General features: G+C 36.7%; 4 protein-coding genes and 2 non-coding genes across 6 annotated transcripts; 3 read left to right on the forward strand and 3 right to left on the reverse strand.

Moving 5' to 3' along the window:
- Window positions 1-6,144: 6,144 nt before the first annotated feature.
- Window positions 6,145-11,610, reverse strand: LOC100815436 (cellulose synthase A catalytic subunit 7 [UDP-forming]). Its single transcript, XM_003527150.4, has 13 exons — window positions 11,319-11,610; window positions 11,042-11,237; window positions 10,475-10,677; window positions 10,289-10,388; window positions 10,087-10,201; window positions 9,734-10,000; window positions 8,980-9,325; window positions 8,602-8,865; window positions 8,079-8,291; window positions 7,782-7,989; window positions 7,501-7,697; window positions 7,045-7,398; window positions 6,145-6,939 (listed from the first exon to the last, which is right to left on the reverse strand). The coding sequence occupies exons 1-13, from the start codon at window positions 11,391-11,393 to the stop codon at window positions 6,358-6,360; spliced, it is 3,120 nt and encodes a 1,039-aa protein (XP_003527198.1). The 5' UTR covers window positions 11,394-11,610; the 3' UTR covers window positions 6,145-6,357.
- An 8,451-nt stretch (window positions 11,611-20,061) lies between these two features.
- On the reverse strand, window positions 20,062-24,219 carry LOC100790217 (serine/threonine-protein phosphatase 7 long form homolog). The gene is made up of 5 exons (XM_041016131.1): window positions 23,644-24,219; window positions 21,563-22,412; window positions 21,394-21,478; window positions 20,904-21,308; window positions 20,062-20,822 (listed from the first exon to the last, which is right to left on the reverse strand). The coding sequence occupies exons 2-5, from the start codon at window positions 22,405-22,407 to the stop codon at window positions 20,142-20,144; spliced, it is 2,016 nt and encodes a 671-aa protein (XP_040872065.1). The 5' UTR covers window positions 22,408-22,412; window positions 23,644-24,219; the 3' UTR covers window positions 20,062-20,141.
- Window positions 24,220-24,416: 197 nt separating this feature from the next.
- LOC100808806 (translation initiation factor IF3-4, chloroplastic) lies at window positions 24,417-77,293 on the reverse strand. Its single transcript, XM_006582567.3, has 7 exons — window positions 77,135-77,293; window positions 76,739-76,791; window positions 71,801-71,856; window positions 71,658-71,691; window positions 25,184-25,250; window positions 24,981-25,073; window positions 24,417-24,569 (listed from the first exon to the last, which is right to left on the reverse strand). The coding sequence occupies exons 1-7, from the start codon at window positions 77,291-77,293 to the stop codon at window positions 24,417-24,419; spliced, it is 615 nt and encodes a 204-aa protein (XP_006582630.1).
- On the forward strand, window positions 66,556-66,662 carry LOC113001971 (small nucleolar RNA R71). The gene has a single exon (XR_003267502.1). It is a non-coding gene; the product is annotated as a small nucleolar RNA R71 (small nucleolar RNA).
- A 26,417-nt stretch (window positions 77,294-103,710) lies between the features above and the next one.
- On the forward strand, window positions 103,711-111,042 carry LOC100816500 (eukaryotic translation initiation factor). Its single transcript, XM_003527151.5, has 9 exons — window positions 103,711-104,032; window positions 105,064-105,135; window positions 105,617-105,712; window positions 106,003-106,218; window positions 108,160-108,257; window positions 108,717-108,804; window positions 108,889-109,239; window positions 109,334-109,579; window positions 109,663-111,042. Exons 1-9 carry the CDS (start codon window positions 103,886-103,888, stop codon window positions 110,674-110,676), a joined length of 2,328 nt encoding a protein of 775 aa, XP_003527199.1. The 5' UTR covers window positions 103,711-103,885; the 3' UTR covers window positions 110,677-111,042.
- On the forward strand, window positions 104,191-104,297 carry LOC113002026 (small nucleolar RNA snoR103). The gene has a single exon (XR_003267554.1). It is a non-coding gene; the product is annotated as a small nucleolar RNA snoR103 (small nucleolar RNA).
- Window positions 111,043-144,179: the final 33,137 nt, after the last annotated feature.

Consider the following 144,179-nt stretch of genomic DNA (forward strand, 5'->3'; position numbering starts at 1 on the left):
TTTGAATTGTTAAAGCTTAAGTTGAAAACATGGAATAAAAATGTATTAGGTGACATACACCATATGGTGAACAAAGCTACTAGCAAAGTCGATAACCTTAATAAACAAATTGAGGAAAAGGGATATTCAGATGACTTGTTTGATCAGGAAGCCTTAGCGCAACAAGAGATACAAAAATATCTTCATTTGCAAGAATGCTTTTGGAAGGAAAACCCTAGATTAAGATGGTACATTCAGAGTGATCCAATACCTCTTTCTTTCACAAAATGGCTCATTATTACTTTGTGTCAAAAGGGATTTTTGAATTGCGGGAAGAGTTGGAAAGCAAAGTGTTGATCTTTTTTTCCAACATTTATGTAGATGAGAATGATTGTAACCCAAATAATATTATTGAGCGCACAATCCCAAGGTTTGTTATAGGAGAAGACAATGCTCTCTATTAACAAACATTCCTTTAAAAGAAAAGGTGAAATCTGTAGTGTTTGACATGGGTGAAGATAGTGCCCCTGGGCCAGATGGATTCAATGGTTGTTTCTTCCAACATTTTTGGGATGTGGTTGGCGATAGCGTGTACCACTCAATGCTCAAATTCTTCAAAATAGGTTGGATCCTTCCTAGTTTAAACTCTAACTTAGCAGTCTTGATTCCTAAAGTCCCAAAGGCGGACACCATTAATAATTTTAGACCTATCACTCTTGCTAACTTTCAATTTAAAGTGATCACTAAATTCTTGGTTGAGAGATGAGTTTCCATTGCTCCCAAGATATTTTCTCTTTAGCAAAGAGGCTTTGTCAAGGGTAGATATATTGGTGATTGTATATGTGTAACCTTGGAAGCTATCAATTTGTTGAAGCATCACTCTTTTGGCAACAATGTAGCTCTAAAATTTGATATTTGCAAAGCTTTTGACACACTGGATTGGAGTTTCCTTCAAATTTTAAAAGCTTTTGGTTTCCATGACGCTTTTTGCCATTGGGTGAATGATATTCTCCTATAAGCTAAGTTGTCATTCTCAATCGATGGTAATAATGTTAGGTTCTTTCGATGCACGAAGGAGGTCAAACAAGGTGATCCCCTATCTCCTCTTTTGTTTTGTCTGGCAGAGAATGTTTTATGTCACAAAATCTTGTTGTTGATAGATCGAGGTAAATTGCAGGATATTTTTGGGTCGTCCACTATTGTAACTCCTAGCCACCATTTCTTTATGGATGATATTATGGTCTTCTACAAGGGGCATAAGAAGCATCTTGAGAACTTAATGCTTTTTGAAGTGGGTAATTAAGTGCATTTTTAGGGTTTAAGGTCAGCTTCTTAGTTTGACCAAATGTCAATTTTATGCTCATAGTATTCCTGCTGCTAAAATATTTATTATAAGGGAAGTTATGGGTTTCCCAATGGGCTCTGTCCCCTTTAGGTATTTGGGGGTTCCTATCTTTCAAGGTCGTCCTAAAAGAAGTTTTCTACGTCCAATAGTGGATAAAATTATGCCAAACTTGGTTTCGTGGAAAGGTGCATTTTTCTCCATAATGGTTTGAGTTCAACTTGTGCAATCTGTTATTCAAGTAATGTTATTATATTCCTTTCACATTTACTCATGGCCGATAAATTTGCTTCAATCTTTGGAGAGAGGAATTCATAATTTTATATGGAATGGGGACATTACTCAGAAGAAATTGGTAACAATATCATGGGATAAGCTTTGCAAGCCTGTTAAAGTTGGTGGTTTTGGCATTGGACCATTGAATGGACAACATGAGCTCATGCTAGATATAGTTACAAGGGAAGACTGAAATCGTGGTATGTGCAATCTTCAATTTGACCAAGTATCAAAGCTTGCTTATCCCTTATTAAAACTCTTGTTGGAGTATTGGAGATGGTTTAAAAGTTGATTTCTAGAAGGATGTATGGCTTGCAGAGCCAATTGTGGACATTATACATGTTCCTAATAATATGGAGCTCTTGGTCGAGCTAGCAGATTTTGTTTGTAATCAGACTTGGCACAAGAGTTTGGTGTCATTCACTCTCAGGGGAGTTGAATTTCCAAGAAGTTGTATCATTTTTGCAACCTATATTTTTACTGAGTTCATTTCCAACAACGTTGATTTGTGATACAATGTACAAGACAAACAAGTATCGTCTTCCACTTTTGCAAATTGTTAGTATCACTTCAACAAACATGTCTTTCAATGTTTCCTTTGCTTATTTAAGTTATGAGAAAACGGATAATTTTTTAATGGGCTTTAAGTAAGGTGAAAGGATTGTCTGTGAAAGATGATGTGTTGTCTCAGGTTATTGTCAATGTTAGGGATCTTACTTTCATGAATGCATTGGAGACTATTTTTACTTCTTCAACCAACTTGTTATGTCTATTCCATATTACAAAGAATGTCAACACAAAATGCAAAATCCATATGAATAAGGTTGAAGAGTGGCAAGATGTCATGGATGCTTGGGAACTGTTGTTGCAATCTCTGGATAAGGAATCGTATAATGAATTATTGAAAAGATTTACAAATTGGTGGACATGTTATAAAATATTTGTTGACTATGTCCAAAATACATGGTTGAAGCTTTTTAAGGAGAAGCTTGTACAAGCATGGGTTGATAGGGTCATGCATCTTGGAAACACAACAACAAATAGCTACTTAAATTCGTTCACATTGATTATTAGTTAACATTTCATTTTGTTGATTGCATATTTTTTTACATTTCATTTTGTTGATTGAATATTTTTTTACATTTCATTTTGTTGCATAATAGGATTGAAGGCACACATGCAAGATTGAAGAGGTTGTTTCATGATAGCATGGGAGATTTGTGTAGTTGTTGGGATGCAATGAATAACATGCTTGTCTTGCAACTTATGATGATCAAGACTTTGTTTCAGAAAAACATAAATGTGGTTCAGCACGGGTTTAATACCCCGGTATATAAGAAGTTACATGACTTTGTATCAAGAGAAGCACAAGACATCATTTTCCATGAGTTGCAATGGGTTGACACCATATGTACTAACAATTTTGCTTGTGGCTATAGAGTTACTCATGGTCTACCATGTGCTAGTGAACTTGTTGAGTTTATCAGTATATATGGCTCCATTATGTTGAAGTCCATTCATGTTCATTGGAAGATGTTATCCATTTGTAGTTTAGAAGACACATGTGACTCTTGGGGGGGACTTAACTCTAACACATGAGGTTTCTGCATTGTTTAAGAAATTTTCACAACTAGACGTGTGTGGAAAAATTACCTTAAAATCCCGTGAACTTGAATTTTTAGATACCACTTTGATGTGTCCCCCTCTAACGAAGATAGAAAACAAAAAGTTCACCAAAGTCTATAAAATCTACCAAATGTGAACCTTCAATGTGGTCATGCATCAATGAAATGAACATGATGGTTGGTAGTTTAGGAACTCCAAGTATGGCTTGCAAGGTTGGTTGTGACAACAAAAAAAATGGATAATTATATGGATGAATTTCCCAATGAATTGCAACAATAAATTATGAAGATTGATGCCACAACAGATGGAAATTGTGGTTACATGACAATTGCAACTTTGTTAGGCTAGGGTGAGGAGTCTTGGTCTCTCGTCCGCCGAGATTTGATTCAGGAACTTCAAACATGGCACTCTCTATGTTCATTTATTTGGCTTAGAAGAAAGATTGTTGGAATTGATAACTTCTTTGTATGTTGAATGTGGTTCAATACCTACTACAAAATGGATGAACATTCCTGACATGGGTTATGTCAATGCTAGTCGGTACAATGTTGTATCGGTCTACTTATCTAGGCTTCAAAGTTGAACCTTCTTTCCACTAAGGAGTCTCGCACCAGTTGCATATCATTTCAATTAGATTTGTCAATGAAAATCACTTTGTACAAGTATATATTATCCACTAAAGATGTCGTTTACTTTTGTAAGCTATTATTGATTTATTCATTAACTGGTCTTTTGTATGATAATGTAGCTTTTTTTATAGGATAATTGTTCCTTGCTGATACGATTCTGGTTAGGGATCATTTGATGATAGGTGGAATGCGCCACTTCCAGCAATAGAAGATAAGCTAAAGGAAGACACCACAAGGGTGATGGATAGCCCCTGATAAGTCTGAACGGGTTCAGCCTAGTTACTAGAGAATACTCTTACAATAAACAAGTATTTTTCTAAAAATTCAAGTTTGCTCATCCCATTGTAATTTTTGTGTACATATAGGCAGGCAACCCTTAATTATTCTAAATTCACCATTAACCGAAATTATGAAGGAACTTGGCCTTTAATTATTCTGAATACACTTTAATTCATAGTGGTGCACATGAAAAGACACCAAGGCTATCAGCCACTAAAATAAATAAAAGAAAAATGAAAATAAAATAAAAGAAATACAACTTTATTTAATTCTAAAAAAATAAAAATAAAAAGTTAGCATCAACACCCTCTAGCTCATGGGTCTTCAATAATAATCATGTATTGGAATAATTTTTGTTCAGTGTTCTTTATTGCAAGTGCAACTTCAAGAATGGTTGCTACCACTTGTTGTAGGGTCTCCTCTGCCTTTCTGGTTCTGGCTCTAGTCATAGGTCCTCCTAATCCTTGTTGTCAATCCTTGAGCTTCAATGTCCTCATCACTTGCCTCTTGTTGTACCACGTACAACAGAGAAGACAATGCACACTCGAAGCCTGTTCATGGCAAAAGCCTTGCATGAAACGCATGCAAGCTTTCAATACAATTTCATTCAGCTAGAAGATCTCAATATGTAGTAGACTTTTCTACGGATTGAAATAATTTTAAACATTGAATGTGTATCCAATTAATTTTATGGATGTGTATCTCAATATGTAATAGACATTTCTATGCAATTTGATTTAATACCTAAGTTATTCCTATCTGTCAAACCTATCCGTCAAACAATGAAAACAACAAAAAAATTTACAAACGGAAGTATGATTCCGTTGTACAATGTGCAATGGAATCATTATATATTTACCCTCACTTGCACGAATTTGTGATTCCATTATGCACTGTTTCTACAAACTCAATGCACAGCAGAAACCCACTTGTGCAACCCCACTAGTGCAACAAAAGTGTGTTTCCATTGTGCATTGTGGAAAATGATAACTTTGGAATTTGAGAATGATGATAGGGGCCAATAGCAATGTTTTTGGGACCGATAACAACCTCATAACACAAGCTCTACACTTAAGGCCCACTCATGAAGTACAACCATAGTACTCATAAATTTCTCCAAAAACACATAATTAACTAATTACTTTTTATCAAATCAACCATCAAAGCATAATTTAAACTTAATTTCTCTTGTAATTTTAATTAAAACACTTAATTACACGATTAGGAAAACACGGTGTTACGGCATACATGTCTTTGGTGCAACGACACTTATCCAATAATAAATGGGTACAAACGTTGATATTGGCGCAAGCCATACCAGCGGTATTCAAAGGAATAAACACTTATTTTTTTATAGAATTGTTTGCTTTTGCGTGATCAACTATTGTTCAAAGGAATAAACGATAGACTAAGTTACGATTATTATGAAACAATTTTTTTTTCAAATAAATACATTATGTCAATTTTAGATTTTATAGTTGAATGAATCTTAAGTCTTGATTTTATATCTAATCTAGTTTATTTTAAACTGATTGATTGATAGTAAAGGCCCAGTTTAAATTTTACATCTAGTTTATTGATTGATTGTTGGGAAATAAGCACCAGTACAACTAATTATTTAGTTCCTTGTTATGTATGGTGAGCAAGCGCGCGCGGAAAAATCCACCAAAGGGAACATTGCTAGATTTGATGCTAAATGCAAATTCTTAAATTGACATTCTTAAGAACATGAACTCATGTATATAGCTTCTTGAAATACGTACGTTACTTTTTTTTGGCTGTTCAATGGAGATAATGCAACTAACCACAATGCTTGGCACTTTTTCTCTTCATTTCAGTTTAGAATTTATTATGCTGGGGTTTCAGAAGATTGTTTGTTGTAGGAAATTATAATCAAAAAGTATAACGCATCTTCTTTACTTGTTCTTTTAGCCTTTCATTCTCGTTTACAGTATCCTTTGTTGTTTTTATATATGCTTTTGAATTTGACATCTTGAACATGATTCCAGTGAATAGATAAAACTGCAATTTTTGGGCAGTTCCAACCAAAACAGATGTCCTTGAGAACATTTACAAAAATGATAACACTCATTTATGATACACAAAATTTTCACTCTTTCCTTATTGATCCTTGTGCATTGCCACTTTGTTGGTTTGTGAAACCAAGAATGTATGTACCCTACATACATCTTTTAAAGAATAATACTATAGGGAAAGCAGTCTTTTTTAGCAGTTGATTCCACATAGCTTGGTATCAGGTCCCTTAGTCTTGAGGACAAATGGATCAATTCTTACCCAAAGTAAGGAGAAAATAGAGGCCAATAGCACTGACCAAATCACAACAATGGTGGGTGTGCGATTTTGGCGACCCATCAAACCTTTAAGGAATGGATAGAGATGGACAATCACCCAGAAGGAAAAGAAGAGCTTTCCAAAGAGTGGTCCCCAGGATTGGTACCCATTGTTTATGGCATCTGAGATTCCAGCAACAACACCAACAATGTTAATGATCAAAATAGTGGTTGGAGGAATCAAGAGTGTAGTCCACTTAAAGGTGTACAATTCTCCAAACTCTTCATCATCTGTTGCCTTTGATGTAACAGTGAAATTGGTGTCAATTCCAGCCAGAACCTTTAGCAGACCTTGTATAACAGCAAAGAGGTGAGCTGATACACCACCAATGACCCAAAACTGCTCATTTCTCCACCATTCCTCAATGCTCACTCCACTCCATTTCAACTCAAGAATACCAGTTGCAATGATTGAGGAGAAGAGAGCAACAAAGTACAAACCAGCAAAGGTGCTAATCTGGATCGTCATCATCAATAAAGAAAAAGGATTATAATTTTATAAGCATGTCATGTGTAACTCAGTTGATAACAACAGGAAGGGACAGAAGAACAAGATTGTTACCGGTGGCATGATGAATTTGTCAGTGAGTAAACAAACTGCTGGAAGAATACAGTAGGCAACTAGAGGAATGGAGGTGAATGGATAGACAGTTGTGTTTGCATAGGCAAATCTCTCAAGCCACTTTAGCTTCTTTTCCTTGAAGCCATACCATAGAGGGCAATGGTGACTAAAGAAAATCTCAATGGAACCAAGTGCCCAACGAAGAACCTGGTTGAGACGATCTGACAAGTTGATAGGAGCAGTACCCTTGAATGCAGCTCTCTTTGGCATACAATAAATGGACCTCCACCCACGGCAATGCATCTTAAAACCTGTTAGAATATCTTCTGTGATAGATCCATAGATCCAACCAAGCTGCACATTTCAAAAGAAAAAAAAAGCAAGAATTTGATGAGCTAATTGTCCTAATTAGATATAACACATCAAGGAGTCGTAAAATGCATGTTGTTAGTGTACCTCAAGTCCCCATTCAGTTTTATCTTCATATCCACAGCTAATCACATGAATGGCTTCTTTAAGCAGGGCAGCTGGACTTGAAGAAGGAGGCACACCACCCTCTTCCATCAAGGTAGAAGTCACAAAAATAGAGGATTGTCCAAATTTCTTCTCAAAATTCATTTGGGACATCAACACCTCTTTGTCATCATCCATCCCTATTAGACAAGTCACACAAGGTTTAGAGCAGGTAAAAGGGAAAACAAGAAAGACTAATTAATGATTTGAATCAAAACAAAAACCTTTTAGGCTTGCAGCCTCTCCATTTGCATCATTCTTCTCCTTATACTTCTTGCGGCTTCCAAAACACGGGCAACAATCACAGCTTACCATTTTTGGACGCTTTGGACCCTTGGGAGGATTATAGCCATACAAAGCTTGCCTCCTGAAAACACATCCAGTCCCCACATATACAGGACCTTGAATACCATCTAGACCCTTCATGTTAATCTGCAAAAAGACAAAAAATGTTAAAAAGAAAATCAATCGATTGCAAGGGGGGGAAAAATGAAAAATCCCGTTTGTTGTGAGTTTCTTACATCAAAGAAAACTGTGTTCCTGTTGGCATAACGATCATGTGTATCAATACCATCAAATCTTTGAGGAAACTGGACATAGCAGACCTTCTTCCCAGTTTGTGGGTCCATCAAGAAGCACATGGCCTCTCGGGCAGCCTTGCTGTTATTGACATAGTGATCACAATCCAAGTTCAACATGAAAGGAGCATTTGTGAGAACAGCAGATACCCGAACCTATAAATTACAGAACTTATTAGTAGGGCCATCAGGCAAATGAACATGTTTTTTTTTTTTTTGTGAAATATAAGGGTTTAAGCCCCAAAAACACAATTAAAAACTGCGAGGGAACACGGTTGAAGATACATCCACTAAAACAGCGTTTGATAAAAAAGACGGAACAAAGTCAAATACCAAGCAGTGGCCATCTAAAGATAAACCAAAGTCAGCAAGCTTGTCCGCAACCTGGTTGCCCTCTCGCAGAGGCGAATGAACATGATGATGCATGCAAGTAATAAAGTAACTAAAAGGTGCTAAAAAACTATACCAGAGCATTCATGGCACCAGCTTTCTTGTGGTGTTGAAAACCAGGCCTTTTCTCTCTGGAAACATAAACAAGGCGAGGAAGTTGGTTTCCTTCAGTATCAAGACCTCCACTGCTACCAAGAAACACTTGAATCATACCAGGATGATCCTTAGTGTTATTCCCTGGCCATGGTGTCCCATCCTGCATGATCCATCCTCCCTGAGGAACTTTCTGGGCCTTAGCAACAAGTGCATTGATCCTAACCTTAAACTCTTCGTATTCCCTCTGTCATGCACCCAATTTTCTCAGTAAATAAATGGATCAATCTTTCTTTCAAAACTGATATCAATCAAAAGTTCACATTCTTAAAAGAATCACATCTATTCTAAGTATACTAACCTTCATAGCTCGACGCTCCTTAACAAAGGTGGGTTGCACTTTGTCCTTTAGGTAGTCAATCTTCTCGCTGAAGTACATCTCAGGTGCCCGAGGTTCTATGGAAAATTTCTTACAAAACGGTACCCACTTTCTAGCAAACTCTGCAGTTTCTGATAAGGACTCAAATGTACACATTGAGGCTCCATCATCAGAAATGTAGCATGATATTTTATCAACCGGGTAATCCATGGCCAAGATTGAAAGAACAGTGTTTGCTGTAACCAGAGGAGGTTCCTTCATGGGATCCACGGTACTAACAAAAACATCTACAGGAGCAAGCATGTTTGGTTCACCTTCACGCTCATACCTGATCACAATTTGAGATTTCAACAAAATGACCTTGTCTGTACTGTATATATAAATTCTAAAAAGTTTAAATGTGTTTGAGATTTCTGATATGTATTCAATTTTTGTTAAGTCCCTCATAAATTTTCCATGTTGTTCTGAGTTCCTAATATATTAAAATTTTATTTTAAACTCATGTCATCAAATTAAGTGATGACTTAGTACCATCTCAACGACTCTTACAATATATTTATTAGTCATTGGGATAGTATCATGTCACCACTTAATTAACGACAGAAATTCAAAAACAAAACAAAACTTTTAATATATCATAGACTCAAAACTAAAATTGAATATATATCATAGACTTAAAAGTTATTTAAGTCATTCTAAAATAACCTTCAAGACAGGCAGAGAGAGTTTTGCTTACCTGATGGAAAGACGGTCAAGGTAGGTCTCTCTATCAATGGGAAACCATTTGGGAAACTGATCCAGAATCCATGAAAAAGCAAACCAGATTTCACATATGATAGAGGTTAGCCATAGCCCCAGGGCATCATGTACTGGGTTCATGAGTCTGTATCTGAGGAAGAAAGCAAGAATAACCAGACGTGCCACAATCACCATTCTATATGGATTGATTTTGCTGGATGCTATTGGCACTTTCCTTGACAGTGGTTGCCTTGCTTCATCTAACCTGCAATAATTGACATCCACATTCAGATCTTTTTAATTATTTCTATCATCAACTCCTAAAATGCAGTGCTGCATGGAAACATATACATGGCTGCATCTGGATCTTCATCCGGTTCAGGCCCCAAATTGCCTTGCTGCAATTTCCAGTCATCCATTCTATCTTTCCATCCATCTTCTTTTTTTTCGTCCCATCTTGCACTTCCTGCATCAATCATCAGAGCATGCATGCCTCATGTTAGAAGGTTGTAATTGTACATATTCATGTGTACTACTAATTAAAGAGGCTTACCAGGTTCAGACACTGGATATGGATGCACTCTTTTATGCAGTGAAGAGGATAACATCTGATCCCCATAAGCATTAGATGATATTGGGAACTCCCCACTTACCTGCAATGCATGCATGCATGAAGAGTTTTTTAGTTGTTATTGAACATGCATGAGAACATGTTAGTATATAAGGTGCAAAATCTTACAGGCCTAGAACGACCACCAGCAATGACAGGTGTTGGGAACTGGGAATTGTCATCATCTTCAGGACCTCTTCCATAGCTCATCCTCCCATGAAGCATGGCTTCTGCAACCTGGCCATGCTTGTTCTTTTGCTCATCAATATTGAATTCATGCTCAATATCATCCACATCCTCTTCATCATCATCTCCCTCCACTCGGGGGCTCCCTTAATTAATTACCACAATCACAACATAATAATAATTATCTTATGAATAATTGAAATGACTTAATTATTCACTTTAGAAAAAGAAATCTGTAAAATAATTAAGGTTTAAATACATTTTTTTATCCTTATAATTTAAGTTTTTTTTTAATTTTCGTTCCTATAATTTTATTTTAGTTTTAGTCCTTTCATATTGTGTTTGTTTTTTTTTTTTTTTGTCATTTAACATATTTTACATAACCATTTGAATAGTAAAACGAAAAGAACTGTTAAATTGCAGTAATAAAAAATGTATTTAAGCAGATGATTGATTAATGGGTTGAAAAAGATAAAGGCATATATCATATATGCAAATGCAATGAAATACCTTTGAGACGCTTGTATCTGGTTTTGCACTGTGGGCAAAGGTGGCTTCCTTCTCTCCTTTCATACTCATAGCAAGGCCTGCACACTGGAAAACCACACTCATTGCAAGCCACAAACAAGTCTCCATCCACCGTGAGTCCCACGCCATCACCACAAATCTCACACACTTGCCCATCCAAGTTCTTCAAAGCCTTCGGCTGCACGTACCATAATACAAATATTAGTCTAATTACTAACTGTTCCATGAAAACAAACACAAAACTAAACAAAAAGATTACCTCTTCATGGCCATGAATGACAACTAGCTCATTGCGGTTATGTGACCCAGCGACCAGTCCAGCGCTGGCTTCCATGTCTTAGTGAATGGGACAATATGGGAATGGCACAACAACAACACAAATTAAGGTGAGATTGTGTGATCAAAGGTTTGTGTTTTATGAAGGAAGATTGGTGCTAGCTGTTGAACCTCACCTAATGTGTCCACATAAGGGTGTTGTTGTTGGTTGCAGGGTCCCCATTGCCTTAAAGCTAAGCTTCGTCTATTTTTCAAACACCATGGCTTTCAAACCTTCTCCAACAGGCTACGTTGCTGTTCCTTTCCTTTTAAAGCTTCCAAGAAATTACAAGCCTCCAAATATGGCCTCTCTCCATTTTAATTATTTTTGAAAAATTATTAAGTACTCTTTGACCATATAAATAAATATGATAATTTTTATGATCCCATCTAATATAATTTTTATATGATATATATTTAAGTTTTTTATTTAAAAAATATTAATAATACTTAATTTCGTATCATATAAAGAATAGTTAAAGTTATAGACTACATAATGATGAAAGATCACCTAATAATTTTATAATGGGATCTTATTTTTAAATTTATTTTTGCACACTGTTAATATTTCGGTTGGTAGTACAAGCTTAATTAAATATGGTCTCTCCATGTTATTTTCCCCCTTTGATTTCATTTGCTACTTAATTTTTCCACACTGTTAATTTTTCGGTTGGTCATAAATCATAGTACAAGCTTAATTACTAGCGGGTAAGATGTGATAATGTGCCAAATCAGCCTAATGTTGAAAGCTTGACTGATGTGAAAGGATGGTTCATTAGTATCAATCAAATTGAGTTTTTTTCTGCTTTGATGTTTGGTTAGTTGCAGAACATTCTATTTAATGGATTTAAGCAAAATATTTATCAAACGAAAATAACTTAAAGTGGAGGTTCAGTAAAAAGAAAAAGAAAAAAACCTTAAGGTGGAGGTCAACTAGGTAATATAGAAATGAAAAAAAGCAACCGCACAGAGTCATAATTAAAAGCCTTGTTTTCTATAGATTTTTAATCATTAATTTACTTCTATGATCAAACACTTTTTCTTAACATGGGACGAATGAAATTCATATTTATCTCACGTAACGCATAGTTGTGTCTAGCGAAAGACATGTCCGGGGATTAGAAATTTAATATCCCGAAGCCATTTCGCACTACACACCGTCTTTAATAGATCACAATGGATGTATCCACATGTGTATAGATGGATCCTCCCATATTAAAATCAACTAATTATTTTAATAAAAAATTGTATATATGTTAATCATTTTAAATGTATATATATTTTAATTTAATATAGTCTCATCTATTTAATTTGTACGAAGAGATAAATAGACACGAAATTTGCACATAATATATGATCATGTGAAAATTCAAAATCTATTATCGTATCACAAACGACATTACAAGATTTCTTAATATTCGAAATTAATTAAGCCCTACAGACAGTTGCAAATGTGTGGTACGAAATAGATTTGACCCTATATATAGTATTGTTATGATAATCTCAAATTCACGATAGATTTAATAAATTCCTAAAACAAATTATTAAAACAGTACTAGTTGAATGTATTTCTTTTTAGGAATACCTTTTGTCACTCTCAGTCTCTCACAAGTCTGTCACCACTCCTGTTCAAATATTGTTTGTCTAATAAATCAATCTTTGTTAATCAAATTAATAGCTTATAAAAATAATATAAAATTTAATTAAAAAATAGTGATAAAAGACAAATTGGAGTGGTAATAGATAATTATATTTTTCTTTTGATTAATCCCTCATCAATTGGTAATTAAGTACAAAATATCTCTCTTTAATTGTGAATTGCTTATTTGTAGACATAATCTACATCTGGACAACTCGTGGCGGTTGCTTATTATTATCTAATAACGAGACTAATGTTTTAGAACAAGGACTATATATAGAGGATGTTTGGGCCCTTGTGAGATTGGCCACTTACTATGTCCTCCGATTCATAAAATATAAACTATATAAACATAAAATGATTACACAATAATAAATACATAAATGATCCACCGGAATAGAGCTCTCTATGTACACATAAAATAGAGTAATATTAGATACGCAAGTTTCGTACAAATACGGCATTTTTTTCTTCACGAACTTACGTGCACATCTCATCTTATAATTGGTTTTTTAATAGTTTAGTCATAACGATACTTCAAAATTATCCATTTAGATTTTGTTCTTTTGATTAGAAACACCGCTAAAGATGAGGACATTATAACTGAAAGTTAGGAACCAATATTATACGAAACCATCGCAACTAGAATTAGAAATGACTCCTCAAAAAGAAAAGGCTTACCATCACAGCTATAAAAATGCAGTAAATTTGACTAGTCGATCCTTAAACATCGTAGAATCCAGAGAGAAACAGAAAAGAAAATGATTAACTTTTAATGAAAAAAAATACTGTTGTACACAAAACGTGTTACTTTCAGGAGACTACGTTCTGTGCAAGTAAAAAATATGTCAGCATTCTTGGAAGGTAAGCACTTGAAAGCTAAGCTACCTTCAAATCGTTAGGTACGTAAGTTGCAGCTTCTACATCTTGCTATAGACTAGCATTAAGTAGCCCCCTAAAATAGGTAATAGTGCTCCACTTGTTTATTGCTTATGATTTGAGTATTTGCCTAATTATAACATACCTAATAAATAATTAAATTATAAGTAAATATTATAACAATAATCATAACTAATTTTTAAAATATGAATATAATTTATTATAATTAGTTATTATTTTTAAAATAAGTATATAACTAATTAAATAATCAATTATATAACAAGTTATATCTAAAACCATTTATGGATGAATAAAAATAAATTGTTTGAAATATTCATTTTTATAAAAACAAATTATAATTTTATAATATAATTATTTTTTGAATAAAAATAAGTTACTTCAAATATCCATAACTATAAAATTGATTATAATTTTATAGTTATAGTTATTTTTCCAAAACTATTTTTTTTAGCATCCCTACTAATCATAATATTATTGATCTGAAATTGATGTTATCCTAACAAATGCGGGCAAATTTCCCAGACTAGGGTTCATTTAGAAAATATTTCCCAGACTAGGGCTCTTTTTAAAAAAATACCAGAGGGGTGCTGTTTTTTACGTAGCAACAGTGAAATTATTCATGCAAATCGCTAGCATGAACAGCGCCACACTCAGGCACGCGACACGTGGCTGTGTCGCCTCTGCCACTGGCGACAGCACTGATGTCGCCACCTGCAATGGCGTTTTGGCCATGCAGGGTGGAGTCGCTGGTCAAACCAGCGCTTCCCCACGCGTATCAGGTACAGCTTTTGCAGGTGAACCAGCTTTTGCAGTGCAGCTGAAAACGCCAGGTCCTTAGGCGATTTAGGGTGAAAACGCCAGCTGCCTTGGCGATTTAGGGTCTTCAAATATTTCGTTCTGTGCTTATTCTTGCAACTGCTTCATTTCATTTTTCTTGCAAACTACTTCATTTTCCTTTTCTTGCAACGGCCAGAGGTTTCATTTTAAAGCTATTATCCGTGTTTTGTGCTTATTCTTGCAACTGCTTCATTTGATTTTTCTTGCAAACTGCTTCATTTTCCTTTTCTTGCAACTGCCAAGGTTTCATTTTAAAGCTATTATCCGTGCCTTTGAGCTTGTTTCTTTTTTGTTTTGGTGGATTTAGCTGTTCAAAAAACTGTGTGGTATGAAATTTTTTTTAAGTTATTTTGTTAGGTTGTAACTTAATTTTTGTATATAGTATTTATTTATTTTAAAATTAAATTAACGTTTATATTTGATATGCTTGTTTAAATGTGTGTTTAAATGTCAAAAATAAAAGAAAAATTGTGTAACAATATTAATTTGAAGATAATATTTTGAGTGAAAATAAAAATATTTTGAATATGAAATTTGTAATAATTTTTTAATTAGATTAGGTGGGTGTTGATAATTTGTATAGAACTCGCGTTTAATTGCTTCTATCTTTTCCTTCCGTGAACAATTTTCGTGAAATAAATTTATTTACATCTTTGTTAATAAATTTATTTGGTTATAACTTTTTTTTCCAAAATAATCATAGATGTTGATTAAACGTGTACATGAATTATTTGATCCATAACTAAATTCTTGCATCGTCCCATCGGATATGTCATATAAATGTGTTCTAGATTCAAAATTTGTTAGTGTGTTAAAAATTGATGAATGTTTGAACTTTGAATAAAAAAAATTTGTAGATTATATTTATTTAAAGTAAATATTTTGAGTATGATTTTTTTTTAAGATGAAGTTGTAGTATTTTTTAATTAGATTAAGTTGGTTTTTGGTGTGTTAAAAATTTATAAGCGTTCAACTTGAAAGTGTTAAATATTTTATTATATTTTTAGCAATTTTGTAATTAGCTTTTTCCATGTTAAAGCTATTAATGTTAAGATTAATTATTTATAATACTAACTTCGTTCATGAATTATTTAATTTTGTGTTAAAAATGACTATCTTGAAATTGTTCATTTTTTTAAGTGTGTCTCATGAAAGTAATTTGAAGTTAATTAAAAAATTTTAAAAGAGAAATTGAATGTAAAGTTCCAATAAAGAGATATTTTGGGATTACACTTTAAAAGAGAAATGTAGTGTTTTCGTGTTAAAAATGACTATCTTGTAATTTATTTGACGTGTTAAAATATTTTTTTTGTAGGTACAGGATGAATTCGGTTATAACAGTGTTGTATTTCAATGGAAGGGTATATGAAGATAATGATGGTGTAATATTTGAAGGAAGTAAAAAAGCGATTCAGATTAAACGTGGAATTAGTTTCAATGCCTTGAAGAAAAAAATTGGAGATAAGGTAAAGTTACAAAATAATGAAATTATTTCAGCTATCAGCTGTAGATTTTTAGTGTCAGGAAAATATATTGCCTTGCAAATTTGTGATGACGAAGACGTTGAAACGATGTTAGAAAGTTTTAAACAACAAGACCAAATGTCAGTTTTGGAATTGTACATAGAAAAGGATGTTGCTGGTGGTTCAATGTTTCATTCTGCAAATTCGCTTACATCATGTGGAAATTATTTATCTAATGATGAGACACAACCGGCAACAAATATGAGCAATTTACATATTGACGAAGACGATGATGATGATGATGATTATCTTGTGTCTAACTCATACGTTGAAGAGTCTGTAGACGAAGATGACAGTGTTGACGGTATATCTGAAACAGACGATGAAGTCACCGACATTCCTCAACCAGTAAGAATTGTTCACCCAGCAGAAGGTATAATTTGCTGTATAAAAAAATTTGACAATACATTTATTATTTGATGACAATTGTATTTAATGGTAAATAAGTATGATTTGATTTTTATTTTGAACTCTTAGGTGCACAACGAATTGAAAATCCATTTTGGAATGATGCTTTTCATTATAACAATATCAACTGGAGTTATCCTGATGAGGAGGATATTTGCGGTTTGGAAATGCCGTCGACCTTTAATGTTGGCCAAGAATTATATGTTGGCATGGAATTTGATAGTAAAGATGCGGTCAAAAATGCAGTCAAACAATATGTTATGAAGGTGCATCAAAGTTTCAAAGTTGTTGAAAGCAAATCGAACAAGTATGTGGTTTGTTGCTTGAATAAGAATGCAGAGTGTCCTTGCCCTTTCTATATGAGGGCAATTTTATCTAAAAAAACAGATACGTGGAAAGTCACACAATGGGGTGGACCACACACATGTCTGAATATGACCATGACACAAGATCACGAGAAACTTGATTCAGATTTAATTGCCACTTGTGTAGTAGGTACGTATTTTATGTTCATATTATGTTCATTTATTGTTAATTGTCATTTAAATTTTGTAATGTTATTCACAGGCATGATCAGAGAAGACCCATCAATAAAAATTTCTTTGATTCAAGAGAGGATTAACAGTGAATTTGCGTACAAGGTGTCGTACAAAAAAGCGTGGTTGGCGAAACAGAAAGCCATTGCAATTGAATATGGCGATTGGGATGAGTCATATGCGAAACTTTCGTCGTGGCTAAGACACATGCAAAATCATTCTCCTGGATCATATTTTCAAGTACTACATGATGATTTTATCGTTGGGAATACGGTTAGTCGCGAACACCGTCAGTTTCATAGAGTTTTTTGGACTTTTGGGCAATGTAAAGAAGCTTTCAAGTACTGTAAGCCAATCATACAAGTTGACGGCACACATTTGTACGGCAAATACCGTGGGACCCTCTTAATGGCCACATCACAAGATGGAAATGGTGGTGTCCTTCCTCTAGCATTCGCGGTGGTTGAAGGTGAGACGTTGACAGCGTGGTCATGGTTTTTGGCACACTTGCGTGAACACGTCACAGATCAAAATGGTATTTGTCTGATATCTGATCGACACGCGAGTATAAAGTCCGCTGTCGCTAACGAAGCCCTTGGTTGGCAACCTCCCCACGGTTATCATGTCTACTGCGTGCGACACATAGCAAGCAACTTCAATCGGAAATTCAATAATGCCAAACAAAAAGAAATGTTGAAAAAATTGGGTAAGATTTCCTATTTGTTGGTGACGTTTATTTAAGTTTCCTATATACTTAAAATTGTTATTCATAACTATTTTTATGCAGCCTACACTCCTTGCAAGCACATTTTTGATCAGAATTTACAAAAATTTCGTGAACTGAGTCCAGCCATAGCCACATGGGTTGATCGAATTTCAAAGGAAAAATGGACGATGGCTTATGATAGAGAAGGACGTCGATATGGCCACATGACAACCAACCTTTCAGAATGTATCAATAAGGTTTTGAAGGATTGTCGAAACATTCCCATAACAGCATTGGTCAAATCAACGTACAGTAGGTGTCGAAAGTACTTTGTTGAGCGTGGCCGCCAAGCGCAAAGACAGTTAAATGAAGGCCAAGTATATTGTTCAAAGCTTGTTACAGAACTAAGGAAAAATCAAGAACAAGCTTGTACGCACATCGTTCGCGTGTATGATATCCACTCCACACGATTTGAAGTAGAGGAGAGCTTCAACCCTATAACGCAACGTGGCGGACAAAAGTGGGCAGTAAACTTGAATGGTCGTCATTGTCAATGCGGAAGGTATTCTGCGCTTCACTATCCATGTTCACACATTATTGCAGCTTGTGGTTACGTGAGCATGAACTACTACCAATATATAGATGTTGTTTATACAAACGAGCACATCTTAAAAGCTTACTCCGCACAATGGTGGCCTCTTGGGAATGAAGCGGCTATTCCTCCTTCTGATGACGCATGGACACTTATCCCTGACCCAACTACAGTTCGTGCGAAAGGTCGGCCAAAATCAACAAGGATAAGAAATGAGATGGATTGGGTCGAACCATCTGAGCACCGAACAAAATGCAGTAGATGTGGAGCCGAAGGCCATAACAGGCGTCGCTGTCCAATGCAATCTGAGCATGGGAGTTGTTCAAATCATTGATTTATGTATGTTAGTCGAGTGACTTGTATTTGTTTACGTTATGTTCAATGTATTGAATTTCTGGGGTTCAATGAATTCGGTACTTTAAGCCACTAACCCATAACACTAACCCTAACTCATAACACTAACCCATTACCCCTAACCCTAACTAATAAACCCTAAATTTAACCCATAACACTAACCCTAACTCATAACACTCACCCCTAACCCTAACTAATAAACCCTAAATTTAACCCATAACCCCTAACCCCTAACCCTAACCCCTACCCACTAACTCATAACACTACCCATAACCTCTAAACGTAACACATAAACCCTACGTCCAAGTCTAACCCTAACTAATAAACACTAAAGTTAACTCATAACACTAACCCTAACCCATAACACTAACCCTTAAACCCCTAAGCCCTAACCCAAAACCCTAACCCACCCCAAATCAATAACCCCTACTCCAAAACAGTAACCCTTCAACCCCTAAGGCTTAGCCCCAACCCTAACCCCTAATCCAAACAATTGACCAAAAACCCTAACTCCATCCCTAACCCATAATCCAATCCTAAGTCTTAACCCTACCCCAAAACCCAAAACACTAACCCTAAACCCTAACAACTAACCCTAACACTAACACTAACCCATAATAAAAAATTAATGTTTCTTATCCCTAAAAAAAAATGATTCGAGGTTAAAATGAAAGTGTACTTCAATATTATTTGTTTTGTATCATGTAATCAAAATCTTAACACTCTTGTTAAAAATTAGTTTACCCTCAACCCCAAATCCAAACATTTCATAACACACCCTTTTTAGTTGAGTATATTTAAGAATAAAATGATATACAAAAATAATCTGATTGCATTTACATTTTTTTGTTTTAATTATTTACAAATCTAAGTCAATTCATATATAGTTAAATTTGAGTGCATTCAATTCTACTTTAGTTTAAGGATTGATATTTTTGTCCTAACTGGTTAAAAACCCTTTCACCCTTAACCATAACACCTAATGAAAACCCCTAAGTCCTTACCCTAACCTTACCCCAAAACCCTAATCCAAAACAGTAACCCTTAAACCGTAACCCCTAATCCAATCCCCTAAGTCCTATACATTAGTAAAACTACTTACTTTTTCGTTTGTGTACTTTACTTTTATTTTTATACTTTGTTTATTATTATACTTTTATGCGCCACATAAACTCTATACATTAGTAAGGCATAATAAATGACATGCGATTGATTAATTGTCAAAATCAAATGTCTTACAAACAACAAAAAATTTACACAGAGACATAAAAATCAGTCATTATGGTGTCCGCGATGTCGTGAGGATGTGCCACACGGTCGATCCCATCTTCGTGCTTGACGATCAGGATTTCTTCTGCCGCGTTGTCTCCCCGCTTCTGCTTGCTCAGCCTCAGCAGAAAACTCCTGACGCAAATCAACACCTAATAAGTCGCCCATATCAGGTATTGCTCCGGGTACATTCCATTGCGGAGCAAATGGGGCATTAGGTGTTGCCATGGGGGCATCGTGCTGCTGCGAAGGAGTCATAGTGGGCCATGAAAAATGAGCTTGTGTTTCCGCAACACCACCGAACGAATGTTCGCTCGCAGAAGTATCAGTGTGATGACCTTCAAAGGGGTACTGATACATCTGTGAAGGATATTCGGAAAATGTTGCTGGCGTGTAATACATTCCATGACCACGCTCCATCATTTGTTGCGAATATTGCTCCGCTTGAACAGGCTCCCTTCGTCTGCCTAACCCCCGAGTTTCAACACTTGACTGAAGAATGTGAAACTCTGGTGCTGGGAATTCACGCTCTGATGCTGGACCATGTGACACTGGCTCAGTGACTCTCTCTTGCTCTTCTGATATAATCGCCAACTTATCCACGTAAGGCACGAGATCATCAACTGTCCATGTGTTCCTCCCTTGTGGTGACACCATATACTGTAAAGTCTCCACAACTTCACCCTACAATTATTAGCGTCAACAAATTAATGCTCACGCTTAAGAAAATTATTAGAAGTTAAACATTGAAAAACAAATAAATACCAATGCAGCTGTGTTTGCATTGTTTGGGTCGACAAACATCTTTGTTTTACGCCTATACCACACCATATAGTCCGAGTTAAAACCTAGTAGGCCCTGCTGTCGAGGATAAATGTCGACCCTAAACTGCGCTGCATTGTTCCACTGACTAATGATTGGGGCCAACAGGTGGAACCAATTCTCATCTTGTTTGCCTTTGAGCGTTATGCCATGGAGATTCTGCGGTTGCGAAGGACACCCGGGAATAGGTTGTTGCAATCCATATTGTCGTAAAACCCTATCGGGTTGGTGCCACTCAACAACATGAAAACAAATCAGTGGCACCACCGCGAACCAGACTACACTTCCAACCACACAAATTTGAGGCAGCGCTGCCATCACAGTTGGTGTGTATGGCTCCCAGACAAACTGCATATAACAACAAACTTGTCAATTTTCAGTCAAACATAACATATTAAAATATAATTTAACCATTACATTACAATCTTCTTACCTCATGTCGTTTCATCAGATCCAATTTGCGACGGAAAACTCTAAGATCATCATTGCCGATATGCTGATTTCCACGTCGCAGCCACCTACAATAAAAATGAAATCATCATTATCAACATGTTCCATCATTAAATATTTTCAATTCAAATGTAATTTTTTTAACGACAAACCTGTGTCCAAGTGGTTTATTTTCTATGACGGGAGGTGTCCTCTTTGGAGCTAAAGTGGTGCATCGTTCCCATGCCCACATTTGGATTAAGATGCACATACCTCCGATTGATTTAACTTTGTAATCGGTGGCGCTGCACATCTCTCTATATAAATACGCAAGCACGGCAGGTCCCCACGCATACGTGCTGCACTGTTCAAAGTCACGTAAAAATTGTAGGTACCTTAAGGAAACTCTGCTACTACTTTTGTTAACAAAGAGGACACCTCCTATGAATCGAAGAATCCACGCACGGGTAAACCTTTGTAATTGTTCAACGTTACCCTCATCAATATTTATGTGAGAAAAATGGTGAGCCAGCCAACTTAATTTGACCACACTGCCTTCAATTTCGCCTTCCTGTGGTCTGACTCCTAATAATTCTTCACACAAATTGGCCCAATCAAGATTTGTCGAACCAATTAATGGTGCCCCGTCAGTACGCAGACCTAATAAAATTGACACATCTTGGAGAGTAATGGTAGCCTCTCCGCATCTCAGGTGAAACGTGTGGGTTTCGGGCCTCCATCTTTCAATGAACGCACTAATTAAGGTCGCATTTATCTTTAGGTATCCCATCTTCATGATCCAATAAAACCCACATTGCCGAAGTAGAGGAACAATTTCCTCTGGTATTTGTTCTTCACCTTGATATGTCGGCACTGCTCGTCTAATATGTAATTTTCTATCTGGTTCCCCATTCCAAACATGTTCTGAAACATGCTTGGGTTGCATCCACAAGACGTCACCATCAACTGGACCAGACCTAGTTTGTATGCTCGATGAGCATGACGACGAAGATGCCATTGATCCTACAAAATAAAATATAAAACAATTCATTAACAATAAAATTTATACATTAATTATACATACACAAATTAAGTATATTTACAAAAAAACTTAATTAAAATAAGGGAAATTTAAATGTATTATACAATCACGGAAATTTAAATGTATTATACAATCACGAAAATTTAAATGTATTATACAAAATAAATTAAATTACATCCAAAGACAATTTTACATAATTAATAAATTATATTTTTTTAATTTCAATAACAAAATATATTATACAAATAACCTAATTCATATATATTCTATAAATAAATTAAATTACATACAAATATAAATTTCAATATATAATATAATATTTATATTTTCGACTAAAAATTAAAATAATATATATACAAAATTAATAATTAAATTTTCGACTATTAACTAACGTAATATAAAAAACTAAAAATTAATAACTAAAACTAACGTAATATAAAAAATTAAATTCTAACCTAATTTAAAATTAATAATTTATACTACATAAAATTATTCTTAATCTATGAATAATTTACCATATACAAAATTAATGACTTTAAATAATTACGAGTAATATAATTTAATATACAAAATCAATAATTTTAAATACGTAAAACTATTATAATTTAAACATAACATATTTTGTCTAATAATTACTAAAACTAACGTAATATAAAATATTTCATTCTAACCTAATTTAAAATTAATAATTTCCCGTACATACAATTTTTCTTAATCTATGATATTAAATATTTAAATTAAATGTAATCTACCATATACAACATTTAAACTAAAGCTAATCTATAATTATTTCTAATCTATTTTAAGGAAAATTTCAACTAAACTTAATCTACCATATCAAAATTAAAAATATTCCTAATCTACCATATAAAATTAATAACTTAGAGTATGTAAAAGTATTCCTAATTTATCATATAAACCTAAATCTAATCTACCATATAACATTAACAATTCAAACTATAATCTTATACTACCTAAAACTATTTATTTATCAAAATATAATCTAGCATATATAACATTAACAATACAAAGAGCCCTATACAAAATTATTATCTTATACTACCTAAAATTATTCATTTATCAAAATATAAACATGTACATAAATAAAAGATATCAAATATATTGACTTATACTACCTAAAATTATTCATTTATCAAAATATAAACATGTACATAAATAAAACATATAAAATATATTGAATATATAACTTACAAGCTTTTATGAAATGGAAGAAGACAAACTGATCAGCACCACTCTCAACACACAAGCAACCACCAGCTACCTCTCTCTCAACAGCAACCACCAGCTACCTCTCTCTCAACAGCAACCACCTTCTTTTTCACCTTCAACACACAAATTTTACAAGCAACCGTGAACTGGAGCCTCCCTTTCAACCACCTTCTTTTAAATCCCACTGAAGCTGAAAACGCCAACATCACTGGCGCCTCCCTCTCACCCAAATCGCCACCCGAGGTGGCGCCTTCCAGCTACGACCGCAGAGCTGCAGGTGCTGCAGCTACGTTTGCAGAAGTGCAGGTGCTGAAGTCGCTGGTCAAACCAGCGCTTCCATGCACCTCTGGATGCGCCAATAGGACCTGCGATATGCAGTCCTTTGTCGCCAGTCACAGTGGCGACATGCCACGTGGCTCTTCCCTGTTGAAGGCGCCATCTCCACTGGCGCCATGCACTGCTGCTACGTAAAAAACAGCACCCCTCTGGTATTTTTTTAAAAAGAGCCCTAGTCTGGGAAATATTTTCTAAATGAACCCTAGTCTGGGAAATTTGCCACAAATGCGTATATTGTCGGGACAGTACTTCTTGATTTAAGGACATGCACTGTAATTGAATAGCATTAATATTACTATCAACTTCAACCATTATTCAATAACAATTATGAAGAACTTCCATAAATGATTGGTTAAGCTAACGGGATTCCTTGAAAAGAATGTAAGCCACCCTGACCTGAGTCAATTCTACGAAAGTTTTCAGTTATGTTGGACACCAGCGGAGACTTCATCTACTGCTGACTTGTCTTTTCTCTTCGGTGGTTCTTGAGCTTTCTGTAGAGTGGCTTTCTTTGGAACCATAACTCTGAAGATGTTTCTGTCACGAAAGCTTTTAGTCTCTTCTGTTGCAAGCTGCACATCATCCAAGTGTGGTTTAGATACAAAAATCCAAATACATGATAGAATGAAAAGCTTCTGGTGATAACTAAAACAGAAATCTGCATGTTAAGTTTGGTTTGAGAAAATATTTTGCTTGCATTTCATATTTTTTATTTTACAAATAATTACAATTACTTTCTTTTTCTTATTTTTAAAGATATGTACAGGAAACATACCAATTAAGCAAAAAACTATAAATTTGGTTTCACTCTTTAGCAAAACAATAATATGTTTAAAAACAGAAAATAGAGTGAAAACAACAAGACATTTTTGTAATTATTTGGGAAAATAAAAAAAAAATGTTTTCTCAAACCAAATAAGCCCTAATTATCACATGGTCACAATAGTATCAAGCACAATGACACAAGTGGCAACGTCACATACCTCCCCAACATCACTCTGGAAACGTTTAATAAGCTCAATAGCAATATTCCTGAATTCATTTTCACGGCCTTTGAGGTTCACTACAACTTTAACCTACAGAAGTTGATCCAAAAAATATTGATGCATTAATACCATGAAGATAGTACGTTTTTGTTCGGTATATAATAAATGTCAACTGAAATTTTCTTGTAACCTTGTCATGCACCATCTTTCAAAAACCTCTGCGCAGCTTTCAACCGCAGAGAATAATCATGTTGATCTATGTTGTATCTGTTAATAAAAGTTTGAACGGATAAGTAAAAAAGGTCACATGGCAAAATTAATTGAGCGTACTTGAATCTTTAAAGTAACCACAGCTCATAAAAACCTGCTTTAATTAGATTCATGTTATCACTAAGTTTTTTAGATGGGTAAAATATATTTTTGATCTCTAATAAATATCTAAATTTTATGTTTGTTTCTTGATAATTTTTTTTTTTGTATTGAATTCTTAATAACACAACAATTTTATTTTTAGTCATTGACTTTTTTTAATTCTTGATAAATTAGTGAATTTTGTATTTGTTCTTTAATAAAAAAAATCATTTTTATTAGAGATCAAACATAAAATTCGTTAATTTATCAGCAACTAAAAAAAGTGTCAATGACCAAAAATAAAATTATTGTGTTATTAAGAATTTAATGTGAAGAAAAAATTTATTAGAAAACAAATAAAATTTAAATATTTATTAGAGACCATAAATATATTTTAGCCTTTTGATATTGAGGGTGAAAAATTCAATTATAGGTTTTTCATAAAACACTCATACTTAAACTTATCAACTCCATTTTCAAGAAGAAAACAAACAGCCCCCCAAAAAAAACATATATCATAAAAATTGTCATGACTCTAATATGTGGGCCATGATTGCTTCAAAGGATGGACCCGCCAAACTACAAAACCTTTAGAAAGACATTAACCCAAATGCTAGTATTCAAATAATATGGGCTTTTTTCTGTATACATTCTTTTTTTTCTACATCTAACATATTTTAGACAATTCCAACATTATCCTTTCCTAAAGCTCATACAATTGTCAATTCGTATGACTCATATGGATTGAGGATTTTTTTAAATTTTTTAAAAAAGTGTTTTACAAATTAATTTAAAATTAATGGTCCATGCAGAACTTAAACCTGTGACTTTCGTGCTATTAACAGGACACTCTAACCGAGTTAATAGAATAATTATCTTATAAAATAATTAATATCTCGATATATAACACTAAAATTTTTACTATATATTTAATATACATATAAGTTTACATAATAAATTCTGTAACAATTAATTTTGATTTAATAATGTATTTTTCACATATATAAATTTTAAATAAAAATCATAGGTTTAATAAAAAAATTATATATGTAAAAAAATGCATTACTAAACCTATGATTTTTATTTAAAATTTATATATGTAAAAAAAATACATTATTAGATCAAAATTAGTTTTTACAAAATTTATTATGTAAACTTATATATTTATTAAATATACACTAGAAGTTTTAGTGTGATATATAGCAACATTAATTATTTTATAACATAATTAATTTATTAGCTCAGTTGATTAGAATGTCGTACTAATAATGTAAAAGTCATAAGTTTGAGTCCAGCATGGATCATTAATTTTGGTCTCTCTCTACTTCTCATACAACTAAAAACCATACAATCTACTCTCCTTACTAATGCTTCTAGCAACCTTCTTTGCACCTGACCAAACCACCTTAACCCATTTCTTGTCATATTTTTCTTGTTTGGCCAAAATAATGTATCCTTCTATACAATCATATTGTATACTATCCTTTCTTGGATGATTACACAGCTACCTTAACTTGGGCCTCGTTGTGAGTTATTGAAGTGAACCTCTTGAATCTTGTCAAAGGCGTCCATAGCTTTTGCGAGGATTCCTCATTTGGCTTATCACTCTTTTGATTGTGCTGCCTTCTTTTTCCTTTTCCCATATATTATATCTTTTCTATTTATCTTTTGTTTTTTGTTTTGTTATTTTAATCGTCTTGTTCATTATGTTTGGTTTTGTTGATATAATTGTTTGAAGTTTTGCGCTTCTTTCCCCTCGTCTTCTACCCCATTTATTATTTTTATTTTTATAATTCTTGATTCTTGATTTCAACATAACCAACTCAATATTGATCGGTAAATCAATGAGCATAACTTAAGTCATATTATCACATAGCCTTTTGATGCAAGGTACAAACATTGCATTATATTGAGTAGCAAATCCCCTGCATCTTCTCTATTTACCAGGGATGAGTTACAAACTCTTTTCCTGAAGCACTTCTTTTCCGTGAGAAATTCAAATGAGCAATCAAAGTATTGTAGGATTGGATGCAAATTCCAAATAGGCATGTCATAGATTTTGATGCAAGTTTTTTATAGAGCTGTAGTGCCATGCTTTATACTTAGATTTGATAAAAATAGAAATAAATGAACATAGTAGATGACCTAGTGAGGCCTCTTGTGTCGAGCAGTGGCAGCCTGGCTTCATTTCATCATGTGGTAATCAAGGATAGCTGGAAGGAATTGAGATGAGAGAAATGAATGACCATGCCTGTTGGCTAAAGACTAAATAAGGCAAAACTAAAGGCTCATTTAGTGGTCAAAGTGACATTAACAAGAGCAAAGGATAAATCTCAGAATTAACGAAAAGCTCTTTAGATGGGATCTATATCCACATGTTCGATTGTTAGTCGGTCAATGCAAAAGCTCGAGCCCCAGAATGTAAGGATAGTTAATCAGTAATTTTTTGGTAGACAAAAGATGCTAGAGCTCCAAACAAGACTGTTAAAATTTAGCATTTATAATTATGTCACAACTTACAACATGTAATCAACTATACTATGTTGATTAAATTACAATAATCAATTAGTAATCATTATGTCAGAATGGTTTTTGTCACCTGAGACTCAGATTATTCTCTAATTGATTATACAAAATCAACAAATATCAGAACATGTGGGGTGGATAACAAACAATTTCTCTCAATAATCCTCTCAACAAAGTGGTACAAAGTACAAACCACCATGATTACACTTCCAAATTCCTAAAATATGAAACCCCTTGTTTCACACCTGAATTTACTCCGCTAGAATTCTTGGTAGCTGTCTCATTTTGTAGCGACTTTCCCAATCACTTTCCTTAGCCAAACTCTCCATACAAAATTTACTCATTACTTCTGGTCAATCCTGATGCAATCCTACCCTGCAAGGGCATTGGATAGAATACTCCAACTAGATTGGGCCAGAGATCCAAGGGAAGGCCCTAGGGTTCTCATGATCCTTAGGGTAGATTTCGAGCCCATGGGCTAAGTATAAGCCCTCTTATCTTTGTAAATATCAGAATAGGTTTTTCCTTCGTTTGGGCCTTGTATTTTGGTCATTCTAGTAGTATAGGGTTTTAGCCTTGTATTTCAAGGCATTTTGAGTAATCTTTGTAGTAGGGATTTTTTTTTTGAATTTTCATGTATTTTGTCATGGGGGTGAGCTTAGCTATTATAGGGGGTGTGTAGCTTCTCATCTCAAGGAAGTGAGCTTAGCTATTAGAAAGGTATGTGTAGCTAAGCTCTAGCTTCTTTAGGAATCTTCTTAAGGAAGCTTCTCAAGGAGGTGAGCTTAGTTATGAGAGGTGTGTGTGTAGCTAAGCTCTAGTTTCTCAAGGAAATTTTCTCAAGAAAGCTTCTCAAGGAAGCTACCTAGTCTATAAATAGAAGCATTTGTAACACTTGTTGTAACTTTGATGAATGAAAGTCTTATGAGACACACTCCAAAGTTCCACTTCTCCCCCTCTTTTATTCCTTCAATTTCGTGCTCCCCCCTTCTCTCTTTCTTTTTCTCCATTAAAGCATCCTCTTCAAGCTTCTTATCCAAGGCACATTCTTGGTGGTGAAGCTCCTTCTTCCATGGCTTATTCCCTAGTGGATGGTGCCTCCCCTCTCTTCTTCTCCTTTGCCTTCCGCTGCCTCCATAGAAGCTCCACAAGCAAGCTTCCATCAAGTGGTATCAAAGCACAAGAGCTTCTAGTAGGTGCTCCTTAAACCTACATTAATGCTTTGCTTTACCTTCTCACATGTCTTGTGCTAAATGTTGTTAACATGATTCTTTAGAGTTTCCACCGATTAAACTTGCTATAGAAGCTAGATTTGATTTTCTATGGTTCAAATTTCTTGTTCTTGTTCTTGAACCATGAATTGTGTTGAGTTTAGGTTCCTTTGAGTTTTGTCTTGTTATTTTTTGTGGCTGAAACCTAAACAATAAAATTCTTACAAAAATATTAAAGTAGAAGAAAACCTCAATGGATTCCTTTGCTTCTTGGAAGATGAATGGCAGCGGAATGGAGAAAGGAAGAGAGAGAGGAGACGCCACTTCAAGGAGAAGATGAGTCTAGAAGAAGCTCACCACCATAGGAGGCCATGGATAAGAGCTTGGAGGAAGAAGGAGATGAATGAAGGGAGAGGGAGAGAAGAACACAAAATTTTGTGCTCTAAATGAGCTTTGAAATCTGAAGTTTAATATTCAAATGATCAAAGTTGAAAAAAATGCACACACATGACCTCTATTTATAGCCTAAGTGTCACACAAAATTGGAGGGAAATTCAAATTTCACTTGAATTTGAAATTGAATTTGTGGAGCCAAACTTTGGAGCCAAAATTTCACTAATTATGATTAGTGAATTTTAGTTATGGTTCAGCCCACTAATCCAAGATCAATTCCAAGATTCTCCACTAAGTGTGCTTAGGTGTCATGAGGCATGAAAAACATGAAGGACATGCACAAAGTGTGACTATATGATGTGGCAATGGGGTGTAGTAAGCAAATGCTCACCTCCCCCTCTAAAATTTAATTGGATTGGGCTTCTACCAATTCAATTAAATTTATTTCCAACCACACACATCAAATATCCACTTAGTGCATGTGAAATTACAAAACTACTGCTAATACAAAAACTAGTCTAGGTGCCCTAAAATACAAGGGCTGAAAAATCCTATATTTCTAGGGTACCCTACCTACATTATGGAGCCCTAAATACAACGACCAAAAATAATGAAACCTTAGTCTAATATTTACAAAGATAAGTGGGCTCGTACTTAGCCCATGGGCCCGAAATCTACCCTAAGGCTCATAAGAACCCTAGGACCTTCTCTTGCATCTCTAGCCCAATCTACTTGAAGTTTTTCTATCCAATGCCCTTGCGGGGTAGGATTGCATCAGTATGAGTCAAGACAATGGAAGAAGAGATACAAATGATCGAGAAAAACAACACATGGGAGTTAGTAAATCGTCCCCATGGAAAAGATATCATTGGGGTTAAGTGGGTCTATAAGACAAAGCTCAACCCTGATGGCACCATACAGAAACACAAGGCGAGGCTAGTAGCTAAGGGTTACTCACAGCAACCCGGAATTGACTACAATGAGACATTTGCACCAGTAGCTCGTCTTGATACCATAAGAGCTCTAATAGCTCTTGCATCACAAAAAGGATGGAGTATCCATCAACTAGATGTCAAATCCGCCTTCCTTAACGGCGTACTTGAAGAAGAGATCTAAGTGGAGCAGCCACAAGGATTTGTGTCTGAAGGCAAAGAAAGCAAAGTGTTAAGACTAAGAAAAACACTCTACGGTATAAAACAAGCACCTCGAGCATGGTATAGCAGAATCGATCAGTATTTCATGGATCAAGGATTCAGGAGGAGCAAGAGTAAGCCTACACTTTACATCAAGGCTCAAGGTCAGAACACTCTCTTACTCTCTCTATATGTAGATGATCTTATCTACATGGGAAACAATACTAAGATGATGATGGAGTTTAAAGAAGACATGATGTAGACCTTTGAGATGACCGACCTTGGTTTGATGAGTTACTTCCTCGGCATAGAGGTAAGTCAGATAAATGAAGGGTTATTCATCTCGCAAAAGAAATACACAGAAGGCTTACTTAAGAAATTCAAAATGTATGGTTGCAAATGTGACATCCTGGAAATTTCTACCCGGAATTTTTGTAAACGGTGCATTTTGTATGATTATATATATATATAAGTATTATTCAGTGTATATGCATATATGTTCCTGGTAGAAGTAGGAATAGTGGGGGCAAGATACGCGGGTTAGGCTAATTAAGGAAGAGAAATCCATAACTGGAAGGTTATAGGTTAATTCTTAATTAATTAGTCTAAAAATCATCGTTTTACGTGCGACTTAGAATTTAACAAAACCAACCTCTGAACCGCGCTCGGGGTTTTATTCTGAGCGTTTTGATATATATATTGCCTACTTTCGAAAATTGGCCCCGACGGGCGCAGAGAAACGCGAGGGACTGGAACCAGAGGAACGACACGCAAACCGAGGCAGGATTTTGGCATTTCAAAAGGTCAGATTTTTCTCTTCATGTGGCTGAGCATGAGTCACATCAAGAGAAAAAGTGGGCCCTTTTGCTCCACTCAAATGGAGACATGTGGCATAGCTTAAAATAAAATAATAGAAAAGAGAAAAGCCTTTTTAAACCAAAAAGCAACACTCTCTCTCCCCTCACTCAGCCCCAAATTTCAGAAGCTCTCTCCCTCTCTCTCACGCAGCCTTCTTCTTCTTTTCTCTCATCCACCATTGTTGCCCAACAAAGCTCCAACCTTTGGTCACCATTTCTGCTCCAAATCGCGAAAGGAAAGCATTTTTGGAGTCGTGAAGCGCATCTCTACGTGTGGGACCTCGAAATTTCAGGTTTGGGTAGACTTCTTTCTCACTTGATTTTCGTGGGTATTGGGTTTTGGGAGATATGATGGGTAGTTTTGCTAGGTTTCTGCTTCATGATAGTTATTTGTGAAGAAATTTGTTGAAAACATGTTGAACTTGCCATGTTTGGATGAGTTAAGCTTACCCATACAGTTTTAGGGTTTTTATGATGATGATTGTGATGTTTATGTGCTGAAATTACTTATGGAAAACTGTTAGAGATGAAGGGTAGAGTTAACCTAGGGTTAGAAAGTGAGAATATGGTGTTATGAGAGGAAAAAGAGTGAGGTTTTGAGAGTTGGAAGGCCAAATCTGGATTTAGTGGTATTTGGAGGTTAAAGTGAGTTAATCCTAGCTTGAAATGTCATTTAGGACTTAGGAGAAAGTTTGGGTTGTGCTAGAGAGAAAAACAAATGACCAAAGTGAATAAAGAGCCATTTCTAGGGTAAAATTGGGGGTTAAGGAGTCAAATTTTGGTTCGGTGAAATTTTAGGTGTAAATCCAGTTTGAACAAGTTTAAATTGATGTTATAGACTTGTGTGAGGTGAGAGTTTGCTCCAAATTTACCCCATTCTCAATTTCACTTCTCAAACCTTGAAAATCCATTAAATTGAGGGGTTTTGGATACCTAGATTTTGTGTTGCTTTGGTCTGAAGCTTGTCCTTGGTTTAGACATGATTGGTACATGATTTGGGACATGTAGGATTCAATTTGGGCAAAATTGGATGAGGGAAAAAGTGGTTTTCGAAATCTGCACTTTATGCAGAATTTTGCTGTTGAAATGTGCAGCAGAATTTTGTATAAGTGCATAAAAATGCTTGTGTATAGCTGGTTGTGAAAAGGGTAGTACATATGGGGTTCTGGATATTTTCTAGCAGATCCCAACGGTCAAAATGTAGACTTATGTACTACAGACTTCCCGTAAAATTTTTGAGTCGATCCAACGGTTAACGAATTGGAATGAAGGAAATATTACAGGGGTATTTGTATGTGAAAAGCTGTGATTTTGAGTTGTGTTTTGGGCAGAGTTTCTGCCTTTGCCCTGTTTTGCTTGGTTTTGTTAGTCCATGATGATTGGATGTGGAATTACCTGGATGTTGTGGAAGCTTGGGAGGATTGATGGGGACCCGGTGTTGAGAGGAACGAGGATAAGGGCTACGTGGGAGTACGTGAGCTCAGTTGGAGGTGGGCAACAGGGGATGGTGGGCAACAGGGGATGGTGGGTTATATGTGATTTGTGGATGTGGAGAATCGTTTTGCACCATCGCCCGACTGCCACCTAGTACCACATGTGATGGGTACCCCATGATCCTACAAGCTTGAAATGAGGAAGTGTAGAAGGGTGAGACTTCCTGCTTTTATTCGTTGACCACAGACTGGTACCTGGAGATATGTCGCGGGGGTCAGGAGACCTTGGGGACGTCAGGTGGGGTGCTATTGCCCACAACCAAGCTTGACCAATCCCGACCCAACCCGGGCATAGTCAGTCAGTGAGAACCTGTGATGTACCTAAGCAGGCGAGCTCCTGGCAGTCAACAGATAAAAGGAACAAAGACCACAAAGCAAGGAGGCTTATGTGGTGGCTGGCCAGCTGTGAACTTTGATTGATATATGGGATATGGCCTCTAGTAATCGATTACCAAGAGGTGTAATCGATTACAAGGCTTAAAAATGAAGACAGGAGACTAAGATGGTCTCTGGTAATCGATTACCAAGGGGTGTAATCGATTACCAGGCTTGAAAACGAGATCAGGAAGCTAGGAGGGCTTCTGGTAACCGATTACCAAGGGGTGTAATTGATTACCAGGCTTAGAAATGGGACTGGAATGTTGAAGGGGCCTCTGGTAATCGATTACCAGGATGTGTAATCGATTACCAGTCATGTGTAATCGATTACACAGTGCATTTTACAGGTTTTCACGTCCTGAAGCTATGTAATTCGAGTTTGGCCTCTGGTAATCGATTACCAATGAGGTGTAATCGATTACCAGAGATGAAAAGCCTAGAGATACCCCTTTTACTTGCATGTAGTGTTATGGGACGCATCGTGTTGCTACGTAGTTAGATATCGCGTGAAAGAGTCTACCCCTTTCTTTTCTTTCTTGTAGATCATGATGGCGACGCAGTTAATCCATGATCGAGTGGAGATGGAGTGCCTAGAGGGAGCTTGGGAGACCCTCGAAGGCAACACGAGGTGCCGATTTCGGGGCACGATTCGATTTACAGCTACTTCATTGGTGCATCCAGATGAACCCGCGCGCACGCTTCAGCGTACTGTGGAGTGGATACTACCCACGCCTACACCATACCGTCTAGTGGAGCCAGTCCAAGTGATCGAGGTAACGTCATCCGAGGAAGACCCTGAGGAGGATCTAGAGGAGCTACCTCATGAGCTTGCTGTGGATGCTCTTGACTTTCTAGAGGGTGATGAGGACCCACTCCCTGAGGTGGATTCTCCCGAGGACGTCATGTCGGCATTCGAGGCAGACTCTACGGAGGATAGTGGCCCTGGAGAGATGGCGATCAGTGGAGGCTCTTCATCATAGTAGATAGTTCTATGGACTAGTTTTATATACTTTTGAGGGTGGGTGTATCTAGTACTGACTGTTAGGTTTACTCTTTTGTTTTTGTATGGGTAGACCTATTGTATAAGAATTTGATGATTGTATACATGTGGCTGAAGTCACCACTGTGGACACCTTTGCTCTGGATGACACTATGTATTTTGTAAAACTCCCATATTTTGGACAGCTATTAAATGATGAATGTACTTACGTTTAACCTTGTTATTTGAAAAGAAAGGATTAGCTAACTTTATTTACAAAAGAGTTTACCGACCGTATTTTATTTTATTATTTTCACGTGACGACCTAAAGTAATGGCTGGTATACTCTTCCTTTGAAAGCATCACGCCCATGAGAGGAGCGCCATTAGACGAAAGCATCACGCCTTTCATCGCACGGGGTTTTAGTGACCACAACGCGAGGGTACTCCAAGGAGTTCGCAAGGCATGGGATGCGGCGTGAAGAAAGGACAGAGAGCTTAGGGGAAGCAGTAATGGGATCATCGGCGGCTATCATAAGTGGCTGAGAGTCCGAACACAAGGATTGGATTGGCTCCCAAATCTAAAGACTGTGAGGGACGATGAGGTTAAAGCTTCGGAAGAAAGTGATGAGGTACAAGCCCTAAAGGCAGAGCTTGAAAGAGCCCGAGTAGTCGAAGAGAAGTTCAAGTCCATAGCCATCAAAGTCTGAAAAGAGTATGATGAACTAAGGGACGTCAATATGGCCACCGCTGATGCCTTGGAACGAGAAACCAAGAAGGCCCAAAAGGAAGAACACGTGCCAGCAAAGTTTTGAAGGGCTTTATAGGGCAGCAATAGTAAGCTCAAGCTCCGAAGAGGTGAAAGGAATCATCACGGGTCAAAGGCATGATCTTGAAGGACGAGCTAAAGGCTTACCTTAGGTCGAAAAGAAATTTGTCCCAACAGTTAAGCGAGACTGAAGGGAATATGTGGGCCGTCATCGATGAGTGCAAAGAGAAGCTAAATCTAGCGGCGACTCACGAGCAAAGGCTAGAGGATGAGTACGCCAAGATATCAGCAGAAAGCGAAGCAAGGGAGAGGGTAATTGATTCATGGCACCAAGAGGCAACAATGTGGACAGACCGATTTGCTCTTACTTTGAACAGGAGTCAAGAACTTCCCCGATTGCTAGCCAAGGCCAAAGCAATGGCGGACACCTACTCCGCCCCCAAGAAGATCCACGGACTTCTCAGCTATTGTCAACATATGATAGACTTAATGGACCATATGATTAGAAACCGCTAGGAAGTTTGTATTGTCGCTCAGATCTTGACTAGTTATAACTTTTTGAATAAAATGAGTTTATCCCACGTTTTTACTCCAAAAATCAGTGCGAATCAAGTCACTCCCGCATTTTATCTCTAGCATGCATTGTATGTTGGTCTCGTCCTTTGTCACGGGAAGCCGGAAGGTCCATATCACCTTCTTAATTGTACACATGGGGCACTGCGCCCCCAAATGCACAAGTAAGAAGAGATAATTTTCCGGGCTCTCGTGTCCGTAAAATGCATTCATATCATGCATCGCATAAGCATCTCTTCATAACATCATAATGGACATATCCTGCATTTGTCCGTTATCATATTCCAGCCTCACATTTTGCATGAGTCATGGCATCATCATGCATATGCGTTCAACAAACTTTTTGATCTGCAAAATTGCATACCATTTGTTTTCATGTTTGCTCATCCTTGCGTTTTCCTCTACAAAACAAAAACAAAAAAGGGGGAAGCGTGAAACTTCACACTACATTCTTAGTTTCATGTGTTAGGCACCACGAGCCAACCATGTTGGGATCATAAACCCGTTTCACTTAAAAACAAAATAATTGAACATGGTACCTAATGCATGGTTAACTAGGAAATGGTGTTTCTTCGGGCATCTCAATTTCATAATTACATTTTCCGTGCATAAGCTTAAAGTATGCCCGAGTCATTCATCCCTATGAGATGTTGTTGAAGTATTGGCGATCAGAATTGCCATTCCTTGGATTATAGGGTTGAACCAAGCTCATGCTTTTACAAAAAGGTTCATCAAGTCAAGTTGAAATATGGAAGTAACCGTCTTGCAAAATTGGGGCAAAAGATGAATCGAGTCACATCACTGCTTCATCTACTGCCAAACATATTTAGGATTATTGATGTCCTTGTTACTTCCAGTTTCACCTTGACAAAGATGTCATGGACCATGTTGAAAATCTAAATTGATTCAACCCCATATCTTGCGTAAAAATTCGCAATACTTCAATTGTACATCATTCGCATGCATCCATGCTTTTCATTGGTTGCATTGCTCGTTGCATTCTTTCCTTGAAAAATAAAATAAAATGAACTTAATCATTGTTATAAAAAAGAAAGGGACACACTTTACGACGCCCTTACCGAACTCGTGCTAGAGCTAGAGTAATGGGTGAAGTAGAGGAGATACAAGAGAAGATGAAGGCCGACATGGAGGCCATTAAAGAGAAAATGGCCACAATGATGGAGGCCATGATGAGCGTGAAGAAGATAATGGAAGCCAATGCGGTTGCAATTGCCGCTACCAGCGTTGTTGCTAAGGTGAACCCGACGTCCCCATCCGGCCTCAAGCAAATGAATCATCCAACCTCAAATATGGTAGGCAAAGATTTAGGAAGTACGGGCGGCCCCCATGATGTGCAAATTCAAAACGAGCACGCCTTCCCGTCATATGGCTTGCCTCTCAACTATACGCCACCCAATGTGGCGTACACTCCCAATAAGAATGTCAATAACTCCACTCCTATACCCATTGAAAGCCAGCAACCCCAAACTGATCATGCACATGTCTCTTAAACTGTGGAAGAGACCCATGAAATTCCCCATCACAATCTAGCCGACTTCGAGCCTTGGCTCGGATATACCACTGAAGGGCAAGCAGTTGGTGGTATACCCCTACAAAACCCTTTGGAGGGCCCTCAGTATCACCCACAACTGCACCTCTTGCATTCCACAGCGGTTAAAAACCCTTATGACTATGGCAGGAATGGGAAAGTTGGATCATCTAGAGGAAAGGCTCAGGGCCATTGAAGGAGGTGAAGATTATGCCTTTGCTAACCTAGAAGAGTTGTTCCTAATACCCAAACATGGTCATTCCCAAGTTCAAGGTGCCGGACTTTGGCAAGTACAAGGGGACTACTCGCTCCAAGAACCATCTAAAGATGTACTGTAGGAAGATGGGGGCATACGCAAAAGATGAGAAACTGCTGATACATTTTTCCTGAGAAAGTCTTACTAGGACAACTGTCGCCTGGTATACTAACTTAGGAACCTTCTTGAGTCCATTCTTGGAAGGACCTAATGGTTGCCTTCATTAAGCAGTGTCAGTACAATTCTGATATGGCTCCGGATAGGATGCAACTACAAAAAGTGTGCAAAAAGGGGGCACGAATCTTTCAAAGAATACGCCCAAAGATGGAGAGACTTGGCAACTCAAGTAGCACCCCCAAAAACAGAGAAAGAGATTATCACAATGATAGTAGACACGTGACCGGTGTTCTACTATGTAAAAAATGGTGGGTTACACACCTTCAAGTTTTACAGATTTGGTCTTCGCCAGCAAAAAGATCGAAGTGGATCCGAAAAGAGGCAAATTTGATCGTCCTACTAGGACGACTGAGAAAACTGGGGCAAATGAAGAGGGTGAGAAAGAGGGAGAAACCCATGCTGTGACTGCCATTCCTATACGGCCAAGTTTCCCACCAACCTAACAATGTCATTACTCAGCCAATAACAAACCTCCTCCTTACCCACCACCCAGTTATCCACAAAGGCCATCCCTAAATCAACCACAAAGTCTGTCTACCGCACTTCCAATGACGAAGACCACTTTTAGCACAAACAAAAAAAAAAAACACCAACAAAAAGGAATTTTGCAGCAAAAAGCCTGTAGGGTTCACCCCAAATTCCGTTGTCATATGCTAAACTTGATCCCATATCTACTTGATAATTCAATGGTAGCCATAACCCTAGCCAAGGTTCATCAACCTCCATTTCTCCGAGAATACGACTCGAACGCAACGTGTGCTTGTCACGGAGAAGCCCCGGGGCGTTCCATTGAGCATTGTAGGGCTCTGAAGCGTAAGGTGCAAGGTCTAATTGATACGGGCTGGCTGAAATTTGAGGAGAATCGCTTGTTGAATCCTAACATTAACAAGCAACACCATACATGGGGCAATTCTGGAAGCTGTTGTTATGACTCATCAGGATTTTCAAGTTTATGCCATAAACCACAGTTACAATGTTAAATGATATGGATAAAATGGACATCCTCTCACGAACACATCTTTGCTTATTCAACTTCCACCGGAATGTGAGTGTAAGCCATTGGTCTGTTTGCTCAAGCAACCTGCGCTCCTGAGTGTTGACTTCCAAGACCGTTCAATCAGAGATTACTCATCTTGCACGTTGGTGGGGGTGCCGTAAAACAACGAGCAAAGTTCAAAACAAATAAGTTTCAAAATAAAAAATAAGTTTCAAAATAAAAAATAATAAGGCATTTGATTGACTGTGTTTTCAAGTAAAAATATAGACGTTCATGTGACCTCATTTTGTCTTTTTAGAGAGAAGTGAGTTATCAAGAATAGGATGTTGGACAAATGGCCTCAGTTACCTTGAGAAGAAGAGGGGATTGAATTAAGATACGAATATTATTCCCCAATTAAACTTTCACTCTCTCTTTTCGGATTAACAATGCACATAGGGACAACCCTTCCCTTGTGTTCAAGAATCCTCTACTACAAGAGACCCACAGTCTCTTAATCCCTTTTCAGAAATAAGAAGAAGAAATCTCTCTTAAAAGGGATAGATTGTACAATGAAGACCAATCAAAATTCATTATTGAATATGCAAGTGGTTGACCAAGGAATCTTTTTGAGAGGATAAGACATTTCAGTTCAGAAAAACTCTTGATCTTTCGAGAGGATAAAACTGTTTGGGCAATGAAAACTCTCTTTAAAACATTTGAATGGCCGTTCATAAAACATTTGAATAGATATGTCTCTTGGAAATTATTTTCTGAAAATCCCCTCTGGTAATCAATTACAAGACTTACGTAATCGATTACAGGTTTTAAAAATTTGAATAAAAACATTTTTAACTACTGGTAATCGATTACCAGAGAGCAAATCTCAAATTGAAATGATAGAATTCTTTGGTCAAACCTTTGTTTGTTTCAATTTGGAAACTTCTTCCTAAAGATTCTAAAGAGATCAAACTTGATCATATATCTTGATTTTCTTGGATAAAACTTAGAAGCACTTGATCCTTTAGCATCATCAAGACATCAAAACATCTTGCTTCTACATAGGAGTCATTTGACTTAATCCATCAACTGAAAGATCCTTCAATTATTTCTCGTCCTTGGAAAATTCTTTTTGCAAGAATCAACTGCTTCTTTCATTCTTCCTCACTACGAGGTCGTGAAAACAAGACAACACTTGGTACCTCTAAGCCCTACACTGGGGCAACGAAAGGCACCATGCAAAAACCTCAAGCGAACCTAGGGGCAGATTAGAAGTTCTCACCCAATAGGTTCCCTCCTACAAGGTCATGACGAAAGGCAACGATTGGTACCTCAAAGCCTTACACTGGGGCAATGAGGGGCACCGTGCATGAGCCTCAAGTTAACATAGGGGCCGATCAAAAGTTCTCACCCATCGATGTTTTCAACAAAAAAGGGGGGACAAACCCTAGGGTTTCGATGGATTGATTAAACATCAAATGGCTCCATTGCCATCACTCCAAAATGGTCAAGTGACTAAATCAAAAAGAACATACACTTTGAGGGAGTTCCCGGAGAGATTTGCAAAAGATAGGATAAGGTCGCATGAATTATCACCTCTTTCAAAAGGACAGTCAATCTATGTTTTCCAAAAAAAATCAAATCAAAATCAAAATCACAAAATAGGAAAAGAATGTCATGAACATTGTACAACTTTCCATTACATTGCATTGTTTCATATGAAGTCCGCATTTACCAAATTTCACGACAAAGGTTGCATGCATCTGCATCCCTAAAAATCATGTTAACTGCATAGATTTCCTACATCTAATGTCCAAATCTTGTGGATTTGGGATGACCGGCCCTCTCGATGAGTCGATCTCTTGCTTTCTCATAAGGGTGGACCCTTGGGTACTAGTTACCCTCACCGTTGAGAGGACTACACGTCCTCGCCTTGAGAGGACTACACGTCCTCACCATCCAGAGGACTACATGTCCTCGCCTTGAGAGGGCTACACGCCCTCACCTTGGGTACTAGTTACCCTCACCGTTGAGAGGACTACACGTCCTCGCCTTGAGAGGACTACACGTCCTCACCATCAGAGGGTTGCACGCCCTCACCTCCAGAGGACTACATGTCCTCGCCTTGAGAGGGCTACACGCCCTCACCTTGGGTACTAGTTACCCTCACCGTTGAGAGGACTACACGTCCTCGCATTGAGAGGACTACACGTCCTCGCATTGAGAGGACTACACGTCCTCACCATCAGAGGGCTGCACGCCCTCACCTACAGAGGACTACATGTCCTCGCCTTGAGAGGGCTACACACCCTCACCTTGGGTACTAGTTACCCTCACCGTTGAAAGGACGACACGTCCTGAACTTCAGAGGGCTACACGCCCTCGCCTTTAGAGGACTACGCGTCCTCACTTTCAGTGGGCTCCATATTCACACCTTAAGATAATTTAAGGTCATCTGTCCTTAAATGCTTAACCGAGACTTGCACTCCCGATTAAGGGACCAGTAGTTTCCTTTTAACGGTTCCTGGGCCACCCCCTGATATTGGAGGAGGGCCAACTGTGCGAGCACAACTAGAGAGGGAGGCTATCACACTGCTACTATGCATACTGGGGCAAGATTTCACCCGTGCCGCTGCAAAGAGACGAGTGCGGATCATGCGCACCAACATGACCACTCTTACATAGATGACATTGCTACTTAGCAATATTCTGCCCAGCGACCGCAATGCCAATCTCCCCCTGCAAAAGTATCAGTTGGTCTGTGTCGTCCCGACATGGGTAAGTATGCATATGGTTCAACTGATTTCTGATACCTTCTATTGTTTGCAGGGATCGCACCCACAAAGACACCCAGTGGACCTGAAGAAGTCCAACAGGGCCCTGGGGTTTCCAGCTCTGGTTACGGGCCTCTATCGGCCCTATAGGGCGCTCGTCCCCCCAGCAAGCTCATGCCATCATGACATAGGTAAGTATGCACCTCCCCTAACTGATTTCTGATGTCATCTATTGTTTGCAGGGATTGTGCCCGCAAGACACCTAGTGGACCCGAAGAAGGCCAACAGTGTCTTGGAGTTGCCAGCTCTAAATACGGGTCTCTATCAGTTCAAGGGAGTGCCTGTTGCCCCCAGCAGGGTCATCAGGCCCCCTACCAATCGAGTTTTCATCTAGAAGTGCTGCGTCTCCAGGCAGGCGCAGGGCGAAACACCACAGCAGCCTGGGGATGGCCGGCAGCGGGCAACAGACGCACCGCCATCACCTCTAGAGTTCACCTCAGCTCATCCACAAAAAGGTTAGAGCGTTGCTTACGACCCATGGCCGACCAATAAGCGACCAAGTCCAAAGCCAAAGGTAAGCAAAGTACTAGGTCAGTGACCGACAAGTCATAAGGCGTCCAGCTAAAGACGTTAAAGAAGTGCTACTAGGAGGCAACCTAGTACCTTTTGAATCTATGCTTGTTATTTGATCACTTTTTATAGTAGGACGCACCTAGTTGCTCATGATCCTGGGGATTTTAATAAAACAAGCGCAAGCTCGGAAGGTAGTCATACCTCACAAAATATATATATGTATGTTTAGGTAGTGAAAATACCTTAGATATGCATGTATGTAAACAGAAAAATACTTCACAAAATATATATATGTATGTTTAGGTAGAGAGATACCTTAGATGTGCGTGTATGTAAACAAAAAAATACTTCACAAAATATATATTTGTATGTTTAGGTAGAGAGATACCTTAGATGTGCGTGTATGTAGCAAAAAAATACCTCACAAAACATATATATGTATGTTTAGGTGGCAAGATACCTTGGATATGCATGTATATAGCAAAAATACCTCACAAAAATATGCACATGTTTAGGTAGCAAAATACCTCATGAAAAAAAAAGAAAAAAAAAACAAACAAGAAAAAGAAATAAACAAATGATAATGATAAAAAAAAGAAGGAGAAAAAAGAAAAAAATAAGTTATCTAGCTAAAAAACCAACATGCTTTTGAAAGAGATCACTTCCAACTTTTCTTTGAAAAAATTCGCTGATCATAGCTAGTTTTTTTAAAAAAAAAATGTGTATACACCTGAAGGGTGAATGCTGTGAAGATTTTCCCGGACGCCCGAAATGGACTCGAATGAATGCACAAATTGATAAAATAACATATTTTGGAAACATTGGGTTGATTTAAAATAGAGGAAATAAATCCTGAGCCCTAGCATCACATGACCATAAAAATTTGACACTTGAGTGTTCGCATAGGTGCATGCATGACCAGCTTTGCATAAAATTTCCAAATCATCATTTTTGCATTTGTGTCATGGAAATAATGTGGGGCATCCCTTTTTATCCTTGAACCAAACCAAACCCTGACATGTATCATGTCTAGCCATTCTACAAGCCTTGAGCCAAAATCCTGACTCACCATAAACCTTACCCTCGGAAGCAAAAAAAAAAAAAAGAAGGAAAGGGAATTTCCAATCAAAGAGAAAGCAAAAAAGGAAGGAAAGGAAATTCCCAATCAAAGAGAAAGCAAAAAAGGAAGGAAAGGAAATTCCCAATCAAAGAGTGGGAGAAAGAGAAAAAAGAAAAGAAAGGAAATTCCCAATCAAAGAGTGGGAGAAAGAAAAAAGAAAAGAAAGAAAATTCCCAACCAAAGAATGGGAGAAAGTAAAAAAGAAGGAAGCTCCTGGTCAAAGAAACCAGAAGAAATGTGCAGAGAGGTCTTTGGACCAGACAATATCTGAACAGTACAGAATTGTCACCAAATGAACAAGAAGAAGGAAAGGAAACCACGACCTAAAATGGTCTTCTCCCTTTGATTACCAACCAAAATCCCGTGCGCTAGCGACTTTTTCGCCCTGCACTAAACAAAAACAGAAAAAGAAAAAGCCAACAAAAAAAAAATCAAAAGCCAAAAACACATAAAAGCCGAAAAACTCCCCAAAAGAACCCATTCCCAAGGGAAGTCCTATTTGATCCATGATCACGCATGTAATTTTTGATTTGATAGGAAATAATTTGCAAAGTCAAGTCATGACATATCTATGGTTCGGAATTAGGATGAAACACTTACCTGTGCGAGATTGATACACTTTGAGTGGATTTCTTCTATTTTTGTCGAACCCAGTGTTTCCTCTAAATGGTCATTTAGAAACGAAATGCTAACATCCAAAATCTCATTTATGGTTATGGGAGATTTCATCAGCAGACTCTCCTTCCCCGGTAGACGCATTGTTTTTCACTCAAAAAAGCATATGCTGCTCTAAATCAGTTGGAATATTTGTCTCTTTGCTAAAGCATGTTTGCATTTTAGTGGAGAAAACACCGAGACTTTTTCAAGTCTCACAAGTTATCCAGAACTACGTAGGTCTGAGTTCCTCATTGGAGGATACGTAGGAGCAAAAGCCTCGCTTTTGTCGACCACACTGCTTTCTGTTACCATGACCCAAGAGCTGGTAGCCTGCGGAGACACCTTACGGTTATCCGCACCTCGAGTGTGATTGATAAGCGGAGGCCAATATGGTCATCTGCACCCTTTCCAGAGATGTAGGCATCTTCTGGTGGAGACTTTTTCAAGTCTCACAAGTTATCTAGAACTACGTAGGTCTGAGTTCCTCATTGGAGGATACGTAGGAGCAAGAGCCTTGCTTTTGTCGGCCGCCCCATAATCTTTGTCATACTGACCCTGAGGTCATGTGACATGCACCCTTGTATCATCCAGAGGCGGCGGGCCCGATGATACGCGGAGATACCTTACGGTTATCTGCACCCTTTTGTCATCCAGAGGCGGCGGGCCCGATGACAAGCAGAGACAAAATTTGGTCATTCTGCACCCTTGTATCATCCAGAGGCGGCGGGCCCGATGATACACGGAGATACCTTACGGTTATCTGCACCCTTTTGTCATCCAAAGGCGGCGGGCCCGATGACAAGCAGAGACAAAATTTGGTCATTCTGCACCCTTGTATCATCCAGAGGCGGCGGGCCCGATGATACGCGGAGATACCTTACGGTTATCCGCACCCTTTTGTCATCCAGAGGCGGCGGGCCCGATGACAAGCAGAGACAAAATTTGGTCATTCTGCACCCTTGTATCATCCAGAGGCGGCGGGCCCGATGATACGCGGAGATACCTTACGGTTATCCGCACCCTTTTGTCATCCAGAGGCGGCGGGCCCGATGACAAGCAGAGACCAAGTTTGGTCATTCTGCACCCTTGTATCATCCAGAGGCGGCGGGCCCGATGATACGCGGATATACCTTACGGTTATCCGCACCCTTTTGTCATCCAGAGGCGGCGGGCCCGATGACAAGCAGAGACCAAGTTTGGTCATTCTGCACCCTTGTATCATCCAGAGGCGGCATGCCCGATGATACGCGGAGATACCTTACGGTTATCCGCACCCTTTTGTCATCCAGAGGCGGCGGGCCCGATGACAAGCAGAGACCAAATTTGGTCATTCTGCACCCTTTTATCATCCAGAGGCGGCGGACCCGATGATACGCGGAAATACCCGAGTGGTTATCCGTATAAACATTCTTTTGCTATCTGTAAGACAGAACGCTTGATAGCATGCAGAGGCTGACATAGTCTTCTGCACCTTTTGTTCCTCCGGGAACAACAAGTCATTTACATGCGGAAATTTCATGGTCACCCGCGACTCTCGTCAACCGAGAGGAGCGAGATTAGTGTCGTACACTAATTTTCGTCCGGGTACCTTTGCTTGATGACATGCGACCTTTCTTTGGTCCTTGTGAGGTGCTTGGCACCCATCATTAGGCAATTTGTGAAAATCCGGGAACGACAAGTCATGATCACCCGCAACTCTCGTCAACCGAGAGGAGCGAAATTAGTGTCATACACTAATTTTCGTCCGGGTACCTTTGCTTGATGACATGCGACCTTTCTTTGGTCCTTGTGAGGTGCTTGGCACCCATCATTAGGCAATTTGTGAAAATCCGGGAACGACAAGTCATGGTCACCCGCGACTCTCGTCAACCGAGAGGAGCAAAATTAGTGTCGTACACTAATTTTCGTCCAGGTACCTTTGCTTGATGACATGCGGCCTTTCTTTGGTCCTTGTGAGGTGCTTGGCACCCATCATTAGGCAATTTGTGAAAATCCGGGAACGACAAGTCATGGTCACCCGCGACTCTCGTCAACCGAGAGGAGCGAAATTAGTGTCATACACTAATTTTCGTCCGGGTACCTTTGCTTGATGACATGCGACCTTTCTTTGGTCCTTGTGAGGTGCTTGGCACCCATCATTAGGCAATTTGTGAAATTCTGGGAACAACAAGTCATTTGCATGTGGAGATTTTATGGTCACCAGCGACTCTCGTCAAATCGAGAGGAACGAAATTAGTGTCTTATCTTTACTTTCCTTTTATCTCCAATAAAAGACAAGTAAAGAGGGGCAACTGTCATACCCTAATTTCGTCCGGGGACCTTTGCTTGGTGACATGCGACCTTTCTTTGGTCCTTGTGAGGTGCTTGGCACCCATCATTAGGCAATTTGTGAAATTCCAAGACATGCCGGAAAACCAAAAAAATATTGATGCACAATCCGTAAGTTTCCGTGACACACCGAAAATCAAATGGAAGCATTGTTGCATAATTAAGTGAGGTTCCGTAACATTCCGTAAGTCAAAAAGGGGATGATTATGTAATCCGCAAGGTTCCGTAACATTACGGAAAGAAAACAAGTATCGTTACGAAATTCGTAAGTTTCCGTAACTTTACGAAAAAAGAATCACCAAAAAAAAAGCAGAGGGGGTGTACTTAGTAAAATGGGGGGTGCAAACAGTAATTTTCAAATCTGGGCCCTTCTAGAGGTTTCTGGGCAATTTCTTGCTTAAGGTTGAAGTAACCTAGCTCGCCTGGCGAGCTGAGCTCGCCTGGGCGAGCTAGATGGCCACCACACCCCCCGTTTTGTTGAAAAATGGGATTCCGGGGCTTCCGGAACACCCGTAATGCTTCCGTAAAATTCCCATAACTCTAAATAAGCATAATTAACTTAATACGGGTGAGACGGAAGAGAAAAAAAGAAGAAAATCAAGTCCTATATGCTTCCGTAAGGCTTCTGTAACTTTTCCGTAAATTATGAAAGAAGGGGGGTGAACTTATCAAAATTGGGGGGGGTGCAAATAGCAATTTCGAAATTTTGAATTGGGCCTTCCAGAACGTTTTTTGAAGCTGGGTTGCTTCTGGAGGAAGCAACCCAGCTCGCCTGGGCGAGCTAAGGTCGCCTGGGCGAGCTGGGCGGCAACCTCCTCCCCCTTTTTCCTATAAATAGGCTGAAGGGGGCTGTTCTAAGGATCCCTGAGCCCCCTGGCTATGTATTTCAGCTGTTTTGGGTGAAAAAAATTGTTTCCGTGAAGAAAATCCAAGCCGAGGTGCTTCCGTAACGCTTCCGAGATGTTTCCGTAAGCAAATCCGTGAAGGTTTTCGTCCGTTCTTCATCGTTCTTCATCCGTTCTTCGTTCTTCAACGGGTAAGTTTTCGAATTCGAGACTTTTAATTCATTTCTTGTTTTTTTAAGCTTTCCTCTTTATTTCGTTCATTTTCGATTTCTTTTCTTCCGTCTTTAACGCGCTTTTACCGTTTATTTAAGCCGTTTTCTCACCTAATAAATGATAAAATGAATTTCAACCGATCATTTGTGTTGTAATCTCATTTAATCACTTTTAAAATGAAATCTAACCGATCGTTCACGCTATAACCTCGGTTAAACAAAAAAAGTAAAATAATAATAAAATAATCAAAATATCTTGAAAAATAATAATAAAATAAACAAAATATCTTTGAATAAAATAAAACAAAAAAAATCAATCGGACGTTTTTTCTTTGGAAGTTTCCTTGAATGAATTGATTAATAACCAAAGTGAAACTAAGACTAAAATAGACTCACAAATCAAGTTTTGTCCGAAAATCACTAAAAACCGTTTTAAGGTCCAACGCCTTAAACGGTCCTCTTTGCTTTTATCGGTTAACATGGACCGTTCAAAAGCATAAAATCAACATGTAACTTTACCGCTTTTGAAAGAACTACGTAGGTCTGAGTTCCTCATTGAGGATACGTAGGAGCAAAAGCCCCGCTTTTGTCGACCACCCCAAGAGATCGTTAATGGTCTAATGCCTTAATGTTTCTCTCCTTTCAAAAACAAGAGATCGTTAATGGTCCAACGCCTTAACGTTTCTCATCTTTCAAAATCAAAAGACCGTTTAATGGTCCAACACCTTAAATGACCTTTTGTTCAAATAAAAACATATTTTGCAAAAAAGACAAAAACAAACTTAACCAAATACTTTGTTCCGAAAGAACTACGTAGGTCTGATTTTCTCATCCCAAATTGAGGAATACGTAGGAGCAAAGGGAAACACCCTTGTCGACCACAAAAAAGGAAAAATATAAAAAGGATATAAGGACATAAAAGGGAACGTAAAAATCAAAGTCATGTTTGCACATTCGATTAAAGGTTGTCGTCCCTTGGGACGGACGTATGGGGTGCTAATGCCTTCCCCGTGCGTAAATACAACTCCCGAACCTTTCACTTAAAAGTTCGTAGATCGCGTCTTTTCCGGTTTTTCCGACGTTTTCCTCGAATAAACGTTGGTGGCGACTCCGCGCGTATTCCTTTCGTGGAACACGCATCCCGCGAGTCTCGCGTCGCCCTCCCGCCGAAGGGTAGGTTGCGACAGGGGCATACGCAAAAGATGAGGAATTGCTGATACATTTCTTCCAAGAAAGTCTTACTGGGATAGTTGTTACCTGGTACACTAACTTGGAACCTTCCCGAGTCCATTCTTGGAAGGACCTAATGGTTGCCTTTGTTAGGCAGTATCAGTACAATTCTGATATGGCTTCGGATAGGATGCAACTACAGAACATGTGCAAAAAGGGGCATGAATCTTTCAAAGGATACGCCCAAAGGTGGAGAGACCTGGCAGCCCAAGTGGCACCCCCAATGATGGAAAGGGAGATGATAATCATGATGGTAGAGACATTACCAGTATTCTACTATGGAAAGATGGTGGGCTACACACCTTCAAGCTTTGCTAATTTAGTTTTCGTCGATGAAAGGATCAAAGTGGGTCTGAAAAGAGGCAAATCTGATCATCATGCTTTGATAAATGCAAAAACTAGGGCAAATGAAGAGGGTGAGAATGAGGGAGAAACCCATGCTGTGACTGCCATTCCTATACGGCCAAGTTTCCCACCAACCCAACAATGTCATTACTCAGCCAATAACAACCCTTCTCCTTACCCACCACCCAGTTATCCACAAAGGTCATCCCTAAATCAACCACAAAACCCACTTACCACACAACCAATGCTAAATACCACCCTTAGCACGAACCAAAACATCAACCAAGGAAGGAATTTTGTAGCAAAAAGCCTATAGAATTCACCCCAATTCCAGTGTCATATGCTAACTTGCTCCCTTATCTACTTGATAATGCAATGGTAGCCATAACCCCTACTAGGTTTCCTCAACCTCCATTTTTTCGAGGATATGACTCGAACGCAACATGTGCATATCATGGAGGAGTTCCGGGACATTCCATTGAGCACTCTATGACCTCGAAGCGTAAGGTGCAAAGTCTAATTGATGCGGGCTGGCTGAAATTTGAGGAGAATCGCTTGTGAATCCTAACATTGACAAGCGACACCACACATGGGGCAATTTTGAAAGCTGTTGTTAGATGTCTCTAATGACACATCAGGATTTTCAAGTTTATGCCATTATTGTAAACCACAGTTACAATGCTAAATAAAATGGATAAATTTGACATCTTTGTCCCTCATCCTCTCGTAATTACATCTTTGCTTCCACTAAAATGTGGGTGCAAGCCATTGGTTTGTTTGCTCAAGCGACATGCGCTCCTAAGTTTGGACTTCCAAGACCGTTCAATTAGAAGTTACTCATGCTACACATTTGGTGAGGATGCCGTAAACGACAAGTAAAGCAGAAAAGTTCAAAAAGAAAAAGGAAAAAAAGCATTTTGATTGACTGTGTTTTCAAGTAAAATTATAGACGTTCATGTGATCTCATTTTATCATTCCAAAAAGTTTGTCTTTTTTAGAGAGAAGTGAGTTATCAAGAATAGGAGTCATTTGACTTAACCCATCAACTAAAAAAATCCTTCATCTATTTCTCGTCCTTGAAAAATTCTTTTTGCGAGAATCAAAGCGCCTCTTTCATTCTTCCTTGCTACAAGGTTGTGAAAACAAAACAATGATGTATACCTCAGAGCCCTACACTGAGGCAATGAAAAGTACCATGCATAAACTTCAAGCGAACCTAGGGGCAGATTAGAAGTTCTCACCCAATAGGTTCCCTACTACAAGGTCATGATGAAAGACAACGATTAGTACCTCAAAGCCCTACACTGGGGCAATGAGGGGCACTATGCATGAGCCTCAAGTGAACATAGGGGCAGATCAAAAGTTCTCACCTGTCAATGTTTTTAAACAAAAAAAATGGAGGACAAACCCTGGAATTTCAATGGATTGATTAAACATCAAACGACTCCATTGCCATCACTCCAAAATGGTCAAGTGACTAAATAAAAAAAAACATACACTCTGAGGGAGTTCCCGGAGAGATTTGCAAAAGATAGGATAAGGTTGCATGAATTATCACCTCTTTCAAAAGGGCAGTCAATCTGTGTTTTCCAAAAAAATTAATTCAAAATCAAAATCACAAAATAGGGAAAGAATGTCATGAACATTGAACAACTTTCCATTACATTGCATTTTTTCATATGAAGTCCGCATTTACCAAATTTCACGACAAAGGTTGCATGCATCGGCATCCCTAAAAATCATGTTAACTGCATAGATTTCCAACATCTAATGTCTAATCTTTTGAATTTGGGATGATCGGCCCACTTAATGAGTCAAACTCTTGCTTTCTCAAAAGGGTGGACCATTGGGTACTAGTACCCTCACCTTCAGAGGGCTACATGCCCTCGCCTTCAGAGGACTACACGTCCTCGCCTTGAGAACTACACGTCCACACCTTCAGAGGGCTACACGCCCTCGCCTTCAGAGGACTGCACGTCCTAGCCTTCATAGGACTGCACGTCCTTGCCTTCAGAGGACTATAAGTCCTCGCCTTCAGAAGGCTACATGCCCTCGCTTTCAGACGACTACACGTCCTCAGCTTCAGAGGACTAAACATCCTCACCTTCAGAGGACTACACGTCCTCACCTTCAAAGGACTACATGTCCTCGCCTTTAGAGGACTGCATGTCCTCGCCTTCAAAGGACTACATGTCCTCACCTTTAAAGGACTACACGTACTCACCTTCAAAGGGCTACACGCCCTCACCTTCAGCAGACTACACGTCCTCCCCTACAGAGGACTACACGTCCTCACCTTCAAAGGGCTACACGCCCTCGCCTTCATAGGGGTAAATGCCCTCACCTTCAGAGGACTACACGTCCTCGCCTTCAGAGGGCTACACGCCTTCACTTTCAGAGGACTACACGTCCTCACCTTCAAAGGACTACATGTCCTCGCCTTCAGAGGACTACATGTCCTCACCTTTAAAGGACTACACGTACTCACCTTCAAAGGGCTACACGCCCTCACCTTCAGCGGACTACACGTCCTCGCTTTCAGAGGACTACACGTCCTCACCTTCAAAGGGCTACACGCCCTCGCCTTCATAGGGCTAAATGCCCTCACCTTCGGAGGACTACACGTCCTCTCCTTCAGAGGGCTACACACCCTCACCTTTAGAGGACTACGTGTCCTCAACTATAGAGGGCTACACACCATCGCCTTCAGAGGACTACACGTCCTCACCTAACAAAGGGCTACGCGCCCTCGCCTTCAGAGGACTACACATCCTTGCCTTTAGAGGGTTGCACGCCCTTGCCTTTAGAGGGCTAGACGCCCTCGCCTTCAGAGGGCTACACGCCCTCGCCTTTAGAGGGCTGCACGCCCTCACCTTCAGAGGACTACATGTCCTCAGCTTCAGAGGACTACATGTCCTCACCTTCAGAGGGCCACACGCCCTCACTTTCAGAGGACTACACGTCCCCGTAGTCCTCACCTTCAGAGGGCTACACGCCCTCACCTTCAGAGGACTACATGTCCTTGCCTTCAGAGGACTACACGTCCTCACCTTCAGAGGGCTACACGCCCTAGCCTTCGTAGGGCTACACGCCTTCACCTTCAGAGGACTACACGTCCTCGCCTTCAGAGGGCTGCACGCCCTCTCCTTCAGAGGACTACATGTCCCCAGCTTCAGAGGACTACACGTCCTCACCTTCAGAGGGCCACACGCTCTCACTTTCAGAGGACTACACATCCTCGTAGTCCTCACCTTCAGAGGACTACACGTCCTCACCGTCAGAAGGCTACACGCCCTCACCTTCAAAGGACTACATGTCCTCGCCTTCAGAGGACTACACGTCTTCACCTTCAGAGGGCTACACGCCCTCGCTTTCGTAGGGCTACACGCCTTCACCTTCAGAGGACTACACGTCCTCGCCTTCAGAGGACTACACGTCCTCACCTTCAAAGGACTACACGTCCTCAAATTCAAAGGGCTATACGTCCTCACCTTCAGAGGACTACACATCCTTACCTTCAAAGGACTACAGGGCCTCACCTTCAGAGGGCTACACGCCCTCACCTTTAGAGGACTACACGTCCTCGCCTTCAGAGGGCTACACGCTCTCGCCTTAAGAGGACTACACGTCCTCTGCTTCAGAGGACTACACATCCTCGCCTTCAGAGGACTACACGTCCTCACCTTCAAAGGGCTACACGCCCTCACTTTCAGAGGACTACACGTCATCACCTTCAGAGGACAACACGTCCTCACCTTCAGAGGACTACACGTCCTCGCCTTCAGAGGACTACATGTCCTCACCTTGAGAGGGCTACACGCCCTCACCTTCAGAGCGCTACACGTTCTCACCGTCAGAGGGTTGCATGACCTCACCTTTAGAGGGTTGCACGCCCTCTCCTTTAGAGGACTACACGTCCTCACCTTCAGAGGGTTGCACGCCCTCGCCTTCAGAGGGCTCCACATCTCCACCTTCAGAGAACTCAAGGTCCTCCGCCCTTAATGCTTAATCGAGGCCTGCACTCCTGGGTTAGGGGCTAGTAGTTTGCTTTTATCAGTTCCTGGGCCACCCCTTGATATTGGAGGGTGACCAATTGTGCGAGCACAACCAGAGAGGGAGGCTATCGCACAACTACTATGCATATCGGGGCAAGATTGCACCAGTGCCGTTGCAAAGAGACGAGTGCGGATCATGCGCACCAACATGACCACTCTTACATAGATATGGATGATGTTGCTACTTAGCAACATTCTGCCCAGTGACTACAATTCCGATCTTCCCCTACGAAAGTATCAGTTGGTCTGTGTCGTCATGACATAGGTAAGTATGCACTTCTCTTAACTGATTTCTGTGCCCGCAAGACACCCAGTGGACCCAAAGAAGTCCAACAGGGTCTTGGGGTTTCTAGCTCTGATTATGGGCCTCTGTCAGTTCTATAGAGTGCCCGTCGCTCCTAGCAAGGTCATCAGGCCCCCTACTAACCAAGCTTTCATCAAGAAGTACTGCGCCCCCAGACAGGCGCAGAGCAAGACACCATAGCAGCCTGGGGATGGCCGACAACGGGAAATAGACGCACCGCCGCCACCTCCAGAGCCCCTCAGCTCATCTACAAAGGCTGGAGCGTTGCCTACGACCTGTGGCCGATCAGCAGGCGACCAAGTCCAAAGCCAAAGGTAAGCAAAAGTACTAGGTCCGTGACCGACAAGTCATCATGCATCCAGCTCAAGACGTTATAGAAGCGCTACTAGGAGGCAACCTAGTACCTTTTAAATTTTTGCTTGTTATTTGATCACCTTTGTTTCTCAAGTCATAGTAGGATACACCTAGTTGCTCATGATCCTAGGAATTTAAATAAAACAAGCACAAGCTCGAAAGGTAGTCATACCTCACAAAATATATGTATGTGTGTTTAGGTAGCGAAAATACCTTAGATATGCATGTATGTAATTTAGGTAGCAAAAAAATACCTCACAATATATATATATATATATATATATATATATATATATATATATATATATATATATATATATATATATGTTTAGGTAGCAAGATACCTTGGATACGTATGTATATAGCAAAAATACCTCACAAAAATATACATGTTTAGGTAGCAAAATACCTCATGGTAAAAAAAACAAAAACAAACAAAAACAAAAATAAATCTTTCGGCTGAAAAGCCAGCACGCTTCTGAAAGGAAATAACTTCCAGCTTTTCTTTGAAAAAAGATTCACCGATCGAAACGAAGGGTTTTTTTTTTAAAAAAAAATGTGTATACAACTGAAGGGTGAATGCTGTGAAAATTTTCCCGAACACCCATAATGGACTCGGATGAATGCATGAATTGATAAAGGAGCATATTTTGGAAACACTGGGTTGACTTAAATAGGAAAAAATGAATCCTGAGCCCTAGTGTCACATGACCCTAAAAACTTGATGCTTGAGTGTCCACATGGGTGCATGCATGACCAGTTTTGCATAAAACTTCATAATCATCATTGTTGCATGTGTGCCATGGAAATAATATGGGACATCCCCTTTATCCCTGAACCGCTGGCCAAACCAACACTCTAACATATATCATGTCCAACCGTTCTACAAGCCTTGAGCCAAAATCCCAACTCACCGTAAACCTTGACCCAGGGTGAGAATGCCCATCCTTGCCCTCAGAAGAAAAAAAAAAAGGTTCCCAATCAAAGATTGAGATAAAGCAAAAGAAGAAAACTCCCAATCAAAGATTGGGAGAAAGCAAAAAAGAAAGAAAATTCTCGATAAAAAAAATCCGAAGAAAACAAAACAAATATGCAGAAAGGTCTTTGGACCAGACAAATATATGAACAGTACAGAATTGTCACCACCAAATAAGGAAAGAAAGGAAACCACGACTTGAAGTGGTTCTCTCCCTTTGATTGTCAACCAAAAATCCTGTGCGTCGATGGCTTTCTCGCCTCGCACTAAACAAAAACAGAAAAGGAAAAAGCCCAAACACTCAGAGCCAAATTCCTCACAAAAACACCATTCCCGAAAAATTCCTATTGATCCATGATCGCGCATGTAATCTTTGATTTGATATGAAATGATTTGCAAAATCAAGTCATGACATATCTATGGTTCAAAATTAGGATAAAACACTTATTTGTGTGAGATTGATACACTTCGAGTGATTTTCTTCTATTTTGTTGGACCTAGTGTTTCCTCTAAATGGTCATATAGAAACGAAACGCTAACATCCAAAAACTCATTATGGTTATGAGAAAATTTCATCAGCATACTCTCCTTCCCCAATAGACACATTGTTTTTCATCAAAAAATCATATGTTGCTCTGATCAGTTGAAGGCTTTGTTTCTTTACTAAAGCATATTCACATTTTAGTGAAAAAACACCAAGACTATTTTAGTCTCACAAAGTCAAGAACTATGTAAGTCTGAGTTCCTCATCACAAATTGGGGATATGTAGGAGCAAAAGCCCTGCTTTTGTCGACCACCCCACCTTTTGTTACCGCGACCCGAGAGTCCTGTAGCATGCAGAGACACCTTACGGTTATTCGCACCTCGTCATTCAGAGACCTCAAGTCCGATTGACAAGTAGAGACCAATGTGGTCATCTACACCCTTTCCGGAGATGTCAGCATCTTCCGGTAGAGACTATTTTAGTCTCACACCACTTTCGCTAGAACTACATAGGTCTGAGTTCCTCATCACAATTTGAGGATACGTAGGAGCAAAAGCCTCGCTTTTGTCGACCACCCCACCTTTTGTTACCTTGACGAGTCCGGTGGCATGCAGAGACACCTTAAGGTTATCCGCACCTTGTCATTCGGAGACCCCAAGTTCAGTTGACAAGCAGAGACCAATGTGGTCATCTGCACCCTTTCCAAAGATGTCAGCATCTTCCGATAGAGACTATTTTAGTCTCACACCACTTTTGCAAGAACTACGTAGGTCTGATTTCCTCATCGCAATTGAGGATACGTAGGAGCAAGAGCCTCACTTTTGTTGACCACCCCACCTTTTGCTATCGTGACCTGTGAGTCCGATGACATGCGGAGATTCCCAAGTGGTTATCCGCACAAATGATTTTTGTTGATCCTAACCCGTGAAGTTAGGTGGCAGGCGGAGATACCCAAGTGGTTATCCATATAAACACTCTTTCGCTATCCGTCAGACTCAGAGTCCGGTAGCATGCAGAGACTAACATCGTCTTCTGCACCCTTTGTCAATCAGGAGCAAACGAACCCGTTGACACGCGGAGACTTACGTCGTCTTCCACGCCTTCGGTCATCCTGACCCGTGAAGTCAGGTGACGTACGGAGATACCTAAGCGGTTATCCGTACAAACGGTTTTTGTCATCCTGACCTGTGAAGTCAGGTGACATACGGAGATACCCAAGCGGTTATCCATACAAACGGTTTCTGTCATCCTGACCCGTGAAGTCAGGTGACATTCAGAGATGCCCAAGTGGTTATCCGCACAAACGATTTTATTTAACCGTGACCCGGGAAGTTAGGTGGCAAGCGGGGGTACCGTATGGTTATTCGCACCTTTCGTCAACCAGGAGCAAACGAGCCCGTTGACGTGCAGAGACTAACGTCGTCTTCTGCACCTTTTGTCATCCATGGACAGCGAGTCAGGTGGCAGGCGAAGATACCTTATGGTTTGTCCATACCTTTCGTCAACCGAGGCGAATGAGTTCGACAGTATCAGGATGATGTTGGTAGTCCGATTCTGATTATTCTAAAAAATTTTGCAGGTTTTTACTCTCGTCGTCCGAAGACATTCAAGCCCGATGACGCACCAGATTCTTCTTTGCTAGGTGGGGACGATCAAGTTCGATAGCGTGGGGAAACGTCGTGGTTATCCCACTTTATCGCTTTCAAGACACTGAAGTTTTGTTGACGCTTCTGATGTCTTTTCTTTTCTTTCTGAATGACAGGTTCCGCTGGTTGGGATATTGATCGGCCAAATGATGTTCCGCTCGAACGAAATTAGTGTCTTATCTTTACTTCGCTTTTATCTCCAATAAAAGATAAGTAAAGAGGGGCAACTGTTATACCCTAATTTCGTTCGGGGACCATTGTTTGGTGGCATGCAACCTTTGCTTGACCGCTTCAAGGTACTTAACACCCGTCGTTAGGTAATTTGTAAAGTTTCGCGACATTCCGGAAGGAAAAAGAGCGTTGTTGCGTAATCCATAAAGTTTCGCAATGTTCCAGAAGTCAAAAAGAGCATCGTGGCGTAATCCGTAAAGTTTCGCAACATTCTGGAAAGAAAATGGGTGTCGTTACGTAATCCATAAAAAGTTCTGTAACGTTTCGGAAAGGAATCAGCAAAAAAACACAAAAGGGGGATGTATTTAGTAAAAAGGGGGTGCAAATAGAAACCAGGCCCTCTTGGCCTTCCAAGGGGTTCCAACAGAAGGCGGTAAATTGTTCAGCCCTTCTGTTATTTGAGGATTCTCTCGAAATTAGTGAGGAAAAAAATTTCCGTGAAAAAAAACCAAGCCGAGGTGCTTCTGTAACGCTTCTGAGATGTTTCCGTGAGCGATTTCGTGAAGATTCTTCACTATTCTTCATCGTTCTTCGTCGTTCTTCGGTCTTCAACTGATAAGTTTCTGAAATCGAATCTTTCAATTCATTCTATGCACCTTTAGTGGTCCCCACTTTTTTCGCATACTTTTATTTTCATTTCGTTTGTTTTATGTACCCTTTTTTTAACGTGCTTTAACCATTTATTTAAGCCGTTTTCTCACCTAATAAATAATAAAATGAATTTTAACCGATCATTTGAGTTGTAATATCGTTTAATTACTGTTAAAATAAAATCCAACCGATTGTTCACGTTGTAACCACGGTTAAACCAAAAAAAGGTAAAATAATAATAAAATAATCAAAATATCTTGAAAATTTATAATAAAATAATCAAAATATCTTTGAATAAAATAATCAAAAAAATCAATCAAACGTTTTTCTTTGGAAGTTTCCTTGAATGAATTAACTAATAACCAAAATGAAACTAAGGCTAAAATCAACTCACAAATCAAGCTTCGTCCGCAAAAGTCACTCAAAACCATTTCAAGGTCCAATGCCTTAAACGATCCTCTTTGCTTTTATCGGTTAACATGGACCGTTCAAAATCATAAAATCAACCCATAACTTTACCGCTTTTGCAAAGAACTACGTAGGTCTGATTTTCTCATCGTAATTGAGGATACGTAGGAGCGAGGAAAACACCCTTGTCGACCACAAAAAGATAAAAAAATACAAAAAAAAACACAAAAAGCATAAAAACACAAAAAGACATAAAAAATGGAAAATAAAACATTTTGAAGTCATATTTGCACACTTGATTAAAGGCTGTCGTCCTTTGTGACGGACGCGTTGGGTGCTAATACCTTCTCCGTGCGTAAAAACAACTCCCGAACCTTTCACGATTAAAGTTCGTAGACCACACCTTTCCGGTTTTTCCAATGTTTTCCTCGAATAAACGTTGGTGGGGACTCCACGCATTTTCCTTTCGTGGAAGACGCACCCGTGAGCCCCCGCGTCGCCCACCTGCCGAAGGGTAGGTTGTGACACATCCAAATACTGAAGTTAAATTGGAAGCCTCCTATATTTGCAGCCACACGGCCTGACATAATGTATGCTACAAGTCTTCTATCAAGATTCATGCAAAGCCCAAGTCAAATACACTTTGGAGCAGGAAAAAGAATTTTGAGGTATCTACAAGGAACAAAAGAGTTCAGTATATGGTATACTACCGAAACCAACTTTGAATTACTTGGTTACACCGACAGTGATTGGGCAAGTTCGGCAGATGACATGAATAGTACCTCTTGCTATGCTTTCTCACTAGGATCAGGAATGTTCTCTTGGGCGCGAAGAAGCAAGCTACAGTAGCACAATCAACAGCAGAAGCAGAGTACGTGGCAGCTGCTGAAGCAACGGGTCAAGCTATATGGCTTTGTAGGCCATACCCGAATCAAATAAACATTAAAAATGTAGTATCTAGGAAGTGATCCTAGGTCGTCTCCCAACGAGCGATGGTCAACCAAACGTTCATGACAGATTGTAATAAAACAGTAACGAATTGGGGGAGGGGGGGTTATTTATTTTTGTAAATTAAACAGCAAGTAAATTTCAATTATAAAATATCAGAATTAAAACACGTTGTTTCCCCTTGATTCATAAGCAAGTCTCTTATCCTAGGTTACGAGGATTTATCCTTTATCAGTTCAACCACTTAATCCAACCCTAAATTAAATTACTAAGCGAAATTTAACATAAGGCATTCATTATGTGATTAAGCAACACATACACCAATTAATCATGAACGAAACTGATCATTAAGCATGAACGTAAATTAAGCGCAGAGACAATTAATCAAGCACTAAGCATGCATGGATTAATAGCAACAAATACAGAGTGATTGGTGAAGAGGAAAAACTAAGCAGAATGCAATAGTAATAATAAAACCTCAAAGAGAGCTGTGCTTGATCCTCAAGAGAAAACAACGCTAGAGACTTAGCCTTCCATTAATCAATAGCAAACGAAATTGTAGTAGAAAACTAGAATTATTCTCCAAAACAAAAAAACTAAAACGAGAGAGAGAGGGAGAGAGAGAGAGAGCTTAAAACTAGAACCTTGGTGTTGTTATATAGTTCTTAGCCCCAAAGCTTACAAATCTGTTTTAAGTCCAAGCCCATAAATAAAATAAAATCTAGATAAGATAAGATAAGATAAAATCTAGATGAAATAATATCTAGATGAAATAAAGTCTAGATAAGATAAGATAAGATCTAGATAAAATAATATCTAGATGAGATAAAATCTAGATATGATAAGATAAAATCTAGATGAAATAATATCTAGATGAGATAAAATCTAGATAAGATAAGATTTGGTAGAATAAAATTGTTTGCTCTCTTCAAGTCCAAGCCCAATTCCGGATTCAAGCCCAATTACTTATAATTCTCCTGAAATTAAATTAAAAACACAAAATTAATCCAGTAGGCCCAAATGATACATCAAATCCCCTCACACTTAGCCTTTTGCACTCCTGGGCAAAATCAAAAAACAAAGCAAGGGACAAATCCAGAGACATTAAAGAGAAACAAACAGACACAATAACAATTACATATTTCTCAATGAATCTCAAGGAATGAAAAGAATGGGTAACATGCAACACGTAAAGAGTTAAAGAGTCAAGGCCGTCATGAAAATCATCCAAGCATCTCAAACATGGCAAGATAGTAAATCAGCTCAAGAATGAAAAGTGATAAAGCCTCACAAGATATGCACTCTATCCCTCAAGTGTCTAGGCTACTGTTTACTTTCAGAGCACCCATGAAAACAAACACCACATAGACTTGGCAAAACTCTAAAATTGACAAACACATCACAAGCACATGCACATGAGGATCAAAAGGTCTTTTAAGGTTGTAATGGGGCCAAGGACAAGGTAGATGAAAGTATGGGATGGTAGCTAAAACCCAAAGAAATAGAGGAGCAATGGGGAATAAGTGGGAAGTAAGAAAAAGTAATAAACCCCAAAACCAAAATTACAAATTAAGCTCTAAAAAGTAACCCAAAACAAAATCAACCGAGTCCTCAAACCAATTCAAGTCTTCAAACCAAGACCTCATTTATTCAGCCTCATTCTTTTTCTATATTTTTTTAATTTTTTTTCAATTTTTTTTTGAACGTGAATAGTAGCAATTGAAAGTATTTGAAAAATAAAGCAACAATTAGGCAATATATGTATATACATCAAGCATGGCCAACAAAAACATATCATCCAATGAAACATACCCCCCCCCCCCCCCTTCACACTTATTCCCTAAACAATTCCAAATCTCCAAAATTCCTTAAGGGTAGGGTGAAATCATGGTTTTTCACTTAAGGCTTGTAATGAGCTTCAAAACAAAGAAAGGGGAACATAGGCTCAAAGGGGCTATCAAAGGAATTAATTCAAGGTAGGCTCATTTGGCTAAAGGCTTATAAGAACAAAATGCCTAAATCATCTCCCAACATGCATGTGAAGCAAGAAGTATCAACAAGAGTAAAGCCAAGGCTATTGTGCAAGCAATCAATGGGGCAAAACACACCAAATAAAATAGATGATGATGGCTCAAATTCTCACCGAGGGTAAATCTATCACTTTCAATTCGAGCTTTCAAAACTAACTTGACATGTAGAGAAAAACAAGGATTCAATTCACAAATTGCCAAGAAACTCCTATTTAAAAAACAATTACCCATTACCTGTACATAACCTATAATTCAAAGAGAACATGCAATGTTGTACACAAAACATAAAACCAAAATAACAAAATTAACCTAGAAAACCTAAGAAAATTAAACTAGAAAACCCCAAAGAAAGAACAATCTCCCCCCCCCCCCCCCACACTTAAACAACACATTATCCTCAATGTAGCACAATCATAAGATCAAGAACAATCAAAACAATCAATAAATTTGGACAAGTGCAATAAAAGTAAATAAGGAAACAGAAAAACAAAAATCCCTAAGTCATGGCGGAAGAGAAGTAAGGTGAAGTAAGGAGGTCTCTTCCACCACTACATCCACTAAGGAGGGATTTGTGAGGAATGGTTTCAGCCAGTGTCAATTGACCTTGAAGCTCTTATCTGTGGACTCACTTTTGATCTCAACTTAAGGCAATCAAAAGCCTCTTTGCATTGGTCATCAAAATCAAACTCCACCTTGATCGAGGCCGTACCCGAATCAAATAAACATGAAAATGCAGTAACTAGGAAGTGATCCTAGGTCGTTTCCCAACGAGCAGTGACAAACCAAATGTTCATAATATACTTGCAGTAACAGTAACGATTGGGGAGGTTTGTTTGTTTTGTGATTAAATAGCAGAACAAGTAAACTGGAATATGAAATTACTAATATTAAAAACGGGTTGTTTCCTTTGATTCAGAAGCCATTCTCTTATCCTGGGTTATGGAGAATTCGTCCCTAACAGTCAACCACTTAATCCAACCCTATTTCAATTTACTAAGCGAAAATCACAAAACAACCACGGCGTAGGAAATTTTTTTCTACCCCAAATGCATATATAATAATTGCGATTCTGATAACCGGAGCAAAAGTTATGGCCGTTTGAAGTTTTGACAAACACAAAATTTGCTAGTTTTTTTGGAACTTTCAAATCTGACCAAACTAAAGGCTCTAGCTATTTTTCCCACAAAATATGGATTAAAAGAAGTTACCACAAAAAAATTCAGCCAAAAATAACAACCCTAGCTACTAAAACAAAAAATCTCAAATAATTCAGCATGGGTGGTCGCTAAAATCCGTCTCTAATTGATTTCTACTACTACTCTGTTTTGCCGCAAGCACAATCTTCACAGCAAAACACCCAAGACTGAAACAGGGGAAACGCTTAATGGGAAAACTGAAACAGAACACACATTAAACAAAATACCAGGACACTAAACAACACTAACACATATACTAACAATTAATCATAAAACACGAAAGGATTAAACACACACACTAGCTAACTATTATGAACCTTTGGACACTGCTCCCCGGCAACGGCGCCAAATTTGATCGAGGTCGTACCCGAATCAAATAAACATGAAAATGCAGTAACTAGGAAGTGATCCTAGGTCATTTCCCAACGAGCAGTGACAAACCAAATGTTCATAATATACTTGCAGTAACAGTAACGATTGGGGGGGTTTGTTTGTTTTGTGATTAAAAAGCAGAACAAGTAAACTGGAATATGAAATTACTAATATTAAAAACGGGTTGTTTCCTTTGATTCAGAAGCCACTCTCTTATCCTGGGTTATGGAGAATTCGTCCCTAACAGTCAACCACTTAATCCAACCCTATTTCAATTTACTAAGCGAAAATCAACTTAGGGTTGTCAATACGTGATTAGGCACCACATACACCAGTTAGCCCTTCGTCCATTAAGCATGAACGCAAGTTAGGCTCAAAGGCAATTAATCGAACACGAAGCGTGCACTGATTAATATTCACGAATTTGGGATAACTGGTGAAGGGAAAACTGCCAGGGAACCACATTACAAGTGAAACCTCAAAGAGAGTTGGGCTTCGTCCTCAAAAGGAAACAACACCAGAAAATCTAGCCTTCCATGGATTCAAACAGAAAACGCAAATGAAACATGAAGCAGAAACGTAAATGAACAAAAACGTAAATGAACAGAAACGTAGATGAAACAGAAACGTAAATGAGAGTAGAAGAAGAAGCAAGAACAAAATTGTAATTAGAAACAGAAAACGTAAAATTGCATTACGTGAACAGTAGCATTAAGCAGAAAAACGAAAACCCTAAAACAAAAGCTCTGAATAATGAATAGCATAATAGAATGCCTTGCACGAATCCCAAGGCTGCTATTTAAAAAGAGTCACTCAAAGTCACTGGGCCCTATTACAATACTCTGGCCCAAAACGAAATAAACACTGAACAACATAAAATAAAATTGCGAAATTTCCTAATTAGAAATTAACTAAGGTAAGCGCTGCTTTATTTGCCCTCTTCAAGTCCATAACCAAAATCCGGATTAAGCCCAATGTTTCATTAATTCCTGAAATTAGATTAAAAACATCAAATGAGCCCAAATAATAAAACTGCCTGATTAATTGACAATTAAGACCAATCAGTAATTAAAATGGTGCAAAAAGGGTTTAGAAAATAGAAGAAAATGATGGCACATCACACCTCCTTTTGCAGCAGATTGGATAGTGGGAGGGCCACTTTGCTAAAATCTTTGATAAAGCGCCTGTAAAACCCTACATTACCAAGAAAAGAACTAACCTCTCGCACGCAAGAGGGGTAAGGCAATTGTGAAATAACATCTATTTTTGCAGGGTCTACCTCTATGCCCCTATTCGAAATGATATGCCCTAAAACTATACCTTGTTCTACCATGAAGTGACATTTTTCAAAATTCAGCACAAGGTTAGTTTCAATGCATCAATTAAGAACTCTATCCAGACTATCCAAACATGTATCAAAAGAGGATCCATAAATAGTAAAATCATCCATAAACACCTCTATGCAAGTCTCTAAAAAGTCACTGAAAATGCTAAGCATACACCATTGGAAGGTACCAGGGGCGTTGCATAGGCCAAAGGGCATCCTCCTATAGGCAAAAGTGCCAAAGGGACAGGTGAATGTGGTCTTTTCATGATCCTCAGGAGCAATATGAATTTGTAAATAACCAGAAAAACCATCAAGAAAATAGTAATGAGACTTACTTGCCAAGCGCTCAAGCATTTGATCAATGAATGGCAGGGGAAAATGATCTTTTCTGGTTACCTGGTTTAGCCTCCTATAATCAATGTAGACTCGCCAGCTGTTCAGCACTCTTGTAGGGATAAGCTCATCCCTTTCATTCTTAATTACTGTGAGGCATGTCTTCTTAGGAACCACTTGGACTAGGCTCACCCACTGGCTGTCAGAAATGGGGTAGATGATTACAGCTTGTAAGAGCTTGATCACTTCCTTTTTCACCACATCTAGAATGAAGGGGTTGAGTCGTCGCTGTGGCTGCCTCACTGGCTTAGCTCCATCCTCTAAAAGTATCCTATGCATGCAGGTAGATGGGCTAATACTAGGAATGTCTGCTAAAGTCCATCCAATGGCTTTCTTGTGCTTCTTGAGAACTAGCAACAACTTCTCCTCTTGCTCAACAGCAAGGGAGGCAGAGATGATCACTGGAAATTTTTCCTCGTCCTCCAAGTAAGCATATTTGAGGGTTGCTGGTAAAGGCTTCAACTCTGGTGTGGGTGGTGGCTGAACAGTGGGAGGAACCAGGGTAGGAGAAGAGGAAGGTTCCTTAGCCTGTACCTCTTAAAGCAAGTCAAAAGTATATGTACTTCCTGCAACATGGTTAGTGCATTCTGACTAAAAAATCAACATCAAGAGGTACCACACCCAGAAAATCAGAACCAGACTCAAATTCAGATTCATTCTCAGCATAAAAATCAGATACAAGATCAAATTCAAACTCAGATTCAGATTCAATGCATAAGGAATGACAAGTATACAAATCAGATAAAAATGGATGTTTCCTACCATGAAGAACAGAATCAAAATCAAACATATAATCATCAACAATCTGATCAATTATCTCAGCACGAAAAACAGAATGATCCTCAGATGGATGTTTCATGGCATCAAGAATGTTAAAATGAACAACAATATCACCAAATTCCATAAACAATGTGCCAGCATAAACATCTATCTTGGTTCGGGCTATTTTCATAAATGGCCTGCCTAAAATAATTGGAACTGAACCATGGGAAAATCCCTCTTCCATATTAAGAACATAAAAATCAACAGGAAAAATAAGTTCAACAACCCGAACTAGCACATCCTCTATGAAACCTGCGGGGTAAGCAACACTTCTATTTGCCAAATGAATCACCACATTTGTAGATTGCAAAGGTCCAAGAGATAAAGAATTGAAAATGGACAGAGGCATGACACTAATTGATGCTCCTAGATCTAGCATGACATTCTCAAATTTATTGTTCCAAATAATGCAAGGTATACAGAAAGTACCTGGGTCCTTACATTTCTCAGGAATGTGAGGAACAAATTTACCTATCAATGATGACACATTTATGCGCATGCTAATCCTTTCATTGCCTTTGAGCTTCCTTTTGTGGGTGCACAGCTCCTTTAGAAACTTGGCATATCTTGGAATCTGCTTGATGACATCTAGCAGAGGTATGTTCACCTCTACTTTTCTGAAGGTCTGCAAGATCTCCTTTTTCGCTTCTTCCATTTTTTTGTTTGGAATTGCTCTAGGTGGGAATGGAAGAGAGATAGGAGGCTACTGTAAGTCAGAATTACTAGAAGAAGGTCCACCTGCATGAAAATTTTTGTTAGGAAGCTTTCTCTTTTGTGCAACTATCTCATCCTCTTTTTTAGGTGTAGAAAGAAGCTTGACAGGTTCAGGTGCAAGTGCTGCTACTGGTGGAGGCCCTTGAATTTGGTTGCACAACCTAGGGGTGAAGGCACTCACATTTTTCGGATTCTTCACAATTTATGAAGGCAATTTGTCAGAATTTAGGGACTGAGCTTGATTCATCTGAGTAGCCATCTGCCCCATTTGATTTGTCAGACTCTGAATGGAGGCTCTTGTCTCTTGCTGAAATTGCATATTCTGGATGGTCATTTGCCTCACTTATTCTTCTAAGGAAAGTTGAGGAGGAGCCTCAGCTGCTTGTTGTATTTGTTGTGGCGATTGCTGCTGTATTGGAGGAGGAACATATGGCTTTCTTGGACCAACAACATTTTGGAAGGGAGGGACAAGCTGTTGTTGTTGTGGAGTACTTGTCCATCTCATATTTGGATGATTCCTCCAACCTGGATTGTATCTATTGCTTGAAAGGTCATAATTATTCTATTGTTGTTGGTTTTGCTGCTGAGGAGGTCTATTATAAATGTTTGCAGCATAAGGTTCAGGTTGCTCATTGACTCTAGATTGCTACAAAGAAGGACAAAGATCTGTATGGTGATCTGTAGAAGAACATAGACCACAGACTCTTGCAATAGGGGTAGATTTCTAATTCATGGCAAGCTGAGTTACTAGGTTGACCAATGCATCAAGTTTTCCTTCAAGCTTTTTATTTTTAGTAGATGAAGATGAATCTGTGGCCACCTCATGGACTCCTCTAAAGACAATAGCATCATTTCTTGCACTGAATTGTTGGGAGTTGGAAGCCATCTTCTCAATCAAATTCCTAGCTTCAGCAGGAGTCATATCACCAAGAGCTCCACCACTGGCAGCATCAATCATACTCTTATCCATGTTGCTAAGTCCCTCATAAAAATATTGAAGAAGGAGTTGCTCAGAAATCTGGTGGTGAGGACAGCTTGCACACAATTTCTTGAATCTTTCCCAGTACTCATACAAGCTTTCTCCACTAAGTTGCCTGATGCCTGAAATGTCTTTTCTGATGGCAATGGTCCTAGATGCAGGGAAGAATTTCTCCAAGAACACCCTCTTAAGATCATCCCAACTGAAAATGGACCTGGGAGCAAGGTAGTATAGCCAATCTTTTGCCACTCCCTCGAGAGAATGAGGAAAAGGCTTTAGAAAGATATGATCTTCTTGGACATCAGGGGGCTTCATGGTGGAACAAACAATATGGAACTCCTTAAGATGCTTATAAGGATCTTCACCTGCAAGACCATGAAACTTGGGCAGCAAATGTATTAGTCCAATCTTGAGAACATATGGAACACCCTCATCAAGATATTGAATGCACAAGCTTTCATAAGTGAAATCAGGTGCGGTCATCTCCCTAAAAGTCCTCTCACGAGGTGGAGGTTGAGTCATGTTCTCAGTATGAAAATTAGTAGTGGAATGCTCAAAATCAGAATATTCAGAATCACCCTCAACAGAATGCTTAGAATGCTCAAAATGCACAAAATGACCAGGATGCACACTATGCCTAACTAATCTATGAAAGGTTCTATCTATTTCAGGATTAAAGGGTTATAAATCACCTGGATTGCCCCTAGTCATGCACTATATGCAGCAAATAATATGTTTCTCAACAAGCACCTAACAAGGGGGTAAAACTACAGCTATACTCAAATGATATCAAAATAAGCTAAAATTTTGTGAGGAACACCCTAAAATCATGAAACGATCGCACAAAAAATTTGAAACAAAAATTCAAAGTCTAACTATGAAAACTACCTAAGCAAAGTTTAGAAAAATAGGACAATAATACTTGAAAAATAAAAAAAAACTTAGTAAACGGCTGATTTTTGGAGTTTGGGAGACCCCAACCGGCTTCAGCAAGTTAACAAAGAAAGGGAAATTTTTTTCTACCCTGAATGCATATATAATATTAGTTATTCGATACCCGAAGCAAAAGTTATGGCCATTTTAAGTTTTGCTAAAAACAAGTTCAAAAATTTTTTGTCTCTCTCAAATAATGCCACACCAAGTGCTCCTAGTATTTTTCACACAAAATATGGATCAAAAGAAGCTACCACACAAAAAATCAGCCAAAAATAACAACTCTAACTATTAAAACAAAAATCGCTAATTAAATTGCAAAATCCATCGCTAATTCCCAGTTGCTAATCATTGTTCAGCACTGTTTACAGCAAAACAAAAGGCTGAATAAGTCGCTAAAATAGTCACTAAACAGGGGATGCAACTGAAATGCAAAACAAAACACTACACAAAATGAGATAACTAAACACTATTATGAACCTTTGGTCCACTGCTCCCCGACAACGGCGCCAATTTTGATCGAGGTCGTACCCAAATCAAATAAACATTAAAAATGCAGTATCTAGGAAGTGATCCTAGGTCATCTCCCAACAAGCAATGGTCAACCAAACGTTCATGAAAGATTGAAATAAAACAGTAACAAATTGGGGGGGTTGTTTGTTTATGTAAATTAAACAGCAAGTAAATTTTAATTATAAAATATCAGAATTAAAACACGTTGTTTCCCCTTGATTCACAAGCAAGTCTCTTATCCTAGGTTACGAGGATTTATCCTTTATCAGTTCAACCACTTAATCCAACCCTAAATTAAATTACTAAGCGAAATTTAACATAAGGCATTCATTATTTGATTAAGCAACACATACACCAATTAATCATGAATGAAACTGATCATTAAGCATGAACGTAAATTAAGCGCAGAGACAATTAATCAAGCACTAAGCATGCATGGATTAATAGCAACAAATACAGAGTAATTGGTGAAGAGGAAAAACTGAGCAGAATGCAATAGTAATAATAAAACCTCAAAGAGAGTTGTGTTTGATCCTCAAGAGAAAACAACGCTGGAGACTTAGCCTTCCATTAATCAATAGCAAATGAAATTGTAGTAGAAAACGAAGAAAACTAGAATTATTTTCCAAAACAAACAAAACTAAAACGAGAGAGAGAGAGAGAGAGAGAGAGAGAGAGAGAGAGAGAGAGAGCTTAAAACTAGAACCTTGGTGATGTTATATAATTCTCAACCCCAAAGCTTACAAATTTGTTTTAAGTCATAGCCCATAAATAAAATAAAATCTAGATAAGATAAGATAAGATAAGATAAAATCTAGATGAAATAAAGTCTAGATAAGATAAGATAAGATCTAGATAAAATAATATCTAGATGAGATAAAATCTAGATATGATAAGATAAAATCTAGATGAGATAAAATCTAGATAAGATAAGATTTGGTAGAATAAAATTGTCTACTCTCTTCAAGTCCAAGCCCAATTCCGGATTCAAGCCCAATTACTTATAATTCTCGTGAAATTAAATTAAAAACACAAAATTAATCCAATAGGCCCAAATGATAAAACTGCATAATTAATTTGACAATTAAGGCAAATCAGTAATTAAAATGGTGACAAAAAAGGGTTAAGAAATATGAGAAAATGATGGCACATCAAGTACCTCTGGCTATGCTTTCTCACTAGGGTCAGGAATGTTCTCTTGGGTGTCGAAGAAGCAAGCTACAGTAGCACAATCAACAACAGAAGCAGAGTACGTGGCAGCTGCTGAAGCAACGAGTCAAGCTATATGGCTTCGTAGAATACTTGAAGACATGGGAGAAAAACAAGATGAGCCTACTAAAATCAACTACGACAACAAATCAGCAATTGCAATGGCGAAGAATCCAGTTCATCATAGAACAGCAAAACACATAGCAATCAAGTATTACTTTTTCAGAGAAGCTGAAGCAACTAAAGAGATCAAACTCGACTACTGCAAAACAGAAGATCAAATTGCAGACATATTCACGAAGGCGTTGCCGAGACCAAGATTTGAAGAATTATGAGCTATGCTCGGAGTCACAGAAATTTGCATCAAGGAGGAGTGTTGAAATTGCTACAAATTTCTAGAATATTCTTAAATATAATATGTATGAAAATAGTAAGAACTATAGTGTGTATGAATATGGTAGAACAATCTAGAACTATAATGTGTATGAATATCGTAGAATAATCTAGAACTATAAGTGTATGTATAAGATAGAAGAATCTAGAACTATCATGATACTAATCTATCATGAAAACTCTAGAAAGACCTAAAGTAATGTAGAAACATTCACCACCATTGAGAGGTTGGTGACTTGAGCCTATAAATAGGCAATTGGTATGTTGTAATTGATCATCCAAGAAATCAATGACATAGCCTTCTTTCTAAAACAATTCTCTAAAACTATCAACTATCAACTATCATCTAATAAACTACCAACACCTTCATAGAACACCCTGTTGATGCTTTTATGTCCAAGTCCAACCCATTAGAGCTATGTTGTGGTAGCCATCAATAGATTTTGAGAAGTTTCACTACACTACTAAGAACTTTCATTTGCCCAGTTCTTCTCAAACTGATGTATCGCCCTCATTAGTTCATTACAGTCACTCCCTCTTGATCTGTCAGTATTCCACCATCCCAGCATGTAAAAACTCCTCTTTAGCTATCTGAACAGACATGACAACTCCTTCAACTGTTGCCTTAGCATTTTGCTTAGACTCAATTCATACAGCCCATTCCCCCCAACATGCCACAATTCAGACAAGTTCCTGCAGCCACCTCAACTCTCATGCACTACAGTAACAGTGGTTCCTTCCCCATCCAGCAGTGTTCCTCTTTCTATATTTGGACTGGGCATTTTCAGGTCCACCTTTTTGTGCCACCTTTTCTGGTGGTCGCCTTTTCTTGTACCACATGAGTTCCTTGGTTCCACAATTCAAAGCCGCAAGGTGTTTGTGTGTGTGGGTTACGGGGAGTACAACCAAACCAGTGAGGAAAATAACTTGCTCATGTGACAAAGGATGTGGTGCTCATAGATCTATTGACAGGGACATAAGCTAACCAAGAGGAAGGATTGCAGCATTCATTTGATACTTGATTTCTTTTTATCCATGTTTCACCCATTGTTGAGCATCTTAGCATTTGACACAAGCTTTGGTAGAGAATATATGTGCTTGATCTCCTTTTCTATGCAACCACCTTGGGGCAACTAAATAGTTGTAGAGTATTTAAGGCTTGGGTTATCTCTTGAAATGCTGTTGAGAGCTTTGTGGATGTGATTGTATTATATGTAATGGATGGCTATGATATTTGTGGTAATACATTTACATTTTGGGAGGTTGCAAGTGCAGATATGACTAAATTTAGGAAAAAATTGCATGTTTGGTATCATAACCAATCCCAAGCCTACATAAAGGAGGGTTATGTTAAGTCTTTGGAAGTCAACATAAATCTTGTCAATATACCAAACATGAATCACTCACAACGGATTTTTTTATTGAAGACAACGAGAGAAAAAATCTAAGAGTAGCATAAATGAGAATGTTATGATGGATGTGTAGCCACATAAAAAAGGATAGGATGTGGAATGATTATATACAAGGATATTAATATGGCACCGATTGAGAAAAAGATTATAGAAATTCAATTAAGGCGATTTGGATAAGTAAAAAGAAAACTATTGTAAGCACCATTGAAGAGAATATATTGCATAGTTTTTTAGTCTTGTGAAAAGGGGGAGAGGGAGACTTTTCATGATAAAAATGCCTAAAATTCAAAATATTCAGCTTTCTCTCATTATTTCTGCTGGTTTCTAAGTTACAGTTAAAAAGCAGCAAGTCTATGTACATGAATTGGAAATGCTTAAGATTTAAAATTCTCTTTTATTTCTGCTAGTTTATAAGATACACAATTAAAAAACACCAAGTTTATGTCCATCAATTGGAAAAGCCAAAACAAATGCAGAGGTATACGTGTTATGCTTTTCAAGAGGACCCATAGTCAACCTGCCTAAATTTGGTGTCCATAAGTTTTGACATTTAGTTATTACAATTTAAAACTATTTATACTTCACCAATCAAAACATGTCAGAATTCCGTACAGGTTAGAGAACATATGAATCTCAGAAATAAAAGAAAAATAAATAAATGAGGAAGGATCTAACATACCCCATATTGAGCTCCTTCAAATCCATCCGATTAGCTGCAGTTAAAAGAACACAACCGCATTCAATATGTATTGCTTAATTTGAGTTTTACATGAATTGGAAGAAAACAGTAAAGTTTAAAAGAAAACGAAATACAATGATTACCAGCACTTCTTTTCGGCTGTCCCTTTTTCTTCTTTTGCTGTTCATATTTATATTTACTGTAGAAAAATCATTTTTAAATTTCAGTATTCAATAATTTCAAAGGATAAGTATATAAAGCAGCCAGAAAAGAAAAAAACTAAGGCAAACATAGTCTTTCATCAACCACATGCTTAGCTTATTGTCGACTGATTTTAATTTTAAATCTCTCCAAAATTTCAACATGTGAGTGTTAGACCTCTTATAAAGAATGTTTATAAGAGAAAGGGGGAGAAAATAATTGTTATGTGCTATTAATAGCAGTTAGTTTTAATAGGACAACAATTACTATTATTAGGAGCAGTTTATTAGGAACAATTATTTTAATTAGGCAGTTATGGGTATGTGTAGAATAAGAAAGAAAAATAGAATCATATTCTGGTTATCCTGAAGATATGTGGTTTAGACCTTGGGAGGGAGAGAACCAAGCTCTCGAAATCTTGGCTTGTTTGAGTGAATATTCTGATTCTAATTGTTGTAATTTTGTCTCTGTTTTGGAAAGAATAATTCCTGCAGAGTGTTTCTATAAAATTCAATCATTATTATCCAATTTCTATCAACTAGTATCATAGCAGTCTTTGTTTCCTGGGACGGTAGATGGTTTCAACGAGAGGAATGGATGCACGCGTGGAGTTTCTTGAGCGCAAATTTGAAGGCTTACTAGCCATGCGAGAAAATGGGAGAAGAGTCGCGAAGAAGATAGACAAGAGCGACTGGAAATTCGTAGGCAATTGAATGAATTGGTAGAAATTGTACACGGAATCATAACGCGTTCTGACAGGGACGTATCGATCAACGGCGATAACCATACCGTGTACGACGATGACACCAGAAAAATTCACAATCCTCAGAATCATGAGAAGAGATGGTGAAAACTCGAAATTCCGGTTTTCAATGGGGATGATTCATTCGGTTGGACAATTCGCGTAGAATGATACTTCGAACTGAAAGGAATGAACGACCCTGAAAAACTATAAGCGGTTATGGTGGCGATGGAGGGAAAAGCGTTAACTTGGTATCAATGGTGGGAATTCAGTGCGGACGACCCAACTTGGAGCGAATTTCGGTCTGTGGTGATACGCCATTTTCAACCGTCCATGTTACAAAGTCTGTTTGAGTTGTTGCTAAGTCTCAAGCAAACAGGAAATGTGGAAGATTACCGGGAACAGTTCGAGTTGTATGTCGGTCCTCTCAAATGCACTGAACCAGCGTATTTAAAAGGAATTTTTATGAATGGGCTCAAAGAAGTTATACAGGCAGAATTAAAGCTTCATCCAGTTGAGGGATTAACCGAATTGATGGACTATGCACAGAGGGTGGATGAGAAAAATAACTTGTTGAATAAAGGGAATGGTGGAAGTGGAACAAGTTTGGGAACTAAGGCTGGATTCATAACTTATAATAGCACGAGGACAGTGACATGGGAACCAAATGCTAAGGGTCAAACACAAGTGACTTTATCGGTGGGTAGCTCTACAGGGAACTCTAGAACCAATCATTCCTTTAAAAGGAGGGGTTTTAGGAGTTTGATAGATGCTGAAGTGCTAGATAAAAGACCAAAGGGGTCATGTTTTAGGTGTGATGAAAAATTTGGTCCTGGTCATATCTATCCAAATAAACAATTGCAAGTTTTATTGTTGGAGGAGGGTATGGATGAAGAGTCTGCAGAGCAAGAATCAAAAAGGGAAGATGAGATAGAAATGAAGGCTTTACAATTGTCAATTTACAGCATTTCCATATTAACAACGAAGAAATCCATCAAGTTGTGGGGAACCTTGGGGGACAAAAAAGTGGTGGTTTTGATCGGTTGTGGAGCATCACATAACTTTATATCTTCTCCACTAGTCAAGGAATGTCAAATGACAGTGGAAGAAACCCCACCCTACTATGTGGAGGTTGGAGATGGAAGAAAAATTCCTTGTGAAGGAGTTTGTCCTAAATTGAAGTTAGTCATGCAAGGGTTGGAAATTCATGAAGATTTCTTTGTATTCGAACTTGGTGGAGTGGACATAGTTTTGGGAATGGAATGGTTGTCAAGCCTTGGTGAAATCCAGGCTAATTTCAAGGAATTGATTATTAAAATTCCCCTTGGAAATAGCTACCATGTACTCAAAGGAGAACCAGAATTGGCACGAGCTTCGGCTTCATTCAAACCCATTATGAAAGCCATTAAGAATGAAGGACAAGGATTTTTCTTGGAATACCAGAATTTGGCGAAAGAAGAAGTTCATGATACCCCCCAGCCAAATTGGGTAAGTGCGGTCTTGAATGAGTATGAAGATGTTTTTCAAGAACCTCAAGGATTACCTCCATCTAGGCGGCATAATCATGCAATTGTTCTCAAAGAAGGAGCCAATATTCCAGACCTTAGACCTTACTGGTATCAACATTACCAAAAAAATGAAATTGAGAGGTTAGTAGATGATATGCTTCGCTCAGGTATTATTAGACCTAGTGCAAGTCCATATTCTAGTCCTATTATTTTGGTTAAAAAGAAAGATGGTGGTTGGCAATTTTGTGTTGATTATAGAGCCCTGAACAAAACAACTGTACCTGATAAGTTTCCAATTCCTATCATTGATGAGTTGCTTGATGAATTGGGGGGAGCCACCATTTTCTCTAAATTGGACTTAAGGTCAGGATACCATCAAATCAGAATGAAGGAAGAAGATATTCCAAAGACGACTTTCAGAACCCATAAAGGTCATTATGAGTTTATCGTAATGCCTTTCGAACTCACTAATGCACCTTCTACCTTTCAATCCCTCATGAATGAAATGTTAAGGCCATATTTGAGGAAATTTGTTCTGGTTTTCTTTGATGACATTCTGGTTTACAGTAAGTCAGTGCAAGAGCATCAAGTTCATCTTCAGGAAGTGCTTGCATTACTAAGGGAACACAAGTTGTTCGCTAATTAGAAGAAGTGCACTTTGGGCCAAACACAATTGGAGTATTTGGGGCATATCATTTGAGGGGAAGGAGTAGCAGCATATCCAAAGAAAATTGCAATTATGATGGAGTGGGCCATTCCAAAAGACCTACAGGCTTTAAGAGGTTTCTTAGGTCTCACAGGATATTATAGAAGATTTGTTCAGGATTATGGAAAAATTGCTACACCCTTGACACAACTGTTGAAGAAGGATAATTTTCACTGGAATCACGAAGCCCAAATTTCTTTTGAACACTTGAAGTGGAAGATGGCTGAGTTGCCAATACTTCCTATTCTAGATTTTTCCGAAGACTTCACAATAGCGACTGATGCTTCAAATAAAGGATTGGGAGTTGTTCTATTACAAGAAGGGAGACTAGTGGCTTTTTATAGTCAAACCTTGTCAGAAAGGGCACAAGCTAAGTCTGTATATGAGAGAGAATTGATGGCTATTGTGATAGCAGTCCAGAAATGGAGACATTATTTAATGGGAAGACATTTCATCACTCTCACTTATCAAAAGAGTCTAAAATTTATCTCGGATCAAAGAGTTTTAGGAGAGGAAAAATTCAAATGGACTTCTAAACTGATGGGTCTAGATTTTGAAATCCAGTATCGACCTGGACATGAAAATCGAGTTGCTGATGATCTTTCCAGGAGGATGACCCATGCAGCCCTATCTATAGTGCAGTTTGATGAATTAGAAGAATGGGAGACCGAAGTCCAAAATGATCCAAAATTGCTAGGGCTAATACAGGACTTGATGCAAGATATAAATTCTCATCCGGGCTACAATTTCAAGGATAGGAAGTTGTTTTTTAAAGGAAGGTTAGTGTTGCCTCGAGGATTTTCAATAATTCCTATGTTGTTGGAAGAATTCCACAATTCAGCCATAGGAAGGCATTCTAGGTTTTTTAGGACCTACAAAAGAATTTCAGCCATTATATATTGGGAAGGGATGAGGAAGGATATTCAGCAATATGTTGCTACTTGTGAAGTTTGCCAAATAAACAAGTATCAAACTTTGTCTCATGCTGGATTATTGCAACCACTACCCATACCTACTCAAGTTTAGGCTAACATTTCCATGGATTGTTAGACCTCTTATAAAGAATGTTTATAAGAGAAGGGGGGAAATAATTGTTATGTGTTGTCAATAGCAGTTAGTTTTAATAGGACAGTAGTTACTATTATTAGGAGCAATTTATTAGGAATAGTTAGCAATTAGTTTTAATAGGACAACAGTTACTATTATTAGGAGCAGTTTATTAGGACCAGTTATTTTAATTAGGTAGTTATGGGTATGTGTAGAATAAGAAGGAAAATTAGAATCATATTCTGGTTATCCTGAAGATATGTGGTTTAGACCTTGGGAGGGAGAGAACTAAGCTCTTGAAATCTTGGCTTGTTTGAGTGAATATTCTGATTCTAATTGTTGTAATTTTGTCTCTGTTTTGGAAAGAATAATTCCTGCAGAGTGTTTCTATAAAATTCAGTCATTATTATCCAATTTCTATCAGTGAGTTGCATCGAAAAACTTAATGATCTAGAATCAAAATGAATGAATATACACTACCATATAAAAGCACTGTATGTCAGTATCCATTTATAGACAACTGCATGTATATGACACTCCTATCTTCACCACCACTCTCCTATGCCGCATAAAAAATTGAAAAATGAAGTAGTTGCAATTGCATAAAGCTAGAATCCTAGAAATAAAGACACTATATTAATATATCAAGCCAATTAACCATTACTTAAATATCCATTGTTGAACATGTAGACAGGTAGACCATTAACTGCTAATAAACCTATACCAACTAACATGTGAAGCACAAAAATGTGAACACAACAATTTGACATTACATGATCAACTAGAAGTAATGTGCGCATTAGAAAATATCCAGGTAAGGAAAAAATATATTAAAACAAAGATACATAATTTCTCTGAGGATATTCAAAGATCATACTTGTAATCCATCATTCTAACAATAGGGGGATCTGCATCTGGGGATAGTATCACCTAAACAATACAGAGAAAATAAGTCAGAAATAGACTCCTCCTATGATCCTACTAACAAAACAAAGTCCCAACATTAGGGACTTGTTTAGTATGAGAGAATGTCCATTTCACTTTCACTAATAACCTAGCTTGTGCATTCAATTGTTTATCCATAATTTTCAGCAATATCCACGGTCACAATGGAAATTTAAAATCTTGTGTGCATTACAAGATCTACAATGCAATCATCTATACCTAGGTCCCAAAGTCAATCGTATCCACAAAAAGAATTAGTCAAAGTCAAATGGAGAAAGGCCTCCTAGTAGGACTCCTAAGATGAATCCTTTGAGGAATTCCCCTCCACAATCTTACGCTCCGTAGTGGGGTCCTCCTTGTCCAAAGACGAATCCTCCTCATACGATGTGTCCTCCTCCAAGTTCTCTCCCTCATCCTCTAACATGAGATCCACTATATCCACCTTGTGTGATACCCAAGCCTTCAGCAACACCGAACAAAGAGACATCTAATGTAGCTCCAAGTAGAGCTTGTAGGCCTCAGATCTTCTCATCAATGGAGTCCTTTGCTTCCTGAAGATCAATGGAAGCAAAATGGAGAAGGGGGAAAGGTGATTGGAGACGCCACTTCAAGGAGAATATGAGTCAAGAACAAGCTCACCATCATAGGAAGCCATGGATAAAAGCTTGAAGGCAGGAGAAGATGAGTGGAGGGAGAGGGAGAGAGGGGGGCACAAAATTTATGCCTCAAATGAGGTCTGAACTTTGAAGTGTAATTTCTCAAATGATCAAAGTTGAAAAATGCACACACAAGACTTCTATTTATAGCCTAAGTGTCACACAAAATTGGAGGAAAATTTGAATTTCTATTCAAATTTCACTTGAATTTGAATTTGAATTTGTGGAGCCAAAATTTCACTAATTATGATTAGTGAATTTTAGCTATGGTTCAGCCCACTAATCCAATATCATATCAAAGATTCTCCACTAAGTGTGTTTAGATTTCATGAGGCATGTAAAGCATGAAGGACATGCACAAAGTGTGACTATATGATGTGGCAATGGGGTGTAGCAAATAAATGCTCAGCTCCCCCTTAGGCTGGTCCAAAATTTAATTGGATTGGGCTTCTACCAATTCAATTAAATTTCTCTCATAACACATATCAAATAGTGCACTTAATGCATGTGAAATTACAAAACTACCTCTACTATAAAAACTAGTCTAGGTGTCCTAAAATATAAGGGCTGAAAAATCCTACATTACTAAGGTACCCTCCCTACACTATGGAGCCCTAAATACAAGACCCAAAAATAATGAAACCCTAATCTAATATGTACAAAGATAAGTGAACTCATACTTAGTCCATGAGCCTAAAATCTACCCTAAGGCTCCTGAGAACCCTAGGTCCTTCTCCTGCATCTGTAACCCAATTTTCTTGGAGTCCCCTAGGCATGGCTCTAGTGATAAGTCTCCTCCTTGGGAGGATTGCATCAACATCAGAGAAAGAGAAGTGACATCAGTATCTTGGATGAGAAGTCAAATCTAGCAGAGGACATCACAATGTTGACAGACCCTAGGTTATTGGATCTTGTAGGCTCAATTTTGAGTCAAAATCTACCAAATCCACTCTCATTTGGTCAGATTTTTAAAATGCCTTGCACTTGACCTCTAAAGTTCATAAACTTTTTACCTAAATTCCAAGAGTTGTAGAAATCCATTTCTTGAAAATTTTAGACCAAACCCTATGTTTCAAAACATGAGGAACTCAGTTCCATGGTAAAAATCTACAGAAATCAAGCCTATATGTAGAGTTCATTCAAAACAATGCAGGATTTACTGAAAAGTACAAAACTTGAAATTATGGTTCCATAGGCTATACTAACTCAAATGAGATGTATTTTATGTCTAATCCTAGGTTATTGGACCTAATAGGCTCAATTTTGAGGTCCATATCAATAAATTCCAACTCCAATTTCAAGGAACTCAATTTTGAACCCAAAATTCACAAATTAAATTCGCAGCAAACATAGTGTCACGGATCTAGATTACAGGATTTGGGTTCAACATGCAAAGAGCATCATATAAATGAAGTTTGAGTGCCTAGAAACATAGCTTGGGTCCTAAGAAATTGAATACTCCTTACTTACCTCTTTGTTGACTCAAGGAAGCAAGGAAATGAATGTGGGTTGATCTAGGATCTTGAGTTTTTTCTAAACATGAACATGGAGAATGAAAAGAGGAGAATGAGGACTCTAGCTTCAAGAGGAGAAGAAAATGAAGATGAGCATGAGAAGAGGGACTCACCTAGACCTCCAAGGACTTGAACTTCCAAAAATGGAGGAAGAGAATAAATAAAAAGCAAAGAACTCTCTCTCTCTCTCTTTCCTTGGCCAGACAATACACAACAAGAAAGGGGGGTTGCTTTCTCTTTTATAGAGGGGGAGTTAGGTTTAGAGGGGGGCCTACATGTGGGTCTCCTAGGTTTTTTCCTCTCTTTTTCCTATTCAAACTAACTATACTTAAGGACTTAAGCTCTCAATTAGTTCTTAATTAATTCTAACTTCTAAGTTAATTCTAGAGTGATAAATTCATTTATTAATCTTTTCTATATATTAATCTTGAACAAAATAATTAAAGTGAGTGAGAAATTAATCATCCTCCTCCTTAATTATTTAAACTAATAGTTTCTCACATTTAAACATATTCTTGTTCTAAACTTTCACTAGTCAGTCTAAATGTTTTTGATTCGCCTAAAGGTCTTCTATAATTAAAGTGTCATTAATGAAGGATCTCCTTACTTTGACTTTCTAAACTATAGTTGATTGTTGGTTTAACTAAGGGTTCTCGGTGTCTAAACCTTTAATCCCTAGACCCAAGACTTAAATCTAGGTCATCTGACTATCTAGTGATGGTTCTATATCTTATATGCATGATTACACTAAGAATAATACTACTACATTGCATATCAATCAAACACAGGCAATTTCTACATAGAACTTCCTAATCTAAGAAAAATGGGATGTTACACAGGACATTGAAGATTAAATCTTTGAAATTTTTTGCATGTTGTGTTTGAGCATCAACGAAGGACCAAAGACCAGCTTCAAGCCAGAAGCTTCAAGCCATGTTGTAATCAATGAAGATGTGTCAATCACCCTTTGAACCGTTGGAGCAAAAGGGACGGTTTGTTGAACAAGGGATGCCTTATGTAGAATTCTTTTCCTTGTTGGTAGGTAGCTTCTAAGAAGTTTCCATAAAAAGTGCTTAACTTTGGAGGAGAGTTTAATTTCTAGATTGCCATCCAATTCCCCAACACTTTGAGATGCTCATTATCAATAATATTACTCATGATTACATGGTAAGCAATTTTAGCATTACAAAAACCATTTGTATTGTAACTCTAAATGAGCTTGTCTTCCATGTCAATGTTTAGAAGAGGAAGTTGCAGGATTTTGTTTGAAATTTCAGCATCAAATAAGGATTGAATTCGGTCCCTTTTCCACTCACATTTCCCATGATCAATGAGGTCACTAAGAAATAGATTCTCCATGCTAGAAATTTGAGGGAATGTGATACATGGGTTATCAAGAGATGACAACCAAGGCCGATTCAAAATTTTAAGTGAGTTGCCATTGCCTAGCCTCCACTTCATACCTTCATTTACCACTAATAATTGCTATGTATACCTTAATTTCCCTGATTTTCCTCTCTTTTATTGCTTCTTTTATGTTTAAACATTAGGAATTTAACATCTTTTGAGTTTTTATCCAGTAGATGCTAAAGCTAGAAAATTTATAGTGTTTTTTGGTGGTATACTTTTTTTTGTAGAGATACAATAGAAGGCATAGAAGAGAATTGAAGAGCTAGAGAGTCGCGCTAAGTGCAAGCCTAGCTCAGCACGTGAAGACCGCTCAATGCGACAACCTCTTAAGAACTGGAAAAGAACATTTAAGTAATCCATCTCTAGGGATAGAATGGTGTTATTTAACCTAATTGATGCATCTTTATTCATAATACAATTTGTTTGATTTATCTCTTAAGGGATTAGGAGAGAAATTAGGTAGGTTAGGGTCTGGTAGGCTGATCATGGCTAGAGTATGTAAGTGGATGTAGGTAATAACTGAAATAATATTGAATAGAGAAAAATCATGAACATTGCATCAAGAGTAGTTATGGTAGATCGATCCCCCAACATGCCCGTAATTCTGCATCAAATGTCACTTCACTGCTCCAAGTGTTTATTTTCTCACTATTGCACACGCTAGCCCTATAGTTTAATTTATGTCGTATTTACATTTATGTGTCACCATGTTACAAATATTTGATTCAATTCATTAATTGCTTAAAAATTGGATATATATATATAAACTCTGAGTATAGTCAAAGTTCCCGTGGACTCGACACTCGATCTTAGCATTTTAAAATACTACTTGGATGAATTGGTACACTTGCCAAGGAGTAACAAGTTTTTGGTGTTGTTGCTGGGGACTTTGTCCTTTGTACTCGGTAGTTTGCATATCCCAATTTTAAGCAATCATTCTTTATTCCTTAATTCATTATTTTAATTATGTTTTGTATTTAATTCTTTTACCTTGTTAACCTATTATGTAGTTGTTTTCCTTCTTGTATGCGAGGTAAAACATTGGAGGACAACCTTGTTCCATTGAATCTGGAGATTGAGGCAACCTGTAGGAGAAACAATGCTTCAAGGAGAATAAGAGAGGAACAAGAGAGGAAGACAAATCAAAGAGAAAGAGGAGCCTCATCCTTTGCATGATCTTCTACATTTCCTGTGGTCTTTGAGGAATCAACGGTTTCCAATCTGCAACACATCTTTGAAGAGCCCTTAATGGCAGAAGACCGACCACCGATAGTAACTCTAGAGGACTACTACTCTAGCTTCTCAACACCACAATATTTCACCAATATTGCACGACCGAAAGTTCAAGCGACCAATATTTCATATCCACATTCCTTCATTCAGTTGATTCAAGGCAATCTCGTCCATGGTCTACCGAATAAAGATATGTATGCTCATCTAGCTACATACAGAGAGATATGTAATACGGTGAAGATCACAAGGGTTCCGGAAGATGCTATCTACCTCAATTTGTTTTCTTTTTCCTTGGCCGATGAAGCAAAAGGATGGCTTCATTTGTTTAAGGGAAACAGTTTGAGAACTTGGTAGGAGATGGTTGTGAATGTTTTGAAGAAGTATTTCCCAGAGTCCAAAACCACCAAGGGGAAGGCAGAGATTTCCTTATTTCACCAATTTTCTTATGAGTCATTGAGTGAAGCTCTGGATCGTTTCCATGGCCTACTTTGAAGAACATCTACTCATGGGTTTAGTGAGCCAATTTAGTTAAACATATTTGTTGATGGCTTGCAACCCCATTCTTAGCAACTCTTTGATGCCTCTGTTGGTGGGAAGATTAAATTGAAGACCCCTGATGAAGCTATGGAGCTAATAGAGAATATGGAAGCTAGTGATTATGCCATTCTTCGTGATAGACCTTATGCACCTGCGAGGAAGAGTCTTCTTGAGCTCAAGTCTCAAGATGCATTGTTAGCTAAAAATAAACTCCTAGTCAAGCAAATCAAGACCCTCACGAAGACATTGAACAAGCTTCCTTAACAATTGCATTCTGTGTAGCTTGCTTCATCCCCTATGATGCAAGTTAGAGGATGTACCCTATGCGGTAGAGCTCGTGAGTCAGGTATGTGCATAGCTCAAGAAGATGCATCTAAAGAGGTCAAGGGTATCACCATGGGGGAGCTCTAGTTATCATCAGGGAGGTAATTTCTCTCAAAACCAAGGTTAGGGTTGGAGGTCCCATCCTGGGAATAACTTCAACAAGGACCAAGGAGGACTATCCAATTAGGCCGCTAATCAGGACCCTAATTTATATGAGAGAACCACCAAGTTGGAGGACACCCTGACTCAACTCATGCAGGTCTCTATTTCAAATCATAAGAGCACCTAGTCAGCCATCAAGAATCTAGAGGTACAGGTGGGCCAACTTACTAAGCAATTGGCTGAAAAATCCACTGTGAACTTTGTGGCACACACAGAGAAGAACCCCAAGGAGGAATGCAAGGTGGTTCTCACAAGGAGCTAGAGGAAGGAAAGCCTTGAAAAAGAAAAGAGAGCTAAGGGAGAAGTGGAGGATGTGAGTGATGAGGAAGTGGAGGATGAGAGGAAAGAGAAAGAGGCTGACAATATAAAGAGAAAGAATTAAGAGATGAAAAAAATGAAAAAGAAAAAAAATGAGTATAAGGAGAGTGGCGGTGAGGTCTTAATCTCTAAAACCAAAAGCCAATTAGCTAGGAGGTGAGAAAGGAAGTACCATCAGTACTGGTAAAAGATGCCCCATATCCCTTGGTGCCTTTAGAAAAGGAAAAAGAATGATACTTTGCTCATTTTCTTGACATTTTTAAGAAGCTTGAGATCACCATTCCCTTTGGAGAAGCCCTGTGATAGATGTCGATGGACACTAAATTTTTTAAGGACCTCCTCACGAAGAAAGGGAAGTACATCAACAATGAGAACATTATAGTATAAGGGAATTGTAGTGTTGTGATTCAGTGAATTCTGCCTAAAAAATTCAAAGATCCTGGATGCTTGACCATTCCATGCTCTATTGGGACTGTATCAGTAGGAAAAACTCTCATTGATTTGGGGGCGAGCATTAATAGGATGCCTCTCTCTGTGTGTCGGAGGATTGGGAACCTGAAGATTGCCCCAACCCGAATGACTCTTCAACTACTAGACCGCTCTATTACAAGGTCATATGGTGTGGTTAAAGACGTCCTAGTTAAGGTTCGACAATTCACCTTTCCTATGGACTTTGTGATCATGGACATAGAGGAGGATTTGAACATTCCCTTGATTTTGGGCCGTCCATTTATGCTTACTACCAAATGTTTTGTGGACATGGGGAATGGTAATCTAGAAATGAGGGTGAAGGACCAGAAGGTGACCTTCAACTTGTTTGAAGTGATAAAGCATCCCAGTGATAGCAAAACCTGCTTGAAGATGGAGTCGGTTGAGTAGGAAGTAGATCTTGTTGTGCAACGCTTCACCATTCATTCACCACTGGAAAAAGCCTTAATAAATGTTGTGGAATGTTTGACCAATGAGGAAGAGAAAGATCTCAGAGGTTGTCTGGCATATTTGGCCAGGTTGAAGGAGACTCCCTCAAGGGAATATGCTTTTGAAGAATTGAAAAAAGACTTTGCAGCAGAGAAGCCTAAGGTTGAATTAAAGGTCTTACCTCCTCACTTGAAGTATGATTTTCTTGAGGCAAATGATGCCAAGCCAGTAGTCATCAGTAATGACTTATCTTCAAATGAGGATGCATGGTTAGTGGAGGTACTCAAGAAGTATAAGGTAGCCATAGGATGGCACATCTCCGATCTCAAGGGGATTAGCCCGTCCTACTGCATGCACAAAATCATGATGAAAGCAGACTATAGACTGGTAAGACAACCGCAGAGGAGACTCAACCCATCCATGTAGGAGGAAGTGCAAAAACAAATCCTCAAGTTGCTTGAAGCAGGGCTTATCTATTCGATCTCTGGCAGTGCTTGGGTGAGTCCAATCCATGTGGTGCCCAAGAAAGGTGGTGTGGTTGTGGCCTGTAATGAGAAGAATGATCTCATCCATACACAGACAATCATAGGGTGGAGAATGTGTATAGACTACCGCAAGCTTAATGACGCCACAAGGAAGGATCATTTCCCTCTACGGTTCATGGACCAAACGTTGGACAACGAGTTTTCAACACCAAATCTTTACAAAACAAATTTAGTAAATAAGGTTAAAATAAACATCTTCATTCTCAAAGAAGAAACCACTTTAGAAAAACGTCAAGCAAGTTAAAACCTATTTACATGAGGGGGCACAACAATGTGGAAGCAAAGCTTGATGATGAATCAACAATGATTCAAAGGTGTTTTGATGATAACAATGATGACAACAAAAGATGATGACAAAGGTGATGAACAAAAAGCTCAAAAGATCAAAGAACAACTCAAGTGAATCAAAGAACATCTCAAGTGAATCAAGAACAAGTCAAGAGTTCAAGAATCAAGAAGAATTCAAGACTCAAAAAGAAAGCCTACAATCAAGAATCAAGATTCAAGATTCAAGATCTCAAGAATCAAGATCAAGATTCAAGACTCAAGATTCAAGAATAAAGAAAGGACTCAATCAAGATAAGAATTAAAAAGTTTTTCAAAACTTTGAATAGCACATGAGTTTTTGACAAAACCTTTACCAAAGAGTTTTTACTCTCTGGTAATCGATTACCATATTGTTGTAATCGATTACCAGTAGCAAGATGAGTTTGAAAAAGTTTTCAAATTGAATTTACAACGTTCCAAATATTTTCAAAAGACTGTAATCGATTACAATGTTTTGGTAATCGATTACCAGTGTCCTTGAACGTTGAAATTCAAATTTAAATATGAAGAGTCACATTGTTTCACTCAAAAGCTTTGTGTAATCGATTACACTTATTTGGTAATCGATTACCAGTGTTTGTTTCTGAAAAATCTAAAGATGTAACTCTTCAAAAAGGTTTTGACTTTTTCAAATGGGTTTTAAGTTTTTCTAAAAGTTATAACTCTTCTGAATGGCCTTCTTGACCAGACATGAAGAGTCTATAAAAGCAAGGCTTTGTTTTGCATTTTTAATCAATCTTTCTGACAACAATCTTGTACACTTATTCAATCTTTACAAGCCTTGAATCTCTTTAAACTTCTTCTTCTTCTTTTGTACCAAAAGCTTTCTGAAGTTTTCTGGTTTTCTAAACCTTGAAAACTTGTGCTATTCATCTTTTCATTCTCTTCTCCCTTTGCCAAAAAGAATTCGCCAAGGACTAACCGCCTGAATTCTTTTTGTGTCTCTCTTCTCTCTTTTCCAAAAGAACAAGGGACTAACCGCCTGAATTCTTTTGTGTCTCCCTTCTCCCTTGTCAAAGAATTCAAAATGACACAGTCTGAGAATTCTTTTGATTCTTCTCATTCCCTAATACAAAAGCGTTCAAAGGTTTAACCGCCTGAGAATTCTTTTGTATCCCCATTCACAAAGTATCAAAGGTGTAACAGCCTGAGATCTTTGTCTTAACACATTGGAGGGTACATCCTTTGTGGTACAAGTAGAGGGTACATCTACTTGGGTTTAACTGAGAACAAGAGAGGGTACATCTCTTGTGGATCAGTTCTAGTGGAGGGTACATCCACTAGGGTTTCAAAGAGAACAAGGGGAGGGTACATCCCTTGTGGATCTTTGCTTGTAAAAGGATTTTTACAAGGTTTAAAGAAATCTCAAGGACCGCAGGTCGCTTGGGAACTTGAGGTAGGCACGGGTTGTTGCCGAACCAGTATAAAAACTCTTGTGTGTTTGTTTCCTTCTTCCCTACTCTTTTACTTTCCACTGTGCATTTAATTTTCGCTTTTACTTTCTGTTAAGTTTCTCTTCTACTCCATATTCTCTTAACAACAAAAGTAAAAGCCTTAAAAGAATAATTTTTAATTGGTAAAGTTTTAGGAATAATTAATTCAACCCCCCCTTCTTAATTATTCTGAGGCCACTCGATCCAACAAACAACATATATGGAAAACTAGACTTATAAATCCAAAACCTTTGTAAAACCACTTTGGGCAAAATGGTAAAACACCATCTTCATTTTAAAAAAAAACAATTTCAAACTACATCAACAATTAAAACACTAAAGAAACATAGGGAATTAAAAAAAATCATAAAAGCGTCATAGGTTATAAAAAGGAAATCTCATTAAGTACACAATACTTGGCCTAAGGATTACAAGTCTCAACATATTCTATCTGAGGTCAGTTCTCAGTCTAAGGAAACTCATCCTCACTTAAGTCTTCATCTCTCACTAACCATTGGATTGATACAACATAGCCTCAAGGATTCTCGATAAAGAGCTGCAACAACCTCTATCTCGCTATAAGTCTTTAATAGTGCAAACTGATTAAGGATCATAGTAAGATCGCATAAGCATGCACATCAGCTACAACTATTCTTCCCTAGGAATAATTGTACTCAATGTACAACGAACACCATACCAATGATCTCTTTAGAAAATCAACTAAATACAATTCAACAACCAACAATCATGCTCACACGAAAATGATTTCATAACACACAACAAAGGATACTAAGGACTTATTTTCCATAAGTTTGTCATAAAGTGTCACCTCCCACCTTCAATGCCCAAACATGATTTTGAGGTGATCATTCTCACAATCGTATTGTACCACTTCTAGTGCACTAGACAACACAGCCAAAGAATTTTCTAACTCAAGTTAAAGATCCAACACATAATTGAGACCCCCAAAATGTCATACTCGACTCTTGAAAGGGAACTTGTAACAAAACAAACCACCAAAGCTACACAACAAAAGACACAATAGACCTATTCCTCATAGGTTTGTTCCCAAAAGACACGACCAGCTTCAGTACCATAAATGTAATGACATGTTGTCGTTACATGAAACTATGAATTAACTCAAGTTGGAGACTTTATTTAATTTATTTTAAAACTCTTCTTTTAATTGCATTATGAAAATACTTGTAAACTTTTCATGTTTTAAAGGCCTAAAATTACAACACAAGATATCAAGAAAAAACATCATGTGATATAACTATACAATTGAATAACATTGTGCTTTATGGCACTTCCTCATAACATATGCTTATATAACATTAGAGTAACTCATAGCTCCTGGAAACATACATATAAACATATACAACTCTATAAAGGTAAACTTCCTAGACTCTGAGCCAGTCAACACTACACAATATGCTATGAAAGAAACAACAGAAAGAATGCATCTTCACATTCTGGTATGCATATTCTTGAAGTCTCAAAAGACACAACCTTTATATAAAGGTCACCTCCTAGCCATCTGCTCCCCATGTACATCAGATATGAGATCATCAAATGCACAAACCACGCGTACAACAACGCAAGGGTAAGCTTACCAAAAATAATAATACTAAAATGGTATTAAAAAAACCAATTTAAACATGATCCACTATCATCACATATATAACATAACATGTAGAAATCATACATCAAGCATAAGTCTTAGAATTTTCATAACAGAGCATCTCATAATAATCATATGTTCATCAACCATTACATAAAGGTTCAACCAATATACACCATCATCATCATTATTCCATGACTCATCAAGTAACACATCATTCTCAAATCACAATTATTTATGCACATATCCAACTATTATGTTATGTCATGTTGACTCTTTACTCCAAGGAGATTTTAACCGTTTGAGCGATTAACTCATGCACGTCCCTTAACATAGTCACCACCTTAACCATTCAAGGAAACTCGAACTAATCCTACAGAGAAAGTGTGGTCTTATCGAAAATTGATAAGCGTAGGTAGATGCTTACCTCGATAAGACTTGCAAAGACCTTAACCAATCGAAGGATTCACTCACCCATTCATTCTATAGGCTCATTCTCATTAGCTACCACCAAAAACCTCCAACACTAGGTTGAAGGCCCACCAAACACCCTCAACTTGCATGCTTACTCATATTCAATGTCATTCATCAATGCATGTATGGTATGAGTAACCATCAACATTATATAACATCATCATTATACTCATCCTCCATCATCAATATAATTCTTTTCATCAATAACTCAATCCATACTATATCAAGTTCGATCCATCATATCACAATTTCATCGCATAAATCTTGTTCAATTCCTCATAAATTAACTATTCACATAATTCTCAAAAACTCATGAACTCTCACATAGTTCATCTACACCTCATGAGACTTTTCATATCACAAGTACTCATAGTCAAACACTAAATCTCATTGTATGAATGTGAATTGCATGAGAAATAACAAGAAATCAACTCAATTCATTTCATTTTAAAATATATCAATACATCAAAGCATTTAAGTTTAGAATTCAATTGAAGTGCATGGAAGAAGATTTTTACAGGTACTCATGCTTAAGCGTAATTAACTTTGAGCTTAAGCGAGGTCCTTCTTCTTTTTTTTTTTTTGCTTTCTGACTACCCTTGCTTAAGCGCAACCAAATGAGTGCTTAAGTGAGGTTCAGTTTCTCCCTCTTAGTAACCCCGTGCTTAAGTGAGGCCAAAGGTGTGCTTAAGTGAGGTCCAATTTCTTCCTCTCGGTAACCTCATGCTTAAGTGAGACCAAGTGTACGCTTAAGCAACTAGTTAAAGTGACCAGCTTATTGGTCTTGCTTAAGTGCCATTATAGGCTTAGCTAAGCACGACTGACTTATAAGTTCACGTTTTTACAATAGAATTCCTTCCAATGGACCAAAAAATGAATTCCAACTCCAATATTTCAATGTTCAACAATCAAAATGATGGAAAGCACACTTTAACAGTTCAAAAACCACAATTCAACACATGAAACAAAGATTTCAAACATGGGTTAAGCTTCCCTTACCTCTATAAACCAAGAAGCAAACTTTGAGAGGAAAAAAGGAAAGAAGAGGGCTTTGGGTCCAAGATGCAAGCTTTCTATCACTCACACAACAACTCCACACCATTCATAGCACCCAAACCCCAAAAACCAATAGAAACCACATCAAAACCATGAAAATGAACACATTTATGAACTTCATATAGTTCTCATGGAGGGTGTCATACCCTAATTTTGTCTGGGGATTATCGTTTATTGATCTTTTGATCCTTGCTAGTTAACTTATGGTACTGAACGCCAATTATAGTGCGAAATAGATGATCATTCAATGTTTTGACTAAGAATGCGAAAGATACTGAAAAGGAGGGCAAAAGGGTCATTTTAAGCTTTTTTCAGAACCTTGGCTCGCCCAGGCTAGCCTCTAGCTCGCCTGGGCCCCCAAAAGACTTAAGGGTGAAGTAACCAGCTTGCCTAGGTGAGCTATAGCTTGCCTGGGTGACCAAGGTTACTTCAGGGTGAAGCTCCAGCTCGCCTGGGCGAGCTGCCATGTCCCCTAATGCCATCTTTTGTTATAAATAGGCATGAGGGAGGCTGAGTAAAGGGTGGAACTTTCAAACATTGAGAGGTTTCAGTGAAAATCAGAGACTAGGAGAAGAAAGAAGAGAAAAACGAGGCCGAGGCACTACCGAATTACGACCGTAATCGACTTCTACATCGTTCTTCGTTCGATGTTCTACGTTCATCATCCAGTTAGTATTTGTTTTAAGGATTCATATACGGTCTATGCACCCTTAAGGGTCCTCTTTGTTGCTTTGCGCATCTTCATCTCATTCTTCTACCATCAGTAATCACTTTTCTTCTTGTAAAGTAAGTTTCAATCGATCATTAATGTCATAAATCATCTTTTTAAAGAGATTGAAAGTTAATGAATAAAACCAAGATGAAATCAATGTATAACTGATTTTGTCTTCATTAAACTCATTTGATATTGTTTCAAGGTCCAACTCCTTAACGACTCTCTCCTCTTTTCAAATTTAAAAAGATCATTTCAAGGTCCAACGCCTTAACAATTCTCTCCGCTTTTCAAAGTTTAAAACATTGTTTCAAGGTCCAATGCCTTAAATGACCTTTGTCTACAACTAAAATCAATCTTTCAAAAAACATAAAATCAATATAACACACAAACCTTCAGACTTAAAGAACTACGAAGGTCTGAATTCTTCATCGCACCTAAGGATACGTAGGAGCAAGGGTAGTCCCCTTGTTGACCCCAAAAAAATAAAGAAACATAAAAATGGAAATACACAATTTTGAAGTCATGTTTTGCACACTCAATTAAAGGTTGTCATCCCTTGTGACGGGCCCATGGGGTGCTAATACCTTCCTCATGCGTAAACAACTCTCGAACCCTCATTTTCAAAACTCGCAGACCCCTTTTTTGGTTTTTCTAACGTTTTCCTCAAATAAGCGTTGGTGGCGACTCCGCTCGTTTTCTCCCTTGGAGACAAACGCTTTGGCCTATCTATTTTGACCTTTTTCAAATCTCATAAAAAAGGTGTTGCCCTCGGTAAAAATAATCTAACCCTACTCCCACTTCTTCAAAAATGAGTTCTATTAAATGTTTCAAGTGTTTGCGAAAGGGTCATATTGTCTCCCAATGTCCTAACAAAAGAACTATGGTTGTGTTGGATAATCACTAGTGCATTTTCTTCTAGCTCTTCTAGTTCTTCTAGTGAGAGTGAAAGTGAATGTGATGTACAACCTCTAGAAGGTGATATTTTGATGGTTAGGATGTTAATAGGTAGTGTGTGTAAGGATAGAGATGAAACTCAAAGGGAGAACATTTTTCATACTAGGTGCATGGTCATGGAGAAAATATGCCCTTTGATTATTGATGGGGGAGTAGTTGCACCAATGTAGCTAGCCAAAGATTGATTGAAAAACTTGCTTTGAAAACTTTACCTCACCCTAGGCCTTACAAACTACAATGGTTGAGTGAGAATGAGGAGCTAGTTGTAGATAGACAAGTTTTGATATGCTTCTCCATTGAAAAGTATGCTGATGAGATACTATTTCATGCAGTCCATATGGAGGCTAGCCATCTCTTACTTGGAAAGCCTTGGCAGTATGATAAGGATGTTGTTCATAACGATGTCACAAACAAATTTTCATTTATACATAAAGGGAAAAAGGTTACCCTCACACCTTTGTCTCCAAGTGAGGTTTGTGAGGATCAAATATAAATAAAAGTGAAAAGAGAACAAGAGAGAAAAGAAGAGAAAAACAAAATTGATAAAAAGAGAGAGAAACATGAAAGGAGAGAAAAGAAAAAAAAATGGAGATAAAAAAAAGAGTGAAATTGTAAAAACAAAAAAAAATGAAAATTAAGAGGAGAGATAAATACAAAGCTTGTTCATGAGAGAAAAAGAGATGAAGAGAATGGTGTTAGCTAGACAACCTATGTATTTACTAATGCATTATGATTATTGTCCATCTTCTATTGCTAGTTGTTCTCCCCCAGGTGTGGAAGAATTATTGAAGAAGTTTGGGGATTACTTCCCTAAAGATCCCCCTCATGGGTTGCCTCCTTTGAGAGGGATAGAGCACCAAATTGATCTCATGCCTAGAGTTTCTATACCAAATAGGCCAACATATAGACGTAATCTGAAAGAGAAAAAAGAGAGTCAAAGACAAGTGGAGAGCTTGATGGAAAATGATGGGTTAGAGAAAGTTTGAGCCCATGTGCTATGTTTGTCGTTTTGGTAAATCAAACTTCTAAGGTGCTAGGTAGGTAAGAATTAGAAAGCTTGGGAGGAATGCCTACCCCACACTGAATTTGCTTATAATAGGATAGTAAATTCTACTACTTCTTATTCTCCTTTTGAGGTAGTTTATGATTCTAGTCCATTGTCCCCTTTAAATTTGTTACCCGTGCCTAACACTTATGCTATGATGAATAGGGATGGGCTTTTTAAAGCCAATTTCATTAAGAGTTTGCATGAGAAGGTGACATCACAAATTGAGCAAAAGGTTGAACAATATGCTAGATATTCCAATAAAGGGAGAAAGAAAACGATTATCAAATCAAGTGATTGGATTTGGATTCACTTGAGGAAGAATAGGTTTGCTTCCAAAAGGAAATCTAAACTTCAAGAAAGGGGGGATGGTCATTTTCAAGTTTTAGAGTGTGTAACACCCTAAGATATTATAAGTTATAAATCGATGTTTAATTGTATTTATTGTGTTGTTTGACTATATGATAGACTTGAATGAGTTGAAGTATGCCTTGAACTAGTCATGTGTGAATTTCTTGATATGGATGTTGAATTATGTGGAGTTTTGTTGAGCTAAGTTGAAAGTATGAGATTTTAGATTTTACCAAAACCTAGTTTGATGAAATCACGACAGCAGATTTGTTAACCGTTGGATCATCTTCAAATTTTATCTGGGTATCCCTAAGATATGTTTCTACAGTCTGACCGTTGGGATCTTGAAAATAATAACTTTTGGTCTCCCACTAAGCGAGTATGGCACGCTAAGCGCAATTCCAACTGAGGGGAATTGTGCTGAGCGGCCCAAAGCTGCGCTAAGCCCAACTCCAACCGAGGGGAATTGCGCTGAGCGGCCCAAAGGTGCGCTAAGCGAGACCTAGTGCAGAGGGGTCTACGCTTAGCCTAAATTCTTGCGTTAAGCGCAAGAAGTGGACTTCGGCTTAGCGCGGTAGGCCCGCTAAGCGAAAGTTGCAGGTTATAAATATGTCCTTAGCGTGAAAAACACGATTTTCACTCTCCTCTTCTCCCAAACCTTAAAACCTTATTTTCCACCACCCAAGACCACCAGTGGCCGCCGTGAGCCGCCGTTGCTTGTCGTTGGACCCCCACACCAAGAGGAACACTTTAATAAGAGCGGAATCCTCATAATCCTCCTCGAAGATTCGATGGAGAAAATCCCTCAATCCTCCATTTCAAAGTTTCTCTGAGGTAACCTTGACTTCTAAGCCTTCTCCTAACTAGTTTGAGTTCCTCTTAGTGTCTCTTATGTGTTGAGTACTATAATAAGGTGTTTTCACACTTCCTTTGAAAAACCCTAGAGAATGAGACATTGTAAAAGTTATCTTTTTATAACCTTGAGGTTATTTTTATGGCATTCACTGAACCCCGGTCACATTGGCGTGATCGGAATTTCAAAAGGATGTTTCTTTTCTGTAGAACCCGAAATACCCTTCAGCCCTTCATGTTTTGACAGTGGTATTTGACCCCAAATGTTGCCTTTGACCTTGTTTTTGAAGCCTATGCTAAAATTCCTTTCATTTTGCCGTAATAGAGACTTGTGTTGGACCGACAAGCACGAACGAGAAAGAGACCTCTAAGTGACCCAACGAGGAACTGACGGAGAGCTCACGATAGGTGAGGGGAGTTATTATAAAATTTACCATTTTGACACCATAGTTAGGGTCAGGGAACCTAGCTATGAGAATATATGTCTATCCCTGTTGTATGCTGATTCTCTTTCAAGAAAACTATGTTTTTAACGAATGGGATGCGATATATCTATTGTTGATGAATAATATTATTGTTTATTAAACTTGTGTTGTTTGAAGACCTGGGGAGTGTGAACCTCAGGCATGGAAAATATATTTATATGCGGAATGCGACTCATTGTCGATGTTGCTATTGGTGACTTTAATTGATATGTGGTGATGTTGATATTTACGATGATATTGATTTGAGATGACGTTGTTAATGGTGATCATGCCAACATGAACAGATGTTATTATTGATGGTTATGTCAATATGGAATGAGGTTGTTGTGGTTATTGGTGATGCCATTGAAATGGAATGTTGATGATGTTGGAAATGCATTGACAAGTGCATGTTGTGTATGTTCGTGGTGGGCGGAGTGCACTGACCTTATCGGATGGCCCATTCATGGGGGACAAGTGTGGTTAAAGAATATAAGCATTTGCTGCGGGGATGCTTAGGCACTTTAATTGGTCCATGGTCTTTGGCACTTGCTTTTGGCCACGTTCATACGTCGTATGTAGTGTATGTTCATGAAGGGGTGCCCATGTTTCATACCTCATATGACATGGGAAATAGTATAAATTGTGGCAGTATGTACTTTGTACTAGGGGGTGTGTCACCTGGTAGGGAACTCCTTGTGGCCCCAGGTTGATCACCTAGGGGGGAGTTACGGTGCACGACTAGGTGGACTCGACAAATACTGCATGGTTTCCTAAGTGAGGTGTCGTGTGGACACACTTAGGGTTATTTCCTTGGTATTGGATACGGTATGTACCGCATTGCATATGAGAGTTGAGGTCAGGTGCATGCATCATTCTGAGAAGTCTTGATTGGATCCATGGATGGATGATGTGTCTAATGAGTAATTGTTGAATATGGATGATGAGTAATTGTTGAATATGGACAATGAACAATTGTTGGATGTGAGTGTTGAATAATGAATGTTGTGTAAGCTTATGATGTTTGCTTATGTTTTCTTGCTAATTGTGATTATTTGGATTTAACATTGGTTCTTTTTATAATGAACTCACCCTTGCAATTTTGTATTGTGTGGTTGATACCTATGATGATCGCGAACCTTATTCATGGGAGCAGAATGACTGTAGTAGGGTGCAGGGATGAGATTCTGTTGAGGAGCCGCCAAGCCGACATGATGACATTGGGATTATTTTGGGGAGAGAGTTGTGTTTTGTTAATCAACTCCTCCATAGTGGTTCATGATTTCTTTTGTTGGATTAAGGATGTAAATCACAAATTTATTTATATGTTCAAACTGATTTAATCTTCATTATGTATATGATGTGTACTGAACTACTATATTAATATTCATGTATTCGGTTAAACATTGGTGCGTGTTTGGGGAGATATATATATATATATATATATATATATATATATATATATATATATATATATATATATATATATATATATATATATATATATATATACATATTTGTGAAATTCAAATTTACTATGATTTTCATAAGCAAAGTAATGGAGTTTTCATAAAAGAAAGAAAAAGAATTTAATTTTCTAGTTATTAGAGTGGTGATATCGTAGCAACGAGGCGGGTTGTTACATTTTGAGGTAGTTTACAGTTCTAGTACATTGTCCCCTCTAAATTTGTTACTCGTTACTAACACTTATGCTATGATGAATAGGGATGGGCTTTTTAAAGCCAATTTCGTTAAGAGTTTGCATGAGAAGGTGAAATCACAAATTGAGCAAAAGGTTGAACAATATGCTAGATATTCCAATAAAGGGGGAAAGAAAATGGTTATCAAATCGAGTGATTGGATTTGGATTCACTTGAGGAAGAATAGGTTTGCTTCCAAAAGGAAATCTAAACTTCAAGAAAGGGGAGATGGTCCTTTTCAAGTTTTAGAGTGCATCAACTATAATGCATATAACATTGATTTACCACAAGACTATGGTGTAAGCAACACTTTTAATGTTACTGACTTAACTCTTTGTGATATAGGTACCTTTGACATCAATTTGAGGGCAAATTCTTTCCAAGAAGGAGGAATGATAGAGAACTATCCAAGAAGGAAGAGTTTGACTTAGGTGGACTCAACTTGGATGGACCAATCACTTGAGCAAGGAGTTAGAGATTTCAAGAAGAGCTTGGCGAGAGATTAAATCCTCTCATGGAGGAAAAAGAAGAAGTGAAGCTCATAAATTTTAGCCAACTTTTAAAATAAGATTTATTTTTGTTTTTAATTGTATTTTGAGCCTACTTTTGGACTTGTAATGGGCTGCTACCTTTTTTGTTATTTTTAAGTCTTTTAATTATTCGATTAGTTATTGGATCTTGTGCCTAATTTTGGGTCTTTAGTAGGAGTTATAAATAAACTATTTAAATACTTTGTCTGTAGTTTTTGATGAAATTCCAGATTTGACATAGTTAAGAGTGTCTCTCTTGGTTCTTGTGTGAAACCATAGGTTTTTACCAAAGAATTCTATTCTTTGTGGTGAATCATCCTCAACTTATCAATCTTTCAAGATTGTGGCGTTGTTCTTTCCATCTCCTTTTCTAATTCCGCTTTTTTCTTTTTTATTTTCCTCAATTTCATAGAGTTCCAAATAGGTTTCCCAATTTGTTGATGCTAATAATTGGATCCGCGAATTAGGGTTCCATCAGTTTATCTTTGGGAGGAGACAACAATGGCAATGCATGTTTGCCTCCATTGATAGTTATGCATGTACCTTTTTTCTTCAATTTTTAGCTATATAAATTCTTTGGGAAAGCTCCAAATTCAAAGGAGACTCTAGTTAAATATTATCAAAATTTTAAACCAAGTTTTTCTATTGAATTTTGAAACCAAATCAAAAGAGATAGTAGTTGTTTTGAGTCATGGGTAGGAGCAACTGTCTTAGATATTTTAGAAAATCTAGTCATTCAATTTTTGTGAAATTTATCTTAAATTAAATTAGACATAAATTTTTACAACTTTTTTGCTGAGACAAAAAAGAGATGAGGTCAAATTGAAGTTCATATGTGGCCTTCAAGGTAACCTTTCTGTTAAGGTTTATTAAACTGGCAGTGCCTTGTTTTTGCCAACTCTATAATTTTGTGTTTACAATTTTGAAAATGTGATTGCCAATACTTGAAATAGACAAAATAATTTTTTTAACCATGTATATTATATAAGTTAAATATGCTACCTTCTAATTTTAAAAGGCAAGACAAAATAGATTTGGTTGCTGGATAAATATTTTTAAGGCATGAGAAAGGTCTTTGAAGAAACTTTTACTTGGAACTACAGAAAGTGAGTTCAATTTTTACCTCGTTGAAAATATAATTTTGCGAGCTTCAATGTGAAAGGAGTAAAACTCAATTTGGATTTGGAAAAAGGGAGAAAATGCAAATATTTGAAGTAGGTCAAATCTGAAATCAAATCTATCATGCTTGCCTTGTAGATATTTTAGGAATTTTTGTTGAATTTTGCTAGACAATTGGGATACCATGTTAGAAAACATTGAAATAATCTTCAATTCTATTTAAAAAGTTTGAGTTAAAAATCTTTTACTAAATTTAACTAGAGCATGTTTTTGCCCTATTTTCAAGTAGTCTAGGGTTTTTTAGAATTATGCTTTGTTGATGTGATTAAATTGTTGTTTTGCTAAGTGCATGAATTTCCTGATTGGTTGATGAAGACATGATGTTATATTGTTCTAGTTTTATGGAAGACAAAGAAAGTGTGAATTTTGGGAAAATGTTAATTCTTTGTGCAATGTATTTTACTTGAACTTATCCGTACTGAAGAATGGGAGGAGTGTGAACTTCGGGCACTGAAAATTTTATGTGCATGTGATTGTTGTGTGATACGGGTTGTCGCAAACTACCAATCAGTAGGTGTGCAAAAAGGCCAAAATAGATAGGCCAAAGCATTTTTCTCCAACGGAGAAAACAAGCGGAGTCGCCACCAATGTTTATTCGAGGAAAATGTTAAAAAAAAAAAGCAAAAAAAAGGCGAAGGTCTGCAGATTTTGAAAATAAGGGTTTGGGAGTTGTTTACGCACGGGGAAGGTATTAGCACCCCACGTGCCCGTCACAAGGGACGAAAGCCTTTAATCGAGTGAGCAAAACATGATTTCAAAATTATGTATTTTCCCTTTTTATGTTTATCATTTTTTTGGGGTCTACAAGGGTGTTGCCCTTGCTCCTATGTATCCTCAGGTGCAATGAGGAATTCAGACCTAAGTAGTTCTTTAAGTCTGAAAGTTTATGTGTTACATTGATTTTATGTTTTTTGAAAGATTGATTTTAATTGCGAACAAAAGTCATTTAAGGTGTTGGACCTTGAAATGATGTCTTAAACTTTGGAAAGCGGAGAGAATAGTTAAGGCATTGGACATTGAAACGATCTTCTCAAGTTTGAAAAGCGGAGAGAATCGTTAAGACGTTGGACCTTGAAACGATCTCAAGTAATTTTAATGATGAGAAAATCAATTATATGTTGATTTCATCTTGGTTTCACTTATTAAACTCAAAACTCATTAAAAGATGATTGGTGAAGTAAAGGATCAGTTGAAATTTTATTTTATAAGGATAGAATGAGATTACGGCACAAATGATCGGTTGAAATTCGCTTTACATGAAAAAATGAGATCACTGATGGTAGAAGAATGAGATGAAAGATGTGCAAAGCAACAAGAAGAACAATGTAGGAATCGGTCACGGCTGCTATTCGGAAGCGCCTCCGCCTCATTTTTTCTTCTTCTTTCTCCTTCTCCTTAATTTCAGTAAATGCTTTCAATATATGAAGGTTAAACCTCTTCCTTCAGCCCCCTCACGCCTATTTATAGGAAATGAGGGGACTTGTTTGATCTGCAACTCGCCCAGGCGAGCTGTTGCTTTAACCTAAAGTAACCTTGCTTGCCCAGGTGAGCTGGTTACTTCACCCCTAAGTCTTTTGGGGGCCCAGGCGAGCCAGGGGTCAGAAAAAGCTTCCAAATGACCCTTTTGCCCTCCCTTTTGGTTATTTTCTGTATTCTTTTTCGAATCGTCAAAAAACCTTTTGGACTGCAATGCAACTGGTGTTAAGCAGCTCAATTTGGCTAGCAGGGATCAAAAGATCAACAAACGATAGTCCCTGAATGAAATTAGGGTATGACACAAGTAATTTTCAACTGTAGTGTGATATTGTTAGCATTTTGTTTTGTTTGTGGTAGTTTCACGTGGACTCGAGTACAAGTACTTGCGATGACTAGAACTCTGTTCTAGTAATGTTGGCACGATGTTGAGATACGTGTAACGTGAGTGCGTGATGAGACACAAAAAGTGTGAGATGAAGAGAGTCTCATGAGGCATTCCGACTATGGTAATGATGGAGATCATGAAAGAGAAGTTCCAATGACAATATTAACCAAGGGTGGTGAAGAGGACATATGTCCTTAAAAATGATATGACTATAGAGCTAGGAGTGGTGTCTCAACCTCATGTGCTAGTCCATCGCCATTCGATACTGAAAGTAGTGGAACCCTACTATGACAAAGAAAGAACGCTCTGAGTATGGAGAATCACTGAGTTGTCAATCCTTAGAGTTGTTGGATGACCACAATGGGCACCTAGAAAATGATCATAAGACATGAATTTCCCTTGAGGGTGAGGCACTAAGTTGTGATTGATGTCACCGAGCCAGCTTGGTAACCCAGTTTACGAGCCATTGTCAATTGGTGAGAGTTTGTCGTTGTACCATGGTAAAAGGTGTACTCTCAATAGTCAACCTAACTTAAATGTGTAAGTCCACTAAGTTTTTGAAGTTCTAGTGGCAAGTAACTAGTGAGAAATACTTACAATTATAGTAATGAAAAGGATTAGGGTGTGAGTGAGAACCGATAGATAACCACATCACTATGGTTAGTAGCTTGTATGTGACTTGTTAAGTCTTCTATGGGTCGTTTGACAAAACAAGAAGATTCACCCTTATGTTTTCTTTCTTTAAGATCAGATGGTGAACGATCAAATAGCTCCATCTCAAGGTTGAGTGTGCTTGGGGTGGTGGATACCTAACTTCATCAGAGGCGTGGATCAATTCTTTGGGTACCTTTGTTATACACTGGCAATTATTGACATATGCCTTTTTGTGTAGTTTCCACATTGGTTTAGGTGTTAAAGTTGACTATTTTGAGTCTAAGACCTTTTTTATATGTATTTGATTTAAGTAGGTCTAGACTTTAGTATGTTAGTCATCTACTTTGCATCGTATACAGTTGTACCTTGAGGTTGTACTCATTACTTTACTTGAGGAATCACTTATGCATATTTATATATTCTATAATTCAGATATGTTTCATTTCCCGTTTTAATTATTTAAATAAGTATGTTTTTGAGTGAAATTGCATTACGCTTAATTTTCAAAAAAATGAATGAAACACTTTGCCTTCTACGTGGTATCTATTTTATAAAGAAACTAATGAAAAGTTTTAAAAATTCATTAAAATCTAAGTTTGCGTCTTCTTAATTTTCATGATTTTGAGATTAAATTGATTAATACTCTTTATGAAATAAAGAAATAGAATAATTAAGACATAATTACAGTCTTAGAGACTAAGGTGTTACAAAAGTCATATATGGAAATAATGTTGGTAAAAAAATATTCCTTCCAAGACTATCATTGATTCGTTCGGATAATAAGATCCCTTTAAATTTTAAAGAAGACAATTTTCAATAACTATATCTTTTGCAATGACAATCAATAAAATTCAAGGATAATCTATTAAGAATGTTAGAATATGTAGATTGAAGAATTAGCATAAGTTTTTGGTTTATGCAATTTTACAATGTCAAACATGTTTATATAGATGTGGCATTTTGTATTGATTATTTTTAGATCTAGGCATGTGTGCTATAGTTTACTTTATCTTATATCATGTGTAATTGTTGATATCATAAGTGATTGTGAAGGCTAAGATCACTAAGTTTTTATGAACATAAGTGTTTGACATAGTGTAATCGATTACATAATTTTTGTAACCAATTACAACATGTTTAAACCTTGGCTAAGACTTGGATTCTATTGAAACAAGTTGTTCCCATCGGGATAATCGATTACCAAATATGGGCAATCAATTACCAAGCTTGTTTTCAAGAGAAGGAAGTCATTGTACTGTTAGATCAAGGCTTAAAGCCCTTATTTTTTTAGTTTTGGTTTAATAATTTTGCAATGCCAAACATGTTTAATAGATGAGGCATTTGTATTGAATGCTTTAGATTAGGCATGTGTGTGATATAGTTTAAGTCTTTTTGATGCTTAATGATTGATCAAATATGAAGTGAATGATGTATTTTTATTGTCTAAGTTTCTTAAGAACTTACTTCTACTTGAAATTTGACTAGCAACATCAAATTAATTGATCGCCTAACTTGGTAATCGAATACCCAAGACAATTTCAGAAGAAGGAAGGATCTATAGCTTATGATAATCGGATACCCCATTTGATAATCACTTGGAAACAAAGAGAAGCTCTTTGTGTGATTTTATAATCAATTACAACACATGATATTTGATTACCCAACCAACACAAAATAAACAAAAATACCCAGACTGAAACAAATTACTCATTTGCCCTTTTTGATAATTAATTAACTGGTTTTTGGAAATGCATATCAAAGGGGACTTTGACGAATTAATTGATTACCTGGTTTTACAATTGATTAGATCTGTTTTAACTATCAAAATTTATAAATACCCCTATATGTTTTCTTTATGAAAGACTCTTGATATGTTCAGTCTTGGAGGAAAGACATTTTAAGAGTGTCTTCTAAAAGAATAACATTGCATTTAGTATGGAGATTGAAGTTGATCAAAGAATCATTCATTAAAAAATGAAGATTAAATATCTATATGATTCAGGTGTATTCAATCATTTATATTTCAATTCAGGATATTTTCTTGTAGGGTTCAAGAGAAAGATTTGATTTCTATTACAAAATTGTGTGTGCATAGTGTTTGTCCGTGTTTTCTCTATATAATGGAAGTTCTAAGAGGACTTGGAACAATTGGATGTAGGTCCAGATTCAACTGAACTAGTATAAGCTCTTGTGTGTTTCTCTTATTCTCTAAACTCCGAGTCTTGGATTCATCTTGGTAGTGGAATTGATCTCAAGGGCCATCATAATAGATTTTTTTTACACATGTTATAATCACTGAAGTTTCTAGTTTATAATGATCTTTTGAAGAAACTTCGATTGATTTACATGGGAATTTTTAATGTGTTAAAAAAGAATTGGTAAAGAATTTGAAAGAATCTATTCAACCTCCTTTCTATATTCCACCTTGATCCAACATGTGTCATATAATCGATTACCATGGGTATGTAATTGATTACAAGTGTTCTTAAAAACTTAATGTGTGCAAATTAATCGATTATCACATTTGTGTAATTGATTATAGCAACACATTGAAGGCAAATATGACAAGTTGCAATCAGAAGATTGTTCTCTAGGATCGAAATAATTGATTATCACATTGTAACCGATTACCATGATATGAGAATGCATAACAAAGGGTATATAATCAAAATAATCGATTACAAGGTTTTGATAATCGATTATGACAATTATAATTGTTTTTATTACAAATATTCATCTTGTTATTCCCTTTAAGTAACTTTTTTGCGATAGAAAATTACATATTACATTTAGAAAGAGTTTCTAAGAGGATTACTTAGGCCTTTCTTCAAGGAAAGTTATCTTGTCAAGGTCATGCATTCAATGTCAAAGATGAACATCATGGTTTGAAGATTGAAGCTTCCATATCCACATAATAAGGTGTATTCATTCCATTTTCTTTTTTTTTTTCATTCATTTGAGTTTTGTGATCTTGGTTAGGATTACCAAGAAGGTTTTGAGTTGTAGGGTTCAACTCATTGTTTTCTCTTGTAGGATTCAAGGGATAAAGGGTAGTCTTTTAGAGATTTGCTTGTGCATAGTGTTTGTAAATGTGATTTCTCTATAATGATTGTTCTAAGGGTTCTTAAAGCAAAAACCAAATGTAGATTCTCTTGAGAACTAAACCAGTATAAACTCTTGTCTTGTTTATCTATATTCTTTATCTTATTATTGGGCTTTTGATGATATTTTGTTGTGTTGGTATTTAATCTTGTAATTGAATGTGTCATTTAAAACTTTGTTTTTAGAACAAAAAGTGATTATTTTTCTCAAGCAAGATTATCTTTGTGTGAAGAGATTTTGAAGAAAATCTTGATTGTTCAAAAGGGTATTTGGTTTGAATTGATTTCATCGAGAAAATTTCAAAAGTTGTGGAATCTATTCAACCTCCTTTATAGATTCTGAGTCCAACTAACAATATTTTCTTTCAAGACCCATCTTCTCTCGTGTGAATATAATGAGATCTTTACATAGTGTCAATTCTATTAGTTTAATATTAAATTGTTAATCTTAATTAAATAAAAACAAATAATTTGTTCAAAATAATATACAAGGTGCATTTGTTTAAGCTTATTTTGAAAATTTTCTAGGTCTTTTTTTATTCTAAGTTAGAGATCACAAGTGTTATCCAACCTACTAGATTAGAGACTAATCCCATTGACTCAAGAGAATTTTATACATGGTGAGAATTGAACACGAATTCTCCTTATATTCAAGTTTGCTTAAACTTATTTGTTAGAAATAATTTTTAATAAAATAAGAGAATGAAGGTTATACACTAACAATATAAATTTATTGACTTTTCAAATAATTATTTTAAAGTAATTTAAACGATGATTTGTGATTAAATGTGAATGTGAAATTATTTTACATTATCCGTGCTTAGACATTAGACTCATTAAATAGACATTTTTCTATATTTTAGAATGTTTTGTTTAATTTGCTTTTACTTAAAAAGTTTTTTTTAAAAAAAAAGCAAATTTATCTTCTTATTTTATTTTTAAAATTTAAACCAAAGGGTCCTATTATGGAAAATTAGGGAAGCTGACATGGGGTGTGGTGGAAGGAAGGGTTTATATTTCTTTCCCCGTCACTCGCAGCGTTTCTCTTTCTCATTCTCTTCTCTTTGGCGCTGCGCAGAAGAGAGAGAACGAACGAACGAACCATACCACCCTTCAATAATCTTGTGGCAGTGAGTAGTGATATGCAGCAAGGTGATCCAACGGTCCTAAGCTTGAGGCCTGGTGGTGGTCGTGGCGGTGGAAGCAGGCTTTTCGCTCACTCGTCCTCCTCTTCCTCTCTCTCCGCCGATCTCCCTCTCTCGCGCCCTCATGCCTCTTTCTCTCTCAAGGTCAGATCTCGTTTTGTTTATTTGAATCTCGTTACCTATGATTATTTTGTTTGATGGATAGGTTATTACTTATTATTATTATTATTATTATAGGAATGGAATGTGAGTGGAGTGTTGAGAGTTTGAAACTTGGAATGTCCTGATTCTAGGTGGGGGCACTCGGTTATGTGTTCTTGCTGTAAATATGGACAGAAAGTAACAACGTGTGGGCTTTAGGTGGGCTTGGTTGAGTTTTAGATTGCCCATAAAGGACCCACACACATTCCTGCCCGTTTGCCTTTCCAACTAGGGTTTCGTTTTAGACGGGACGGGAGAGATGCTCAGCTCACATTCAATGTCGGATGAAGCATCCGAGTCATTTAGCATGTCACCAAGCCAAAGGCATCTCTGGCATTGCAAGCATTGCTTGCCTTTGCAATAAGGAAGTTTTCAGATTCTTTTTTACTATGGAGAGATGGCGCTGCCTTTGGCTATGCGACATGCTAAATGACTGTTGCGTTGTCAGCGTATTTGTTTCTAACGAATGGGTAGTTGAAAAGGGAAATGGTTTGTCTTGGTCAAATGTTACCAGACATCTTGGTTCATTGCCTTTGCAATATGAAAGTTTTGAGATTCTTTTTTTTATAGTTTTCCACATGTATCTTACTGCATTGAAATGGTTTTTCCGGAGCTGCATTTGACTATGTGACGCACTAAATGATTCTGTTGTGTTGTCAGTATATTTGTTTCTAATGAATGAGTAGTTGAAAAGGGAAACGTTTTGTCTTGGTCAAATGTTGTTACTAGACATGTTGGTTTATTATTGAGTTTTGTGTATGGTTTTCATGTATAACCATTTTTATCACCATATTTTTGTTAAGGATTTTAGTGAAAAATAATTGTGATTTTTTCTATGATATCTATTGTTGTATACTATCGTATATGTCTACTTAATTTTTCTTGTTCTTTTGAGGTATTTATTGGTTGTGTGGTGATCGTTTAAGTGTGGTCCTTTTGTAGAGATTTTTATCTTAGTGGTTCTTGTTTTATAGACTGGAGATTCACGGTTTGAGGGTCATGAGCGTGTGCGATATACCAGAGATCAGCTTTTACAGCTTAAAGAGGTAACTGTTTGCTCTTGCAAATTTAGTTTTGATTCTCTAAACTGTTTCTGATGAAGCAGAATTTTTTATTTTATTTATTTTACAGTACACATCCTTCTGCTGCCGTTTTCTTTGGTTGATTTTAAGCTTTATAACATCTATCTTCTGCTAAAATGTAGTCTAGATTTTCTAATTTTATTTTTAAATCGATTTTTCCTTGTGGTCCTATTTTTAAAGGATAGCAGTCTATTTTTCTTTTGGGGTGTGTGGAGGGGGTAAAGGCTGGTGTTCAGGTTCATTAAAAGGCAATTTATGTTATTACCTAAGCATCCGAATAATTTCTTATTGTTTCATTCACTTTTCTCCCCCTTTGTCCTCCATACTAGAGGTATCTACTTCTGAAATAGCATAGTTCAGTATTCTTTTGTCTCTTGTGTAAAACATATAAACCAAGTATTTATGTTTTAACTGTTATCTGACTGTTGAAACTTTTCATATGTAGGCTGTTGAGGTCCCTGATGATATTCTTAAGATTAAACAAGATATAGAAGCTGAACTTTTTGGTGAAGATCCAAGTTGGGGCCGTGCTGAAAGCAATGTAACTATCTTTCCTGCCTTCTAATTAATTTTAAATTTTTCTAAGAACCATGAATCCTCTTTCATCCTATTTGGTAAATTGGTTGATTGGGTTGATTGATTTTCGGTGGAGAACGTACTTTTTTTCGTCATATGAACAGAAGAATTCTCTATAATTAGAATATCATACTATTTTATTGATACATTTATTCTTTTGATTGCTGCAATTAAATATTATCTGTTTTTAAATCTCTCTGTAATCATTTTCACAACTCAGATGTTATATAATAATGTTTACTTTATCTTCTGCAGCTTCCTCATCAATTACAAAATCGGTATTCTGAGCCAGATAACCGTGATTGGCGTGGTCGTTCTGGACAACCTCCTGCTAGTACAGATGAGAGATCTTGGGAAAACCTCAGAGATAACCGAGAGTTTGGTAATAGACAGCAGGATGCTAGTCAGGTTAATCGCCATGACCAACTTAATTCCCAGTTTGCAAGAACACAAATCTCTTCTATGCAAGGGGTAAGCATGGGAAGAAATAAATACCAGTGTTTTAGTATGCTTCTTATGAGTTTAGATTCAATATTTGTTTGAAATTTGCTATCAGTAAACAAGAAAGTGCTACATCACTGCCGTAACTAAATTTTATTCCTCGCAGTAGAAGCTTCTAAATGTGTTCCTCATATGGTTTAGACCTATTGTGTTATCCTCAATGTCCTGAACATCCTTTTTGGCCCTTTGGAAACCTGTTTGATGTGGATTTGGTCACATGAGATTTTTCCAAAAGAGAGATTGTCATATTACATTTATTGTTACTTGCTGTATATGTTTATTATATACCCTAATGAAACCGTGGTCATGGTAGTCAATCTCGAGATTCTATTATGACTCGAACAGGGGTCACAAAATTGTAGAAGGAGGAATCGTAACTCGAAACATAAGATTCTACAAGATCTATAAAAATAATATATATACTCATTATATAATCAAGATATATTTGAGGAGTAAATTCTTATATATGCATCAAGATAATATAAATAAAAAATGGTAAATTATTATTTTTTAATAGTTGTCATTATCAATCCTGGTTTCGGTGAGGGGCATATATGAGTAGTGTTGTTAAATAGTGGCTATGGCGCTGCTATTGTGGAATAGCATAGCAGATTTTTTTCCAACCGCTATTGGCAATTTGTGGAGAGGCCCACCATGGTGGTGCAATGGCATGTGTATATGGTGGAATTTCAGCCATCTGCCATTGACACTGATGAGGAGTTTTTCATATAGTGACACATTACTTCTCCATTACGTTCACTAAATTATTTCTTAATAAATGGTTTGAGTACATCTATTCTGTGATTATATACCGTCAAGCAAGCCATGAGAAGGCCGGTCAAGGCAGAGCAAAAGGTCCAGTCACAGTGGAGCAAGGTCTAGTTGCGGCTGAGCAATGTCTAGTGGCAGCAAAAAAGAGAAGATGTGGCAGGAAGGTTCAGTGAAGGAGAGAAGTCGCAATGTTGAAGAAGAATAGCATATTGGTATATTATTACTTTATTAGGTGTTAAGGGGCAGCAATTAATAAGTTTTACGGGTTGGGGTTTGTGGGCTTAAAGTTTTGGAAGCCCAAACAAAAAAAATAACCCTAATTTTAACCCATCTGAAGTGAAAGTCCAAACAGATGATCCCACCAGTTTGCGATTCAGTGTGCTTTTTTTAACAATTCCACCAACAGATGAATCCATGTGTGGATGTGCGTGGAGCAGCACCTCAAAATTGTAGACTCGCACGATTCTGAGTCAGAACGCGATACAGACTACCATGCCTGTGACCAATATTGACATGATTTCTTTTCCTTCTAGTTTTTATCTATGCCCAACCTGGCATGCTATGCATCTTGATCAAATTGAACATGTGATGCAATTATCACCAATAAACAGCTATTTTGATGGGATTTTATCGAAGTAATTAAAATTTTCTTGTGTTTTCTTAGTTTGTTGGTTATTAATGTAGCCTCATTTGCTTTTATCTATGTATCAATGGCCACTTTAACTTTACTATTGATTTGTATACGATATTTATTTATGCTGAACTGCAATTTGGAGTTTTTAGGTTTATTTTGGTACCAAGAAGAACTAAGTTGTGCTCTGTAATTTGAGTAATTACAATTATCAGAGGACTTTATTTTATGCTGAACTGCTGTTAAAGAAAGGGAATTAGTTTTATTTAGTAGTCACATGCTTTCTGTATGTTATTCTTTTAAAGTCGTCCCCATTCCTCCTTTCACTAGTAATTGATGATGACTAAGTTGTACTGCCCTTGTTAGAATTACTTGATTAATTGATTGAAAGTAATTGTCATATGCTCATACAAGAAGTTTTGTTTAATATCATAATGATTCATTGCTTATCCATTAGATTGACATGATGAATTATTATATTTATCTTAATCTACTGTCTACTTATTCAGGGAGGACCTACTCCTACGCTAGTCAAGGCTGAGGTTCCGTGGTCAGCCAGAAGGGGAAGTCTATCTGAAAAGGATCGTGTATTGAAGACTGTGAAAGGGTAATAGGTTTTGGATGCTTGTGAATAACAGTTAGATATAAGAGTCCTTTTAGCCATGCTATGTGGAAAGATCTTGGGTTGTCAACTTGTCATGTATGCTTGAATCTGACCTTCTGTACTTGTAACTTAATTGTGTAGTAGGTGCCCTGGATTCTGGCAGGTAGTAAGAAGGCCTCAGCCATGCACAATTTAAGGATTAAATCATATTGTTTATTAAATATGAAAGTGAAAAGATAAAAAAATAACTATTTTTGACAAAAGAGTCTACTTTATTTCCTGTATAGATTAATGAACTACTTCTGAAACTCTTTTTTAGCCTTTTTCACACGGTACAATGTTAAGAATCTTTGGAGCTGTGTGGCTTCTGCTATTAATATAGAATTTGATGGCTCCTGCTATATATACACAAAGAATTAGATGGTTCCCACTATTTATATGCTGTTCTCTAATTTTATGCAGAATACTCAATAAGTTGACTCCTGAGAAATTTGATGTCCTGAAGGGTCAGTTAATCGATTCTGGCATTACATCAGCTGACATCTTAAAGGTTGTCACTGTTTAATTGCTGTTGCCAATCTATTTCTGTTCACATTCTTGTTCTAAATTGACTTGTTTTTCTTTGTGAGTGTAGGATGTCATTTCACTTATTTTTGATAAGGCTGTTCTAGAACCAACATTTTGCCCCATGTATGCTCATCTGTGTTCTGATCTAAATGAAAAGCTGCCTCCATTCCCATCTGAAGAACCTGGTGGGAAAGAAATCACCTTTAAGAGAGTGCTCTTGAATAATTGCCAGGAGGCTTTTGAAGGTGCTGAAAATCTGAGGGAGGAACTAAAAAGGATGACTGTCCCTGAGCGGGAGATGGAGCGTACGGACAAGGGAAGGCTGCTCAAGCTACGTACCCTTGGAAATATCCGTTTAATTGGTGAGCTATTGAAGCAGAAGATGGTTCCTGAAAAGATTGTCCATCACATTGTTCAGGTTCTAAGGATTAAAGATGTCTACTGTTGCATAAAATGTACAGTTTGGTTTGGAAATATCCCCGTAATAGTATGGTTGTTGTTACTTTGAGCAGGAGCTTTTAGGATCCCCAGACAGCAAATCTTGCCCAGTTGAGGAAAATGTTGAAGCCATATGTCAGTTTTTCAATACTATTGGCAAGCAGCTTGATGAAAGTCCTAAATCACGGCGTATAAATGATATTTACTTTAGCCGATTGAAAGAATTAAGCTCAAACCTACAACTTGTACCCCGGCTTAGGTTCATGATTCGGGATGTTATAGAGTTGCGTGCTAGTAACTGGGTTCCTAGACGGGAAGAGGTAAATTTAAAATTTATATTCTGTGATTTGTTATGCTAATTTTAAGTGCACTTGTTATTAAGTTTTAATGCTGTTTCATGTAGGTCAAAGCCAAAACCATTACTGAAATTCATTCAGAGGCAGAAAAAAATCTTGGTTTGCGGCCAGGAGCAACTGCAAGTATGAGAAATTCCCGTGGCGGTGTTCAAGGAAATGCCAGCTCTGGGGGCTTTCATATTGCTCGACCTGGTGCTGGGGGTTTGATGCCTGGAATGCCAGGGACCAGGAAGATGCCTGGATTTGATAATGACAACTGGGAGATGCCTAAGACTAGATCTATGCCAAGAGGAGATTCTTCAGGAGTTCAAGCTGCTGGATGCAGCAACTCTGCTTTACTTTCCAAGTCCACAACCCTCAATTCAAAACTGCTACCTCAAGGTAGTGGTGGTATTATAAGTGGAAGAAATAGTGCCCTAGTACATGGAGGTGGTACATTTTCTACTTCCTCAACAAACTTTTGTTTAGGTCCTGAGGCAGCGCCTCAACTCTCTTCACCTGCTCCTGTTCCTGTATCCTCTGAGAAGCCACAACCTCCAGCTGCAAGATTGAATACTGATGATCTTTGCCGCAGAACTGTCTCTCTTCTAGAAGAATATTTCAGTGTTCGGCTTTTGGAAGAGGCATTACAGTGTGTGGAGGAATTAAAATCTCCTTCTTACCACCCTGAGGTTGTTAAGGAAGCCATATACCTTGCACTTGATAAAAGTCCACCATGTGTTGAAACTGTTGCCAATCTCATTGAGTATCTGTATATTAAGAAGATTCTTACCCCTTTAGACATAGGGACTGGCTGTTTGTTATTTGGTTCTCTGCTGGATGATATTGGCATAGATTTACCTAAAGCACCAAGTAATTTTGGTGAGATAATTGGGAAACTAATTTTGGCTGGGGGATTGGATTTTAAGGTGGTGGGAGAGATTCTCAAGAAGGTGGATGATGACATGTTCCGGAGAGCAATATTTGACAGTGTGGTGGGGGCCATTAGATCTGCATCCGAGCAAGCCATTTTGGATGCACAAACTTCTGATATTGAGGTCTGCCAGAGTCAGCTCAAGTGAATCAAAATTTCTGTAACTGGACGAACCTGTCTTCCTTTGCTGCTTTAAATTTCCATATCTTCATCATCACTTTTAGAGTAAAAGCATTTTGTATTGAAGTATGTTATAAAGTGAAGATTCCAGTTTCAGGTATTTTTCTCAAGCTGTAAAATTTTATTTTTGATTTTTTGAGATTGTTTGAGGGAAAAGTCAAACCATAAAGCTACGGATTTTATTTTCCGGTAAGCTAGGTGCCAAGTTTCTCCGAAGGTGTCCCAATAGGGGTCCAATGTTTTTGTATTACATTAGTTTCAATTTACTTATGTTTCTTGACATGGTAGTTGTTTAACTGGTCAGCTCATAAATATCATTATCGTTATATGCTCATTTTTTCGTTTGAAGATTTATGTTGCTAGATTGTTCAGCTTGATCTTATACTCATTGTGCGTGTTACGCAAACTTACTTCGATATTTTAGGTTTACTTGCAATTGTTTTAGTCCCCTAGTATAGTGTAAGGGTGACTTCAATCAGTGTTTACGTGATGCTCGAGTGTTGGCAAGAATATTTTTATTTGGAACTAGAATTTTAATTATTTGATTTCGTCTTTATACTTTTTAGATTATTTAATTTTGGTTCTATAAATGTAAATTTCTAAACTTCAACACATGATCATATGTAATCATTGTATCGCATATTATATTTGGTATGAATGGGGTAAAATTATTATAGTTATTGACTTTTCTGATCCGGCATGAAAACTCGAACTCAACTTCTATTCAAGAGCAAGAGAAGGGTACCGAGATCCCGCGTAAGCGTCGTTTGCCCGTTGCCAATAGGATCGACTTGGGTTGTAAGATTCAATTATGAGATTCAAAAATACTAAAGTAAGGGGCCAGACCCAAAATTTTGTGAACAATGCGGAGTTCTAAAGTATATATTTGGTTCAATTTCACAACCCTCCATACCATGGGATCAGGAGCGAGACAGATTTGATACTCTTTATCCGGTGAAGGACCCAGACAAATCCAATAAACTTCTTCCTAGGCTAGTCAAAGGTGACAACTCAGACCCTTTTGCAACACCCCAACTTTTTGAACGGTTTATTTCCAGAATTTATTCTGGAAGACATGGAATCTCAAATTCTGATATATATCTCACTGAGATTAGAATTTTGAAAACTACTTGTGACTTCTAAAAATTATTTTGGCTCGGAGCCTAGGTAAAATAAAGATCAGGTATAGAATTGTATGTAACTGTGGTAAACATGAGGAAAAAGTCTTAGATGATTTAAATATATCTATATGGGCTTAGAATTATGTTCTATGTAATTAAATGTTTATGATAATTTTCTTCGAATTTTTAGAGATTTTTGAGAAAATTTAAGTGTCCTAGTCTGTCTATTGAGAGGTCAATAGTATAAGTTTAACATTAAAACTTATAGAAAATCATACTCTTTTTTTTTTTCCTCATTTTTTGACATCATGCATGACTCTATCAACCACCAAGCCAACTCCATAAGATAACAACCACCTTTAACTCCAATTTTGGACGAAATCGAACTTGCTTCTATGGCTCCCATCTCAGTTTTGCCCAAAACACCATAAAAGTATCATCAAAACACCTTCCACCACCATCCACTACCACCAATAACCTCCATATCTAAGTTACCTCAGCTGCAACATCAAGGAAACCTTGGAACCAGCCTCAAATCTCCGCATTCTCTTTAAAAAAAAATTGTGGCCTCAAGGTATAGGGGGGAGTGGGGAACTGATTTCCTTTATCTCTTGTATATGTTGATGGATTATGTTAACCTCTACTAACAAAATCTGCATTTTCTATTTTTTTTTTCTGACTGCCTGGCTGGCTGTGATTAACCTTTGTAATGTAGTTTTGATTCCCTTTGATTCTGAGGTTACTTATATTCTGAAGGGGACCTTGTCCATCATCTCTCAAAAATTTTAAACAAGTTTTTCTCTTTGAAAAAATGGCAAGAAATATGGATGGCAATAAATTGAACCAACTCAAACATAATCTAAGACCTTATTCGATTAACTTGTTGCACTTGGTTCATGAATCAAATGAGCTAAACTTGAGTTAAAAGTTGAACTCCTTAAATAAACAAGTTGAACTTGAGATATGTAAAACTTGATTCGTTTGGTTCATGAACCAACTTTATATATATATATATATATATATATATATATATATATATATATATATATATATATAAATGAATTTTGAATTAATTTCATAAATAAATAAAAATATGTAAAATAATTATAATTTTAAATCGAGTTGAGCTAACAAGGTAAACTAAGTTGCTTGTGAGTTTGAATCAAGTCGATTTGGAGTCAAAGATAAAGGTCCATATCAATCTCAAGTCGGACTGCGAGTCGAGTGATTTTTTTTGAGCCGAGTGAAACTAGACCGAGTTTGGCTTAACTCGATTCATTTCCATTTCTAGGCTAAGAAACCATGAGTCAGTGGTTGTCCCTTCATTTTGGATCTGAACAGTAGTCACGATTTTGTGAATTTCTCGCATTTTACTCAATGGCATCGTGTGAAACCAGTCTTAAACAAAACTAGACTTAAAAGCCTATAACTTTGCTTTTACAATTACTGGAAAATAATATAAAATGAGTGAGTTAAGAGAAGTTCAATCTGACCCTTTCTGTTCCCCGATTTTGGCCTAGCAGTGTACGTTTTTTTCATCTTCAAAATTGAAAGTTAATTTTTTTTTTCAGCTACTATATTAAAATAAAATTTTAAGGCAAATATAGTGTACTGTCTAAACTGTTTTGTTAAGCACCGGAAACAGCCTTGTAAGAAAAAATTCCAGAAATTTTTACAAAGAGTTAAGAGATTTTATAAACCTTTCTGGAAAGTTCTTTTTGTTAACTACCAACTTTTAAAAAATTGGATTTTTTAAAATTTAGTTAGACTCGAAAATAAAGAGATCTTTAAAACAGTACTATTCTGGAAGCATATTTACTTTCCGTCCTTGTAGGATTTTTAATAATTTTTGTAGATATTTGCTAAGAACATATGGGTTACCATTCCAGAATATAGACTTAAGATTATTTAAATCCATATGGGAATTTTGAGTTTTAAAGATCAATTAATATTTTTAATTAACCTTGTTCCTTGCCCTTGAATCTGAAAGGCAACAATTTTCATGAACTTATTTTGTTTCTTAAAAAGCTTGAATTTGTAAGTTTTTGCCTAAAAGCCTAAATGAATAGAAGAAAATTCTTTAAATTAACGTTTACCGATATAATTAAAGGGAATTGATAGAGTATTCTAAAATAAAGAATTTTTAGTACTATTACAAATTGTTTAATAACAATTAAATTTTAGGTCTAGACAACCCCTCGTCTCATCCATATTGAATTTTGATGTATAATAATATGTTATTGATTTTCTAATGAGTTTTGACAAGTGGACAAGATGCTCATTATGTTAAAAGAATTTACAACATTCAGTATTGTCCACATTGTAGAAAGAATGCTCTTTTCTTTTAGTTAGCATCCAGCATGCTATATTCAGTGAGCACCCTTGTATAAATGAGTATAACACAGTCTTAAGAGGAACTCATGTGTTCAGTCTCAAAGATTGAGTATGATGAAAAAGGGAAGTGTACGTGTTCAGTTTCATTCAAATTCTATTTTACTCTTTTATTTTTGAATTGCTAACGTTTGAATTTAAGAAGATGACAATATAGAAGGTTTACATAGAATATTTTCCTAAAGGTAACTTTTGCTACGGACAAAAAACACATGGCACCGTCTGTACTATGGATCATTCCTCTCCATTCAGAGCACGACATGTCGCCTTATCTTTTAGTGTGAGATATTGGTCCTTGCAAGGAATCGATGTTGATCTCTTAACGGATCATTCACTGATGTCTATAAAAGGTCGTCTCCATCGAGGAAGCAACTGACAAAAAAAAGAGCAAGAGCGCAAGAAAATACGTGAAGCAAAACTTTGCTAAAATCACTAGACGACTAATACACAATTTTCATTAGCTTATTCTTTGCAAAGCTAAGTTATTTTGTGTTTGTCCTTAACTGTTTATTCACTCATCAAGTGTTAAGAATACTTGTATTCATTCAAACATTTGTTTGTGAAAACCAAGAGTGGCTTAATGTTAAACAATACTTGGATTCTTAGATTCAGGAGGAGTCTAAGAAGGTACCAGAAGTGATGTTAAGAATACTTGTAAAGACACGAGTGATAGGTTAGAATACATGTTTTGTAATCAAGTTTTGATTAGTAGAACCCTTTACTAGTGAGTGAAGGAGACCTGGGCGTAGTTCAGGTTGACTGAAGCAGTATAAACCAAGTGTTTTTTGTAACGACTCACCTCATCGCTACGATATCACTACTCTAAAACGCGTAAATTTCAATTTTAAATGAAAACTCTATTAATTTGTTTATGAAAAATGAGAGCAAATTTTTCGCGATACACTTTCGTCAAACAACACACAAATACTTAATTGAATAAGTGTGTGTGTATCAACCTAGTATACATCATTTACATGATGAAAAATAAATTAGTTCATACATATATTTAAATCTGTGATTTACATCCCAACCACACAATACAAAACTGTAAGGATGAATTTATTATAAAAGCAACCAACAATTATCAAATGACCATAATTAGCAAGAGAAACAATAACGAGTACCATGATCATACACAATTATCCATCAATTCAACATACACTTAAAAACTATTCATCAACTTGTCCACAATTCCAATCAATCATGCTCAGTATGATGCATACACCTGACCTCAACTCTCAAATGCAATGTGGTACCATTCGTGAGGAAATAACCTAAGTATGTCCACGTGACACTTACACTTAGGAAATCTAGGCAGCAAGTGTCGAGGTCACCCTATTGTGCACAAGAAACTCCCCCCATGGTGATCAACCTAAGTCACAAGGGAGTTCCAAACTGAGTGACATAACCCCAAGTACAAGTATTTTCCCTCATGAAAATCTACAAGTACTTACTGACAAAGTTTATACTATTTCTATGCAGTATGAAGTATGAAACATAGACACCATCAATGCACTGACCATGGATAATTAAAGATTTTAAGCCACCTTCCACCAGAAATGCTTAAAACTCTTTAACCACTCTATTTCCCCCACCAGGGACATCCAACTTGGTCACTGCACCCCCCATGTACATACACAACATACATCATCACAATGACAAAATCAACATCATCTCATCTGAATATCATCATTAACATGAACACCATCTCATCTCAATGATATTCTCAACATCAACATTATCATATACATCAACATCATCTCATATCATCATTATCATAAACATCAACATCATCTCATCTGTATGTTATCAACGTCATTAGTAATCACATTCCACGTATATATACATATAAATTTTATGCTTGAGATTCACACTCCCCAGGTCTTCTGATGCAATCCTACCCTGCAAGGAAAATGGATAGAAGACTCCAAGAAGATTGGGCCAGAGATGCAAGAGAAGGCCCTAGGGTTCTCATGAGCTTTAGGGTAGATTTCGAGCCCATGGGCTAAGTATGAGCCCACTTATCTTTATACATATTAGATTAAGGTCTCATTATTTTTGGGCCTTGTATTTAGGGCTCCATAATGAAGGTAGGGTACCCTAGAAATGTAGGATTTTTCAGCCCTTGTATTTTAGGGCACTTAGACAAGTTTTTGTCTTAGGGGTAGTTTTGTAATTTCACATGCATTAAGTGAATATTTGATGTATGTGTTGGGGAAAAATTTTAATTGAATTGGGAGAATCCCAATCCAATTAAATTTTAGAGGAGGAGGTGAGCATTTGCTTGCTACATCCCATTGCCACATCATATAGTCATACTTTGTGCATGTCCTTCATGCTTTACATGCCTCATGACACCTAAGCACACTTAGTGGAGAATCTTGGACTTGATCTTGGATTAGTGGGATGAAACATGGCTAAAATTTACTAATCATAATTAGTGAAATTTTGGCTCCAAAATTTGGCTCCACAAATTCAATTTCAAATTCAAGTGAAATTTGAATAGAAATTCAAATTTCCCTCCAATTTTGTGTGACACTTAGGCTATAAATAGAGGCCGTGTGTGTGCATTTTTTCAACTTTGATCATTTGAGAATTACACTTCAAAGTTCAGACCTCTTTTGAGGCACAAGTTTCATGCTCCCTCTCTCCTTCTCCCTCCATTCTTCTTCTCCTACCTCCAAGCTCTTATCCATGGCTTCCTATGGTGGTGAGCTTCTTCTTGACTCATCTTCTCCTTGAAGTGACATCTCCTCTCAACTCTTCTTCTTCTCCATTCCACTTCCACTAAAATTTATGAAGCAAAGGACTCCATTGTTGAAGAAGATCCAAGGCCTACAAGTTCTAATGGAGCTACATCATGTGGCATCAAGAGCATCTTCATCTAGGTGATGTTCTTTTGCTTCCTCTATCTTTTTGTTTGGTATTGTCTTGTGGTTTGATGTTGTTTAGAGTAGATTCAAAAAAATAAATCGATTAAATCTTAGATCTACACTTGTTCTTGCATTTCTATGGTTCAAATTTTATAGATCTACTCTTGAATCATGTTTTTATGTTCATTTTAGGTTCTATTATTTTTCAGTCATAATCTTCTTGTGTTGAACCTTTAGATCTAAATTTTCTTCCAAAATATTGATTAGAAAAAAAAACACAAAAATCTAAGTGTAAATCACTTAATTCATGTTGTCTTAAAGTCATGTTTAGTCATAATAATTGTCACATTATGTTCTAAGTTTGTGTTGAATTTTTATTTTGTTGCTTGAATTATAGATACATTTGTTCATGTATTCTTGTAATTCTTAGCCTATCTTTAGAATTTTGAGTCTAATTCATGCATGTTATTTATTTCATAACATGTTCTAAAACAATTCATAGAAGTAGTCTTGTTGTTGAACTTTTTTTTGTTTTCTAACTTTCCTACATGATGCCTGTGATGAAGTTGAGTTGTGGTGCTAAGTTGTGGCTGGATTTGTGAATCAAAATAAGTCTTAAGCTCTCTTGAATTGTGTTATTCAATATAATTGAGCATAAGCAAACACAAATTGTAACTATCCAAGCCTTAAGCAACATAAACACTACTCTTGATTTCTAGGTTGAAATTGCTAGTGCTGGGAGCCTGAACATACAAACTTGTATAAATTACTGGGAATTGGTCACTACTAATTTTGAGCTAAATTTTTTACTGAATTTTATGGACATCTGCACCAAAATTATAAAAAAAGAACCAATTAATTTGGATAAAATTAAAAAATAATAAAAATCACACAAGTTGGCAGAAAAATCAGTGTCTAGGAAAATAAAAGAGTGAAAGGGAAGTGTGCTTGTTGTTTTGGCTCGAAATTTGTTCTATAATTGATGCCTATTTTATACCAATCTTAGTTCTGAAATTTCAATTAAAAATTATTATGAAAACAAGTGCCAAAACTAGAGGTTTCTTGAGTTCTTTTTTTTTTTTAGTTTTTCTACTCTACTCTAGAGCCATTCTAGGTTTCTCTTTGAGTCCTAGCTTGCTTTTGTGTTCTTTTCATTGCTTAAAATTGTTGAATAATTCTTGAAAATTTGTCTTGTTAAAACTCTATTGGTTTAGCTTTCATTTCATTTTTTTGGTCTTTGGTTATTGCTTGTCTCTTTGTTTCCTTGTTTGTGAGTTGCCATATAGGGAATTGGAAAGGAGGATTGGTTCCATCCCTTGAAGAACTTGAGTCAGGAAGCAAGGGGCCAACCACCTCAAGAGCTATTGGACCAAGAAGCACTCCAAATTGAGTGAATCACCAAAGAGAGAACAAACACCAAAATCGAGGACCTTTCTGTAATTTTTTAATTGAGAATTTACTTACCTTCATTTCTTTCAAATTTTGTAACAGAAAGGCCTTTCATTGGAAGTAAATTGGGAGCCTCCAATAGGTCACCCTACTTCCATTTGTGTGTAATAATTTTAGGCAATTTTTCCTTAGGATAGTGAGTGTTTTTTTGGGATCCTTAAATGAGGTCATCCAAACACTCTTAGGATCCGCCTAGTTTGCATTTCTTTCACATTAATTTCTTGCTTACTTTCATAGTTTATTTTCTTTACTAGCCACACCTAGTTTATCTTGTTATTGCATAGTACTTTCTTCTTTCTTATCATGCTTATCTTGAGTTCTTTTGGAACCTTAGCTTTAACCTTTTTTACAAACCCTCAACAAGAAAGAACCACAACTTAGGAACCAACATTAGTCATCATTCATCTAGTGTTAATGGGGAGGGTACTAGTCATAAGGACCCTCTATCTAGAATCTTAGATGAGTTGAGTTCCTTCAAGTTATGGAAAGAAAAACTAGAAAGAAAAGAAAAAGGAAAAGAGAGGGTAAAAGTAAATCAAGATGAGAGGGAACAAATAAGGGAAGAAGAAAGAAGGAAAATACTAAAAGAGTTAAGAAAAGAAAAACATGCCTCCTATAGTAGTCATAACTCTTGCAAGAGCCTAAGTGAAGAACTTCGTGACCATAATGAAGGAAGGCATAGGTCACATCTTAGACCTCACTCCCATAGGAGAGAAAAGGAAAGAAAGCCTCAAGAGGCTAACATTAACCTCCTATACTTCCATGGGAAGGACAATGTAGAGGCTAACTTAGATTGGGAAATAAGGGTAGAGCAACAACTTAAAAGAAAGTCTACTTCAAAATCTTATGGCTTTCACTCTTATCCAAAGAAAGACCAAGGTCAAGGCATCTTAGGGTTAACACCTTCTAAGCACAAAGATGATAAGGGGAAGGCAATAGAAAAGCAACCCCTTAAGGCTAGTATGCAAGAGAAGACTAGCTCCAGGAAGTGCTTTAAATGTCTTGGAAGATGACACATTACTTCTCAATGCCTCACCAAGAAAACATGATTATGAGGGGCCAAGACATTTATAATAGCCAAGATGAGGCTACTACTTCACCTTCCTCTAGTGAAAGTGAAGATGCAAAAGGGGAAGAATCTAGTGAAGAGATATACTCCCAAGAAGAAGGACAACCTTTAATAGTTAAGGAGGAGTGTAAGGAGGTAAGTGTCTCCCCCAAGAGGTTAGCTAAGAAGGAAAGACATTTTGAAATAAAGACAAATATTAAAGATATTTCCCCTCTTAGACAACCTCCACATTTTCTCCTTTGTAAAAAGACACTTGTTAGCATTGTCACACCTCTTAGGCTTGAGTTTATTCCTCAAGTAAAGGAGTTGTTGGATGAGGGTTTGGTTTGAAAGAGCTTAAATCCTTGTGCTTCATTGGTGCCCAAAATAGGTATTATTAGGCACCAAATCCCTAAAATAGGTGGTATGATGAATGTTTTGAGTGGTGCAACCCTCATTTGTAAAATCACTCATGCACCCAACATTTTCATGATTTGTGTACATAGGAACTCATTAGGTAGGTTTTTTCTTATTTTTTGTTTCAATACAAACTTAGGTACTCATATGGGACACCTTAGGTTTGTCATACTTTTTGGTAGGAATAATCAACATGAAAATACAGAAAAAGGTATGTTTTATTGCATTACTTTTCTTAATTTTTTAAATAGTGATCAAGGGGTTCCCATGAACCCTAAGAGAATAAAGGTCATTACTGAGTGACCCACTCCATCAAGTATAAGAAAAATTTGGGGCTTCTATGACTTAAAAAACTTTTACAAAAGCCTTGTCCCAAATTTTTCTATACTTGTAGCACCACTCATTGAGTTGGTGAGGAACCATGTTCCTTCATGGGAAGATGCCCAGGAAATGGGTTTTCAGACCTTACCTTGCTTCAACATACCAAACACCACTAATACATATGCTTTTGTTCTTTTTACAGGTGTTGAGGAAAAAAGCCCAGAGTTTCAAGAACCTCGGGATTTGAGGTCAAATCCTTTTCAAGGGGAAGGGAATGATGCAATCCTACCCCGCAAGGGCATTGGATAGAAGATTCTAAGAAAATTGGGCTAGAGATGCAAGAGAAGGTCTTAGGGTTCTCATAAGCTTTAGGGTAGATTTCAGGCCCATGGGCTAAGTATGAGCCCGCTTATCTTTGTACATATCATATTAAGGTTTCATTATTTTTGGGCCTTGTATTTAGGGCTCCATAATATAGGTAAGGTATCCTAGAAATGTAGGATTTTTCAGCCCTTGTATTTTAGGGCACCTAGACTAGTTTTTGTATTAGGGGTAGTTTTGTAATTTCACATGCATTAAGTGAATATTTGATGTGTGTGGTTGGAAATAAATTTAATTGAATTGAGAGAAGCCCAATCCAATTAAATTTTAGAGGGGGACATGAGCATTTGCTTGCTACACCCCATTGCCACATCATATAGTCACACTTTGTGCATGTCTTTCATGCTTTACATGCCTCATGACACCTAAGTATAATTAGTGTAGAATCTTGGACTTGATCTTGGATTAGTGGGCTGAAACATAGCTGAAATTCACTAATCATAATTAGTAAAATTTTGGCTCCACAAATTCAAGTGAAATTTGAATAGAAATTCAAATTTCCCTCTAATTTTGTGTGACACTTAGGCTATAAATAGAGGCCATGTGTGTGCATTTTTTCAACTTTGCTCATTTAAGAATTACACTTCAAAGTTCAGACCTTTTTTGAGGCACAAGTTTTGTGCTCCCTCTCTCCTTCTCCCTTCAGTCTTCTTCTCCTACCTCTAAGCTCTTATCTATGGCTTCCTATGGTGGTGAGCTTCTTGTTGACTCATCTTCTCCTTGAAGTGGCATCTCCTCTCAACTCTTCTTCTTCTCTATTCCGCTGCCATTAAAGTTCATGAAGAAAAGGACTCCATTGATGAAGAAGATCCAAGGCCTACAAGCTCCAATGGAGATACATCATCCCAATTCAATTAAATTTATTTCCAACCACACATATCAAATATTCACTACCCCTAATACAAAAACTAGTCTAGGTGCCCAAGGGCTGAAAAATCCTACATTTCTAGGGTACCTTACCTATATTATGGAGCCCTAAGTACAAGGCCCAAAAATAATGAAACCTTAATCTAATATGTACAAAGATAATTCCAAATATCGACAATATTTCAAGGATAGGTTTTCTCGTGGTGTTTCTTAACATGGAAGACTACTTGATTGCAACAAATGACATTGTTATGTTCATTGTAACCCAACATGGACCACCTATGAGAAAAGTGGGAACTTTGGGCTTCCCTCATCTACCAAACTAGACAACTCTGAATCATGAAAACCTTTTAAGGATAGGTATTCTCCTAGTGTTTCCAAGCATGGAAGGCAACTTGCTTGAAATAATAGAGATTGTTTCATTCATCTACCAAACTAGATAACTTCCAAGCATGAAAACATTTTGAGGGTAAGTATTCTCCTAGTGTTTTGTAGCATGTAAATCTACTTGCTTGCAATCATTGAGATTGTTATGTTCATTGGAGCACAACATGGATCATCAATGACAAAAGTGGGGAACTATGGGCTTCCCTCTTCTACCAAATTAGATAACTCCAAATCTTGAATACTTTTTAAGGATAGTTATTCTTCTTGTACTTCCTAGCATGGAAGGCTACTTGCTTGCAATCATTTAGATATAAGTTCATTATAGTCCAACATGGATCACTTGTGACAAAAGTGGGAACTCTCGGCATCTGTCATCTACCCAACTAGATAACTTCAAATCTCGAAAGCTTTTTAAGTGTAGGTATTCTCCTAGTGTTTCCTAGCATGGAGGCTACTTGTTTGCAATAATTGAGATTATTTTGTTCAATATTGTAGCCTAACACGGATCAACTGCGATGAAAGTGAGAGCTTTGGGCTTCCCTCATCTACCAAACTGGATAACTTCAAATCTCGACAATTTTTCAAAGATAGGTTTTCTCCTAGTGTTCCGTCGCAAAAAGGACTACTTTCTGGCAGTCATTGAGATTGTTGCATTCATTGTAGCCCAACATGAATCACTTACGACTAAAGTGAGAACTCTAGGCTTCCTTCATCTACCAAAATAGATAACCCTAAATCTCGAAAACTTTTTAAGGATGGGTATTCTCCTAGTGTTTCCAAGCGTGAAAGGCTACTTGCTTGCAATAATTGAGATTGTTTCTTTCATTGTAGACCAACATGGATCATCTGCGACTAAAGTGGGAACTTTGGGCTTCCTTCATCTACCAAACTAGATAACTCTAAATCTTGAAAACTTTTTAAGGATAGGTATTTTTCCTAGTGTTTCCTAGCATGAAAGGCTACTTGCTTGCAATGATTGAGATTGTTATGTTCCTTGTAGCCTAACATGGATCACCTAGGACAAAAGTGAGAACTTTAGACTTTCCTCATCTACCAAACACTGGGTTTCGTCTCCAACATAGCTATTTTATTTACTTTAATATTAAGTAAACTAATAAAAAATATTTTTTTAACCCAAAGTGAAAGATAAATAGAAACAAATAACAATAACATAATGATAACAATAAAACACTGAAATGAAATGATAAATCAGAAACTACCAAAAAAGATTAAAATAATTAATTAAATATAAAAGTTATATAATATAAATAAATCTAGCATTTTTATGATACTCTTTCTCTACATTGCGCTTTATGAAGTGTGTTCATGCCATGTTGGTGATACATACTACCCCATTAAAAGTTTGATATGTAAGTCTAGAATCAAATTTAAAAAGTCATTTTAAAATGATAGTTTGAAGAACTAATTATGATAAAGAGATACTTCCAAAAAAATAATTTTGCTTAATATAGCATAGATCTCTACCAGCATTATAATAAAAGAAAATACTAAAATCAAAGTAAATAAAATACTTTGTCTCATAAAATTTAACTCAAGTTTATATAGAGAAATCGGATACAACCCATTAACTTAATGGCCAATTTGAAAACGACAATATAGATTAATATAAATTAATAGCTATAAATAGTATTAATTTTTAAAATAGGTTTATTATTTGTTTTAATACCATTAAATAATAATTTTAATATAATTCAATTCATTAAATGTACATTACTGTTGGTTAAGTACGTGATACAATAATGTTTTCGTCTCATGATTTAAAAGATTATTTATGAATTGTTTAAAAAAATATTAATTACTTTAAAATATGTAGTTTTAAATTTAAATTATTTTAAATTTAATTACATTTTTATAAAATTACTTATATGTATATATCCTATTATATTTTTCATCGATAATAAAATATTTTTCTTAATCAACTAAAAAAATAGACTTATGTGTGTGTAAAATAGTAAAATACTCGAAAATATATATAATTTCTATTAACTTATAATTTTTCAAATTTTATTTTTTAATACACCTATTTATGTATTTAAAAATATTTGATAAAATAAAAATAAAAATCTTTTAAATTATGCATTTTCTAAAATAAGCAGTATATTTTCATAAGTTCTATATAATAATATTAAATTTAATATATTAAATAATTATTAAATTAAAAATTTAAACTAAATATTTTTTAAAATAAAATTTTAAATTTATATTACGATATCTCTTATTTTATTAGTTTTCTGTATTTCTATTAAGTAAAATGTAAAAGATAATAATTCTAAAAATAGTTTAAAGTTAATAATATTTCATAAATGTTATATCACATTCAATAATATCAATGACTACTGTGTTATTATAGTTTTGAGCTGACAACTCTTAATTGGTAAAATGAAGGTTACATAATTGAATTAGGAGAAATTATTATGAGAACAAATCCAACACCTAATACTACACAACAAATAAAAAATTCAACTGATAATAAAATAAAAATATTATTATTTTAAATGTTGGGTTTTCTATTTTACAGGTTATAATATTTTTATTTTATTATTAATTGTTAATTTTTTTTTGGTTGTGTGTAAACATAAGGTGTTGGATTTGTCTGAGATCTTTGTCTTAACACATTGGAGGGTACATCCTTTGTGGTACAAGTAGAGGGTACATCTACTTGGGTTGTTGACTGAGAACAAGAGAGAGTACATCTCTTGTGGATCAGTTCTAGTGGAGGGTACATCCACTAGGTTCAAAGAGAACAAGGGAGGGTACATCCCTTGTGGATCTTTGCTTGTAAATGGATTTTTACAAGGTTGAAAGAAATCTCAAGGACCGCAGGTCGCTTGGGGACTGGATGTAGGCACGGGTTGTTGCCGAACCAGTATAAAAACTCTTGTGTGTTTGTTTTCTTCTTCCTTACTCTTTTACTTTCGGCTGTGCATTCAATTTTTGCTTTTACTTTCTGTTAAGTTTCTCTTCTACTCCTCATTCTCTTAACTATTTAGTAAAAACCTTAGAAGAGCAATTTTTTAATTAGTAAAGGTTTAAGAATAATTAATTCAACCCCCCTTCTTAATTATTCTGAGGCCACTCGATCCAACAAGTGGTATCAGAGCAGGTTTCTTGTATAAAGTTTAACAACTTCAAGATTAATGGTCTCTTTAGATTCTTTGTCTTTCAAAAGTATTTTCAGGAACAGGATATTCCATGATGATGATGAAGACCAAGTCAACTTGTATCTCATGACAAAATCTGATGAGAATAACAAAGAAGATTCTGTAAGGAAGACATGGTACATAGATAGTGGATGTTCCAAGCACATGACGAGTGATGTATCCAAATTCACAACTATTTCCCCCAAGAAAAGTGGACATGTTACATACGGTGACAACAATATTAGTAAAATCTCAAAAGAGGCAACATCTAAGCCATCTCTATGAATTAAGGTATGAGTAGTATTTTCAGTTAATTTATTTTTGTGGCTAATAGAAAATAATTGTTGAAATTGTTTGATTGTGTTTACAATGTTTAATTAACTATATTTAGTTTTAATTTTGAATATATATGATTAATTGAATTTTGTTTAATGCTTGAATTGCTTATGTTTTGTTTGTTTTGACATGATAGGATAATTGAATTAAGTAAATAATTACCATGATATATGTTGATAATTGTTATTTGATACTTAAATTTCAGTGTTTAATTCTCTGGTAATCGATTACAATAGAATAGACTTAGTTCTATAAATTGAAGATAAGTTCAAAATTATTTGATTATGTTAAAATTTATTATGATTAATTAACTATATTTAGTTTAAATAATTTCAATATACAAGATTGATTTTTTGTCTTTGGTAATTGTGTCCAAGTAGTTGGAAGTTTGAAAATTAAAATTTGGAAGTTATTGGAAGTTTCAAAATTAAAACTTGGAAGTTATTGGAAGTTTCAAAATTAAAATTTGGAAGTTATTAGAAGTTGAAAGTTGAAAATGAAAGTGGAAGTTATTGGAAGTTGAAAGTTGAAAAAGGAAGTTACTGGAAGTTGAAATTTGAAATTTAAAATTTGAAATTTGAAATTTGAAATTGAAATTTAAAATTTTTTATATTTGAATTTTTTTAAAAAGTATTGTGCTTAGTTAGTTGATTATTAATTAAATTTAATTGATTGATTGTGCTTAAAAGCTATGTTGATTATTTTGATAATATATATTTTTAAAATGATTATGCATGATTTTTGATGTGATATGTGATAAGTCATTTATGAATGGTTATGTATGACTTTATATCTCTTGTATGATTCTTGCATAATTTTTAAATATGACATGTGAATTACTTGCTTAAAGTTCATTCATAAAATTTTTCAAAATCCATTATGTAGACAAAGGATCAAGCCGATCTTTTGATGATGCCAAAAGATCACATGCGTCTCAAAGCTTTATTCAAGACAAAGCAATTAAAGATATTCAAGATAGATGATCAAGACAGTCTATAGAGTCTTAGAAATGGTATATTAAATAGGAAGGGAATTCCAATTGAAGTAGCAAAAGGTTTGGCCAAGAAAATTAAGTTAAAAAGTCTTTTAGAAGAAATTTACTCTCTGGTAATTGATTACCAGAGGATGTAATCGATTACCAGTGGCCAAAACTGATTTACAACAGCTATTAAAATTTGAATTCAAAATTTGCCCTGTGTAATCGATTACACATATATGGTAATCGATTACCAGCAGTTTCTGAACGTTTTAATTCAAATTTTAAAGCTTGTAATCGATTACACATATACTGTAATCGATTACCAGAGCAGATTTTCAGAAAATATTCTCAACAGTCACATCTTTTCATGTGGTTCTTGAATGGTTATCAAAGGCCTATATATATGTGACTTGAGACACGAATTTGAAAAAGAGTTTTTCAGAACAAAAAGGTCTTATCCTCTTATAAAGCAAAATCATTTTATCCTCTTACAAATTCCTTGGCCAAATTATTTGTGATTCAATAAGGAATTATTTGAGTGCTCAAATTGTTCAATCTATCTCTTTCATGAGAGATTTCTTCTTTTCTTCTTCTTAATTCTGAAAAGGGATTAAGAGACCGAGGGTCTCTTGTTGTGAAAGAATTCTAAACACAAAGGAAGGGTTGTCCTTGTGTGTTTAGAACTTGTAAAAGGAATTTACAAGATAGTGGAACTCTCAAGCGGGTTGCTTGGGGACTGGACGTAGGCACAAGGGTGTGGCCGAACCAGTATAAATCTGAGTTTGCATTTTCTCTTCCCTTAAACTCCTTTATTTATTATTGTTTTATATTCATATTCAAATTGTTCTATTTGAATCAATATTTAAGAAATTCATTATTAAGGGAATTTATAACTTGAATAGAAAGTTAAATAGAATTTTTAATTGGGGAAATAAGTTGTAATATCTTAATTCAACCCCCCCTTCTTAAGATATCTGAGGCCACTTGTCCAACACATTATGTTATATTTATTTATTTTTATATAAGAACTTTCATATATAAAGTATTTTTTTTTATTCTGAAAAATGTGTTATCAAGCATGAGCATGATAAAGATATTGAGCATGTAGGTTTCAGAGAAAATAATGATTACATGATTGACTGAGCTCTTTGAACTTTCTAAGTTTTTAAATTATCTTTAACAAATCTGAATGTTTGATAATGCCTGTGATCTATATCCTCCAATCCTTGTATAATTCTTGTTTGATATGTTTGAATTACTTGATTGTGTGTTCAAAATATTTTTTATGCTTTTCAAAATTATTATATTGTATTTCAAACAAAATTATTTTGATATGATAAAACCTTCTATGATAATAAAAACTCATCTTGGTAAGCGTTGATAGTCAATTAGCACTTAGTCTTAGGAAAAAAGGTGATTGTGTTTTAAAAATTTTATAGACACTAAAAACCAACTTGCAGACATCTTTACAAAACCAACCAAAGACTCTTTCTACACCATTAGAAGAGAATTAGGACTTCTAGATGCAAATGACTTAGACAAATGATTTATGTTTTGATGACTTATGACTTATTTGTTATTTTTGCACATATGCTTCTATTATAATGTGAGGATGATTTATTATCTTGTTTGATTTTTATAAGTTTTTCTCTCTTGTATGAATACATTTATTGTATGTTTATCCATTTTTATATAATTTGACATGATTAGATTTTTGTCAAAATTATATTAATATGCTAAAATAATTGAGATAAGTAATGAGTTACCATGTATGTGTTCATAACTAATTTTTGTTACTTAGAATTAAGTTTTGATTATCTGATAATAGATTTAGATTATAATTATATTTTTTTTTAAAACCTTGTATTTGGCTATGTTTTTATGACATTTGAACACTTAGTATTTCTTTTAATACTTGCTTAGTATGACTGAACATGATGATTATATTGACTTGCTCTTGGTTGTTTATGATTGTGTGTTTTAAACTTAATTACTTTAATAATATATGACTAGTGGTATGTACTTACATTTGATATTGTGTTTTATATTTTTTTAATTATTCATATATGTTTTATTTGAATATTATGAATGACTTTCTGGATTATATGACATTCTATCAAGTATTATCTTTCTAAGATTGATGAATGGTTAAGATATCTTGTTTGATTGGTTTCTATTCTTGTGTATGTCATTTATGTATGGTTTTTATACTTCTTACCTTTCTAAGTTTGATGAATGGTTAAAATATATTGCTTAATAGTTTTTTGTTCTCTTGTATGATTAGTCATTTATGTATGTTTTATATTACTTACGTACTTTGGCTTTTTGATGTTGCCAAAGGGGGAGAGAAAAATGGGTATTTTAAGAAATCTAGATGTTATATATTTCAAGACTTAAAATTAAGCATAAATTCAAAAACAAAGGGGGGGGGGGGGAATGGAGAATTAACTGAGTGATCGACTAGGAAAAAGAATGTGTATGTGTTTCTTGATTTCAGGGTTGTCATCATCAAAAAGGGGGAGATTGTGGAAGCAATGCCTTCAAAGGTTATTTTGATGATGCCAAAGAATTCAAGAATCAAGAGAAAGATTCAAGAGAAGTTTCAAGTTTCAAGTTTTCAAGAATCAAGAATCAAGAATAATCAAGAACAAGATTCAAGATTCAAGATTCAAGAATCAAGAGAAGACTTAATCAACATAAGTATGAAAAGGTTTTTTCAAAAACTGAGTAGCACATGGATTTTTCTCAAAACATCTTTACCAAAGAGTTTTTACTCTCTGGTAATCGATTACCATATTGTTGTAATCGATTACCAGTAGCAAAATGGATTTGAAAAAGTTTTCAAATGAATTTACAACGTTCCAATTGATTTAAAAAAAGCTGTAATCGATTACAATGTTTTGGTAATCGATTACCAGTGCCTTTGAACGTTGAAATTCAAATTCAAATGTGAAGAGTCACATCCTTTCACTAAAAGCTTTGTGTAATCGATTATACTGATTTGGTAATCGATTACCAGTGGTTGTTTTCGAATAAATCAAAAGATGTAACTCTTCAAATGGTTTTTGACTTTTTCAAATTGGTTTTAAGTTTTTCTAAAAGTTATAACTCTTCAAAATGGTTCTCTTGACCAGACATGAAGAGTCTACAAAAGCAAGGCTTTGTTTTGTATTTTCAATCAATCTTTCTAAGCAATCTTTCTATCAATTCATCTCAATCATTTCTTTCAATCATCTTTCAATATTTTCTTTCATCTCTTTCAACAGTTGTTCTGTTTCATCTTCTCTTCATCTTTCTAAAAGTTTTTGTTCAAAACTTTCTCTTCCAAGAAAAGTTCTTTGTTCAAAAACTTGTGCTATTCATCTTTTTCATTCCCTTCTCCCTTTGCCAAAAAGAATTCGCCAAGGACTAACCGCCTGAATTCTTTTTGTGTCTCTCTTCTCCCTTTTCCAAAAGAACGAAGGACTAATCGCCTGAATTCTTTTGTGTCTCCCTTCTCCCTTGTCAAAGAATTCAAAATGATAGTCTGAGAATTCTTTTGATTCTTCCCATTCCCTTATACAAAAGTGTTCAAAGGACTAACCGCCTGAGAATTCTTTTGTATCCCCATTCACAAAGTATCAAAGGTTTAACAGCCTGAGATCTTTGTCTTAACACATTGGAGGGTACATCCTTTGTGGTACAAGTAGAGGGTACATCTACTTAGGTTGTTGACTAAGAACAAGAGAGGGTACATCTCTAGTGGATCAGTTCTAGTGGAGGGTACATCCACTAGGTTCAAAGAGAACAAGGAAGGGTACATCCCTTGTGGATCTTTGCTTGTAAATGGATTTTTACAAGGTTGAAAGAAATCTCAAGGACCGCAGGTCGCTTGGGGATTGGATGTAGGCACGGGTTGTTGCCGAACCAGTATAAAAACTCTTGTGTGTTTGTTTTCTTCTTCCTTACTCTTTTACTTTCGGCTGTGCATTCAATTTTTGCTTTTACTTTCTGTTAAGTTTCTCTTCTACTCCTCATTCTCTTAACTATTTAGTAAAAACCTTAGAAGAGTAATTTTTTAATTAGTAAAGGTTTAGGAGTAATTAATTCAACCCCCCCATCTTAATTATTCTGAGGCCACTTGATCCAACAAGTTTCCCCTCTTTACTTATCTTTTATTAGAAATAAAAGGAAAGTAAAGATAAGGACACTAATTTCGTTCGAGTGATCTTGCTATTCGACCAGGCAACTGGCAAACCAAGGAAGTGAAACGGAGAAAACATGAGGACATTGAAGTTTTATAGAGTGGAAGACATCTGAAGTTTTTTTTTCAAAGCATAGAAACAGAGGATGTCAAGTCCTATGAAGCACAAAGACAAGGACATTGAGTCCTATAAAAGACGTTGAAGTCTTGTAAAGCGTAAAAGATAGAAGACATTGAAGTCTTTTGAAAGCGTAAAATGATTGAAGACATTGAAGTCTTTTGAAATGTAAATGAAGACATTGTAGTCCTTTAAAGACAAAAGACTTTATTTAATAGTCTTGGAAATGTAAAGGCAGAAGACATTGAAGTCTCTACAAGACAAAAGACTTTAATATAATAGTCTTGGAAATGTAAAGGGCAAAAGACATTGAAGTCTCTGCAAGACAACAAACTTTAATAGTCTTGGAAATGTAAAGGGCAAAAGACATTGAAGTCTCTGCAAGATAACAAACTTTGATAGTCTTGGAATAGTAAAGGGCACAAGACATTGAAGTCTCTGTGAGACAACAAACTTTGATAGTCTTGGAAATGTAAAGGCAAAAGAAATTGAAGTCTCTGCAAGACAACAAACTTTAATCTTGAAGTCTCTGCAAGACAACGGACTTTGATAGTCTTGGAAATGTAAAGGCAAAAGACATTGAAGTCTCTAGAAGAAAAAAGACTCTGATAGTCTTTGATAAATGACAGAGGACTTTGAGTCTTATGAAAGCATAAAGACAAAGGACTTTGTTTGAGTCCTATGAAAGATAAAAGCGAGGACTTTGAGTCCTATGCATGACAAAGCGAGGAGTTTGAGTCCTGTGAAAGATAAAGCGAGGACTTTGAGTCCTATGAAAGATAAAGTGAGGACTTTGAGTCCTGTGAAAGATAAAGATGAGGACTTTGGGTCTTGTGGAAGATAAAGCGAGGACTTTGAGTCATGTGAAAGATAAAGGCGAGGACTCTGAGTCTTGTGAAACAAGCCAATATGTACTAGTACCAAAGGGCTCAACCTTGTGAGAAAGCAAGAGGTTGACTCTTTGAGAGAGCCTTTCATCCCAAACTCAAAAGGTGGACATTAGGTGAAACAGATGATCATTCAGTGTTTTGATCAAGAATGCAAAAAATACCAAAAAAGGGGGGGGGGGCAAAAGGGTCTTTTCGTTGGTTTTCCTGGAACCTAGCTCGCCCAGGCTAGCCTCTGGCTTTCCTAGGCCACCAAATAGCTTCATGGTGAAGAAATCGGCTCGCCTGGGCGATCTCCAACTGCCCCAAAGTGACCCTTTGCCTATAAATAGGCCTCCTAGGGGTGTTTTAAAGGGTTCCAAGGGTCAGAAATGGAAAGAATTGAGAGAAGAGAGAAAGAAGAAGAAGAAGAAGAGAGAAGAGGAAATGAAGTCGAGGTGCTACCGAATCACGACCGTGATCATTCCCTACACTGTTCCTTGTTTGGTGTTCTTCGTTCGACTGACAGTTAGTTTTTTTTTTAAGATTTGAATGTGATCTAGGTACCATTACGGGTCCCCCTTGTTATTATGTGAACATCCATCTTCTCCATCTATCATCGGCGATCTAGTTTTTCTTTGTAAAGTTCAATCTTAACCGATCATTAGTGTCATACCCTAATTTCATCCGGGGACCATTGTTTGTCGGCATGCGACCTTCGTTTGGCGACTTCAAAATGTTTAACACCCATCGTCGTGGAATCCGTAAAGTTTTGGGATGTTTCAGAGAGAAACCGGCCAAAAACATGAAAATGGGAGTATATTTAGCAAAGTGGGGGGGGGGGGGTGTAAATAGACTGTTACACCCTAATTTCATCCGGGGACCTTTGTTGATCGCTTCGGAAGGATTAACACCCATCGTCGTGGAATCTGTAAAGTTGTGTGAGATTTCGGAAGGAAAACAACCAAAAAACACAAAAGCAGGGGGTGAACTTAACAGGATAGGGGTGTAAATAGCAATTTTCAGTGTAATTTCACCTGCACTAAGTGAATATTTGATGTGTGTGTTGGGAAATAAATTTATTTGAATGGTAGAAGCCCAATCCAATTAAATTTTAGAGGGGGAGGTGAGCATTTTCTTACTACACCCCATTGTCACATCATATAGTCACACTTTGTGCATGTCCTTCATGGTTTACATGCCTCATAACACCTAAGCACACTTAGTGGAGAATCTTGGAATTGATCTTGGATTAGTGGGCTGAACCATAACTGAAATTCACTAATCATAATTAGTGAAATTTTGGCTCCATAAATTCAATTTCAAATTAAAGTGATTCAAATTTCCCTCCAATTTTGTGTGACTCTTAGGCTATAAATAGAGGTCATGTGTGTGCATTTTTTTCAACTTTGATCATTTGAGAATTAAACTTCAAAGTTCAGACTTCTTTAGAGGCACTAAATTTCGTGCTCTTCTCTTCCTCTCCCTTCATTCATCTTCTTCTACCTTTAAGCTCTTATCCATGGCTTCCTATGGTGGTGAACTTCTTCTAGACTCATCTTCTACTTGAAGTGGCGTCTCCATTCATCTTTTTCCTTCTCCATTCCGCTGCAATCAGACCTCAAGAAGCAAAGGAATCCATTTATGAAGAAGATCCAAGGCCTACAAGCTCCACATGGAACTACATCATGTGGTATCAAGAGTATCTTCATCTAGGTGATGTTCTTTTGCTTCCTCTATCTTTTTGTTTGGTGAATTCTCTTTAATTCCTTGTTCTTCATATTATTCTCCATGTATATCCTCCATTGTCTTGTGGTTTGGTGTTGTTTAGAGTAGATTAAAAAAAATAAACCGATTAAATCTTAGATTTACACTTGTTCTTGCATTTCTATGGTTCAAATTTTGTTGATATACTCTTGAATCATGTTTTTGTGTTGATTTTAGGTTCTATCATTTTTCATTCATAATATTCTTGTGCTGAAACTTAGATCTAAATTTTCTTCCAAAATATTGATTAGAAAAAAAAACACAAAAATTTAAGTGTAAATCACTTAATCCATGTTGTCTTAGAATCATGTTTAGTCATAGTAATTGTCACATTATGTTCTAAGTTTGTGTTGAATTTTTATTTTGTTGATTGAATTCTAGATATATTTATTCATGTATTCTTGTCATTCTTAGCCTATCTTTTGAATTTTGAGTCTAATTCATGCATATTATTTAGTTCATAACATGTTCTAAATCAATTCCTAGAAGTAGTCTTGTTGTTGAACTTTTTGTTTTCTAAGTTTCCTACATGATGCATATGATGAAGTTGAGTTGTGGTGCTGAGTTGTGGCTGGATTTGTGAATCAAAATAAGTCTTAAGATATCTTGATTTGTGTTATTCAAGATAATTGAGCATAAGCAAACACAAATTGTAACTATCCAAGCCTTAAGCAACATAAGCACTACTCCTGATTTCTAGGTTGAAATCGCTGGTGCTGGCAGCTTGAACATACAAACTTCTATAAATTACTGGGAATTGGTCACTACATGTTTTGAGCTGAAATTTTTAATTAATTTTATAGACATCTGGAAAACAATTATGAAAAAAGAAACAAGCGATTTGGATTAAAGGAAAAAATAAGAAAAATCACACAAGTTGGCTGAAAAATCAGTGTCCAGGAAAAATAAAGTGAAAGGGAAGTGTGCTTGTTGTTTTGGCTCAAAAGTTGTTCTATAATTGGTGCCTATTTTCTATCAATCCTAGTTCTGAAATTTCAATTGAAAATTATTGTGAAAACAAGTGCCAAAACTAGAGGTTTCTTGAGTTTTTTTGTTTTTAGTTTTTCTACTCTACTCTAGAGCCATTCTAGGTTTCTCTTTGAGTCCTAGCTTGCTTTTGTGTGCTTCTCATTACTTTAATTGTTGAATAATCCTTGAAAATTTGTCTTGTTAAAACTCTATTGGTTTAACTTTCATTTTGTTTTTTTTTGTCTTTGGTTATTGCTTCTTTTTTTCCTTGCTTGTGAGTTGCCATATAGGGAATTGGAAAGGAGGATTGGTGCCATCCCTTGAAGAATTTGAGTCAAGAAGCAAGGGGAAAACCACATTAAGAGCTATTGGACTAAGAAGCACTCCAAATTGAGTGAATTGCGAAAGAGAAAACAACCACCAAAATTGAGGACTTTGTTGTAATTTTGTAATTGACAATTTACTTACTTTCATTGCTTTCAAATTTTGTAACAAAAATGCCTTTCATTGGAAGTAAGTTGGGAGCCTCCAATTGGTCACCCTACTTCCATTTGTGTGCAATAATTTTAGGCAATTTTCCCTTAGGATTGTGAGTGTTTTGTTGGGAACCTTAAATGCGGTCATCCAAACACTCTTAGGATTCGCCTAGTTTACATTTCATGCTTATTTCATAGCTTATTTCCTTTACCCTCCATTGTCAAACTGCCTAGATAGCTTGCCTTTTACCAATTAGTTTTTACCTTATCTTTCACACCTCTTTTAGTGTTTTTTTTGGCTAGTTTCAACCATAGTTTCTTTTACCTTTTGTTTTCAAACCCCCAACAAGAAAGAACCATAACTTAGGAACCAACATGAGTCTTCATTCTTCATTTAGTGTTAATGGTGAGGGTTCTACTCCTAAGGACCCCTTGTATAAGATATTATATGAGTTGAGATCCCTTAAGTAGTGGAAAGAAAAACAAGAGAGAAAAGAAAAAGGTAAAAAAAGAGTGGAAGAAATAAGTCAAGATGAAAGAGAGAAAATAAGAGAGGAAGAAAGAAGAAAAATAATGAAAGAAATGAAAAGAGAAAAACATGCCTCTTATAGTAGTCATGACTCTTGCAAGAGTTTAAGTGAAGAACTTAGTGACTATTATAGACGGCGCCATAGTTCACATACTAAACATCACTCCCAAAGAAGAGAAAAGGATAGAAGGCCTCAAGAGGTTAACATTAGCCTCCCATATTTCCATGGAAAAGATAATGTTGAGGCCTACTTAGATTGGGAAATGAAGGTTGAACAACTCTTTGCTTGCCATCATATTAGCGAAGAGAGAAAAGTTCCATGGCTACCCTTAGCTTTCAAGGATAAGCCCTCTATTGGTGGACTTCCCTTGTTAGGGAACGAAGGATTCATGGGGATCCTCCAGTAGAGTATTGGAATGATCTTAAGAGTGCCCTTAGGAAGAGGCACATTCCCTCCTACTATGAAAGGGAGCTTATGGACAAGCTCCAAAGGCTTAGACAAGGGAGTATGAGTGTTGAAGAATATAGACAACAAATGGAACTACTCCTTTTAAGAGCTGGACTTAGGGAGGAGGAAAGAACAAGCATAGCTAGGTTCCTTAGTGGGCTTAATATAGAAGTGAGGAACAAGGTTGAACTCCTTCCATATAGGGACCTAGATGACCTAGTCCAACTTTGTATAAGAGTGGAGCAACAACTTAAAAGAAAGCCTTCTTCAAAATCTTATGGCTCTCACTCTTATCCAAGGAAGGACCAAGCCCATGGAATTTTGGGGGCTGCACCTTCAAAACTCAAGGAAGATAAGGGTAAGACCGTAAAGAAATACACCCCTAAGACTAGTTCCCAAGAAAGGACTAGCAACATTAAATGCTTCAAATGTCTTGGGAGAGGTCACATTGCCTCTCAATGTCCCACAAATAAAACCATGATCATGAGGGGTCAAGACATTTATAGTAGTCAAGAGGAGACTACTTCTTGCCCTTCCTCTAGTGGAAGTGAAGATGAAGTAAGGGGTGTAGAGTCTAGTGAGGAAGTCCACCCCCATGAAGATTGTGACCTCTTAATGGTTAGAAGGCTCCTTGGAGGTCAATCTTGTGATCTATCTCAATCCCAAAGAGAGAACATCTTTCATACAAGATGCAAAATTTTAGATAAAACTTGTTCTCTCATTGTGGATAGTGGATCTTGTTGCAATTGTTGTAGCACAAGATTAGTTTCCAAATTGAACCTCACTATCATTCCCCACCCAAAACCTTATAAACTTCAATGGTTCAATGAGTAAGGGGAAATGATAGCTGACCAACAAGTGAAGGTACCTTTCTCCATTGGGACATATAAGGATGAAGTTAATTGTGATATAGTTCCCATGGAGGCAGGACATATTATTTTAGGAAGGCCGTGGCAATTTGATAGGAAGATCATTTACAATGGCCTAACTAATGAGATTACCCTCACCCATCTTGGCACTAAATTTGTATTGCATCCTCTAACACCTTCACAGGTGGCCAAAGATAAACTAACTATGAAAGATAAGAGGGATGAGGAAGAAAAACTAGAAAAACAAAAGAAAAAGAAGGATAGTAAGGCCTTGTCTTCAAAGGCCAAGGGGAAGGAAAAAGAGGAAAATGATTCCTCCAAGAAGATTGTTAAGAAGGAAAATCATCGTGCAACAAAAGGTGATATTAAAAGAGCACTCCTTCTTAAAAAATCTTTCTACCTTCTCCTATCAAGGGAAACATCCCTTAGCACTGCCACAATTCCTACATTCGAGACCTTACCCCTAAATGTCCAAGAACTCTTACATTAATTTGGTGATATATTTCCCAAAGAGACACCCCCTGGGCTACCTCCTTTAAGGGGAATAGAACACCAAATAGATTTAGTCCCAGGAGCAAGCCTTCCTAATAGGCCAGCCTATAGGACTAACCCTTAGGAGACTAAGGAGATAAAGTCTTAGGTTAAAGAATTGTTGGAGAAGGGTTGGGTCCAAGAAAGCCTAAGCCCATGTGTTGTGCCAGTGTTGTTGGTGCCCAAAAAGGATGGTATGTGGAGAATGTGTACAGATTGCAGGGCCATTAACAACATCACTGTAAAGTATAGGCATCCCATTCCTAGACTTGATGATTTGCTTGATGAGTTGCATGGTGCCAATATCTTTTCAAAAATTGATCTTAAAAGTGGTTATCACCAAATCAGGATGAAAAAGGGTGATGAGTGGAAAACCGATTTCAAGACCAAGTTTGGTTTGTATGAATGGCTAGTGATGCCTTTTGGGCTCACTAATGCACCAAACACCTTTATGAGGCTTATGCATCATGTCTTAAGGGATTTCATAGGTAGATTTGTAGTTGTTTATTTTGATGATATTTTAGTGTATAGTAGGAGCCTAGATGATCACTAAGGACATCTCAGGCAAGTTCTTTCAGTCCTTAGGAAAAACACCCTCTCTACAAATATAGAGAAGTGTACCTTTTGTGTAGATAATATAGTTTTCTTAGGGTTTGTAGTTGGTAGAAATGGGGTCCAAGTGGACCCTGAGAAAATCAAGGCCATCCAAGAATGGCCCACCCCAAAAAGTGTGGGAGATATTAGGAGCTTCCATGGGTTAGCAAGCTTCTATAGAAGGTTCGTTCCTAATTTCTCTACAATTGCATCACCTCTCAATGAGCTGGTGAAGAAGAATGTGACATTTACCTGGGGTAAAAAAATAGAGCAAGCCTTTGCTTTGCTCAAAGAAAAGCCTACTAAGGCACCTGTTCTAGCTCTTCCTGACTTTTCTAAAAATTTTGAGCTAGAAGAATGTGATGGCTCTGGAGTTGGAGTCGGAGCTGTATTGTTACAAGGTGGGCACCTTATTGCTTATTTTAGTGAAAAGCTTCATAGTGCCACCCTCAACTAACCCACCTATGATAAAGAGCTTTATGCCTTAATAAGAGCCCTCCAAACTTGGGAACATTACCTTGTTTCCAAGGAATTTTTCATTCATAGTGATCATGAATCACTTAAGCACATTAGAGGGCAAAGCAAGTTAAATAAAAGGCATGCAAAATGGGTAGAGTACCTAGAGCAATTTCCATATGTTATTTTCATACCCTAATTTCATCCGGGGACCATTATTTGTTGGCATGCGACCTTCGCTTGACCACCTCAAAATGTTTAACACCCATCTTTGTGTAATCCGTAAAGTCTCGCAACATTCTGGAAGTCAAAACAAGCATTGTTGCGCAATCCATAAAGTTCTGCAACATTCTGGAAGTCAAAAAGAGCATTGTTGCGTAATCCGTAAAGTCACAACTAGAAAAATGGCTTTTTACGACGGTTATTAAGTGCTTTTAACGACGGTTGTAAACCGTCGTTATATATAACGTCGTTGAAACGCAATAGCTTTTTATGACGGTTATTATAATAACCGTCTTTGAAAGTGAGAACAATTCAAAGACGGTTATTACATAATAACCGTCTTTGAATACAGTGTCTGGTTCAACATTCAAAGACGGTTATTACATAATAACCGCCTTTATTTGTAAAATAGCCCCGTTGAGACCTGTATCGCTTATAGAACCAATTCCTAAAAGTAAGAAACCCATATGAGATACTGAAGAATAAGCTATTCAAAGACGGTTATTATGTAATAACCGTTTTTGAATGTTACGTCTGGTCGACATTCAAAGACGGTTATTACATAATAACCGCCTTTGAATGTTACATCTGATCGATATTCAAAGACGGTTATTATGTAATAACCGCCTTTGAATGTTACATCTGATCGACATTCAAAGACGGTTATTATGTAATAACCGCCTTTGAATGCAGTGTCTGATTTGACATTTGAATTCAAGGTATTTATTCCCTGGCAGAGGCTATGACTGAGAGTTTGAGACAACAAATTATAGAATTCCAGGAAACAGTTACTAGTAAGTAATAGCATGGAGTCTATCTTAATTTTAGCATTTGTAAAAACACACCATCACCAGACAAAATTAGGAAGCTCTGAAATAATGGAATATCCTGTCAAACCAAACTACCAAAGGTATCCCAACATGAAAATTAGCAAATATGGCATCCATTTGAAGACAGACACAAACAAATAGATTGAAACACAAGTAAACCTATTTTGAATTCACTTCTTGGTCCTCTTTGGGCTTGTCACTCATCACTTTCAACTGCAACTGCAACAAAGCCCTTTGCCTGTCTTCCTGCAATATATTCCAAAGAATAAATATAATAATAAAAATTATGACAAGAAATTAATTTATCATATCAGGGTATTCCATACTTTGGATTTTTGAAGATGCAACTCCTCTTCCAGCTTCTGACACTCATCTTCAAGTTCACACCTCAATGCTTTGATCTCTAGACCACATAGTCATAGAGAATTTCGTACCATGTCATTAACAAACTATCCAAAAAGCTCAAGCTGCTAGGTAACGATACATGAATGACTTTATATTGCATCTCTAACAAATACTAATCAGAAAGTAACTTTATTTTAAAAAATGGTTTTTTCAATTAATTAGAACATTAAGTAATTAAAAATATAACTAAAGACAAATCAGAACACTTATGATCCCATGTAATAGAATGCAATGATAGAATATTTCTAAGCAGCCAATAATTTCAAATTCAAGACTTTTTCTATGCTTATGAGCAACGTGTGTTCATCTTCAATGCGCATCAACTGCTGCCTTTGTTCTTCTTTTCATTCTTCAATTTTTTGGCCACACTTTGCCTCAATTTCTGCAATGGCTTTGTCAGCCTATAAAGGTTCAAATTAATTAGAAACATGTTGATGGAAATAACTCCTCAAGCCATGACTTGATTGGTCCTCGTGTCTTGGTTGGAATTAAATGCAATTACAAGTATACAACCTATAACTTTTTTTTAATCAATTAGAATATTACTAAGCAAATATTTTTGCCACTGGGATGTGATCATAGAGTATAAAGCTTTTCTATCAAAATATTCTTGATTCAAAAGTAATGTGTACGTACAATGAATCTTGATTCAAAAATATTCTTCACAAACTGCAAAACTACAAACAAAATTTATACACAGAACACATTAGCACATCACGTACATTGTCTTTTGTTTTTTCTTTTATCTAGGAAGGGAGGGACAGAGGAGGCAAGTGATTAGAAGGATACAACCAACAACACTACCTGTGCAGAGCTGCTTGCCTTATCTTTAATGCTCCGGAGCTGTTCCAGTGCGTGGATATTATTTGAATGAGAAGATATGAAATTCATATACATTGAATTCCTTGATGTTGCATGGAAGTGGTCACAGAACTGCTCAAACAACAGATAAAGCTCGTATGGTGAATTCTGATAAGATGTAAAAATGAGTCAGAAAACACAGAAAACCCAAGAAAATAAAACATGATGAAAAACATTTACCTGATAAAATGATACAATTTCAGTTGTATCCATGTTATATACAACAACAAAAGCTGGGTGGTGATCAACATTTCGGAAAATTTTCAGAATAAGATAGAAATTGTAAGTTAAAATAAACCAAGTTAAAATAAAAGACTGCAAGTTAGAAGAGGAAAAAATAAGGAGGAAAGGAACAATGCCTCTTTCCAGCCTATCTAAGGCACTAAATCATGTCTGTACTTATGAGGTGAATGGCCATGTTAAAAATATCTATTATCGAAGTTGATGTATATTGTGATTTTATACTAACAAGCCAGGTAACTGGAAAAAAATATATTCGAAGTAGTAATGTCTCAAAGAAAAATATAACTTAACAGAAACTTCCCCAAATAGAAAATAGAATTTCATGGAGGTATTTCAAATACAAATCCATATGTAGCAACATTCTTGTTATTTCAATGCCCATACATCAAAGAAAGGGGGAGGCACATTAATTTAGTGAATACCAGGACAATGCTCATACCATTGTTACTTGCTAGAAAACTGGAGGATGTCATAAAACATAGATCATAAAATCATAAAAGTAAATTATCAACAACATTGAAGAAGCAAGGTACAACAGCTACAGGAAACAAAACTTTAAACTAAAAATTACAGTCGCAATGAAATCCAACCTTTTCAAGCTTATATCTAATTCTAACTTCTGGATTTGGGGAATTCATCTTTTTCTTGGCCTTCAAACGATAGCACTTAAGCTCATTTAGACAGTTTTGCTACTATGGTTGACATCTAGGAAGCAGACTTCCCACTTTTCTTTGATGAGGATAATGGAGACGCAAACTTCATTTACTGTTTAGATAAGATGCATATTTATCTCCTAAATCGTAATACAATATAAAAAGACTATATCCCTATAAAAAGTTATCAACAGCTAAAAGCAATGTGTGAGGTTGTGAGCATTGGGTTATTTATATTCTATTAAGTATGCATTACGTTATGTCATATGATCTATATTATAAAAAGAAAATCATTGTTTCAGAAAACATTCCATTGAGAAATAGTTTTCAGTTTGTGAAGTTAAGTTTTTATTTTATTTTTATAAAAGTAATTATAAAATATCACTCTATTTTACTTTACTTCTTTTTTTACAAATGAGTCTTGTTAACATGTATTAATTAAGAAAATAAAAAAAATATTATTTTGAAAATTATAGAGAAACATACAAAAAAATTATAGTATTGTAATTTTGTGTACTCAATAAAAAAAATTCTTCTATTAATCCAATATTATATTGTAATAGTGGCTTAATAATAAATGGATTAAGGCAAGCTAGATTTTCTAACCTTTTGTCGAGATCTTTGAGTCTTCAAGATGTACTTAACATGGTGTGACTGCATGAGATCTCCATGACCTAGTGATCAAGAATTCAATCCTTATTGTCCCAGTCTGATAACTAAAATAAATTTCAGCAATAGGTTTAAGCACTGAGGGGGGAATTATAAGAAAATTACCATTCTAGTTATAAACTTCAAGGTTTAAGCGTTAATCCTTGACACTAGATGTTTCAACAAGATAGGATAACCCTGGTTTCAACCAAGGCTCTCTGTATAGTGAGGAGTCTCCTACAGAGAAGCTAGGACTGTAATTCAAGGAGGGCTGCCACATGCTTAAGCTAAAGGAAACAACAATGCTATAGCATTTTTTATTTTATATTTGACCATGAACCTGACACAAGACAACCAGACACAACAATTCCAGATAACTAACAAGATAACCGGATATATTCAAAGCCAAAATTTACTGGGTGTAACAAGTCAAACCAATGTATGGATAATTATATAATTATAATCCCTAAAGGCAATGGTCTAATCACAATTCACCACGAATCATCAACCTGGTATATGGGTGCTCTAAATGAACTGGATGTTACCAAGAGTCTCCTCCCATTTGCATCTAATGCCATCTCATGTCTGCAATATTTTGAATCATTGAGGGGGTAACAGAACCTATGGAAGGAAAAAAAAAGGTCATGCTGTGAATTATTTCTTCAAACAAGTATAAAACCAAGGATAGGAGGAACCGGGATAAAAATGCTTTAGAAAGCAAGCCAAATACTCTAAATAAAATATTTACACTTATAATATTGGGACCCCACATCGACTAAAAAAAATATGGCCAATATAGTCATTATAAGACTCGGACAATCCTAACCTTCCAAACCAATTTTATATTATTGAGTTGTTAGACCCAAAGCCCAAATTGTAATTAGGATGTTATAATTCTGTATTAGGAAGTTATCTAGGATTAGGCATTTATATGTTGCATGATAGTTATATATAGGTTGTGTGACTAATTTGTAGAAGGCAATTAAGATGCTTGATTGGAATTTCTGGTATTTTGAAAGAGGAAATTCCTTGTTAGGGAGAAACCCTGTCTTTGTTGAAGTTTGTACTAAAATCTGGCCTAAAAAAACCAGATTATTTCTATAATTTATTCATAAATAATGAAGTCTGTTTACTTCTTGAGTCTGATATGACAATCCTCTATTTCATGCATCAAATTTTCCTTCTTTTTTTTTTTGCCCTTCTACGTCTTTGGTAATGACTTTCTGGTTTTACTTTTCTCCATTTCATTAACTATTTTCTACTTCTTCTTCTTGGCCAAGGTAAATTTCAATCTTCATTTTCATTCTTCTTTATGGATGCCAAAACATTGTTTTGCAGATTCAAGGTATGTCCTTCTTTCTTTCCTTTTCTTATTTGTTATCCTGTTACTTATCACTTGATGAAAAGGCTAAAAGTAACTGACTCATTTCTAAACAATATGCAGGCAAGGTCAACAATATAACTATTCACAAATAGAGCAATTTTCTTATAGGTGCATTTGAGGTTTGTTATCGGTCAATGCCTACTTATAGAGCAATTTTTTTATTGTTTTTGTGTGTAGTTTTTATTTATTTATTTATGTTGAGTACGAGATAGGTCATCTTACAATTACAAAATTATCAAGAATTTTAAATATAAGCATTGAGCTGGCCAACTTAAAACTTAACAAGTGCATGGGGCTTACCAACTGGTATGGCCTAATACCAGAGCTTTTCCCCAATGTTAAGTATGTTCAAGGGATCATGACCGGGTCGATAGTGATTTCCAAAGGAACAAAGTACCTACCTACCTACCTAATCACATTAATGTATGTACCGTTCCAAGACAGGTCTATTCTTAGCTGCTGGCAACAAATTTTGGATTTACTAGCCCTTGTTTCATCCAACTCACTGCACCTGGACTTAGCATGTTATTTTTTTCCTTCATTTTTACATGCAACCGGTTATACAAATTATGCTTGTGTCCCTTTCTTTGAAACTTTGGTAGCATTCTCTTTTTTTTCTTTTCAACTTAAGAGTTTTATCTTATCACAATAAAATCATGTTTTTTCCTACTAAATAAATTTGATACAT

Source organism: Glycine max, chromosome 6 (genome assembly GCF_000004515.6).
Source record: "Glycine max cultivar Williams 82 chromosome 6, Glycine_max_v4.0, whole genome shotgun sequence".
Taxonomy (NCBI): domain Eukaryota; kingdom Viridiplantae; phylum Streptophyta; class Magnoliopsida; order Fabales; family Fabaceae; genus Glycine; species Glycine max.

Coding starts and splice junctions, on each gene's coding strand:
- LOC100790217 (XM_041016131.1), bottom strand. CDS start 22,407: ATGGCATCTTCGTCGTCATGCTCATCGAGCATACAAACTAGGTCTGGT. Junction 21,309..21,393: donor ATCTGATGAAACGACATGAG/GTAAGAAGATTG, acceptor TGTTATATGCAG/TTTGTCTGGGAGCCATACAC. Junction 20,823..20,903: donor ATGCAAACACAGCTGCATTG/GTATTTATTTGT, acceptor TAATAATTGTAG/GGTGAAGTTGTGGAGACTTT.
- LOC100815436 (XM_003527150.4), bottom strand. CDS start 11,393: ATGGAAGCCAGCGCTGGACTGGTCGCTGGGTCACATAACCGCAATGAG. Junction 10,389..10,474: donor CTGGTGGTCGTTCTAGGCCT/GTAAGATTTTGC, acceptor CATGCATTGCAG/GTAAGTGGGGAGTTCCCAAT. Junction 8,292..8,601: donor CTGGTGCCATGAATGCTCTG/GTATAGTTTTTT, acceptor TGTAATTTATAG/GTTCGGGTATCTGCTGTTCT.
- LOC100808806 (XM_006582567.3), bottom strand. CDS start 77,293: ATGTCTCTTTGTTCGGTGTTGCTGAAGGCTTGGGTATCACACAAGGTG. Junction 76,792..77,134: donor CCACTACGGAGCGTAAGATT/GTGGAGGGGAAT, acceptor TGTATTGTTTAG/GTGATACTATCCCCAGATGC. Junction 24,570..24,980: donor TCCAGAGTGATGTTGGGGAG/GTATGTGACGTT, acceptor GATGATGTGCAG/CTTGCAACAGAAGAGACTAA.
- LOC100816500 (XM_003527151.5), top strand. CDS start 103,886: ATGCAGCAAGGTGATCCAACGGTCCTAAGCTTGAGGCCTGGTGGTGGT. Junction 108,805..108,888: donor CATCAGCTGACATCTTAAAG/GTTGTCACTGTT, acceptor TTGTGAGTGTAG/GATGTCATTTCACTTATTTT. Junction 109,240..109,333: donor TTGTCCATCACATTGTTCAG/GTTCTAAGGATT, acceptor TACTTTGAGCAG/GAGCTTTTAGGATCCCCAGA.